Genomic DNA, 144,179 nt, shown 5'->3' on the forward strand with positions numbered 1-144,179 from the left:
ACACAAATCGCGGCAAAATACGCCGCATACGCGGTGTTACAATGTGAATGCAGCCTAAGACAGCCCTGGATATATTACATTGCTGTACTGGGGCTGGGGACAGTACAGTAAAAAATTAGGCTGACAAAGTGGTGCCCTGCCCTGGGGGGGGGCAATAAAAAATGAGGCTGACAAGTGGGGGCAATAAAAAAAAAAATATATGTAGAAAATGTATACCACCTGTTTAAACTGGTGGTGACCACTGTTTGCTTTTGTTTTTCCAAAAATTGGCAAAAAAAGTATCAAAACACTGGGGCAGATTCACAGAGAATTGCCCAGGCGCAGCGTATCAGAGATACTCTACGCCGCCGTATCTTACCTGGCTCTAAGTTGACGCAGTGTATCTCTCGGCGCGTATTTCAAATTGGGCGGGTAGGGGGCGTGATTCATTTAAATGAAGCGCGTCCCCGCTTGAACTGCGCATGCTCCGTATCGAAATTTCCCGCCGTGCTTTGCGCGAAATGACGTCGCAACGACGTCATTTTTAGAACTTCGACGTGACTTACGTCCATCCTTATTCACGGACGACTTACGCAAAAAAAAAAAAAATTCTAATTTGGACCCGGGAACGACGGCCATACTTTAACATGGCAAGTCTATCTATACACCGCAAAATAGCAGCTTTAACTATACGCCGGAAAAAGCCGACTAAAGACGACGTAAGAGAATGCGACGACCGCACGTACGTTCGTGGATCGTCGGAAATAGCTCATTTGCATAACCGACGCTGAAAACGACGCAAACTCCACCCAGCGGGCGCCGAAGTATTGCATCTAAGATCCGAAGGCGTACGCCTGTCGGATCGAACCCAAATGCCGTCGTATCAAACTAAAGATACGACGCGAGAGATTTGAAAGTACACCGGCGTATCAGTAGATACGCCGGCGTACTTGCTCTGTGAATCTGCCCCCATATTTTTTGGGCTGGCGCGATGGTGTACACGGGCATTGCTCCAAGCTGGACTAAAATAACTATGCAATAAAGATCATACCTGGAGTTCAGCTTTAAATGAACAATAGTGAGTAAAGACTAAGCATGTATCATCACCGGCTGCATAACAACCCCCCAGCGGCTCAGGTTTGGGATGTGTCAGTCACTTTGCAGTCACCAGACTGCAGCTAAAGCTTTGCCCACTTCCTAAGTCTCCTCCTCCTCCTCCAACTAGAAGAATGCAAGGCCAGTCTGCAAACTCAGAACTCCCAGCAACTTCACACAGCTGACACACAACACACAGCCTCTGCGGCTGGAACATCCAACTCCAGCATAGGAAAGAAGAAGCAATACAATCCCTAAAAAAAGAAAAGAGCACCGAGCAGCAACTGCAAGAAGATCTGAGAGCGCAAAAAGAAGACGCAAAACAATTCAGACTTCAAAACTTGAAGAAGTTTTGGAAAGTTTTAATTTAATCATTTTTCCAACACCCAGAAGAGGCAGAAAGAAGCTCGCCAGCTCGCGGACAATCTGCAGGAAGAAGTACATTACATTTTTTTTTTTTTGCATATTTATTATTATTATTTTAAGTTATTGAACTATTTATTTCCATAATATGCCTTTTTTGGAAAAACAGTCTTGACCAGCTTGGACAATCATTTGAGCAAAAGGCTGTACTATCCTGCAGACCGACGACGACCACGCCATGACAGGTGTAACATGCGTCGGGGGAGACGGCTCCTGCGACGCGGCCATGTTGTCCAGCAAGGTGGCCAAGGGACATTTGGGTCAGAGAAGAGAGGAGGAGAGGTCCCCGGCGTGGGACAGGGCTGACCCTTGCAGAACCCCAGATTCGGGGCCGGTCGGCGGTTCGGTGCCGGTGAGGAAACACCACCACACGCACAGCATCAAACACCGCTTTCAGCTTCTGGAGACTTTGGGCAGAGGCACCTACGGCAAAGTGAAGAAAGCCATAGACAAGAGCACAGGGATGCTGGTAAGTGTCAGTAATGAGAATTGTATTGTCACCTTCTTGAAAAATAATGGTTTCCAAAAAAAGATGGGGTGTCTTAATGAGAGGGCACACCTGGGCACTGTCCAGGGCCCCCAGGTGCATGGGGGGCCCCTGCACTTTCCCCAAAGCAGCTGGTCCTTGAGCCCACGCTGCCCCAAAATTGGGGGCCCCCATGATGGCACTGAGAGTGATAGATGCAAAGGGGAGGAAGTCTGCCTCCTACCTACTTGATGTCTGTTTACCTGCACTGTCATCATTGTAGGGGCCCCAGAGCATTACTTTGCCCAGGGGCCCATGATGCTATTAAGACGGCCCTGCCGGGGGATGCTGCGGATGGTAAGCCAGCAAATTGGACGCGGAGAAATTCTGCAGGATGATGGTGCGGTACATCACCCAATCAGCTTAAAGGGGTTGTAAAGGTTTGATTTTTATTTTCTAGCTCGTGCATTGTTGGTTCACGTACCTTTTTCTTCCATTTACCTTCTAAATGTTTTTTTTTCTTTGTCTGAATTTCTCACGTCCTGTTCCTCCTCAGTAAGCTTGCCCCCATCATCCGACCTGTTCTGGCTGGGGGTTAGTCAGCCTGCTCGCCCCCTCCCTTGGGACTACATCCCTGCAGAGAGACGCTGTGCTCTCCTGACAGGGGGGGTTCGCGCTGATTGTTCATTAGCGCAGCCCCCCCCTCGGATGCCCACCCTGGACCACCAGGGAAGGGCAGTAAAAAAAAAAAAAAAAAGGGCAGTAAAAAAAAAAAAGAGAATAGATGCCAATGACTGGCAACATTGGACAACATGGGACTGGCACTGGCACTGCCCAGCATTGCCATCAGTGCCACCCCTCAGTGTCCATCAGTGCCACCCCTCAGTGTCCATCAATGCCACCCCTCAGTGCCCATCAATGCCCAGTGCCCACCTATCAGTGCCCATCTGTGCCACCCATAAGTACCCATCAGTGCCACCCATAAGTGGCGCTGATGAGTGCCCATCAGTGTCGCCTATGAGTGCCCATCAGTGCCGCCTATGAGTGCCCATCAGTGCCACCTATGAGTGCCCATCAGTGCCACCTATGAGTGCCCATCAGTGCCGCCTCACCGGTGCCCATCAGTGCCACCTCACCGGTGTCCATCAGTGTCGAAAAAACGTCAATCACGTCGGGTCACAGTAGTTTTGCATAAAACACGCCCCCCTGATCCAAATTTGAATTAGGCAGGCTTATGCCGGCCGATTTACGCTACGCCGCCGCAACTTACGGAGCAAGTGCTTTGAGAATACAGCACTTGCCCGTGTAAGTTGCGTAGGCGTAACGTAAATCAGATACGTTACGCCCGCACAATTTTACGCGGCTCTACGTGAATCTGCCCCTTAATTTTTTTCAAAATTTTCGGTCTTTTTTTAGTTGTTGCGCAAAAAAATAAAAATCGCAGAGGTGATCAAATACCACCAAAAGAAAGCTCTATTTGTGGGAAAAAAATGATAAAAAAATTGTTTGGGTACATTGTTGTATGACCGCGCAATTGTCATTCAAAGTGCGACAGCACTGAAAGCTCAAAATTGGCCTGGGCAGGAAGGTGCGTAAGTGCCCCCCGGTATGGAAGTGGTAGAGATGCTCGGAACCTTGGCTGTGTTTATATTGTAACGTTATATAGAGATAGTGTGAGCAGGAACATAATAGTGAATAGTGCATGCTCCGATGATCTTGGCGACGGATTCCTGTAATACAGCTGGTTGGGCAGAGGCCATGCCAGGTTCAAATATTTGCAGAGACGTATTTTTCAAAAAAAACTGAAACTTTCTCTGTAAATCGGGGAGCGACCTTCAAAGTCCCGCACACATCATGTAAGCTGATGCTCTGTTATTCTAGTAATCCTAAAATAAATGCAGTTGGGCAACATAGTCTGTGCAGCTGCAGGGGAGTCTTGTGACTCAGCTGTCAAGTCGTGGGCCGCCGCGGATCCAGACACCCGCTCTGTGTCATCGCAGCGGGAACAAAAGTGATCGGTGACTGTATTGATCCTTGTCACCCAAGCCCCGGGGCCCAAATGTCTCTCGCAGTCTTGCTTTTATTAACTCAGAGGTTTGGCCAGAACGGAGGAGTTGTCACAACTTGTCACACATGTTTCAAATGCCTGATGTCTGCTACTATTTATTTCTTTATTTCAGATACTTATAGGGTGCCGCCAATGTATGCAGCGCTTTACAAAAAGTGTACATTGGTTCCTACTATAAACATACAGGGCCAGATTCACGTAGGAGAGCGTATCTTTGTGCGGGCTTAGCGTATCCTATTTACCCTACGCCTCCGCAACTTAGACAGGCAAGTACACTGGCCCGGATTCAAAGAGCAATTGCGCCTGCGTAACCATAGTTACGCAGCGCAATTGCTTACTTGCCCCGGCGTAACGAGTGTTCTGTAATCAGAAACCTCGTTACGCCGACTGAAGCCTAAGATATGCGTGGCATTAGGCTCTTATGCCCTCATATCTTAGGCTGCATTCTTACGCAGGCCGCTAGGTGGCGTTCCCGTCGTGCTCAGCGTATAGTATGCAAATTGCATACTAACGCCGATTCACAACGTTACGCGAGCCCTGCGTACGCAGTTTACGTCGTTTGCGTACGGCGGTTTTCGCATAAGGGGCAGCCAATGTTATGTATACCTGTCGTTCCCGCCTTGTGAAATTTGAACTTTACGTAGTTTGCGTAAGTGAATCGTGAATGGCGCTGGACGCCATTCACGTTCACTTTGAAGCAAATTACGTCATTTGCCGCAATGCACATCAGGAACGCGCCTAATTTAAATGATTCCCGCCCCTACGGGATCATTTAAATTGCGCGCGCTTACGCCGGGCATTTTGCCGGAGCGCCCACGCAATTTACGGAGCTACTGCTCCGTGAATCAAGGGCAGCGCAGAAAATTTGCGGGGGCGCAGGGCAAAAACGTTGCCCTGCGCCTCCGTAAAAAATGCGCAAATGTACCTGAATCTACCCCAGTATTCACAAAGCACTTGCTCCGTAAGTTGCGGCGGCGTAGCGTAAATCAGCCGGCGTAAGCCCGCCTAATTCAAATGTGGAAGAGGTGGGCGTGTTTTATTAAAATGAGCCGTGACCCCATGCAAATGAGGCGCCGATCGTACGGCGCATTCCCAGTATCACGTGGAATTTACTCCCTAAGATACGCTGCGCCTCATATAGCAGGGGTAACTTTACGCGGGACGTAAGCCTAACGTAAAGGGCGTAGCAGGCGCAAGTACATTCGTGAATCGGCGTATCTAGCTTATTTACATATTCGACGCGTAAATCTACGGAAGCGCCCCTAGCGTCCAGCGTAACAATGCACCCGAGATACGACGGCGTACTAAGACTTACGTCGGTCGGCTGAAGCCAGATTTCAGGCGTATCTGCGTTCAAGAATACCGCGCATAGATACGACGGCGCATCTTGTAACTTATGCGGCGTATCAATAGATACGCCGGCGTAAGCTGTACGTGAATCTGGCCCAGAAAGGTTGTAAATGAAAGGTGGTTTTTATTTATAAAGCAGCATAGGTGTGCGCAGCCTATTGCATTAGGGTGTGCACCCCAAAGCTCCAACACATATGCATTTGACATACTTACCGGCCTCTTCCCCGCTCTCCATCCTAAAACAATGGAAGGAAGAGCAACGAAGTACACGGGGGACCCGGGCACCAGGAACAGGGAAAGGAGGGGTGGTGGGGGTGGCATATATTAGTACTGATCCCCTATATTTTCCTCCTGTGGCAGCTGTTGACAAAAGGGAGAGGAGGAGAAGCCTACTTTCAGCTGCTACAGGAGGAAAATACAAATCGGTTCCACTAAATTCCAACCCCGCCGCCTCTCTTGTCCAGGTTCTGAGTGTCGGCAAGGAAGGATTGTGGTTTACCTGTCACCTGCTCACCATTGACAGGTTGCCAACCCCAGGATTAGGGTGTGCCCAGGCACACCTGGCACGCCTATGTAAAGCAGCATCTACAGGAGGGGGACAGACTTTAATATATAATGAAATTATTTGGAGTTTGATTATATTCTGCAACGATTTGCTGTTCAATGTACAATGTAGATAGATGTGGGTGATATAGAAGTTACCCAAACAAAAAGCATATTGTTTGCCACAGGGCAACTTTAGCAGGGCTAACCCTTCCTATAGGGTTCATTGTTCCTACAAGCATCACATTGTCTATTTATATGGTTGCATTGGATGAAAGTGGATATTGGTCCATAGATCTTGACCTATTGACTTGAGTTGAGTGGCGATGTATAGTCTTCAGTGCCCGAATGGCTTGAAGCTCAAGCTCCATCCTCATCCCTAACGCTTGATGCTTTTAAATAGGCCTGTTCCTTTGAAGGAAAGCTCCGACCAACGCGAATCGCCTGCAGACTTTGTGCATCTCCTGGGGCTGAAGTCAAGAATGAGCTGGGGCTCGTTGATTAGCAGAAACCTGCAGCAACCAATCAGCAATCTTTTTTTATTAGTATAAAAACGCTGACATTTCAAAATCTGAAATGTAATTGGTTGCTTGAAGTCACTGCAAACCACTGCTCTTTGTTACTGTGCAAGGGTCTGAATCAGGGCTGTCTTAATGAGAGGGCACATCTGGGCACTGCCCAGGGGCCCAAGCTGCATGGGAGGCCCCTGCACTTTGCCCAAAGAAGCTGGTCCTTGAGCCCACGCTGCCCCGAAATTGGGGGCCCCCATGATAGCACTGAGAGTGATAGATACACAGGGGAGGCAGTCTGCCTCCTACCTACTTGATGTCTGTTTATCTGCACTGTCATCATTGTAGGGGGCCCCAGAGCATTACTTTGCCCAGGGGCCCAAGATGCTATTAAGACGGCCCTGGTCTGAATGTCCCAGCATGCCTTGCCAACCAGTGCTGGGACCAGGGAGTTTTTTCTTAGAGAACAGGTGCAGGTACTTCACCCCCCCCCCCACACAAGTCAATCTTATCTCCGCTCCCTACTAACCTCCGAGCGCCATCTTTTGTCTCCACCCACTACCCGCCCCCCCCCCCCCCCCCAGTACCACTCCTTTTAGAGAATACAGTACTGAGTATCATTTTGTGGAGCTAGGTAATATTTTTATGGAGTTTGTTAATAAAAAGAAAGGCAGTAGATACCCCCCAGCAATAGTAGATACCCCCCAGCAAGAGTAGACCCCCCAGCAACAATAGTCCCTCCCCAGCAATAGTAGACCCCCCCCCATAGATAGATACCCCCAGCAATAGTAGACCCCCCAGCAACAATAGTCCCTTCTGGCACCATTAGATCCTCCTAAACAACAATAGACCACCCACTAAATCCCTCCCAACTTTTTAAGATGGCAATGAGGGACACCTATCAGCAAAAGTATGTAGGCATAGGACACACCCCTTGCCACGCCCCCTTAAAGGAGAATTTTACAAAAAAACAAGATTGGTTGAACTCACAAGTGCTTTTTTTTACCACTACTATTCCTTTATATTGGCTTTTGGAATTTACAAATGCAGCAATTTAGAAATCAGATAAAAGTTTAGCGCTGGGGCGTGGTCTGGACATGGCCGTGTGAAGACGCAGCTTCTTGGAGCTCCCGGCCCAGACCATCCCTTACCGGCTTTAATTGGCTAGAAATCGGCATGCAATCTGCCAAAAAGTGTAAGGGGAAAGCAGGTACCAGAAGAACCCGATCGAGTGCAGCAACAGGCGAAATTCAGCATTATTTCAGGCTGAACCACCGCACTTCCCCTGGAACCCAAGCGACTGCACCACGCGGCCCTCCACGTGGAGATTCCGAGGAGGCCCCGGACTACAGTGAGTGGGCTGCAGCCCTTGACACCCCAACACTCTCGATCTGTACACCTGACCCATCTGGAGCACCCTCCCTGGAGATGGCCTCACCCGCACAGCGCCTGGACGGAGTTCAGATGGACCCAGACATCAGGACCTTGCTACAGGCGCTCCCCACGAGGTCGGACATCGCGGCGCTCCCCACGAGGTCTGACATCGAAGCCCTCATTCTCCGTTTGGAGGAGACACACCGCAGGGATATTCAGGAAGTGAGGGCTGACGTCTCAGCATTAACGGACAGAGTGACTGAGGGGGAAGCCTCCTTTACCACACTGGAGGCCAGGGTAGCAAACCTAGAGAGTGCCGGAGAACAGCACCGAGACACCGCCATTGCGCTCCAGCTACATCTCGAAGAGGTCGAGGACCGGAGCAGACGTAACAATTTACGGCTCCGGGGGGTCCCGGAAACGGTGGGAGCGGAGGACTTAGACCAGGCGGTTCAGACCCTGTTTCGGAGGGTGCTGGAGGACCCGTCGGGAACTGTGGAAGTGGACAGGGCGCACAGGACACTGGGCCCCCGATCGGAAGACCCAGAGAGACCCAGAGATATAGTCTGCAGATTATTGCGCTACACGCAAAAGGAGGACATCCTCCGCAGAGCCTGGGATATGGGTGAAGTACCCCTGGAGGAGACCAGAGTCAAAATCCTGCCGGACTTATCTGGGGCAACCTTGAGGAGACGGGCGATGCTGAGACCCCTACTGGAACTGGCAAGACGGAAGGGCTACACGTACCGGTGGAAGTACCCGCTAGCAGTGACCTTCAGGAAAGAAGGCAAAGCCTTCACGCTACAGAACAGAACGGACCTGCCGGCGCTGTTCCGCTTCCTGGGGGAAGATCAACTCCCGATTCCGGACTGGTTGCAGCTGCTCCCACGACAGACAGGAAGGTCCGGTCCCTTCGATTACCGCATGCCAGCCCAACCGCGCCAACGGAGAGGCAGGGGAAGGAACAGAGCACCTTCGGGAGCGGATCGCCGTGAGTAGGCCGTAGGCCACACTGTTGTGAGCGCTGCCCCGCTTCCCTGGATCGCCCCGTAGTTTATGTTGCCCCAGAATTACTGTTGACCGGCTAACACCTGTGATGCCGTTGCCGCGGTCCATGCCCTGTCCCCCCGTATCGTACACTAGTTGTTGTTGTCCGGCCGGCCGCTGTTATACCTCCGCCGAGACGATGCATTTGATGGGCCGAGACTTTAGCTGAAGCCCCAGGACTAGTTCCCCGCGTCCCCCCCCCCCGCCCCTTCCCCGGGCTCCTGTATCGCCTCCCGGTGGCCCTAGACGCCCAATATGGCATTCGCTACCCGGAGGCTGTGGATGGAGGGGAGACCCTGGGACTCTTCCGCGACGGACGGTTCCGGATCCGCGCCTCCCTGGAGTCTACCCCACCACCCTGTAGAAGTGGATGACTTCCCCCCCTCCTCCGATGAACGCTGTTTCCTGCTACAATGGGGGAGAGATAGCGGACTGCAGCCTGGATAGGTGAGACCACCGCAGGCTCTGAGGGGGATCCCCACTGTCGCCCTTTTGCCCGGGGGGGGTGGGGAGAGCAGCTCATAAACCCGGGGGAGTACATGTGGAGGGCCCGGCTGCTGAGGAGAGGTGGGAGGACTATGGCTTTACGTGGAGGGAGGGGGGATGAGCCGAGGAGGGTGTGGGGTTGATCGCATCCTGAAAGAGCCAGCGAACATTCTGGAGCCGGGAACCACAGAACCCACTGACTTTCCTGAGGGGCCCCCACGGGGCTTGGGGCATGGCTTATTGCAACGGGGACAGTGACACCGGGTTTTTTCTTTTATGTTTCTTTCTTTTTTGTTTTTCTTCCTCTTTGGGTGATCAATGGGGGGGCATGTACGGGGAAGCGGGCATATTGAGCCGCCACTATCTACAAGCCTGCTAATGTGGATGGGGCGGGAGGGAGCGAAACTGTGAGTAAGTTATGTACACCTGAATGTTATGCATACCGCCCTCCCTTTATAGTAGGTCGGCCAACTGCCGTTGAAATGCTCACAGTACCTGCACGATGTCAGATGGCTCTACCTGTTCTGTTCACACTGTTAACATTATTTTAAAGTTTTAATTGCATGTTAATTTTTTATGACCGCTTCTCCTTTTTTTTCTCTACGGTTAGGCCCTATGTACTATATTGCCGTATCTTATCTTATCTTACCTGCCTGGATAGCCGGTGGGGGGTGGGGGGACCGGGGGCTTCGCTTCCCGGCTCTGTGTAACCCATCACCCAAATAGGATTGCGCTCGTATACCAGTGATCCGCTGGTGAGCGTTACAGCTAAAGTTAGCTAGATTAGCTCTCTTCTATTTCTCTGCCGCACGCACTAGTGCAGGCCTCCTAATCTCACTCTAACTACACTGGGTTCGCTTACCCAAGCTCTCTGACTCTCTTATACCCCTTCTTCCCCCTTCCATCCCCCTTCCCCTCCTGACACCCGTGAACATGGACAGGCTCACTATAATTTCGCTAAATGTGAAAGGATTAAATACTCCTGAGAAGCGAAGGATGCTGCTTCATGACATGAAACGCCTGAATGCGGACATCGTCATGCTCCAAGAAACTCATTTTAGGGACAACAGTATACCCGTACTGAAAAATAGATTTTACCCCACAGTCTATCATTCCACATATACCAGGGCGAAGTCTCGAGGAGTCTCCATTTTGATCTCCGCAAGAGTGCCCTGGACAGCCACAGACACTGAAACCGATGACGAGGGCCGCCGTCTTTTCCTGCGGGGGACGATCGGGACAGAACGGGTCACACTGGCAAACCTGTATGCCCCGAACACTCACCAGGAAAGATGGCTAAAACGCACGATAGAACAACTTGCACACTTTGGAACTGGACAGTTAATTGTGGGAGGAGACCTGAACATAGCCCTGATACCCTCAGAGGACACCTCCACTGGAATGTCCTCGATGTCGAGGGAAGCACACCGCCACATCTCCGAGTCACTACACTCATTACAGCTTATAGACGTATGGCGGCTCTTCCACCCAGGGGAGAGGGACTATACGTTCTACTCAAAACCCCACAAATCGTACTCAAGAATAGACTATTTCTTAATCCCCCACAGACACCTACATGCGGTTAAAAACACCACCATTGAGTCGATAACGTGGTCTGACCACGCCCCGATCTCAATGACGTACGCACTCTCGGAGGCTTACGGGGCACAGAAGCGACCCTGGAGGCTGAACGAGAGTCTGTTGCAGGACGCAGATGTCTTGGCGGAAGTTGTTAGGGAGATCGGGCTCTACTTTCAAACAAATAGTACGGAGGATAGCGACCCTGCCATAGTCTGGGAGGCACATAAAGCGGTAATTCGCGGGCTACTAATTAAGCATGGGACAAGACTAAAAAGACAGAGGACAGAACAACTAACGACACTTCTTCAAAAACTACAGGACCTAGAGATGAGACACAAAAGAGCCCCCTCGGGAGATCTAGGTTTGGAGCTCGACGCAGTGCGCACACAGGTCACGGACCTGCTGCACTATAAGGCTAAGGCGGCACTACAGGTTTGCAAGCGGAGAATATACGAATCGGGGAACAAATGCGGAAAGATGCTAGCGGGGGCTCTCCGTGCGCAAAACTTAGCGTCATATATACCACACGTTACCTCCACCAGGGGACACAAAAAGACGTTACCTCACCAGATATCTCAGGAGTTCAGATCCTTCTACCAGACACTATACAACATTCCCCCCAGACCTGTTGACCCTAACCGAACGGCAGACTACTTAACGTCCTCTCTAATGCCAACGTTGACAAGCGAAGCGCGGACTCTGCTGGAAGAACCGATTACGTTATCGGAACTCCAGATAGCACTGAAAACCGCCAAGGCGGGGAAAGCTCCGGGCCCGGATGGACTCACGTCGCCCTATTATAGGACCCTCTTCCCTGCCCTTGGTGAGCGAATGGTGTCATTATTTAACACCTTAGGCACGGGTAAATCACTTCATCACACTACGCTTCTGGCACACATAGCAGTAATCCCCAAAGACGGTAAGGACCCTGGACAATGTGCGAGCTACCGACCGATCTCCCTGCTAAACACCGATTTAAAACTCTTTACAAAAATCATCGCCACAAGACTGCAACAACACCTCCCTGACCTGATTCACTTAGACCAGGTGGGATTCGTCCCGACGAGAGAGGCAAGGGACAATACAATTAAGGTACTCAACTTGTTGCATGTTGCCAACACCACAAAAACACCGTGCGTTTTTGTAAGCACGGATGCCGAAAAGGCATTCGATCGAGTAAACTGGAAATTTATGTTCTCCACCCTAGAGCATATAGGCCTAGGCGAAAAAATGAGATGTTGGATCGCGGCGATATACTCCAACCCGACGGCGAGGGTAAGGGCGAATGGCGACCTCTCGGAACCATTTGCTATATCAAATGGGACCAGACAGGGCTGTCCACTATCGCCCCTCCTATTTGCGCTCTCGCTCGAGCCCTTTCTGAACCATGTTCGGCTGAACACGGATATTAGAGGGGTGGAGGTCGATAAAACACAATACAAAGTCTCGGCATACGCTGATGACTTACTGTTTTCCTTGTCGGAACCAATGGTCTCCATGCCCAAATTGATGGCAGAATTTGAACGCTACGGGGAACTGTCAAACCTTAAGATAAATTTGAGCAAATCGGTGGCGATGGGAGTGGGAATACCGCAAAAACATCTGTCCCGCCTTCAGAGTAAATTCCATTTGAAATGGACAGACGAGGCACTGACATATTTAGGTACTCGCATACCGTCCAAGCTATCGCAGGTTTATAAACTGAACTTCCCCCCATTGCTAAAGACCATCCAGGGCCTACTGACGAAGTGGACTAAAGGGCTGCACTCCTGGTTTGGGAGATGTAGCATACTGAAAATGACGATTTTGCCAAAATTCCTGTACCTCCTTCAAGCCCTCCCAATATCCATCCCAGCAGATTACTTTAAGCGAGTATACACGACTTTTAAAACATTCCTGTGGGCGGGGAAACATCCTAGGATACATAAGAAAATGATTTCCCTACCCAAGCGACTGGGGGGCATTGCAATGCCCGATGTCCGGGCCTACTACTACGCGGCACAGTTATGCCGACTAGTGGATTGGTGCCGTCATGGGGACGTCAAGCTCTGGCCGAGGCTGGAGCAGGCCCAATGTGATATCCCCTTACAGCGGGCTCCCTGGTGTTACTCCACCATGCGAGGGGCCATTGGGCGACACCCACTCATAGGAAACACCATCGCGATATGCACAAGACTTCTGACGAGGACAAATATGAGTTCTCGGACCTCCCCACTACGCCCGGTTCTGGGAAACCCATCCTTTGATCCAGGAATACGGGACGGGAAATTTAAGACCCTGAAGGCACTAGGCCTTTACCAGGCATCCCATTTCAGTGTGGGGGGTAGGTGGAAGACGAGAGAGGAATTAATGGACCCAGGGGGTATATACGGTTTGGACTTTCTAAGGGCTGAACAATTAAGCCACTTTCTTGGAACTCTGACGCCACCCTCCGCGACGGATCAACCTCTCACGTTACTAGAAGAATGGTGTACTGACACTGGGGTCCTGCCACATACCTTGTCCCTTGCACACGAGCTGGTAATTATGCCGCGGGAAGACTACCGCCTCCCGTGTTTCGCGAGATGGGAACGGGCGCTAGACTGTACATTCTCGGAAAAGAAGAGGGAAAAAATCCTTTTTCACACACACAAATCTTCCATATGCACCAAGGTGCAGGAGACTAATTACAAGATCCTAACTGGGTGGTATAGGACCCCTGACCTGCTGCACAAAATCTTCCCTGCGACGTCGGACAGATGTTGGCGGTGCATGGAAGATAAAGGCACACTGCTACACATCTTCTGGTCCTGTCCTCGACTCCGGAATTTCTGGAGCGAGGTCAGACGGATTACGCAACAGTTTACGAGCCGTGAGATTCCTGATGATCCAGCATTCTTCCTTCTCCACGCGACTGACGCCCCTGCGCGGGTGTACAAAAAATCAGTAGTTCGCCATCTGTTGGACGCAGCCAAGGCCTGCATTCCGATCCGATGGAAATCGCCTTCCCCGCCGACTATTGCCATGTGGATGCAGAGAGTAGGTGAAATCAATCGCATGGAGGATCTTATCCTAACAAGCCAGGATAGGCATGAGGCCTACACAGACACCTGGCGTGCATGGAATATCTTCTCATACTCCGATGAGGGGATGGCCCTTAGAGGAGAGAGGACCTAGACCTACACCCCGCGGTTATATGTTTAGTAGACCCACCACAAGAGGAACAGGAGGCGACACAGTAGTGCTGGTCCCCACTGGTGGCGAACAAGATGAGATGCCCGTGTTCACAACCCCCCCCTCCCCCCCTCTCCACAATACCCATACTCGCACCCCCCTCTACACTTCAGACTTTTCGCTTTCCCCATTCTATTTTCCCTTTTTTTTTTTTTTTTTTTTTTTTTTTTTTTTTTTTTTTTTTTTTTTTTTTTTCTCTCTCCTTCTCTTTCTCAGGCTATATTTTCTAAGAGAGTGTCTGCTCTCTGTCTCTACCTATTCCTTTCTGTTTCTACATTCTATACATATCTGAAAAGTTAGGGAATCGGGCCCATAGGAACGTGACGACCAGTATGACCCTAGATGTGTGTGTCGAACCGCACATGTAAACGGAGGGGAAACAGGGAAAGAGGTTGGCACTGTCGTTAAACATGCAGACCAGTCCCCGTGCAGACAAGTGAATAGCTGTCCCCCTCGTTGTGCTGAACACTATTGGTTTACACTGACTACGTTGACTCATCTTAGACTCTGTGTTAGGCACTTTGATGTATCGTTCTAATTATTATATAACTGATTGTATTGTTGCGGAGGATCCTGTGGACCCCCTTTTCCCTGTTTATAAATAAAAAATTTAAAAAAAAAAAAAAAAAAAAAAGTTTAGCGCTGGGAAACACTTTTTGATAGAAAAAAAGTGCATTTTATACACAACTTTATAGATCAGACCAAAATGAGGGACAAATGAGGAGGAATGAGGGACATTGTTTCAAATCAGGGACAGTCCCTCGAAATCCGGGACAGTTGGGAGCTAAGCCCACTATATCATCTTTAAAAACAATAGACACCCCCCTGCAACAATAGACCCTTTCCAGCAACACTAGAACATCCTCAGCAACAATAGACCCCCCTCAGCACCATTAGATCCTCCTAAGCAACAAAGGACCCCCCCCCACTCCTACGCAGCAACACTAGATCCTGCCCAGCCACAATACACCCCTTCAGCAACAATAGATCCCCCAGCGCCCCTTGTTAGTACATACATTTATCCATAGGTGTGCGCAGCCTATTGCATTAGGGTGTGCACCCCAATCCTCCAACACACATGCATTTGATATATTTACCGGCCTCTTCCCTGCTCTCCATTCTAAAACAATGGGGGGAACGGGGAGCACATGGGGGACCCGGGCAACAGAAGGAAATTGTACAGGGAAAGGAGGGGTGGCATATATTAGTACCGATCCCCTATATTTTCCTCCTGTGGCAGCTGAATGTTGACAAAAAGGGAGAGGAGGAGAAACCTACTTTTAGCTGCTGCAGGAGGAAAATACAGATCGGTTCCACTAAATTCCAACCCCGCCGCCTCTCTTGTCCAGGTTCTGAGGGTCGGCAAGGAAGGATTGTGGTTTACCCATCACCTGCCCACAGGGATGGACTGGCCATTGGGACTACAGGGAGTTTCCCGGTGGGCCGATGGCTCAGTGGGCCAGCTTCAGTGACAGTGGACCGCTGCCCCTCTCCACTCCTCTGTCTCTCCCTCCCCGCAGTGCTCACCTGGGGGGAACAGAGAAGCAGGGGGGATGACAGAGGAGCAGGGGGGAGGGGACAGACAGCAGACTCAACAGCTATGGCCTGGGAGTTTCTCACTTCTGCCTAATCTTGTCCCATAAGGGGGGCACAGAACTGATTCCTTGCCCCGGGTGAAATAATGTCTAGCTTCTCCACTGGTACTGCCTATAAGAGTACCAGTACCAGCCGTTCTATTCTAATAAAGTAGAACAGCTAGTGGCCAATGGAGGGGGCTTGGGTGGCCGGGGGGGTGCAGGAGTTGTCCGGCCGCCATGGGAGAGACCTGTCAAAGTGGGCCAGTCTGGATGAAGTCCAGGGCCAAATTTTTTTCCCAGTCCAGCCCTGCCTGCCCACCATTGACAGGTTGCCAACCCCAGGATTAGGGTGTGCCCAGGCACACCTGGCACACCCCTTGCGCACGCCTATGCATTCATTGTTGGAGGTGCCAGAACTGCGTTCCCACTGAAGAAAAAACCCCCGGCTGGGGAATATATTTCAGACTGCCTTAGCTGGCCCTTTTAAAGCCCATTGAAAAGTTCTAAAGCCCCCCAAGCCTTATAGAGAATACAGAACAGGAACAATCTCTGCGGAATCCACTTCCCTGTAGAAATTACAAGGTTCAATGATTACAAGCTGAAAAAATCTCCAGAAAAAAATAAGAGGGGGGGGGGGGAATGCGATGAGAACAATCCAATGCGCAGCCTGCTCGGGCCCTGCCAAATAAAATAAACTGTTTGGCTGAGATGTAAATGATGAGACGAGTGATATTCTTTCATTGCCGTGCCTTAAAAATAGCTCCATTCCCCCGAGTCGCAGACCACAGCAGCTGTTTTCGTATGTAGAGAGGCCTACTGGAGAGAGAATCCTGTCAACAGAAAAGGTGGTGAACATGTTCAGCATACGCGATGGAGATGGAGGGAAGCGGGCCCAGGCATAGGCCACGGCTGTCGCCCCAGCAACGCCCAAACGCTATTCAGGCCCCAGAAAGCAGGACCCGCTTGATTTATCTCTCCACAATTGCTTATCCCAACATGCCAAACATAATGGCAGACTATTAATGGACCCTGCATGCCACCCCTGTTTATAATTCCAAACAAGGCACCTTCTCTTCCACCCAGACCGGGAGGCCTGACAGCAGATTTAACAGAACCTTCCAGTCAATAAAAAAAAAAAAAATGCATTCAAAGGAAATTTTTGCTGAATTATACAGTACATGAAGGTTAAAGGGTTACTAAAGGAAAAACATTTTTTTCTTTAAAATAACAAACATGTTATACTTACCTCCACTGTGCAATTCGTTTTGCACAGAGTGGCCCCGATCCACGTCTTCTGGGGTCCCTCGGCGGCTGTCGCTGGTCCTCCCCGCAAGAACTCATCACATTCATGCGAGAGAGCTCGCATGGTAATGAGTCCTTGTGGGCGCGCTCCCGTGATACAGCGAGCGGCCACGGCCGCTCGCCTGTATCACTCGGCCCCGCCCCTCGGCGCGCCGCGTCACTGGATGTGATTGACAGCAGCGCCAGCCAATGCGCTAGGGTCACCGGTTGACAGTGGAAGTGTCCCAGTCACCAGATCCCCGATGGTTCGTTCAAGCCCTTTTGGACAACCTGCCTCCGGGTTTTCCTGAAAGCCGATCCCCCACTGAACGGCATACAGCCTGGGATCTCCTCAGTAGAAGGGGGACCCAGTCAGTCACTGGGGCTCCTTTGTGGCATCAGTTGCTCCAGGCCAGAATAGCCCAGCGGCCGGAACTCCGCGTTGCGCGCGACCCCAGGCCAAGTAGGCCATAGTGGTGGGGCCCGCGATGTGCCAAGAACAACGGCCTCCGCCACAGAAATACTCCTCCCCAGCATGCCCCGCGATTGAAAACTCCTCTAATTGGCTGCTGAGGAAAAGTGGCTCCACCTGGACCTCTTTGGCGCCACCTGCCGCCCAGGGATGGCACCACATCCCTTGAACGCAGTCTGGCACACAGAACAATCCAGATTTGGCGACAGCCAAATTTGACATAATTCGGAATGAGAGCAAATTATCTCTCTCATTCCCCCACTAACTTTAGCGTAGTGCCTTTACTGAAAGTAAGGGGGCGCTACCCTAAAGTGGAACTCCCGCTGATCGGAACCCTCCCCCCTCCGGTGTCACATTTGACACCTTTCAGGGGGGAGGGGGGTGCAGATACCTGTCTAAAGACAGGTATTTGCACCCACTTCCGGCCACACAGTCTCGGGCAGACTGCGGGCAGGACGTTACTTCCTGTCCTCCCCCGTTGTGTTCTGGGAACACTCGGCTCCCAGAGAACAGCGGGAGCCAATCAGCAGGCGCAGCGCAACTCGCGCATGCGCCGTAGGGAACCGGGTAGTGAAGCCGGAGCGCTTCACTTCCTGGTTCCCTCACTGAGGATGGCGGGGGGGGGGCAGCAGAGTGGCGAGCGATCGCTCATCCTCTGCTGCGGACGGCGCTGGACTCCAGGACAGGTAAGTGTCCTAAAATTAAAAGTCAGCAGCTGCAGTATTTGTAGCTGCTGGCTTCTAATTTTTTATTTTTTCAGCGGAGCTCCGCTTTAAGTCTAGTAGTGTATATAGACAAATTTAGAATGGCATGGTCACCCATGTTCAGTAAAATCTCACAGCCTTGGAACAAAGTACCAAGTAACTCTCTGCTAGTCATTACTGAATCTCAGGTTTTCTGTAAGTACGTCTCCTCCCAAGGAGTGTATTTAACATCTGACCATTTAAGCTGTCATTAGTGGCTGCACATTGCATAGTTGGGTCTGCTAATGACAAGTGACAGGAACACTGCCATGCGGGAAGCTTCGCCTCTAGACTCAGGAACTGCCGGAACTCATAAAAATGTACCCAATGCACATCCTTTCGTAGAGCGACATGCCCCTTCCAATAACAAAGGTCACATTTATTCAATCGAGTCTACTTCAATTAGCTTCAGAAACAGGAAACCCAACCCGGATGTGGTAGGTCGGGGTGACATCTTTGAGTTTACCTTTCTGTTAGATTTTGTATTGTCTACGCTTGGTTTTTACTTTCTCGTTGTACAGGAAATCCATTTTTCACTCTCGCATGCACACGGTACTAAAGGCTTGATTCACTCTGGTTGGTGTCACACCGGCAATTCTGTCCTTGGTAACCCTTTGCAGAATCACCAAAGTACAACTGCACTTATAGCCGGGTATCAGAAATTAGACAAAATCTACCCTTGCGGCCCCCTCTTCTCCACTGTAAGGTGTTGTAGAGGTTCATTTTTTATTTTCTAAATAGGTAGATTCAGAAAGAGTTAGGCCGGCTTATCAGTAGATAAGCCGACCTAACTCCGAATCTACGCCGCCGTATGTTTAAGCGTATGCTCAAACAGAGATACGCTTAAACATATCTAAGATAGGACGGCGCAAGCCGGCCTATCTTAGATTGCAATTTTTTGGATGGCCGCTAGGTGGCGCTTCCATTGCGGCCGGCGTAGATTATGTAAATGAGCTTGTACGCCGATTCACAAACGTACGCCCGGCCGCCGCAGTCGAATTACGTCGTTTCCGTAAGGCCTTAGGCGGCCTAAAGTTATTCCACCTATGAGGTGGAATAACAATGTTAAAGTATGGCCGCCGTTCCCGCCGCGAGGTTCGAATTTTTTACATCGTTTGCGTAAGTTGTCCGCGAATCGGGAGTTACGTCGTTTACGTCCACGTCTAAATCAATAGGCCCGTACGGCCTACTTAGCCGCAATGCGCACTGGGAAATGTAGGCGCCCGGCGCAGTAGCAAAAAACTTCAAAAAAACCGTGAGGTCAAGCGAGCCTCATTACCATACAACACGCCCCCCTCCAACCAATTTGAATTAGGCGCCCTTACGCCCGCCGCGATTACACTACGCCGCCCTAAGGAAGGAGGTAAGTGCTTTGAGAATCATGTACTTGCCTCTCTTACTTAAGGCGGCGTAGTGTAAACACGCTAGGCTACGCCGTCTTAACATTGCACGGCCGTACCTGAATCTACCTATAAATAGGTTACTTTAAGCTAGTGCATTGTTAGTTCACTTACCTTTTCCTTCCATTTCCCTTCTTATAGCTAGATTCACATAGAGTTAGGCCGGCGTATCAGTAGATACGCCGACCTAAGTTTAAGTGTATTCTCAAACAGAGATACACTTAAACCTATCTAAGATACGACGGCTTGCGCCGTCCTATCTTAGGGTGCAATATTTAGGCTGGCCGCTAGGTGGCGCTTCCATTGCGGTCGGCGTAGAATATGTAAATCACTAGATACGCCTATTCACGAACGTACGCCCGGCCGACGCAGTACAGATACGCCGTTCACGTAATGCATTATCAGGCCTAAAGTTATTCCAACAAATAGTTGGAATAGTAATGTTAAAGTATGGCCGCCGTTCCCGCATCGAAATTCGAAAATTTTACATCGTTTGCGTAAGTCGTCCGTGAATAGGGATTTACGTCATTTACGTCCACGTCGAAACCAATAGGCCCGTGCGGTGTACGTTGCCGTAATGCATACTGGGAAATGTAGGCGGACGGCGCATGCGCCGTTCCAAAAAACCGGTGGCGCATCCGTAGATTTCAGCGTATGCAAATGAGCTGGATATGCCGATTCAGAAACGTACGTGCGCCCGGCTGATTTTTTTACGTCGTTTGCGTAAGGCTTTTTCCGGCGTAACGTTACTCCTGCTATATGAAGCATAGCCAATGTTAAGTATGGACGTTGTTCCCGTGTCGAATTTTGAAAATTTTACGTCGTTTGCGTAAGTCGTTCAAGAAAAGGGCTTTGCGTAAATTACGTCCACGTCGAAAGCATTGACTATTTGCGACGTGATTAGGAGCATGCGCACTGGGATACGTTCACGGACGGCGCATGCGCCGTTCGTGAGAAACGTCATTTACGCGGGGTCATGTTTTATTTACATAAAACACGCCCACCTCTTCAGAATTTGAATTCGGCACGCTTACGCCGGCAGATGTACGCTACGCCGCCGTAACTTAGGGCGCAGGTTCTTTGTGAATCCAGCCCCAGCCTCACTAAGTTACGGCGGCGTAGATACGCTACGCCCGCACAAACTTACGGCGGGCTTTCTGAATCTAGCCCAATGTTTTTACCACTGCCTGTGCCCAATTGGGTGACAACCATATCCCCATTTCTAGTACAAGGTTTAACAAGGACAGGAAGTGAAGGAAAATCTCCACAATGGGATGCCAGGAAGAGATAAAAACTGAAATCTAAACCCTTCTCCACACTTTCCAAAACCAAAGAATAACATTTTGACTGGAGTTGGGCTTTAATACTGCCCATATATGGGCCCATATTTATCACAACTGAATCATTTAAACAGGGAACAAGAAAATGCAAGCTAAAGATTCCCACAGCCCTCAACATAAAGCACTGTGCTAAATTTAGAAGTCTTATTTCATGAAATAGTCAGCACCAAAATACTCAAATATGCGCAATATAAAGATAAAGAGGCGGCATTGCTAAATTTGGGTTGCTTGAAAACAATTCCTGTTGGACATGCCAAAAAAAAAAATGTGTCAGACTTTGTTGAGCTACAGTCAGTGTGCTGCTGACTCTCCTCGGCGTGTCCGGGAGCCGTGCCCACATGTGGCTGTGTGACTGCTGAGGCATCATTTGAAACCGGATTGCATCAAGGAAGACAGAAGTTGGGTAATGGGGACATCAAGGCTGAGCTATAGGAAATAGAACACAGGAATGCCCGGTACACACAGTCGGAATTTCCGACAACAAATGTTCGATGTGAGCTTGTTGTCGGAAATTCCGACCGTGTGTAGGCTCCACCGGACATTTGCTGTCGGAATTTCCGACAACAAAAATTTAAGAGCTGGTTCTCAAATTTTCCGACAACAAAAGTTGCTGTCGGATATTCCGATCGCGTGTGGACAATTCCGACGCACAAAATTCCACGCGTGCTCTGAATCAAGTACGAGACTGAAGCGCTTGGTCTGGTAAAACTAGCGCTCGTAATGGAGATAGCACATTCGTCACACTGTAACGGACTGAAAAGCACGAGGCTGAAAAACGCGAATCGTCTCTCACCGAACTTGTACTAACACGACTGGTATTGAACTTCCCTTTGATAGTGCCGTCGTACGTCTTGTACGTCACGGCGTTCTTGGCGTTTCGGAATTTCCGACAACATTTGTGTGACCGTGTGTATGCAAGGCAAGTTTGAGCCAACATCTGTCAAAAAATGTACGGTTTTGTTGTCGGAATTTCCGATCGGCGCATGCACAGAAGATGGCATCGTTTGGGGACATTGTAAATATCTCCTAAACCGTGTAGGTTTAGGAGACATTTCCAGCACCTACAGGTAAACCTTAATCGAGGCTTACCTGTAGGTGAAAGTAGTCTGTAAGGGTTTACAACCACTTTAGAGTAACGCAGTGCTGTATCGCAAAAATGGCCTGATCATGAAGGGGAGGGGGTAAATCTTTCGGAAATTACCTTATATACTCAAGTATAAGCCGACCTGAATATAAGCCGAGGCACCTAATTTTACCACAAAAAAATGGGAAAACGTATTGACTCGAGTATAAGCCTAGGGTGTCCATCTGCATGCCTCACTGTGCCTCACTTTGTCTCACTGTGTCCATGTGCATGCCTCACTGTGTCCATGCCTCACTGTGCCCATGCCTCACTGTGCCCATGCCTCACTGAGCATATGCCTCACTGAGCATATGCCTCACTGTGTCTATGTCCATGCCTCTCTGTGTCCATGCCTCTCTGTGTCCATGCCTCTCTGTGTCCATGCCTCTCTGTGTCCATGCCTCACTGAGCCCATGCCTCACTGTGCCCATGCCTCACTGTGTCCATGCCTCTCTGTGTCCATGCCTCTCTGTGTCCATGCCTCACTGAGCCCATGCCTCACTGTGCCCATGCCTCACTGTGCCCATGCCTCTCTGTGTCCATGCCTCTCTGTGTCCATGCCTCTCTGTGTCCATGCCTCACTGAGCCCATGCCTCACTGTGCCCATGCCTCACTGTGCCCATGCCTCACTGAGCATATGCCTCACTGTGTCTATGTCCATGCCTCTCTGTGTCCATGCCCCTCTGTGTCCATGCCTCACTGAGCTCATGCGTCACTGTGTCCATGACTAGACTGACGTTTAATATGGAAGTCTATGGAAGGGGTGCCCGGCTTTGAAAAATCGGTGCTCCCCGGCCGTAGTTTTCCTGGTCAACAAACTTTGCACACTTGTAGAGGAGGAGTGGGGCTACATGTGTGCCAAGGGGACCTACGGCTGGCCGGTACCGGGCCCCAATGTCCGGGAGATTAGTTACAAAAAGGTGACTCGAGTATAAGCCGAGGGGGGCATTTTCAGAACAAAAAAATTTGCTGAAAAACTTGGCTTATACTCGAGTATATACGTTAAAAGGTTAATAAATCAATCTTTTAACCCCCGGCTTATCTCAACCAGAAAGCATTGTTTTCTATCAGAGACTTTGATAAATGCGGGAGGTCCTCATTATCTTTACATTCCCACCTCCATATTTCCTTCTTATTCTAGACCACAATGTGCTAGGAGGTATTTTAATGACTCCAGACATACCCAACATTCCAGAAGAATTCCCAGTGTAGTAGACGTGAAGAATTTTATATATAAAGAAATATTGGAGCCTGAGATTCCTCCGGGGATTGAAAAGAAAACTTTCCTTACTTCCATGGGGGTGAATGAAATGTTCTTTGCAGCTGTGCAGTTCATAAGATTCATGGAATGATCGGTATCAGGAACACAGGGAAGGAAGTGTACTTCATATTACCACCGGCCGAACATATAGGGTGGGCCGCAGGTCTAAAGGCAAAGCTGACGGCTCCTTGTGACCTCAAACCAACTGAATAAGCAGATAAGTTGGTGTTATATGACACATCCTCTTTATTATGGGAAAGCGTTATGATTGGCACAAGAGATTAGGAAATAAGGAACTGTTCCACCTAATGATCAAAAGGTCAGATCTGGTCCATCATGATCAACTCCTAGCCACCACCCATGGGAAGCACCTCATCACCAGTCTTGTAAAGTTCTTGAAGGAAGGCCAGTTCCTACTGATGTAGGCATGCCCCCATATCTACTGTACATCTCCCAAAAGCCCTTTCTTTATGTAGCGCCCCCTTACTTCCAGTATGGGCGTTACACTAAAAGTTAGTAAGAATGGGAGGGTTAGTTTACTCCCATTCACAATTTGTAGAAGTTTAGGTTGTTGTCAGTTTGGAGTTGTCCTGTGGGCCGGACTGCGTTCCAGGGGTGTGTTACCACCCCTGGGTGTCAGTTGGCGCTAGAGGGACTCTGACAGACCCGCCTTCTCCTCAGCAGCCAATCAGAGGTGAGTTTCCCTCGTTGGGCATGCTGGGAGGGGGTATATCTGTGGCAACTGCCATTAGTAGCTGTTCTGTGCGGGGCCCAAGTTCCAGGTGCGGTATCCACCTTTAGGGTACGCGCATACATGGGCCCCGCCACCGTGGCCTTCTTGGCCGAGGTTTCACCATGTGCGCGGCCTCATCCCAACTTTGAAAGGGACCCCAGCGACCTGCCGGGTCCAAACCTTCTGCTGAGAGGATCCTAAGCCGGCAGCTGTACGATGGGGAATCGGCTCGGGGAGAACCTAGAGAGAGAGGTTGTCCGGGAGGCCTGGATAGGCCATCGAGGATCCAGTCGCCACACTGTATGACAGGTGTGTGTGGGCTGTCAGTGGTGACACTATCTGAACTGACTGGGAGGATTTACTCAGTCCGATCTTCATTGCCTTAGATTGCTGGGGCTGTGACAGAGGCCCTAGGTCGGGCCTGTGGCAGAGGTCTGTTTCCTCCCAGTGATCTATGGGTAGCGCTCCGGCTGCCAGGCCTGAGATAGCCGCCTGTCTGGGGACCCTTTGCCCACCCTGATCTGGGGTGGTGACGAGCTGGGTTGGGTTGCTGCTGAGAGAAGCCTTGCTTTCTTTCGATGTCCAGGGTCTGATACTGGGGTTCTCTTCTTGCTCATCGACCTTTCTCTATTGTGTTCTGTGTTGATGTTGGCCGTGTTGGGCCTTGGAGTGGAGCATTGGGGGTCTGTTGGATGTCCGGACGCTTGGTCTTTGTTCTGCACTCGCGGATATCGCCCCTGGACTGGGTCACACAAAGGGAGGTGACTTGGTACGCCGATCCCTATCTGATCGGCGGCTCCTGCGGGGGTAGCGCTACATTTACACACAATGGGTCCTATAAATTTATGCTCGGTTGTTATATAAAGGAATTTGAAGTGTGTTATCATGGCGTATTGCGTTTCTCATAAACTGTTATGTTACAATGCATAAATGTTTATTAGCTGCACAAACAATGATCCTCACCACCATCCTCTCCATTGTGCCAAATAGGGACAAACTTTTTTTGTGGCGCATATCATGTGACTTTCCGTGCAACATGTTGGACTTTCGGATTGTTTAATATCTGCTGCACTAGTCGCATCTTCCCGTTCAAGCCCTTCAACTTCAACCATTATTTGGCTCATTTCGTAAGGCCTCGTTCACACGAGTGTCAAAGGGACAGTGCAAACCGGCGGTTGATCTGGTCCATCTGATCTGGTCCATCATGATCAACTCCTAGCCACCACCTATGGGAAGCACCCCATCACCAGTCTTGTAAAGTTCTTAAATGAAGGCCAGTTCCTACTGATGTAGGCATGCCCCCATATCTACTGTACATCTCCCAGTGTCAAAGGGACAGTGAAAACCGGCAGTTGATCTGGTCCATCTGATCTGGTCCATGATGATCAACTCCTAGCCACCACCTATGGGAAGCACCCCATCACCAGTCTTGTAAAAGTTCTTAAATGAAGGCCAGTTCCTACTGATGTAGGCATGCCCCCATATCTACTGTACATCTCCCAGTGTCAAAGGGACAGTGAAAACAGGCGGTTAATACATGTTTTTACCACCCCATTGACCACCCACCAGCAAGTTACTGTATAATTGCTAGTCGAAATGCCTCTAAACATCACCAAGGTCATCTTTGGCAAACTTTATACAACATGTCCGTTTTGGCAGGTGGTAATGCCACCAAAAGGGGCCTGTTCAAGTAAATAGGACCTCAACTGTGTCTAGAGCAGCCTTTCTCAAAATTTTTAACACGGAGGAACCCTTGAAATAACTTTCTGGTCTCAGGCAACCCCTGCTAATAACTACTATTAGCCGGATTCAGGAAAGTTACGACGGGCGTATCAGTAGATACGCCGGGGGTAACTCCGAATCCGCGCCGTCGTATATTTAAGCGTATACTCAAACTGAGATACGCTTAAATATTGCTAAGGTACGACCGGCGTAAATCTGTATTCTGTAGTCCAGCAGGTAGGGCTGACAAACACTGCTAATAATTTTAGTCCAGCAAAAGGTTGCCAGTCCAAAAGTAAAGCTGGCCATAGATGGGTAGAATTTTTTTATGAAATTCTCAGGAAAAGAAGATTCTAAAAAAGTTTTTCTAATCATTAGTGGCGTCAAATCGACATTCTTTTTCGACCTCCGTGCCAAGAAAATTTGAAGGAGCAGGATGGAAAAATTTTCATGAACGAATACATTTCTATCAGTGTGTGAGGTTTTCATTGGGTAAAGACCTTTCATTCCAAAATCAAATGTTAAAAGTAGGGTTGTCCCGATACCACTTTTTTAGGACCGAGTACAAGTACCGATACTTTTTTTCAAGTAGTCGCCGATACCGAATACCGATACTTTTTTTAAATGTGTCCCCAAATGCAGCCATGTCCCCCCCATATGCAGCCATGTCCCCCACATATGCAGCCATGTCCCTCTAGCCATGTCCCTCACATATGCAGCCATGTCCCTCTAGCCATGTCCCTCACATATGCAGCCATCTCCCTCTAGCCATGTCCCTCACATATGCAGCAATGTCCCTCTAGCCATGTCCCTCACATATGCAGCAATGTCCCTCTAGCCATGTCCCTCACATATGCAGCAATGTCCCTCTAGCCATGTCCCTCACATATGCAGCCATGTCCCTCTAGCCATGTCCCTCACATATGCAGCCATGTCCCTCACATATGCAGCAATGTCTCTCTAGCCATGTCCCTCACATATGCAGCCATGTCCCTCTAGCCATGTCCCTCGATGCGGCGGCGCGATGCGGCGGGGGGGGAAAGGGGGGGAAAGTATTCTATTTAGGTATCGGGGGTATTTGCGCGAGTACGAGTACTCCCGCAAATACTCGGTATCGGTCCCGATACCGATACTGGTATCGGTATCTGGACAACCCTAGTTAAAAGCAAACAAAAACTTTTGAACGTCACACTGAGAATTTTGATACGAATTCTTCTAAGATTTTTTTCAAAAAATTTGCATTCAAATCCTATCCATCTATGGTCAGCTTAAGTTGATCTAAATGAAATAACCCCCTTCACGTTGTTGGGATAGCAAAGTGTAGGACAACATGTTGTGAAATTGAGCGTAGGAAGGCTGCATGGTTTCTGGAGTACCGGGCGTTTTCTTTTTTTGTAATTTTGCAATAAGGCGTTAAAATTGCAGAGCTTACAAAAATGTTTGCCATTGGACCATTTAATGGTTCCAAATTTCCTGTGAATCACTGGATACACATTTGCAGAGAAGAGCCAGCACAGACACCTCTGAGCTTCTTATCATGTGCTCCGGGCTTTATCGCAGACACATTAGTCACAGGAGGATGTGGTGGTTAAGTCTGCCGGAAGCAGCTGAGCTAAGTGCTGTTAGCAGCCCTCTAGGATAGATAAAAACTTCCTGATATTCGCAGCACAAGCCGTATGTCCACATAAACATGTCTGCGTCTGAATACGGTAAATGGCACAAAAGCGCAGTGCAAGAGTTCATGTAGACCGAACACAAACAGGATGCCCTGTGTATGTTTACCAACTTAGATTTGGCGAGGATAAAGTTTAGGTTTTTCTGTCTGAGGGCCCCAAACTAAAACTAGCCATACTTGGGTAAATGTTCCTTCAATTTTCCAATGGTTGAAGGGGACAAATTGACAATCATTTTCAACCGGGAGAAATGGTAATGGATTGAAATTTTTTCTAACTTCTTATCTAAACAAACAAAATTCTAACTAGTAATGTGGGGCCCGGATTCACAAAGCACTTACGTCGACGTATCTCCAGATACGCCGCGTAAGTGAAAATACGCGCCGTCGTATTTATGCACCGTGCCCACAAACTAAGATACGCCTAAAAAACAGGCTTCATCCGACCAACGTAACTTGTCTACGCCGGCGTAGAGTGGGCACATATTTATGCTGGATGTTTTTGGCGCTCCCATTGATTTTCTATTCACATATGCAAATGAGGGAGATACGCCGATTCACGAACGTACGTCTGTCCGACGCAGTGCGCGTAAAGTCATACGTCCGGCGTAAAGTTATGCCCCATAAAGGAGGTGTAACTCAGCAGCATCCATGCAAAGGGCTGCACCAGGGAACACAAGCCGACGTATTTTACGTAGTTTACGTAGGACGTGAATATGACTAGGAGTAGGTTACATTCACGCCGTAGGCAGTGATCCGGCGTATCTTAGGGAGTAGTTCCGACGTGATTCTGAGCATGCGCACTGGTATTCGTCCACGGGACGGCGCATGCGCCATTCATTATACGTATCTGTCTGAGACTCACGCCTCATTTGCATGGCTCACGCCCACTTCCACATACGCCGGCTTACGCCTAGAAAACCCAGCGCAGATTTGGCAGCACTGGCTTTGTGAATCCAGTGCTTGCTGCGTCGGCGTAGCGTAAAGAAGATACGCTACGGCGGCATAAATATGCGCCGCTGTTTGTGAATCCGGGCCGTGGTCCTCAGTTGAGAAACGTTGACTGTGGTCCTCAGTTGGGGAAGGAGGGGGGGGGGGGGGAGTAGATGTACTGGCAGATTTAGATATCATAACAAATTGAAGCCATTTTTAAGAGCCTTCAAACAAAATTGATGGCCTCATCAAATGCTCAGATTTTTGGATTTTTAAGAATTTTGTATGACTGTTCAAAAGAAAACTCTTACGCCCTGTACACACGATCGGTTCGTCTGATGAAAACGAACCGATGGATTTTTTTCATCAGATATCCGATGAAGCTGACTTTTGTCAGTCTTGGCTACACACCATCGGTTAAAAATCCGATCGTGTCCAACGCGGTGACGTAAAAATTAAAAAAAAAAAAAGTTCAATGCTTCCGAGCATGCGTCGACTTGATTCTGAGCATGCGTGGATTTTTGACCGATGGATTTCCCCACAGATTGTTTTTTTTCCTATAATTTTAACCATAAGAACATTTTAAAACAGGTTCTATTTTTTTTCACCGATGGGGAAAAAAAACTGATGGGGCCCACACACGATCGGTTTTCGTCCGATGAAAACGTTCCATCGGTCTGTTTTCATCAGACGAACCAATCGTAGGTACAGGGCATAACAGTGTATCATCAGCTTAGGAAATTGCATTTGGTTAAAATTTGTGAACAGGCTTCTCCCATATCCGCCAGACAGCCGGACCCTTCTAGACACTCGGGGCCTCTGACCCCTTTTTAGTGTATGGGCTCTGTACCCCCCTGATGGCGGCCCAGCGTGCCGGACTGCCTGTGCCCGTTAAGCCCAACTCGATGTGCTTATCATTGACAAGACGCCACAATGTTCTATTTTATGCAAGAAGACTTTCTAAAGGGTGTGTGTGTGTGTGGGGGGTGGGGGGGGGGGGGGTTAGATCCCTGGCTTACACATGTATAACCAACTGAAATTTGTATACATTTGTACAGATTTTATTTAGTCTGGATTCCTGGCTCCTACTTATCTTGAGAAGTTTTGGCGCCACTGAAAGGTGTCGGAAGTCATTTTGTCCAGAAGCAATAAGAGCCCGCTCACACCAGCAGTGCATGTTATGCTCCGTATAACGCACACCCATTGGTGTGCACTATGAAGTAGCTGTGCAATGGGTTGATTACAATGCATTGCACTATTTATCTTGTTTTTTTTTTTTGTTCGCTTTCATGAAATGTCACAAAATGACATTGCATTAACTTTTATGCACTGCAGTGAGTTGTAATGTGGTGGAAAAAATTGTCAGATAGCGCAAGATTTGGTAGAGTACAGACAACAATGGCCCATGAATATAAAATAGAAGATTCTGGATAAGGAAATAGTATAAATAATTCATAAATTGGTAATAGTCCTTATTCCAGAGAGAAATTCATCAATAAATTTCATAAATAAAGTCCAAAAAGCTCTTAGCGGCAGCAGTCCCAAAAGCAGAAGCACGCTCTGAAAAATGTACACAAAGAAAAGACAAGGATGCGCCAATCTAAGTGCAGTATGAAAAGGGATACGGCGTGCGTCTCAGGGTGGACCGCAAACAGAGTCGTCGCACTGGAAGTGACGTGGCCTACGGGAACGAACCAATCGGATGACGCGTTTCACAGCCTCCGCTGTTTCATCAGATCTTATGAAACAGAGAAGGCTGTGAAACGCGTCATCCGATTGGTCCATTCCCGTACGCCACGTCACTTCCGGTGCGACGACTCTGTTTGCGGTCCACCCTGAGACGCACGCTGTCCTGTACGGCTTCCTGCATGGCTCGCTGTTCTTCCTTATGGTTGCTTAGGCATCATATCGTTCCATCTACAGCTCCCCTGTTTTTGCAGACCTCGCTGGGGACCAGGACTCATCTGACACCAGTGACCACGGACCCAAGCTTTCTGAAATGCCTGTTATTTCATATCAATTGTGAGTAGCCATTTGGCTGTGTGTTTCTCCAATTTTATTAAATATCCCTTTTCATACTGCAGTTAGATTGGCGCATCCTTGTCTTTTCTAGTTGTAATGCGGTGCATCGCGACATTCTGCGTTGTGTAAAAATGCAGCATGTCTTAAGTCCCATACACACTATCAGTTTTCCTGATGGTTTTCTCTTCAGGTTTACCAAAACCATCTAATATGAGGTCAAACCTTAAAGCGGGAGTTCACCCATAAAACATTTTTTTCAAAGAATCCCCTTAGATTGATGCTCGTTTTGTCTAGGGGAATCGGCTAGTTGTTTTAAAATATGAGCCGTACTTACCGTTTTCGAGATGCATCTTCTCCGTCGCTTCCGGGTATGGGTCTTCGGGAGCGGGCGTTCCTTCTTGATTGACAGTCTTCTGAGAGGCTTCCGACGGTCGCATCCATCGCGTCACTAGTAGCCGAAAGAAGCCGAACGTCGGTGCGGCTCTATACTGCGCCTGCGCACACACGTTCGGCTTCTTTCGGAAAATCGTGACGCGATGGATGCGACCGTCGGAAGCCTCTCGGAAGACTGTCAATCAAAATAGGAACGCCCAGTCCCGCAGCCCATACCCGGAAGCGGCGGAGAAGATGCATCTCGTAAACGGGTAAGTACGGATCCTATTTTAAAACAACTAGCCGATTCCCCTAGAGAAAATGAGCATGAAGCTAAGGGAAAAAATTGTTATGTACGGGTGAACCCCCGCTTTAAGCGTTTCAATTTGAATGCAATCAGGCAGGTCCTTGTACTACATGGTTTTGGTAAACCTGAAGAGAAAACCAGCAGGAAAACTGATAGTGTGTATGGGGCTTCACTCTTTCTCAGCACTCAACGCTCCAACACATTAAAAGGGTCTATGAAGAGTTGACTGTCAACGTATTTCAAGGGTTATGCATAGATCCCTCTTCATCAAGGCTACAATATGATATATTGTATAATACTTACTATTGTAGCCCTGATGAAGAGGGTACATAACCCCTAAAAGGAGTTGGCTGTCAACTCTACTTAGACCTTTATAACAAATATAAAATCTTATATGGACTGATCTGTATGACTTGCCACTCTTATACTTTTTATTATATAAAAACAAACATATATTGAGATACATTGGTGAATTGAAACAATAGGACATAGGCCCATTGCCTTGTCTATGCACTGAGACACATATGGTGTGAATGGGCCCCAATGATGTAATGTGCACTGGGAACCTCAATGCTAAGATAGACGTTGTTTCTGCTGTAACAGTAGTGATGACTTGTGAGACTGACTATTCAATGAGCCCGCAAAGCAACTGGTGGCATGGTAGAAAGGTACACTTTGAGATTACAAAGACGAGACTCAGCATGTTGAAAGCAAACGCCTTCGCCATATGTCAAAATACTTCTATGTGTTTGTTGCTCAACTGTGTTTTGACAGTGCGCGTTGATCGGTCTTGCACTGTTTACAAGCACCATTTGGCTGGCACGTGATTACGTAATGATGGTAAAATTAGACCAGGGACGGAATGCTCTGTAAGCAATCCCTATTGATTGTACAGGGCACCCTGTAGCCTGTCCTCAATGTCCTACCAGTACATAGCCTATTCACATAACTGGAAAACAGTGTGACTTAAAAACATTTTGGCCCAGATTCTTAGAGGAGATACGCCGGCGTATCTCCAGATACGCCGTCGTATCTCTGCGTCCGGCCGGTCGTATCTATGCGCCTGATTCTTAGAATCAGTTACGCATAGATATCTGTTAGATCCGACAGGCGTAAGTCTCTAACGCCGTCGGATCGTAACTGCATTTTTAGGCTGGCCGCTAGGTGGCGCTTCCGTCGAATTCCGTGTCGAGTATGCAAATTAGGTGCCCCTGCTATATGGTGGCGTAAGTGCGGCGTACCAATGTTAAGTATGGCCGTCGTTCCCGCGTCGAAATTTGAAAAAGTTACGCCGTTTGCGTAAGTCGTCCGTGAATGGGGCTGGACGTCATTTACGTTCACGTCGAAACCAATGACGTCCTTGCAGCGTACTTTGGAGCAATGAACACTGGGAAATTCCACGGACGGCGCATGCGCCGTTCGGGAAAAACGTCAATCACGTCGGGTCACAGTACATTTACATAAAACACGCCCCCCCCTGATCCAAATTTGAATTAGGTGGGCTTACGCTGGCCGATTTACGTTACCCCACCGCAACTTACGGAGCAAGTGCTTTGAGAATACAGCACTTGCCCGTCTAAGTTGCGGCGGCGTAACGTAAATCGGATACGTTACGCCGCCGCAGAGATACGCCATTCTACGAGAATCTGGCCCATTGTCTTTTTTTATTAAAGCAGCCATATTTGTATCCAAAATGTCCACATAACAATTTATTTTCATCCATGTCACAGTCAGGAGTCAGGTTTGGAAACCAGTAGCTATAGCAGTAGAGAGGCTCCCACCAACCAGCCGGATGAGTACACAAGCAGGTCACCCTGGAGGGTGATGCGGCCTCACCTGAGGTGTGGGGTCTAAGCACTAACCAATGTTCACCAAAACTTCTGATGGTGGAGATGGGTATTTCTGTGTGTTAGTACTACATCACGGTCCTCAGAATCACCCCACCAGGGGATGAGCAAGCTGGGGTAGGGTGACCAGACATGCCTGGTTTTCCGGGGAAAGTCCCCGGATTGAGGACACTGTCCCCGGTTTTGTCCCCGGATTGGATTTGAACAGCGAGACAGCAAGAGAGAGAGAGACTGCAAGAGAGCGAGAGAGAGACAGTAAGGCACCGTACACACGACCGAGTTTCTCGGCAGAATTCAGCCAGAAACTCGATCGGAGCTGGATTCTGCCGAGAAGCTCGGTCGTGTGTACACTTTTCAGCGAGGAAGCCGACGAGGAACTCGTCGGGCCAAATAGAGAACATGTTCTCTATTTCCTCGTTGTTCAATGAGGAAAGTCGCCCCGTCGAGATCCTCGGCGGCTTCAACACTGAACTCGATGAGGAACTCGATGTGTTTGGCACGTTGAGTTCCTCGGACGTGTGTACGGGGCCTAACGCGATCGGTCAAACCGATGGGAACGGTCTGATGGACCGTTTTCATCAGACCAAACCGATCGTGTGTGGGCCCCATCGGTAATTTATCCATCGGTTAAAAAAATTCAATCTTGTTTTAAATGTAACCGATGGATACCTAACCGATAGAAAAAAAAACGATCGTTAGTAGGCACGTCCATCGGTTAAAAATCCACGCATGCTCAGAATCAAGTCGACGCATGCTTGGAAGCATTGAACTTTGTTTCTTTCAGCACGTCGTTGTGTTTTACGTCACCGCGTTCTAAGGCTCCATTCACACCTAGGCAGACAAATTCGCGGCGTTTTGTCGCCGCAAATCGCGGTAGAAATAGCGGCGTTTTGTACCGCAATTTGCGGCGACAAAACGCCGGTATTGTCCGCCTAGATGTGCCCCAGATTGACCCCCTCTATGGAGATGGTTCCCATCTCCTAGCCGAACGCCGAAAGCCGCCTGAAAAAAAGGTCCGGGACCTTTTTTCAGGCGGCAGGCGGCAGGCGTCCGGCGTGGAGATGTGAACCATCTCCATAGAGGGACATGTGTTCTCATCCCTCTGGCGGCAGCGGCGTAGCACTACAGGCGTTAAAACGCCTAGATGTGAATGGGGGCTAACAGTCCGATTGCCAACAACTGAATGGCAGCAAAAAGGAAAACTTTTCCTATTTGCTGCCATTCAGTTGTTGGCAATTGGACTTTTATACTATTTAACATATAATTATGTGGGTACATTTATACTTATGCACCTAGTGTGGTATTTATATTGTTTATATTTAAGATAATTTCCACAGTTTTTATTTTCATGTTGGTTTAAGGCGCAGTTTTTCGTATTTTCTTTTGCTTTATTATTTGTGTTGTCGCACAATTTTGTTACTGCTGCTTTTATATTCATAATATTGCATTTACTGCGAAGTTAGATGCATTTTCAGTATTTCACTTATTTGTATTGTGTTTAGTCACCATTAGGGAGCGCGGTATTTTCTCTTCTTCACTTGTATAGACGTCACTTACGGAATGTAGTACATGCAGTATATTAACACGATGTCTAGGGACAATAGTTACAGAAATGCAGTACAGAATGTTTCTATTGACACTGCATGCTTGAGGTGATTGGAGCCGTATCAGTGCACGTGCAACAAAAATAATGTATACTGTCAATCAAATTGATAGGGCAAGCTTTCAGGGTGTACCTTCTTCTTCTAAGGTCCATGCAGTGCTGATACACAAAGTTTTACCAAAATGGTTGCATAGTTACCCCCCCCCCCCCCCCAAATTCCCCTTCTAAACACAAATCCCCTCCCCACAATCTCCTTGTGGTGCTCCCTACCCCACATGATACCACAGTGCCCAGGGCAGCCACCCCCCCCCCCCCCTGCCCACCCCTTGGCCTCGAAATTGTGAGAGATTTTAAAGAGTGCCTTAAAAAGGTTGAGGAACGTTGGTATAGACAGTTTTCTATTAGGTAGATTCAGGTAGAGTTAGGCCGACTTATCAGTAGATAAGCCGACCTAACTCAGAATCTACGCCGACTTATGTTTAAGCGTATGCTCAAACAGAGATACGCTTAAACATATCTAAGATAAGACGGCTTGCGCCGTCCTATCTTAGATTGCAATATTTTGGATGGCCGCTAGGTGGCGCTTCCATTGCGGTCGGCGTAGTATATGTAAATGAGGAGATACGCCGATTCACGAACGTACGCCCGGCCGACGCAGTACTTTTACGCCGTTTGTGTAAGAGATAGGCCGCGTAAAGTTAGAGCTAGGCCCTATTGGAATAGTAATCTCAAGTTTGGCTTTGTTCCCGCGTCGAAATTAGAATTTTTTACGTCGTTTGCGTAAGTCGTCCGCGAATCGGGATTTACGTCGTTTACGTCCACGTCGAAATCAATAGGCCCGTGCGGCGTACGTAGCCGCAATGCACACTGGGAAATGTAGGCGCCCGGCGCATGCGCAGTGAGTAAAAACGTAAAAAACGTGAGGTCAAGCCTCATTGCCATCAAACACGCCCCCCTCCAACCCATTTGAATTAGGCGCCATTACGCCCGCCCGCTTTAGGCTACGCCGCCGTATATTTGCAGGCAAGTACATTGAGAATCATGTACTTGCCTAGCTAACTTACGGCGGCGTAGCCTAAACACGCTAAGCTACGCCGCCGCAAGTTTGCACCATCGTACCTGAATCTAGCTACATGTCTGCAAGTCTCTCTGAAATCATCAAAATCTGAACATTCCAAATTGGGCAAAATAAATACTTGATATTCTAGACGTGAGGAAACCAGAAATGTCATCGGTATCATCTGGAAAATGCATTTTTTTTGCCAAGAGAAGGTAGACCTGTATTTTTTTTTTTTTACAAATGAGCGCCGAATGTCAAGTTAAATATCGTATATCTTTCTTTAGGTGGCTGTGAAGTCCATCCAGAAAGACAAGATCACAGATGAACTGGACAGAGTGCACCTTCAGCGGGAGATAGAGATCACGGCTCTGCTGAAACATGAGCACATCATTCAGGTCTTTGAAGGTCAGTGCAAGCCTGGGGGGGGGGGGGGGGGCACATGTCATACTTATCATATCTTCCACACAGGCTTCCCCGGGCACTCGGGAATTCTTCACTCAGTAGGATTAACCGGTCCCTTTTTTTTTGGTATGGAGACAAGTGTCTGCCATAACAACGAATGACTGACACCTGCCGGGGATGTCCATGTTTAAGCCAGTTAATGGTCATTAATTACTCTGCAAATGGAATCCTGAGCGCGACACACATCAAGCTTGGCTTTACTAGAACAATGTGCGCATACAGGGGAGGGGCTGGCAGCCTTAGGCCTGGGGGGCAAGTCCAGTCAAGTGGCCCATAGAGCGTGGAAAAGTGATGGATCGAGGAAAACAGTCTAAGATTTTTCATGATCACAAGAGGCCCCTCTTACATCAGAGTCCGCACAGAGGCCCCCCCTTACCTCAGAGTCCGCACAGAGGCCCCCCCTTACCTCAGAGTCCGCACAGAGGCCCCCCTTACCTCAGAGTCCGCACAGAGGCCCCCCTTACCTCAGAGTCCGCACAGAGGCCCCCCTTACCTCAGAGTCCGCACAGAGGCCCCCCTTACCTCACAGTCCGCACAGAGGCCCCCCTTACCTCACAGTCCGCACAGAGGCCCCCCTTACATCAGAGTCCACACAGAGGCCCCCCTTACATCAGAGTCCACACAGAGCCTCCCATTACATCAGAGTCCACACAGAGCCTCCCATTACATCAGAGTCCTCGTGTCTGTGCAGAGAGAGAAGGGGATGTCAGTGCTGGTGTGCGCTGAGGCTGAGCTATGTGTGAAACGAGACATAGCTCAGCTCTGCAGCCATCTACCTCGGAGCCGACACAGGCACGGCTGCACAGTGGGAGTTGAGCAGCGGCCATGACCTGTGTTAACAGAGCTCCAGCAGGTCTATTCCTGCTCTGCAAAAACAGCATTTGGTAGTGGCGGCCGGTGGCTGTGCATAGTGTCACCAGCCCGGGGGGAGATTTCCACCCTGCCCCCCCTGCCAGCCCTCCCCTGTGCGCATAGCAAAGTCAAAGTACAGAACTACTCATAAACTTGTCCGCTGGGGGTGGTTGTGCCAGAAAGATACACATTTTTGCTGGTAATTTTATCTCTAATTGTGTGTCAGTTTAAAGATGAGGATTAGAAGAGGAATGCAGAAAAGCTTACTTTAAATTCCAAAAGGCTTTTGCTTAGTTTTATATACAGTGGGGAATCGAAAGTTTGGGCACCCCAGGTAAAAATTTGTATTAATGTGCATAGCGAAGCCGAGGAAAGATGGAAAAATCTCCAAAAGGCATCAAATTACAGATTAGACATTCTTATAATATGTCAAAAAATGTTAGGCCCAGATTCTCAAAGGGCTTACGACGGCGCAACGCAATGTACGCCGTCGTAAGTCCTAATCTGGGCCGTCGTATCTATGCGACTGATTCTTAGAATCAGTTACGCATAGATATCCATTAGATCCGACAGGCGTAAGGCTCTTACGCTGTCGGATCTTAAATGCAATTTTTTTTTTTGCCGCTAGGTGTCGCCTCCGTCGTTTTCCCCGTCGAGTATGCAAATTAGCAAAATACACGAATTCCCGAACGTACGCGCGGTCGACGCAGTGAAGTTACGACGTTTACGTTAGATTTGCGACACGTAAAGTTGCCCCTGCTATATGAGGGGCAACCAATGTTAAGTATGGCCGTTGTTCCCGCGTCGAAATTTAAAAATTTACGTTGTTTGCGTAAGTCGTCCGTGAATGGGGCTGGACGCCATTTACGTTCACGTCGAAACCAATGACGTCCTTGCGACGTCATTTAGTGCAATGCACGTCAGGAAATTTTAGGGGGCGTGGGAACGCGCTTAATTTAAATGCTATATGCCCCCTACCCGCCTAATTTGAATTAGGTGGGCTTGCGCCGGGTGATTTACGCTACGCCGCCGCAACTTTACAGGCAAGTGCTTTGTGAATAAAGCACTTGCCTGTAAAACTTGCGGCGGCGTAACGTAAATGACATACGTTACGCCGCCGCAGAGATAGGCCGGATCTACCAGAATCTGGCCCTTAGATTTTATTTCCATCATTTACACTTTCAAAATGACAGAAAACAAAAAAAATGGCAGTGGCGGCTGGCGGCACCCCTCCCCCCGCCCACTTTAGGTCTGCACCCCCCCTCCCCCCGATCGGTTGGTCATCCAGCCCGGGAATTAAACCCATGTAGGTTGGCAGGCAGCAGGCGGCGAGCATTGTCTCCTCTGTCCTCTCCTCCTCTTCTGTATCACCGCGGCTTTAGCCGTGCGTCTCCTCCTCCGTCCTCCTAGGTCTCCAATAGGATCGCCTGTCCTTTCAGCCAATCGGGTGATTGACCGGAAAGAGGATCTGTGTGGCAATAGCGAATATTCATTTGCTATTCTCACACAACTGGGTGGGCTCAGGGCGCAGTGCTCTGTGCCCCGAGCCCACCCTTTTTTTCAGCAAATTAGATCCCTTGACTCCAATCATGTGCTAAAAAAAAAACACCCCCCTCATTGGAATCCATGGTCCGGAGCCCTACATGTAGATGAGGGGGCCGAATGCATGGATGGGGGGGGGGGGAGGGGGTTGTCGACACCCGTGCGCCCCTAATGGAAGGGCCGCCACTGTCACTGGGTCTAAAATAACGCGGGGGAAAGGAAGGAACAGCAGAAGGCAAAATATAATTGGATTCAACCTCAGCTTTAAACACATGTATACTAGCAATATCTATTATTAGGACTCCGCTGAGTTTTTCTTTTTATATTTTGCCTATATAAGACCTTTTAGCGTAGTTTACTAGGAAAATCCGGCTTGTGAAATATTATTTACTGCCGCCCTTTGCCTGGGTTTCGATGGCAGACACGGGTCGTATAAATCCGGCCATTAGGGCCATATAATGAATCCTCTGTGAACTCAGCCTTATAAATGTCAGAGTGAACTTTTAAAAGCCGCAGTCACAATGGTATCACCTCCCCGGGAACGTGCGCCCGCCACATACCGCTCTTCTCACAGGACGCATTCTAAGACCGTGAACAAATTGGCGGCAGCTAAAACAGATGGCGGCCGAGGGGTGGAGGTATAACATTTAATTTCACAGTCCGTCACAGGCAAACCAGAATGTCTGGGTGGGGTGCATCTCCGGGTTAACTGATTATTAAAGCTTGTTGAAACTCTGCGAGTCAGTTACAGCATATTCTTTATGAAGTCTGAAAGGCAAAAGGTTAGTCATTTGTCTTCCGTAAACGTAAAGCAAACATTTATTAGATTGCAGCTTACCAATTCATAGATGTGGTGGCTGCATTTTCTTTTTTTTAAGGTTTTCTTTGTTTTATTTTCATCTGGCGAGCAAGTCTGTTGTTTTTCACATCACAAACTCACCAGCAGAATGTATCAGTTTACATGGACGAGACAAACCATTTACCACTGCTTACAATGATCAGCTTTTATTTATTTATGTAAAACCTTTATTATCCCAAAAGGAAACAAAACTGTTTTCTGTAACTCAGGGGTCCCCAACCCTCTGGGATGACTGGGCCGCTCAGCAGAAGACCACGGTCCACACAGGGCTATCACGGACCACGGTCGCTGCTCACCTCCTGCTTTGCAGCCAGGTCTGTGTGTCCTCTCCTGGTTCCTCCGCCCACCCGACCAACATTGTCATCCAATCAGCAGGAGCTGCAGATCGGAATGGAGAGCTCCCCCTGCCCCGCTGATTGGATGACATCACCAGGTGGGCGGGGGAGCCGGTAGAGGACGCACAAATGGATTACAGCCTCTGCCCTTCCAAAGGTAGAAGTCCTGTGCAGGGTAGGCAGAGATTAGAATAGGGAGGAGTGATGTTAGAGACGAAAGGGAGGTGCAGACTGCAGGGGCACTCTAATATAAAGGGCACTGCCCTTTAAATGGGGCACGGTAATGATTACAGTGCCCCTATACAGTGCAGTCCCCTTTACATTACAGTGCCCCCCTTTACAGTGCAGCCCCCTTTACATCACAGCCCCCCCTTTACATTACAGTGCCCCCCTTTACAGTGCAGCCCCCTTTACATCACAGCCCCCCCTTTACATTACAGTGCCCCCCTTTACAGTGCAGCCTCCTTTACATAACAGTTCCCCTTTATATCACAGCACCCTTTACATCACAGTGCCCCCATTACATCACAGTGCCCTCTTTACATCACAGTGCCCCCTTTACAGTGCAGCCCCCTTTACATCACAGCCCCCCCTTTACATTACAGTGCCCCCCTTTACAGTGCAGCCCCCTTTACATCACAGCCCCCCCTTTACATTACAGTGCCCCCCTTTACAGTGCAGCCCCCTTTACATCACTGCCCCCCCTTTACATTACAGTGCCCCTCTTTACAGTGCAGCCCCCTTTACATCACAGTGCCCCCTTTATATCGCAGCCCTCTTTACATTATAGTGCCCCCATTACATCACAGTGCCCTCTTTACATCACAGTGCCCCCTTTATATCCCAGTGCCCCATTTATATCACAGCCCCCTGTAAATTATAGTGCCCCATTACATCACAGTGCCCCCTTTATATCACAGCCCCCTGTACATTATTATGCCCCCATTACATTACAGCCTCCCTTTACCGTACAGTGCCCCCTTTACATTAATGTAAAGGGGCACTGTAATGTAAAGGGGACTGCACTGTAAAGGGAGGGGGGCTGTGATGTGAAGGGGGGCTGAGGACATACTCCATGACATACTCCAGACCCCTACTTTCTGCCTTTAAGCAATGTTTTGAAACTACCTTTCCCATGATGCTCCACTACACTGCAGTGTAGTTGAGCATCATGGGAAATGTAGTTCCAAAACATCTGGGGTGCCAAGGTTCGCCATCACTGCTCTAGACCAGGGATATGCAAATAGCGGACCTCCAGCTGTTGCCAAACTACAAGTCCCATGAGGCATAGCGATACTCTGACAGCATCAAGCATGACACCCAGAGGCATGATGGGACTTGTAGTTTGGCAACAGCTGGAGGTCCGCTAATTGCATATCCCTGCTCTAGACTATCACAATCTAACATTTTCTCCCCCTTATTGCGATACATTAAACCCATTTTATTTATTCCGCAGTATTTGAGAGCTCAGAGAAAATCATCATCGTCATGGAGTACGCCAGCAACGGAGAGCTCTATGACTTCATCAACAACAAGCACCAGATCCCAGAGAGCGAAGCGCGTCGATTCTTCCGCCAGATTGTGTCCGCCGTACACTACTGCCATAAGGTAAATAGGGGTGGTAATGACTGATTATAAATGTAGCATGACTGCGCAATCGTCATTCAAAGTGCGACAGCGCTGAAAGTTTAAAACTGTCCTGGGCAAGAAGGGGGGAAAGTGCCCGGTATTGAAGTGGTTAAAAAATACATTGAATGAATTATTAAGTATTCCAGAGCTGCATTCATTCATTCATGTCTTCTATACATGGAGAGTTCAGCTCTGCTGCCAAGCGGGGAATTCTGCTCATTCAGCCCCCCCCATGTGTTACCCTCCAAGACCCTCAATTCATGAATAAGTAGCACACTCTGGGTTCAGCCCAATGTGGCTGCTTTGCGATTCTCCATCCTAATGGGCGCCCTGTGGATTTGCCAAGAGACACACATTGCTGAAGATGACGGCACGCCATCGGTAAACCTCTAACACGCGCCGAGTCTTTTCCTAAATAATAAAACCATTTCTCCGCTGACCTGTGGTCATCACATCAGCTGCTTTTATTAAATGACCACATCCTTCCACGGGGTCATCTGAGAACACATCCAACGTGATCCAACCAATGTATGCGCACTCATATTGTTATTCTATACGTTGGCATCGCTTACAGCGCTTTGTTCCTGTTAAGCTTTTTTTTTATATTTTTAACTTATAAGCAGTAGCGGTTTTCTATAGCAGCCAATTTAAAATCCCATAAGTGTGATCAACAAAACTGCCTCAGAGTTTTTGTCCTTCCCCGGGCTGCAGGAATAAGGGGCCAGATCCACAGCCAGCCAGCGCAACGTAACTTTTCCGATTTAAGTTACACTGCCGCAAATTTCCCAAGTTGGGTGCCGATCCACAAAGCACTTACCTGGAAATTTGCGGCGGTGTAACTTAAATCCGTCCGGCGCAAGGCGGGCCAATTCAAATGGGGCGAGTCCCATTTAAATTAGGCGCGCTCCCGCGCCGGACGTACTGCGCATGCTCCCGACGCTTTTTTCCCGACGTGCTTTGCGCGACGTGACGTCATTTTTTCAACGGCGCGTAGAGTACTTCCGTATTCCCGTACGGCTTACGCAAACGACGTAAAATTCAAAAATTTGACGCGGGAAGGACGGCCATACTTTACACAGCAGTACGCCTGCTGTGTAAAACTAGGGCTGCCTCACAAAAGTGTAACTAAGCGACGGGAAACTAGCGTAGCGGCGACGTAGCGAACGCGAAAAAGCTTTGAGGATCGACGTAACTCCTCATTTGCATACCCGACGCTGGTTTAAGACGCGAACTCCCCCCAGCGGCAGACGCGGAACTGCATCCTAAGATCCGGCAGTGTAAAACAATTGCACCTGTCGGATCTTAGGGAAAACTATGCGTAACTTATTTCCATGAATCAGTCGCATAGTTAGAAACAGAGATACGACGGCGTATCAGTAGATACGCCGCCGTATCTCTTCCGAGGATCTGGCCCCAAATGTCCATGTTTACACTATATTACCAAAAGTATTGGGACGCCTGCCTTTACACACACATGGGCCCAGATTCTCAAAGGACTTACGACTGCGTATCGCCATGTACGCCGTCGTAAGTCCGAATGAGAGCCGTCGCAACTCGGCGCCTGATTCATAGAATCAGATACGCCTCACAGTTGCCTAGAAACGAGCGGCGTAAGTCTCCTACGCCGTCGTATCTTAGGGTGCATATTTCCGCGGGCCGATAGGTGGCGCTTCCGTATATTTCCGCGTCGAATATGTAAATCAGCTAGATACGCCGATTCACGAACGTACGTGAGCCCGGCGTAGCAAGATACGTAGTTTACGTTAGACATACGCCGGCGTAAAGTTACCCCTCATAAAGCAGGGGTAAGTCATGTAAGGTATGGACGTCGGAAACTTACGAACAGCGTCGTATTTTACGTCGTTTGCGTAAGTCGTCCGTGAATGGGGCTGGATGTAAGTTACGTTCACGTCGAAAGCATTGACTATTTGCGGCGTAATTTGGAGCATGCGCACTGGGATACATTCACGGACGGCCCAATGCGCCGTTCGTTAAAAACTTTAATCACGTCGGGTCACGATTCATTAGCATAAAACACGCCCACACTAGCCGACTTTGAATTACACGGGCTTACGCCGGCACATTTACGGTTCGCCGCGGTAACTTTGGACGCAAGTGCTTTGTGAATACTGCACTTGCCTCTCTAAGTTGCGGCGGCGTAGCGTAAATACGATACGCTACGCCCGCTTATATTTACGCCACCCTACGTGAATCTGGTCCATGAACTTTAATGACATCCCAGTCTTATTCCGTAGGGTTCAATATTGAGTTGGTGCACCCTTTGCACAGTGGCTGTGTTTGATGGCACAGTGGCTGTGTTTGATGGGCACAGTGGCTGTGTTTGATGGGCACAGTGGCTGTGTTTGATGGCACAGTGACTGGGTTTGATGGGCACAGTGGCTGTGTTTGATGGCACAGTGGGTGTGTTTGATGGGCACAGTGGCTGTGTTTGATGGCACAGTGGCTGTGTTTGATGTGCACAGTGGCTGCTTTTGATAAACCGTGGCTGCGTTTGATGGGCACAGTGGCTGTGTTTGATGGCACAGTGGCTGTGTTTGATGTGCACAGTGGCTGCTTTTGATAAACCGTGGCTGCGTTTGATGGGCACAGTGGCAGCATCTGATGGCACAGTGGCTGCGTTTGATGGGCACAGTGGCAGCATTTGATGGCACAGTGGCTGTGTTTGATGGGCACAGTGGCAGCATTTGACGGGCATAGTGGCTGGGTTTGATGGCACAGTGGCTGCGTTTGATGGACACGGTGGCGGCATTTGATGCGCACAGTGGCTGCGTTTGATGGGCACAGTGGCTGCATTTGATGCACACAGTGGCTGCGTTCGATGGCACAGTGAGGCTGCAATTGATGAACAGAATTTTTCAGTTTGTTTGCGCCCCCCCCCATAAATTTTGAGCACCAGCCGCCACTGATAAGGGGCAATCACCCCATATATAAAGGAAACCTTCTGGACCTTAAGGAGTTTTTGAAATATTAAACAGGAAAATGCTGTGTGGCCATCTAAATTATATAAAAATATTCCTAGCAGAGATCTCTAATATCCAGAGAGAGCGAGAAAGAGACGGGACTTGGCAGCGGAGGAAGTGTCAAGGCTTAAAATGTAATGTATTTATCCATTGATCACTCAGTGTTTAATATACACAGAAATAGCTGGTGTTATAGAACAGACATCCTTGTTAGGACCGCCGGTGGTTTGAAAAGTAAATATTGACCTGTGATTCAGTGGTATAGAATGTACATATGCGCTGCTTAGGATATTTATACGATATGCCCGGGGTATGAAGTTTATTTCAGGACTTTGCTGTGAAAGGAATTTGCAATTGGCTGTCTCCGCAGAGATTAACTCAGCGTCAACGGTGTCTACACCATGCTGATTCTCTTCAGCAGATTAAGAAGCTGTTTTCTCTCAGTGATGAGGCATTAGGCACTTGTGGAACGTCCAAGAAGAGGTAGCCAGTGTTCAAGGCATTGCTTCATTTGTAAATTCAAGTCTCCCAAGCCTAAAGTATAAGCAGTCAAAGCAAATGGAAAACATCTACTGTGCAGTAATACTTTAAAACAGTTGGTGGTCAATTTACTTGATCAATGGGGCCTCAAGTGTGGCCCCTAATATCGCCAAAGGGGCAGTACATGATGTACAGTGTAATGCAAAGACTACAGGTGTGCCCCAGGAGATTATCAAAGACTACAGACATGCTACAGGAGATGGTCAAAGACTGTAGACATGCAACAGGAGATGGTCAAAGACTACGGACATGCTACAGGAGATGGTCAAAAACTACGGACATGCTACAGGAGATGGTCAAAGACTGTAGACATGCTACAGGAGATGGTCAAAGACTACGGACATGCTACGGGAGATGGTCAAAGACTACGGACATGCTACAGGAGATGGCCAAAGACTGTAGACATGCTACAGGAGATGGTCAAAGACTGTAGACATGCTACAGGAGATGGTCAAAGACTACGGACATTCTGCAGGAGACGGTCAAAGACTGTGGACATGTAAGGGGGGATTGTCAAAGACTGTAGACATGCTACAGGAGATGGTCAAATACTGTGGACATGCTACAGGAGATGGTCAAAGCCTACGGACATGCTACAGGAGATAGTCAAAGATTAAGGACATGCTATGGGGGATTGTTGAAGACTGCAGACATGCTAAGGGGCATTGTTAAAGACTGTGGACATGCCACAAGAGATGGTAAAAGACTATCGACAGGCTACAGGAGATGGTCAAATGCTGTAGACATGCTACAGGAGATGGTCAACGACTACGGACATGATACAGGAGATGGTCAAAGACTGCGGACATGATACAGGAGATGGTCAAAGACTGCGGACATGCTACAGATATGTATCATTCTGTCCAGAAGTACAGTGAGCCCAAACCTCGAAGGGCTGTGTGTCCATGACACCCTGACAGTAAAGGGATTGGATAGTGACATTTAAATGGCCAACCAATGCTGGATTTTAGAGTGTTGAGTCTACACAGGGCAGCAACTGTTAGGAGCAGAGTATTGCAACAAAAGCAACATTTTCTATTTTAAAGCTGCAGGGCAAATTATTTTTGCAATGGAAAAACAAAGGAGATTGGCTTTAATGATGGCCCAAGCAGCAAGTTATCGTTGCCTTCCCTTTGCCCCATGCTACTACAGGGAATCCCTGGTTAGGATCCAAGTTGTGACTTGGAGCAACAAGGTTTTCTTTAATGGTGGCATCAGCATAAGGTTATATCCATGTTCCCTTTATGCCTCTCTTCCTATCTCCATGTGAAAGCATTGAAAACCTAGGTGGCCAAGCACTGCTGTTATGGTATGGTATTAAAGTGCACCCCATTGCTACACCCTGCATGTGCAAAGTAGAGGTCAACTTTAAAAACTGAAAAATGGCTGCACTTGTTGTTATCGCCCTCCTTAGCGATGGGTAGAATCCAGGTTGTGACTCGGAGCTTACACAAGGCTGAGGACTCTCTTCCTATCTCCATGTGAAAGCATTGAAAACCTAGGTGGCCAAGCACTGCTGTTATGGTATGGTATTAAAGTGCACCCCATTGCTACACCCTGCATGTGCAAAGTAGAGGTCAACTTTAAAAACTGAAAAATGGCTGCACTTGCTGTCATCGCCCTCCTTAGCGGCGCCACAGCTCCCAAAAAAGCGTCAGGACTCAGGATCTTTCTAAAAGAAATTCAGAACTTTTAACTCTAGTAGACATCATTTGTGTAACCTTACCAGGAGTAAATGGGAGTACACTGCATTAGGAGGACTTTTTGCAGTTTCTTGCACTGTTGGGTAGAGCAATCCAAAGGTAATAGTTATCCCTGTTCTTCGTATGATCTTCATTTCTTCTATCTTTTAAGAATCACAGCTTTACCTCTGAAGAAAAACAGCGCAAAGCTAACATCGCTCTTCCTAAAACAGAATGAATTGTTTGTGTGCTTTTAATACACAACATACTTCTACGCACTTGAGTTTCAACGACATCCACTTATTCCTGCGATATTTTTATAGTTCCAGTGAAACACGGTTAGCCTTCCTGTCTGAGAGTAAATGAAAATTACTGATGCATTTTTGGCAGAGATTGTCATTTTTTTTTTTTTGTGGAAGCCAAATCAATGGACCCCCTGCAGTTTACTAACATTTTCATTTTGTATTATTAAAGTCACAGTGCATCTAAATCCTAGAATTGTTTTACATTTAGCGGTAAGGGGTTAGAACCCTACCAGGTTTGTATTGGTGTTTATGCCCCTGTTAGTTGGATTTATTCTCTTTATTGAGTAACCATTGTCACCAGGGCTTTTTTTCTCAGAAAATAGGTGCAGGAACTCAATCACACCCTCCAAACCGCATTAAATAGTGGGCGTGGTCAAATTTCACTAACAGTGGGAGGGTCTTAACAGGGTTATTAAAAACCAGGAGTGCATTATGTACAGAGTGCAGAGTTCAGGGAAGGGGTTACACACAGACTGCAGAGTTCAGGGTGTGCTGCGTAAATAGTGCAGAGTTCAGGGGTGCGCTGCATACAGAGTGCAGATTTCAGGTGTGCGCTACACACAGTGTGAAGAATTCAGCCTTCTTCCACAGCTGCTTACCTCTGCATCCCCCATCCACATCTCATGTTTACCCCTCTTCAGCTCTGATCTCTGCATGCAACCCTCCTCTACTGCCCCCCATCTCTTTAAAAGCTCCACCATCTTCTTGATAGGAGGAGGGGAGATGGTGTATGTGATGCAGGCTTTTTTTTGGCTGGGCCGTGACCTACATACACTGATGGTAGTGACCTACATACACTGACCTACCTACACTGACCTACCTACACTGACGGTAGTAACCTACATACACTGACGGTAGTGACCTACATACACTGACCTACCTACACTGACCTACCTACACTGAGGGTAGTGACTTACATACACTGATGGTAGTGACCTACATACACTGACCTACCTACACTAACCTACCTGACCTACCTACACTGACGGTAGTGACCTACATACACTGACCTACATACACTGACCTAACTGACCTACATACACTGATGGTAGTGACCTACATACACTGACGGTAGTGACCTACCTACACTGACATTTACATGCACTGTCTGACCTACCTCAGCTCAGCCATGGTGTGCAGTCAGGCAGTCAGTCATTCCGTCAGTCATCCGAGGAGGAGAGGAGAGCCGAGGAGCCTGGAGGGGAGGAGAGGAGAGCCGAGTGGGGATGTGGCACGGCGGCCACATTGTAATTCCTGCCTTCTGGAGCCTGCAGCGCCTATGATGGACATCACACGTCCCGCTGTCCCGGCATTGGACCAGTGGGACGTCCATCATAGGCATTGCGCAGGCTCCAGAAGGCGGGACCAGCTATGGCACTCGCTCGGGGCTAACAATGGAGACCTGGCAGCATGAGATTCTGGGCTTTTCGGTGTCACATTCGGGGCTCTAGCCACCCCCTCCCGATGCCCCTGGTAATGCGAGAGTAATTTTTCCCTAATCGGGGGGAAAAAGGCAAAAACCTGGGAGAAGGTCAAACGCTTCCTCAATCTGCCCAGAACAAAAATCGTTCTGTCTGGAGTTGGGCTTCAAACCAAACCTATCTTCCACCTCTACTATCACGATGATCACTACCATCTGTCCTTACCAAGTCTGTGAGGTCCAACCATTAACGCGCTATTTTATGATCATTTTAAAGAATAGTAAATGGAAACCAGCCCTAAAAGGAGTTTCCAATTTTTCTGGAATTTACTGGAAGCGTGGAATTGGTAAACTTTAGAGAGATAAACGTTGGAGTCAGTTTGAAGTGAATGGCCCATGTTTGTCTAAAGGTGGAAAGTTCAAAAGAACAATGGGAAGCCTATTCCATGGAGCTCGAAGGAATAAAGGAATCTCCTTAGGTTAGAATTTTTGTTGATGGAGCCAGTTTGCGGGATGCGATGATTTATGAGATGGTTAAGAATAAAGACTTTATTACCGCTGACAGCTCAAAAGATAATTGTGGTGTGACGGCAGAGGAAGGCAATGAAATAAAGAGAACTTTTCTTGGTGACGACAACCATTCATAGCGGTGAATGTAGCACTCCAGGCAGAACATTTTGGATGCGCCCGCAGATCAACTTTAAAGTCTGAATAAAGTCAGAAAAGCGAATTTCCTCCCTTTTATACCCCTTTCCTCTGAACCAGGGCTGTCTTAATAGCATCATGGGCCCCTGGGCAAAGTAATGCTCTGGGGCCCCTACAATGATGACAGTGCAGGTAAACAGACATCAAGTAGGTAGGAGGCAGACTGCCCCCCCTGTGCATCTATCACTCTCAGGGCCATCATTGAGCCCCCAATTTCGGGGGAAGCGTGGGCTGAAGGACCAGTAGCTTTGGGGAAAGTGCAGGGCCCCCCCATGCAGCTGGGACCCCTGGGCAGTGCCCAGGAGTGCCCTCTCATTAAGACAGCCCTGCTCTGAACCCCTAGAGCTTGTATACCCATAGCCGGATTCAGAGAGAGTTACGGCGGCGTATCGGTAGATACGCCGTCGTAACTCTGAATCTACGCCGTCGTAAATTTAAGCGTATTCTGGAAACCAGATACGCTTAAATTAGGCTAAGATACGAGCGGAGTAAGTCTCCTACGCCGTCGTAATTTTTGGGTGCATATTTACTCTGGCCGCTAGGTGGCGCTTCCGTTGTTTTCCGCGTCGAATATGCAAATGAGCAAGATATGCCGATTCACGAAACGTACGTGCGCCCGTCGCAATTAGTTACGCTGTTTACGTAAGAGATACGCCGGCGTAAAGATAAAGCTGCTCCCTAGGTGGCACAGCCCATGCAAGGTATGGACGTCGGAACAAGCGTATCTTTTTACGTCGTTTGCGTAAGTCGTACGCGAATAGGGCTGTGCGTAAGTTACGTTCACGTCGTAGGCAGTGTTCGACGTATCTTAGGCATTCTATCCGACGCATGCACACTGGGATACGTCCACGGACGGCGCATGCGCCGTTCGTTAAAAACGTCAATCACGTCGGGTCACGAATCATTTACATAAAACACGCCCCCCCCTGTTCCTCATTTGAATTAGGCGCGCTTAGGCCGGCCCATTTCCGCTACGCCGCCGTAACTTAGGAGGCAAGTGCTTTGTGAATACAGCACTTGCCTCTCTGACTTACGGCGGCGTAGCGTAAATACGATACGCTACGCCGGGTCAAAATTAAGCCTCCCTACCTGAATCCAGCTACCAGTCTTGATATATACAGCCCAGATAAGCCTATGGGAACGCTCCAGTGTGGCCGGAATCTAAAAAAAAAGAGAGGCAGCCACCACTCTGGAACTAAGGCCAGCCATACACGGTTTGAATCTTGACCGGTTCAGCAGGAATTCAAGGAGATTCAAACCGTGTATGAGCAGGTTGAATCTACCAAGTTGATCAATCGATCAACTTGGGTACATTCAGCAAGCCTGATTTACTTGCGATAATCGCTAGCGACTTCTACAGCTGCTAGCAGTAATCACGGGGGTGGATTCAGGTAGGGCGCGCACTCTTACGGAGGCGCAGCGTACCGTTTTAACGCTGCGCCTCCGTAAATTACCTGCGCTACGCTTCATTCACGAAGCAGGAGCAGCCTTACGCGAAACCCGACGAACGCAAACGACGTAAAATGCGTACGCAGGGCGCGCGCACGGTTGTGAATCGGCGTGAGTATGCAATTTGCATACTCTACGCTGACCACTACGGGAACGCCACCTAGCGGCCATCGTAAGAATGCAGCCTACGATATGACGGCATAAGAGCCTTATGCCAGTCATATCTTAGGCAGCAGTCGTCGTAACGAGCTTTCTGAATACAGAAAAGTCGTTACGCCGGCGCAACTAAGCAATTGCGCTGCGTAACTATGGATACGCAGATGCAATTGCTTACTGAATCCACCCCACTGTCTTCTTCTAGTGTTCTGCCGATAAGTGTCCCCCCTGGCGGATTATGCCCCCCCCCCCCTGTACTGCGCATGCGCGGCGCTTGCCTCCAAAAATACCTGAAAATGCGCCTGGGCATGACGAAGGGGGTAAATCTTCCGGAACTGAAGTGGTTAAAAGTATTTCAACTTGTCTAGAGCTCCTCTTTTTTTTAGATAGGTCCCATAGGTTTCCTATTATACCCTTTCCCGCTTTCTTGTAGAAAAATAACAGAGCCGCCATTATCAGTTTTTTGGTTAATTTGTTCCATATTGATGTTTTACAGACCTCTCGCCCGCCAGCGATACGCGTTGCTGTGTCTAGGGAAACATTATGTTAGTTTCCTGGGTAACCTCTGGCGCTGGGCCGCATGTTTATCTCCCGTACGATATACTTCTGTCGGCTTCCTCTCCTTCCAGCGAATACTTTTGTTATTTCTGGCCGAGGACACTGGAAATAATAAAAACGTAAAGGCCGGCCATAAATCAGCCGGCAAACGGCGCAGGTTTCATCTATTAGTAACCGCAAGCGTCCTTTAGAAGGTGAACATCGAATGCCGCAGAACGTGGACAGGTCTGCCGTGCGCCACAATGTAACGAGAAGCAATGTATGGATTATTTGTGCAACTTTTTTTTCGAGATGTCGAATAAGGTTAAAGTGATATTAAAGGATTTCCTTATTCTCCAATAATAAACTATAATCAATAATGGCCCTGTAATCTATTTCTTGTTACACCCCTTCATGCTGTGTCTTCCTCTTCCTTGTAATGTACTTTGTGAGCTCCAGAACCTCTCCTTCTCCCCCCCTCACTTTCATTAGTTTAGAACAGGGGGTCTCCAAACTGCAGCCTGGGGGCCAGATGTGGGCCCTTTGGTTGCTTTTATGCGGCCCTTAACCACTTAACCCCCGGACCATATTGCTGGTCAAAGACCAGAGTACTTTTTGCGATTCGGCACTGCGTCGCTTTAACTGACAATTGCGCGGTCGTGCGACGTGGCTCCCAAACACAATTGGCGTCCTTTTTTCCCCACAAATAGAGCTTTCTATTGGTGGTATTTGATCACCTCTGCGGTTTTTAGTTTTTGCGATATAAACAAAAATAGAGCGACAATTTTGAAAAAAAATAATATTTTTTACTTTTTGCTGTAATAAATATCCCCCAAAAATATATAAAAAAAAATTTTTTCCCTCAGTTTAGGCCGATACGTATTCTTCTACCTAATTTTTCATAAAAAAAATCGCAATAAGCGTTTATTGATTGGTTTGCGCAAAAGTTATAGCGTTTACAAAATAGGGGATAGTTTTATTAATATTTTTTTTTTTACTAGTAATGGCGGCGATCAGCGATTTTTTTCGGTACTGCGACATTATGGCGGACACTTCGGACACTTTTGACACTATTTTGGGACCATTGGGATTTTTATAGCGATCAGTGCTATAAAAATGCATTGGATTACTATAAAAATGGGGTTAAGGGGTTAACACTAGGGGGCGGGGAAGGGGTTAAGTATGTCCCTGGGTGTGTTCTAACTGGGGGGGGGGGGTGGCCTCACTAGGGGAAACACTGATCCTCTGTTCATACATTGTATGAACAGAGGATCAGGCATTTCCCCTGCTGACAGGACCGAGAGCTGTGTGTTTACACACACAGCTCCCGGTCCCCGCTCTGTAACGAGCAATCGCGTGTGCCCGGTGGCGATCGAGCCCGCCGGGCACGGGGGTCGGGGGCGAGCGGGGGGGCGCACGCATCCGGCGGCACGCGCGCGCCCCTGGTTACCTGCGAGAGAGCCGACGTAGAGCTACGGGCTCTCGCGCAGGAGAGCCAACCTGCCGCCGTAGAATGACGGCGGCAGGTCGGCAAGTAGTTAGGGTGCTATTTTATTCACTGACACCAATGAAGGGCACAATTCCTCCAAATGACACCAACGATGGGGCCCAATGACACCAACGATGGGGAACAATTCCTCCCAATGAAACCAATGATGGGGATTGTTTAATCCCACTGACTCCGAGATATTTTGTAAATCCTGATTGCCACATTCCGGCCCCCTTAAAGTTTGAATGACAGTACACCGGCCCTTTGTTTGGAAAGTTTGGAGACCCCTGGTTTAGAAGGAGCAGTGCACATTGGCTGTGGTCATGTACACTGCTCTATGCACACTACAAATCCCACATTTCATAGCCAATCTTGAGAGGGCGGCTATATTCCTACATACAGTGAGACCATGAAGAACAAATGTAGCCACCTTCTAACACAGTGGTCTCCGAACTGTGACCCTGTGACTGGATGTGGCCCTTTGATTGCCTTTATCTGGCCCCTGAGGCATTATTCCTGTCACTGACACAAACAATGGGGCACTATTCTTCCCACTGACACCAACAATGCTGCACTATTCCTCCCACTGATACCAATGATGGGACACTATTCATTCCACAGACAGTAACGATGGGGTATTATTCCTTCCACTAACACCAACAATGGGGCACTATTCCTCCCACTGACACCTGTAATGGGGCACAATTCCTCCCACTGACACCAAAAATGGGGCACCATTCCTCCCACTGACACCAACAATGCGGAATAATTCCTCCCACTGATACCAATGATGTGACTGTATTCCTTCCACTGATGCCAAGGATGGGGCACTATTTCTTCCACTGACACCAACAATGGGGCACAATTCCTCTCACGGACACCCAACTATTTCTCCCCCTAATACCAAAGATTGAGCATTGTTTACTCCCACTGGGAACAGTCCGGCCCCCCCTAAAGTCTGAAGGACAGTAAACTGGCCCTTTCTTTAGAAGGTTTGGAGACTCCTGATCTAACAGGAAGAGGCTGAGAGCCAGGGATGGACTGGCCATTGGGACTACAGGGAGTTTCCCGGTGGGCCGATGGCTCAGTGGGCTGGCTTCAGTGACAGCGGACCGCCGCCCCCCTCCGCTCCTCTGTCACCAAACTGATTATTTGCCCCGGGTGAAATAATGTCTAGCTTCCCCACTGGTACTGCCTATAAGAGTACCAGTATCTAATAAAGTACAACGGCTAGTGGCTAGTGAAGGGGGAGAGGGGGCTTGGGTGGCCCGGGGGGGGGGGGGGGGGGGGGTGTGCGGGAGTTGTCCAGCCGCCATGGCCTGTAAAAGTGGGCCAGTCTGGATGAAGTCCAGGGCCAAATTTTTGTCCCAGTCCAGCCCTGCTGAGAGCCATAGAAAGTGCTTTGTATAAGAATGTATTAACGGACGGACGGGTGTTTTCAGCCCCAACGCTCCTCTTTGGAACACACAAGTGATGTTTTTTTTGTTTTTTTTTACTACACGCATGTAAAGTCAATGCCTCTGTGTGTGTGTTCATGAACGCCTACAGGTTGATTTACTAAAGGCAAATAGACTGTAAACTTTGCAAGTGAAGTTTCTTCCAGAGCTTAGTAAATGAGGGGGGTAAGCTCTGCTGACTAGCATCAGCCAATCATGCGCAGGCAAAAATGCATTTTTTTTTTGCCGTTGTAAATTTTCCTTGCATGTGATTGGATATTCTTTGTGAAGTGACGCTTCATCCCATTTACTAAACACGGGGGAGCGACTGCACTTGCAAAGTGCACTGCACAAGCTTTAGTAACTCAACCCCTCATAGGCTAACATGGAGGAGATGTTGAGAGGCAGACAAAAAGAAATGCCAAGGCGTATTTTGCATGAGCCCCACAAAGGAATTTATTTTGTGTGATACAAATTAACTGTTTCTTTTTTTTGTTTTTTTTTTCAGATCGGTATCGTTCACAGGGATATAAAGTTGGAGAATATCCTTCTTGATGAAAACCTGAATGTAAAAGTAAGTTGGAAGAATGAAAAAAAAACAAAAAAAACTGCGGTGCCTGTGGCAGCAAAAGCGGCCTTCTGTTTTCGTATTGTCTGCCTGCTCTTGTTTGAGGTTTCTCATGTGATCTGTAGGAGGTTGTGGGTCGTACCGTCTTTACATGTTAACCACTTGCTGACCACCCTATGGCAGTTTCACTGCTACCAGGGCCGGTGCTACCACTAGGCAAACTAGGCAGCCGCCTAGGGCGCACTGCTGCCTAGGGCGCCCGATCACTGGTGTTCCTACTCTCTTTTCTCTGCAGCAAGCAACAGCGGAGCACTGTGTCTGTGTCCCAACGAATGGAAGCAAGAAAACATTCATTGATGGGCACTGGTAGGTTGCATTGAGGGGTGCTGGTGAGGCTGCATTGATAGGCACTGGTAGGCTGCATTGATGGGCGCTGGTGAGGCTGCATTGAGGGGCGCTGGTGAGGCTGCACTGATAGGCACTGGTGAGGCTACATTTGATGGGCGCTGGTGAGACTGCATTGATGGGCGATGGTGAGGCTGTATTTGATGGGTGCTGGTGGACTGGGCACTTCATTAAAAAGGTGGGGTCTACATGGGCAGGGCAAAGGGGGTGGAGCAAGGGGGGGCGGCAAAATGAGGTTTCGCCTAGGGTGTCAAAAATCCATTGCACCAGCCCTGACTGCTACAGGGCGGCAGCTGTGCGTCCGTTTACAAATATATACATGGCTGATCACGATGTAAACAGGAAAAGCCGGGGGGGGGGGGGGTTTGTGCTGATCGATTACAGCCCCCCCCCCCCCCCCCCCCCCCGAGGATGTCCACTGGATCACCAGGGATGCCACTAGACCACCAGGGATGCAAAAAACACAGGTAAGCCACCCTAGACCACCAGGGTTTGACAATGACACAATCATGGATGCCAATCAGTGCCCGCAATGGATGCCAATCAGTGCTCACAATGGCAGGCATTGTTTGGCACTGATTGGCATCCATTAGTACAACACATACGATAATGCCCATATATGCCCATCCGTGCCACCTATCAGTGCCCATCCATGCCGCCTATCAGTGCCCATCCATGCCGCCTATCAGTGCCCATCCGTGCCGCCTATCCATGCCCATCCGTGCCGCCTATCCGTGCGGCCCATCCATGCCGCCTATCCGTGCCCATCCGTGCCGCCTATCCATGCCCATCCGTGTCGCCTATCAGTGCCACATATTAGTGCCCATCAATGCCACCACATCAGTGCCACCTCATCGGTGCCCATCAGTGCCGCCTTATCAGTGCCCGTCAGTGCAGTACCATCAGTGCCCATCAGTGAAGAAGAAAACGTACTTATTTACAATGTTTTATAACAGAAACAAAAAAAAACATTTTTTTTCTAAATTTTCGGTAATTTTTTAATTTTTTTTTGCAGAAAATAAAAATCGCAGAGGTGATCAAATACCACCAAAAGAAATTTCTATTTGTGGGAAGAAAATTATAAAAATTTAGTTTGGGTACAGTGTAGCATGACCGCGCAATTGTCATTAAAAGTGCAACAGCGCTGAAAGCTAATAATTGGTCTGGGCGGGAAGGTGTATAAGTGCCCGGTATGGAAGGGGTTAAAAAGTTTTCGAAAGTCTCGCAGACACTATTAGAAAATCGGGCGAAAAGTAAAATTTTTTTTTGTGTCCTCGTCCCAATGTTGAAAACAAGAATTACCTAAAATGGTACGAAAATTCTCGACGGGCAGGGCGACTTCCCACGTACAGAGCGACGGTCTATGTCTAGCCCATGGTCCTCATTCGTTTCCAATCATGCGTGTTCTCGCTCATTCGATTATTATAGGATGAATAATGGACTGATTAAGTGAAAATTGAATGTTATGATAACTAATGAGAAGAATTTCAAACACGTCCCTTAAGAAATGTTCCTCTGAACGGTCCATACCGGCGACTTTAATCACTTCAGGGACTTTTTAACCACTTGAGCCCCGGGCCATTTTGCTGGTCAATGACCGGGCCACTTTTTGCGATTCGGCACGGCGTCGCTTCTACTGACAATTGCGCGGTCGTGCGGCATGGCTCCCAAACAAAATTGGCGTCTTTTTTTTCCCCACAAATAGAACCTTTTTTTGGTGGTGTTTGATCACCTCTGCAGGTTTTTAGTTTTTGCGCTATAAACCAAAATTGAAAAAAAAAATTTCCTCAGTTTAGGCCGATACGTATTTTTCTACCTATTTTTGGTAAAAAAAAATCGCCATAAGCGTTTATCGGTTGGTTTGCGCAAAATGTATAGCGTTTACAAAATAGGGGATAGTTTTATTGCATTTTTATTATTTATTTTTTTTACTACTAACGGTGGCGATCAGCTATTTTTTTCGTGACTGCGACATTATGGCGGACACTTCGGACGATTTTGACACATTTTTGGGACCATTGTCATTTTCACAGCAAAAATTGCATTATTTATTGTGAAAATGACAATGGCAGTTTGGGAGTTAACTACAGGGGGCGCTGATGAGGTTATGTGTGACCTGAAGTGTGTCTACAACTCTAGGGGGGTGTGGCTGTAGGTGTGACGTCATCGATTGTGTCCCCCTATAAAAGGGATCACGCCATCGATGACGCTGCCAAAGGCGAAGAAAGAAGTGAAGACCCACCGCTGGGCTTTATACAATCACGTACAGGTACGTGATTGTGCCCAGCGGTGCCATTCTGCCGACGTATATCGGCGTTAGGCGGTCCTTAAGTGGTTAAAGGGTTAGTAAAGGATTTTTTTTTTCCTTTACAATAACAAACATGTCATACTTACCTCCACTGTGTAGTTTGTTTTGCACAGAGTGGCCCCCGATCCTCGTCTTCTGGGGTCCCTCGCCAGCTGCCTCTGGTCCTCCCCGCAAGTACTGACCACAGTTATGTGAGACCTCGCATGGTGGTGAGTAATTGCGGGCGCGCTCCCGTGATACAGCGAGCGGCCATAGCCGCTCACTGTATCACTCGGCCCGCCCCTTGGCACGCCGCGTCGCTGGATGTGATTGACAGCAGTGCCAGCCAATGGCTGCGCTGCTCTCAATCCATCCGCTCTAGCCAATCAGCGGCCAGGCTGAGCGGCGAAGAGGATCTCGTGACCGAGCGCGGGACTTTTGAGGGGTCAGGTAAGTATAACGGAGGCTCGGGGGGGGCAGCAGCATCCAATGTTTTTTCACCTTAAAGCGGAGTTCCACCCAAAAATTGAACTTCCGCTTAACCCACTCCTCTCCCCCTTACATGCCACATTTGGCATGTAATTTTTTTGGGGGGGGGAGTGGGGGCTTCAGGAGAAGGGGACTTCCTGTCCCACTTCCTCCTTCCGCCGAGGGGCTGGAAAGGCGATTTGCTTAATCGCCTTTTCACAGCCCCTCCCTGTAGGCGAGCACCTGTCCAATCGGACGGCGCCGCGCCGCTCGCCCATGCGCAGTGCCGCTCGCGCATGCGCAGTGGGTGCCCGGCCGTGAAGCCGAAAGCTGTCATGGCCGGGTGCCCACAGTGACAATGAAGACGCCGGCCGGGGAGGGGGGGCGAGGAGCGGAGCCCCGGCCGGCACGTCGCTAGAACGCTGGAGCAGGTAAGCGTCTGTTTATTAAAAGCCAGCAGCTACACTTTTTGTAGCTGCTGACTTTTAATAAACTTTAAAAAAAGGTGGAAAACCCCTTTAAACTTACGACGGCGCAGATTCCGAGTTACGTCGGCGTATCTACTGATACGCCGGCGTAACTCTCTCTGAATCTGGCTAGTAGAGTAGAAATTAAAAGACACGTCTCTGCGATGAAAGCGATATTCTAATCTCCAGGATTTGGAACAATACTGGCATTTCATTCCGGAGAATCTAGTTTGTGACAACAATGGTTCCCAGCATGGCATCCTATAGACAGGACGGGCCCTTGCAAGAGACAGGAATGCAAATAGGCCTCGAGCCGCTGCGCACTCCGCCAACTCCTTAACGACTGGGCACTTTTTTTTTTGTTGCCAGTGATAAATGGTGGGAACAACTTAGCCAAGCCAGAGCCAAGAATGAACTTTTTTTTTTTTTTTTACATATCAAACAGCTAGAAGTACAAATGGGCATAAACAGCTTAAAGACACATTAACGTCTAAAAATAACAAGAAGCCGCCATTGACTGACTTCCTGCTGCTCGGAGAGCCTTTTAAGGAAGGTATCCCAGGTTCAACATTGTGCAGAGGAATGCCGGGAATGTCTGTGTTTTAGGATTGTACCAGGGAAAGAAGAAAAGCAGCCATTTAATTGGCTCCTTCTTCAGTAATTCATCCTATTCCTGACAAATAGCAGGATGTATTAGCATTCCTGGAATTTCTTTATTTTCTCTAGGAAACAATTCCAATTCTTTCTGCACTTTGTCTCCTGTTGTTGTTGTTGTGTCGGGGGAAGGAATGCGTAGAGAAGGGGATTACCTACAACTGATCCCCGTATTTAACATCATAACAAAGTGTTACTAAAACCATTTACCTTTAAAAAAAAAAAAGTGTTACTAAACCCCGGACTCTGCAGCCACTGGCCCAGATTCAGATAGAATTGTCTATCTATGGGCGGGCGTAACGTATCGCAGATACGGTACGCCGCCGTAACTTAGGGCGCAAGTTCCCTATGCAGAAAGAACTTGCGCCCTTAGTTACGGTGGCGTAACGTATGTGTGTCGGCGTAAGCCCGCCTAATTCAAATGGGGATGGTGTGGGCGTGTTTTATTAAAATTCACTGTGACCCCACGTATTTGACGTATTTTACGAACGGCGCATGCGCCGCTCGTGAAAAAATCCCAGTGCGCATGCTCGAAATTACGCCACAAGCCGTCATTGCTTTAGACGTGAACGTAACTTACGTACAGCCCTATTCTCAAACGACTTACGCAAACGACGTAAAATTTTCAAAACTCGACGCGGGAACGACGTCCATACTTAACATAGGATACGCCTCATATAGCAGGGGTAACTTTACGGCGAAAAAAGCCTAACGTAAACGACGTAAAAAAATGCGCCGCCCGGACGTACGTTTCTAAATCGGCGTATCTACCTAATTAGCATATTCATCGCGTAACTATACGGAAGCGCCACCTAGCGGCCAGCGTAATTATGCAGCCTAAGATACGACGGTGTAAGACACTTACGCCGGTTGGATCTTAAGGAAATCTATGCGTAACTGATTCTCTGAATCAGTCGCATAGTTACGACCACGCACACTCAGAGATACAACGGCGTATCCGGATATACGCCGTCGTATCTCCTTTCTGAATCCGGGCCACTATATCTAGCCTCCCACAGAACACAGAACATGGAAATGCAATTATTTTAGTAAATATAAATTGCTAAATACCTTTTCTCATCAGCAGTATATAGCAGTCTTGTGACTTCTATCGGTGTCTGGTTAAAGCTTGTAGAAGGAGTTTTCATTCTCCTCTGACTGTTCTATGAGGCTGCATGATCCCTGACCACAGTGGTATCCGATGCTTCGTTTTTTTTGGGGGCGGGGGGGGGTCTGCACAGAGTGGCCCCGATCCGTGTCTTCTGGGGTCCCTCTGCGGCTGTCTCTGCTCCTCCTCGCAAAACCTTTCCACCTTCATGCGAGCTGCCTCGCATGGTGGAAAGCTTTTGCGAGCGCGCATCCCGTGATACAGCGGCGGCCATAGCCACTGACTGTATCACTCGACCCCGCCCCCCAGCGCGCCGCATCATGGCTGCGTTGCTATCATTCCGCCCAGCCTAGCCAATCAACGGCCAGGCTGAGAACCGAACAGGATGACAAGCACGCACCCGGGACTTTCGAGGGGTGAGGTAAAACGGGGGCTCGGGGGGGGGGGGGGGGCGGTGCTGTCAACCCCTTTATGAAGGTGATCCGACTTTGGAGGCAACTTCCATTGAAATCTATGGGTACAAGTTGCCTAGAAGTGGGATTGAAGTAGTACAGGAACCTTTTCTGAAGTCGGAGCGACTTCAGTAGTGTGCATTAAGACGGCTCTCATTCACTTTAATGGAATTTCCCATGTCGCGTGACTTGGGGCGACACAAGTCGGATCCCAAGTCGCTGTAGTGTGAACCGGCATTAACATGTGAGGCCCCGTACACACGACCGAGGAACTCGATGTGTCAAACACATCGAGTTCCTCGTCGAGTTCAGTGTGGAAGCCGCCGAGGAACTCGGCGGGCCGACTTTTGCCATTGAACAACGAGGAAATAGAGAACATGTTCTCCATTTCCTCGCCGAGGTCCTCGTCGGCTTCCTCGGCCGAAAGTGTACACACGGCCGGGTTTCTCGGCGAGAATTCAGCTCTAAACCGAGTTTCTGGCTGAATTCTGCCGAGAAACTCGGTCGTGTGTACGGGGCCTGAAACTAATAAAAAAATGATAGCTTCTTCCAAGCATAACCACAATAGCAGCTTGACCAAAAATGTACAGAATAGTGACGCCAACTGGTCCACCAGTGTAGACAAAACCTGGTGCTTAAAGCTTAAATGCCACGCGGTTAAATATGGATCGTTAAAGCCCAACTCTGGACATGGGACTCCCCCCTTATAAGAACAGTAATGCGGACTTTCAAAAAAGTAATTATCCTTAAGAGATAATTTGATGCACATTTTGGTTGCTTTGATTTGCCTCTCAGTTGCTCATGGAATCATTTCTGAGCGTCATCAAGTTGTTTTCCGCAATAACTTTTATGGGGAAGAAAGAACAAACAAAAGCTTGTACACATGAGCCCGTAGGGTGAGATTTTTTTTTGAGTAGTGTTCCAATCTTCAAAAACGCATTTAAATTCCAACCACGTTTGGTAATAGGCCTGCTCAGCACTGGCGATGTCATCCCCATCCAAACCACCGTCTGCGGCAAATTTTGTTCTTTTTGATTGAATCAAACATCAAAACGGCACTTTGAAATCCACAAGTGGCCTTGAAATGGGGTTTCCAGCATAAACGTTTGGATCTAGGTGTTAATATATACTGTATATTAGGGATATACAGTATACTATATCTGTCTTGTACTTTATGTAAAGAAATAGCACAGTTTTATATTTGTGTTGTCTTTGTTTTCAGCTTGCAGATTTTGGACTTTCAAACCTCTATCATAAGAGCCAGGCCCTGGAAACATACTGCGGGAGCCCTCTCTATGCTTCGCCCGAAATTGTCAGGGGTCTTCCTTACCACGGCCCAGAGGTAAGAACTTGAAATTTAGTTCTCCTGCTTGCTACTTGCAACATTTTAACTTTTTTTTATAAATTTTTCATTTATTGAGATGTCTTCTCCTGATTACATAAAGGTCATATAAACCCTGAGTCACAGTTGGGGTTGATGCAGGCAGGTGCTCTCTATATTCTCCACTGCAGGTGGTGCTCAACTGCAACGTAATTGCAGAGGGAGAGGAAGTCAAGTGGAACCTGGTTCCTTCATAGTTTCTTGGGCCACAAGGGGGCAGCTATCCGATTGGATGCTGGCGCCCCATGTGATTCTGGCAGCTATCTTGGGACAGGCAGAGGCTATTTAAGACCCTGGTTCCCATGCTCATCCCATGCCTGACGAAGGGGTCCTGCACGGCTCTGAAACGTTGCACTTTCCTTTGTGACGTGATCTCTTTCATTAAAAACATTTGGACGGAAGTTGTCGATCCATGGTGTGTTGGCGAGTATGTACGCTGGTTCCCAGGCTTGGTGAATATTTCAGACTAGTGGCTGAGTAGGGACAGGTCACCCGTCTGCCAGGGACAGTACTTAGCATCAGGGAGAAGTTTCTGAGGAGTAGGGAAAGTGCAGGGACACGCCATCCTTCCTGGAAGCCCCCCCACTTGGGTATGGACCAGCCAGGCCACATTCCGCCCCTTGAGACAGACGCTGTTGGCACATCTGAAACCTACTTCTACTACTCATGGCTGTTATATCCTTTAAGGTGCTCCTGGTCGGGCTGCTTTCCCATCAGGTTTGTTGTATTTTGTCGAACTTTAATTACAATATATACTGTATATATCTCAGTTCTCTGCACCTGGAGTCTGAGTATTTTCTGCCGCAGTACCGCGCTGCACTTACCCACACTTGCCGTAGTCGTCAGGATTTGAACCTGCGTGGGGAGACTTCAATGGGCCACGCAGCACCTACCCACACACTCTGCAAGTGCAGTTGCTGCAGACTTCAGTAAATGAGGGGAAGCTCTGTTGACTTCTATCATCCAATCACGCGCAAGCAAAATGCGGCTTTTTTATTTTCCTTGCATGTGATTGGGTATTCTTTACAAAGTGAAACGTTGCCTCATTTACTAAGCTCTGGAGCAAAGTCTACAGTCTATTTACCTTTAGTAAGTCAACCCCTTAGTTTGCTAAAGCCCTGTGTGTTTTACATTTTTTTTTCTTTTTTTTCAATAAAATACTACCCTGAAGAACCCCTAACTCCAGCTGTAAGCATGTTTGTTACATTTAGTTGTTCTCATTTCTGCAGGTTGATTGCTGGGCTCTGGGAGTACTTCTCTATGCTCTGATCTATGGAACTATGCCATTCGACAACAGCAATTATAAAACATTAGCAGACCAGATCAGCAGTGGCCAGTACAGACAGCCTCCTCATCTATCAGGTAAGACATGAATATTCACTGCAGATGCTGATTGTAGGCTTATGTGAAAACCTTGAATTTAAAATGCACTCACCTCTTAATTTAGGATGGATGTTAGCATGGCTACATGGCACCGTGTACATCTAAAAACAATGATAGTTCTCTTATCTCTATTAAAAACATGAAATTATTTTAATGTGCCCATGCAGTGTCTGTATGTTGGTAGAGTTATGGAACAAGTTTGTCGAGGGTTATGGCAGCATGGGGTAATAGAAGGGATGAGAAAGGGCCATTTCCAGAAGGGATGGTTGAGGGTGCTAACAGCATGGGGAACCAGAAGTGGTGGATGAGGGTTGTGGCAGCATGGGGTACCAGCGCGGGTGGTTGAGGGTCCTGGCATTATAGGGTACCAGCAGGAATCAGTGAGGGTTAGGGCAGCATGGGGTACTAGAAGGTATGGGCAAGGGTCCATGCTGGATTTTCAAAAACAGTGGTCAAGGATGCTGACAGCATAGGTTAACAGAAGTGTTGGCTGAGGGTCTTAGCTGCATGGGGTACCAGAAAGGGGCAGTTGAGGGTCCTGGCAGTATGGGGCACCTGAAGGGATAGGTGAGGGTCCTGGCATTATGGAGTACCAGAGGTAATTGGTGAGGGTTAGGGCAGAATGGGGTACCAGAATGTATAGGCGAGGGTCCTTGCTGAATTTTCAAAAATAATGGTCGAGAATGCTGACAGCATGGGGTAACAGAAGTGTTGGCTGAGGGTTAGGGCAGTATGGGGTACCAGAAGGTATGCGTAAGGGTCCATGCTGGATTTTCAAAAACAGTGGTCAAGGATGCTGACAGCATAGGTTACCAGAAGTGTTGGCTGAGCGTCTTGGCAGCATGAGGTACCAGAAAGGGGCAGTTGAGGGTTCTGCCAGTATGGGGCACCAGAAGGGATAGGCAAGGGTCCTGGCATTATGGAATACCATAGGGAATTGGTGAGATTAGGGTAGTATGGGGTACCAGAAGGTATGGGCAAGGGTCCTTGCTGGATTTTTAAAAAGAATAGTCGAGAATGCTAACAACATAGGGTACCAAAAGTGTTGGCTAAGGCTCTTAGCAGCATGAGGTATTAGAAGGGGCAGTTGAGGGTGCGGGCAGTATGGGGCACCAGAAGGGAAAGGTGAGGGTCCTTGCTGGAGTTTTCCAAAAGAATGGTTAAGAGTGGTCACGATTTTTCTGGGTTTTTCGATGGGAGGGACAGGATGAGGAGGGGCTGAGAGGGGTGGAGAGGGCGGAGTAGTTGCCTCCTGTGCACCAAAGCACTTGTCCACCTGTGCGCCTTGCTGCTTGTGGAGACAAGGAGACATGGAGATATGGAGATCAACGGACCGTAGGTGCTAGTAGGTGCTAGTAGGTAGTAGGTAGCAGCGCGTGGAGCACGGAGCATTGGGCACGGAGCATTGGGCACTGCAAAGTCCAGGTATGAGGTATGAGGTCCATACATATCGTGGTGGAAGCTCCTCATCAGAGGCTAGTCGGTAATCCGTTGGTAACTCATAGCTCTCAGCGCGCATCAAATCCGTGATCCCTGGCTCTGCGGTTGGTATACTAAAACGGAGCTTTACTATTGCCTGCCATCACCTCCGTGCGCCCCGCACTCCCTCTGTGCCCCCCTCTGCCGCGCGCTCCGTTTGCCCCCCTTGCTGCTCTAATTCACCACCGTGAGTGATATGCTGTCACCGCGGTGACTGATATGCTGTAACGGAGCTTTCCGAACGGACATACATTACCTCCATGCGCCTGCCTTTCCGATCCTGCTCGTCCCATTTTGATCCACTGGCTGCTCTGGCCAATTTCGTCTGATTGAGGTTGTTGGTGATCTGGTCGGCGATTTCGTGGCCGGGCGGGGTTGGCGTCTGTTGTGGGGACGGGACCAGACGTTAGAGCAACGCTGTGGACATCTGGCGCCTGATTATAGAACACTAGCACTTGCGAGTCAGCATCAGCAGCAGCAGCAGCAATATAGTGCGGAGCCCTAGGAGGAATATAATCCATGGTTAGACCTCCCTAGTGATCAGCCACTCTCACCTCTCACCGGACCACCAGACTCCAACAATAATAAGAAAAAAAAAAAAAAAAAATGTGTGGAGTTTTGGACCATAGAGCACATAGAGGGGACAAGGAAGATCGCGGTTAACACAGCGCACTACAGGTTCCGTGAGTAAAGACATTTGTCATATAATACTGTTTACAGGTACTATGAAGGTCTTGAGTGGTGAGTAAAACAACATGGCACTGTATTGAACCACATTGGATATGATTGCCGGTAAAAAACTGAATCAATGGTAATACAAGGAGCAAGGAGCTTAAGTGAAGTAATATAAGTTGAAAAGGGGTAAAAGAACTGTGAACAGAAACAACTGAGACAATTGAACTGTTGAACTGCTAATTGTGATAAGCAATAATCAAGATTGTAATTAAATAATACAAGCCGTAGGGTGACCCCTAAATAACAGTACAGATGTGTTGATCGGGGAAAAACGTCCGAATCAAGTGTTGGATGGTGAGGAGAAGGAGAGGGAAGGAAGAGGGAAAGAAAAGGGAAAAAGGAAAAAAAAAATATATAAATAAAAGGGAGAACGCATATATTTCGGAGGAAGAAGGGGGGAAAGTAAAAAAAGGGAAAAAGAGAAACTTCAATCCAGTGTCTGGTCTCCTTTCAAACTTTCAAACTTTGCCTGAATCTTGCTTTAGGATAAGCCGGCTGTAAGGAAGCTGGAAAAAAAAAAAAAAAAGGCCTGATTTAATTCATTACCATTCCATTGCCCCCCTATAAAAAAAAAAAAAAAAAAAAAAAACGAAATCATAAAAGAGAGAACAGTTAAATAAAAACGAGACGCAGAAGGAGTATTGAAAATCTCGGATCTCCCATCCCAAACGTGTTTTTTTTTTTTTTTTTTTTTTTATATTGTTTTGTCTCAAACAGACTACAGTTTAACCTAGAACTGGTATTGGCAGCGCACCCGACAATTGAGACGCTGAGTAAAAGTACACAATATCAAGGGGGTACTCCTTGCCCAGAAACTAAAGCAATGTGGCAGAATTACACCCCTATGAACTGGTCCTGAGTAGACTCTAGTCGAGGTTGGATGAACACATTGAGAGAAAGAAAAAGTAAAAGGGGGGAAAAACGGCGGAAAAAACTATTGGTCAAATAGTAATTATAGAATGATGGGAAGACCATTGCGAGGGACTATAGTAAATCCACCAAAAATAACCGATAGCCCAGGCACAATTAAAAAATACATGACAAAAAATCTAGCTAAAGAGACTCCGGAAAAAATGGCATCTACAAGGAAAAAAAATACAGAGATTGCACAGAAAACAGCACTAAGAAGACAATCACTGATGACGGAAGGAGCAAAGGCGCCCCCTTTAGTAGATGATGATTATGAGGACGCGGAAGGGAGTCGATCGACAGAAGATGAGCTGCCAACAAAGAGAGAAATGGTAAAAATGTTCGCAAGGATGGAGACGGTAATGAATAAAATGGAATCTACCTTGAAAGGGGAAATGGTATTAATTCATGAAGACATGAACCATATTTTGAGGAGGGTGGAAGAAACAGAAGAAAGATTAGAGGCTCAAACAGCAGAAGTCAGGGAACTTAAGGAACAGATGACAGAGATACAGAAAGAACAAAGATACTTAAAATACAGACTGGAAGATCAGGAGAACAGAAATAGAAGAAAAAATCTGAAGATACGTGGTCTGCCGGATGAACAGGTGGAAGATTTGCAGCAAAAAACTGACAAAATATTTGGTCAAATGTTAGGTAAATCTGCAACGGAAAAAATAAAAATAGAAAGGATTCATAGGATAAGGAAACCGGCAGGAATAGGGGATGAAATGCCAAGAGATGTTATAGTGAGGTTTCACAACTTCCAAGATAAAGAGCAAATAAGAATGCACCTAAAAACCAATGGTCCGGCAAAATATGAGGAGTCCGTGCTACAAATCTTCCCTGACCTGGCAGCCGAAACACTGGCAAGAAAAAGAACATTGAAACCATTAGTAGAGCAGCTCAAGCGACAAGAGGTACAATACTTCTGGGGCTTCCCAGCCTGTCTAGTAGGAAGAAAGGAGGGGCGTTCTGCTACTTTAAGATTTCCCGAAGATACAACGGACTTTTTCAAAAAATTGAATATACCAGAAACGGAGATCCCGGGTTGGTGGGAAAAACCACAGAGCAGATCATTGGATGAAGAGCAGCAGCAATGGAAACGGATTACAAGAAAAAATAAATAGATTTGAGTTTAAGGCAGGGAGACGAGGGGGGGGGGGGTGGAGGGGGAGTGGGGGGGGGGGGGTGGGGGAGAATTGGGAGACTTGAGAAGTAGAGCAATACTCAGACACAGAAAGATATAAAAAGAAAAAGATAAGGATGGTGGCACAGGATCCTCCTTGTGGAGAGGGCAACTGCACGCAAACTGGTCCTCTTGAGCCCCAACCTTAAGGGGGAGAACCGTTGAGCCACATGGGAGAGGGCCACGGATCTTTAGACCTAGGGAAGGTCAATAGTCCCCAACATAGGGGGGGGGGGAGGGGAGATAGGGAGGGAAGGAAGGGAGGGAAGGGGGGATTAGAGGGGGAGGGGGGGGGGACGTAGGAGGGGAGGTAAAGGGGCCAGTAAATTTGCAACAACATATTTTAATCTCAGTACCCGATGCCAAAAATTAATATAATTTCTTATAACGTACGAGGGTTTAATGCGCCAATTAAAAGAGAGAATATAATGAGAGAATTGAAATTTTTGAAAGCGGATGTAGCTTTTATACAGGAGACGCATCTGACCGGTGAGGCCAAGAGTTGGGTCCGGCCGGATGAGTTCCCTGTATGGTTTTATGCTAACTCACCCATCAGTCGCGCCAAAGGTGTAGCTATAGGTTTTTCCAGAAACGTCAGGTTTGAACTAGAGAAGAGCAAGACAGACCCAGAAGGACGCTTCCTTTTTCTAAGAGGGAACTTGAATGGGGTTAGGATGTCCTTTGCGAATGTGTATGGACCTAATAAAAATCCATTAAAGTATATGATAGGAATAGTGGAGGAGTTTATGAACTTTAAGATAGGAGACGCTGTTATGGGAGGTGACTTTAATACATGCCTGGACCCTAAATTAGACAGTACGTCGCATGCACAGAGCGCCGGAATTAGGGAGAGGAAAACCTTAAAAAGGAAAATGTATCAAAATCAACTTGTTGATGTCTGGAGATCTCAACACACAAGACAAAAAGATTACACTTTCCGGTCCCCTGTGCATGGGACGTACACAAGAATAGATTATTTCATTATAGAACATAAATTATTGGAGGTTGCAGTGGAATCAAAGATTGGCATTATATCATTCTCCGACCACGCACCAATAACATTACAATTGAAGATTGGAGAGAGTGTATCTGGGATAAGGAATTGGAGTTTAAAGGAAGATCTATTAAGGGATAAAGATATTGAGAAGAGATTAAGGAGGGAAATTGAACAGTTTTTCATAGAAAATACTACGGAAGGAATGTCGGAAGCAATAGTTTGGGAAACTCATAAAGCATTTGTTAGGGGAATATTGATTAAAGAGGGAGCCCAGAAAAAAAAAAAAAAAAAAGAAAAAAAATTAAGATTAGTAAAGGAAATTTCAAAACTGGAACAACTACATAAGGAGCTGGGTCAGAGAGATATTTTCTTAAATATTAACATCAAAAGAGAAGAATTAAAGGCACTAATTGAACAGGAAACTCAAATCATTTTAAACTCGGTTAAGAAAGAAAAGTATGTTTGGGGCAATAAGACAGGAAAATATTTGGCAAATTTGGCCAAGAAAAAAAGAATAGTCAACTACATAGAAAAAATACAAACAAACATGGGAGAAATAAGATATAAAACATCGGACATAGTTAAAGATTTTCTTGAATTCTACGAGAAACTTTACTCAATTAATAGGAAAAGTACTAAGGAAGAGGATATAATAAAAGGAGAACAAATTAAAACTTATTTAAGTAAAGTGAATTTAAATAAGATCTCAGAGGACAAATATAATTTTCTTGAAGAACCAATAAGAGAGGAGGAAATAAGTAAAGTTATCCGGCAGCTTTCTAACGGGAAAAGTCCTGGCCCTGATGGTTTGACCAGCTTATACTATAAAAAATACTCAGATATACTAACTCCAATACTGTGCTCTTACTATAACGGGATAGGAGAAAAATGGGAGATGAGGAAAGAGGCGCTCGAAGCAATCATATCAGTTATACCTAAGGAGGGCAAGGATGAGACATTATGTTCAAGTTACAGACCGATCTCCCTCCTTAATACGGATTTAAAAATATTCTCAAAAATTCTCGCGACTAGGGTGGAAAAAGTTATGCAAGACTTGGTCCATACAGACCAAGTAGGGTTTATTACTGGTCGGGAAGGAAGGGACCATGGGATCAGAACCCTCTTGGTGATGGAACAGATTCGAAGAAGTGGAGCCCCAGGACTACTCCTATCTATAGATGCCGAAAAGGCTTTCGATAGGGTAGACTGGGGCTTCATGCAACAGACCCTCGACTCAATGGGCTTCGGCCCTAGATTGAGAGCTTGGGTCAGATCTTTGTATAATAAACCCACAGCGAGAGTTAAAATTAATGGGTCTCTTTCAGATGCACTGGAAATGAGAAATGGTACCCGACAGGGATGCCCCTTGTCTCCAATGCTATTTGCCTTGGCATTGGAACCCCTTCTAAGTGTCATTAGGCAAAATGGGGACATCAAAGGGTCGATAACAGGGGGAGAAGAGCACAAAATTGCGGCTTACGCAGACGATATATTATTTTATGTAATGTACCCCAGGACAACGTTACCTAAACTGATAAAAACAATTGAAGAATATGGCAAAATCTCTAATTTTAAGATCAATTACATTAAATCCGAAATATTGGGTATCAACATCTCCAAGAAGGATAGAAGCGTGCTACAAGAAGAATTTAAGTTTGTTTGGAAAAGTGAATTAAAATATTTAGGAATCAAACTAGCAGTCTCCATAGAAAATATATACAAAATAAACTTTATGACTTTGTTGAGCGAGTTAAAAACGGAACTAAATAGAATCGCATCAGGACAATTGTCATGGAGTGGCAGAATAAACATTTATAAAATGATTATTCTGCCGAAGATACTTTATAAAATGCAGATGCTTCCAATACCAATTCCTCAAGCCTACTTTAAAAAATTAAAATCAATGTTAGTTAAATTTATCTGGAGGGGGAAAAAACCACGTGTTAAATTGAGTACATTAACTAAAGATAAATCACAGGGAGGGTTAGGGGCACCGGACTTAAGTAAGTATCACTATGCAATAGTAATTTCACGTCTCATAGACTGGGTGAAAAACAACACAGAAAAAAGATGGGTACAGCTAGAAATTTCGATGAGTAAATCTAAATTAGGTAAATTAATTTGGGTCCCGGCACAATACAGGGGAAATAATGCAGAGTTCCACTATATCACGAGATACGCCCTAAAAATATGGGATCAAACACACAAAAAAAATAAATGGGATTATAACTCCCCCTTAATACCCCTAACAGATACAAGATATTTCCCACCCGGGGAATTAAATAGCTTCGGAAAATTGTTCTTACAAGAAAATATAAAATTAAAAGACCTGATGAAGTATAATAGGCTATTAACAATACAGGAATTAAAAAATAAAAAGGAAATAATATCAATTAACGAGTGGCGGTACACACAACTTAAACATTTTTTTAATAGTCTCCCCCAACCGATTAGAGAAGGGACAAATCTTCTTCCCCTGGAAAAATTATGCGAAGGAAAAATTGAGAAGGGAACAATTTCCAAGATATATCAGATTTTAAATGATACAAGAACACAGAACACCTTACCGTTTATTGATAAATGGGAAGAGGAATTGGGGTCTCGGCCGAACGAGCTAGAGATTAACCAAATACTGACTAGGGTCCATGAAACCACAATAAACAATGACACTAGAGAACTAAACTACAAGTGCTTGGTTAGATGGTATCTGACTCCTGATAAACTTTATAAGTTCTCTGGCTCAGTTTCACAGCAATGTTGGAGAGATTGTGGTGAAGTAGGTACCATGGCTCACGTTTGGTGGAAGTGTCCCAAAATAAAACCATATTGGAGGGAGATCAGAAAAAAAATAAAAGAGATCACAAATAATGTAGTACCGAAGGACCCCTGGGTTTGCATTCTGCATGGAGCACGAATTCCAACAAAACAGTACTTAAAGACTTTGATTCCGGAGCTTTTAAACGCGGCAAAACATCGAATAGCGCTGAACTGGCGAAAAAAAGAGAGCCCTTCACTAAGAGGGTGGTGCGGTAAAGTAGAAGAAACTTATAATTTAGAATTATTAAGGTTTAGGGACGAAGAGAAAGGGGAAGAGTTAATGGAAAGGTGGGAAAAATGGAAAAGGTTCAAAAATACAAGGAGTTATATGGACATCATGGGTATTCAATATCAATTTCTGATGAATTGAAGAGAGGTAGGACCTTGAGTAGCATATGGCCGGGAAAGGCTTACTTGGGGAGCGACTGATGGGGGGGAGACTGAGCGGGCAGGAGTATGCCCAAGCGGTCTCTCTTTAGTAGTTTGGCAAGTACTAAAGTAATAAGGCGCAATAGAAAGAAGGAAGAGAGGCGGGGGAATGCTCTATAATGGCATCCAAAAGGTACTGAAGTTAGAGAAAAGGGAAAAAAGATACTGGCAGGGGATGTGGGGGATGGGGGAGGAGGGGGGGGGATGAAAGGGTATTTTTATCCACTTAGACTCGGAGTGTTTCGCTGTTCCTTTCCTTAAAAGAGAGAAGAAGGAAAAAAAAAAAAAAGAGAAAAAGAAAGAGAAAAGAGAAAGAAAAAGAAAGAGAAAAAAAGGAAAAAAAAAAAAAAAAAAAGATGAAAAAAAAAAAAAAAGAAGAAATAAGTAAAATAATAGAGAACCACTAATGATGCAATACCATAGAGGAGATGATATAGGCAAGTGAAGTATGGGCCAAGGGCATGGTCCTCTCCTCGCCCAATAGATCCTATTATTTTTATCTTAGGTAGAGTCTGAAGTGGAAAAAAAAAAAAAAAAAAAAAAAAAAAAAAAAAAAAAAAAAAAAAAAAAAAAAAAGTGGTGACGGCATGTGATACCAGAAGTGGTGTGTAACGAAACGTCCCACACTCCGCTTGAGTGCTTTCGTCATATACCAATTCCTTCCAGTCTGAATATAGATATCAGATATTCCAACCACTCACAAGCACAAAACGAGATGATACTTGTTTAGTTGCTGAACGTGGACTCTTTATTAAAACAAAAATACAAGTCTTATATACAGGGTTCCCCCCTCCTGCTCATATTATTCTAACAATACACTTGTAACCAGAAACCTAATTAACATGAGCTAATTAACGAATTTCTTAAAGTAGCCGATGTGACACCGTGCCCGTCAGGATTTCACTTACAGGTCAGACTTGTTGTCACCGAGCTTCACACAGTAGATTATACATTATCATAAGTATAAACACAGGACACCTTCACACAATAGCAGGAGCTCCAGCAGGAGTCGGCCTGTCTCCTACATTGTACAAAGGCCAATGTGATCAGCTCTCAGAACTAACATGTTGAGTTCAGAATCAAACAAACCAAGAATAGTCTTTACATATATCCTGGGAGATATTGTGGATAAAAATGACTGTGCCATTTTAGGTAATCCAAGATATATTTTCTCAGTCACCCTGTGCCAGGATGGCACAGGGTGACTTAGATATAAGAGGTGCATGGGGAGCTGAAACAAGGGTTTCCCAACCTTTCCAATGGATTCTTGGTTCCACAAGCCCTCCTGTCCATGGTGGTTGCAGGTTTTGGCAGCATGGGGTAATGAAGTGGTGGGCAAGAGTCTTGGTAGCAACGAGTACTAGAAGGGGTGGACAAGGGTCCCGGAAGGAAGAGGTTAGGGTCCTAGCAGCATGGGTTACCAAAGCATATTGGCAGATCTCGTATTAATGGCTTGCTCCATGAGATATCTTCACAGCTATACTACCTGTGGAGCTTGGAGGAGGAATGGGAGGAAGATACCCTTTATTTCTTCTTGGTGGTGGGATAATGCCTGCTTATCCAACTGCTACCTCACATATGTAGCTCTCCTCATTTTAAAGAAAGCCCATGGTTGAATTGTTTTCTTTTTTTGGCATGAAGAATTTTGAAATAAAACAATATTTTTATATATATATTCATTTTTTTACAGGAGCCTGTGGACTGATTGACTGGATGCTGACAGTTAATCCAGCCAGGAGAGCGACTATTGAAGATATTGCCAATCACTGGTGGGTTAATTGGGGGTACGACACCATGGTATGTGACTGCCATCTAGTACCTGAATGTCAATCTCCACTGCTAGCGCGATACATCGAATGTCAGAACACACCTGGTTTCAAAAGCACAAAAACAGAACAAAGCAGAGTCCATCCCAGAGAAGATGAAGAATATGAAGGCTGTCTCAGAAAGTCCAAAAAGGAAAATGACATCAATCAGTCCCAACAAGAACTCGAAGTTATCGCTTCTAGAAAGAAACCAAAAGGGATCTTGAAGAAAAGGAGCAGCTTTGACAGCTCGTTATTAAACTCCTCCAATTTCTCTGAAAACTTGTCTCCGAATTGCATGGAGCTCAGCCAAGAAGAAAAAACCACGTCTGCCTACGAGTCTCACCTATCAACGAATGTCGAATGCACTTTCAACAAGCCGAAAAAGGGAATACTAAAAAAAACATATGAGAGGGAATCGGGATATTCATCGTCCCCGGAGAGGATAACGATCTCAGAATGTCAGAAGGTCTACCATAAAGCAGTAGACGAAAAAGCAAGGTCAGAGAGATACTCAAGGAGGAAAAAAGGCATTCTCAAAAAGAACGGACGGTTTTCAACCAGCTTGGATCTACCAGCGGACTGTTCGTCCCTCCGACTCTCAGACTCCATGGAAGACTTAATCTTCCCCAATGTAGAGGCTCCAAAGAGCCCTAGCCGGCCATCGAGTGTGATTAGCGATGACAGCTTTCTCTCCAGCGATTCTTTCGACCAGCTTGACATGAATTCTGAAACAAAGTCCCATCTTTTCTCCTACAGCCCGCACACCAGTTTATACAGTTCTGAGGACGATGACGCCTTATCGGGGAAGCTTAGGGAGAAACTTTCCGATCAAAACCATAAACTATAACGTTTCGGAGAGTACCTTATTGTGGACTGAAACTATGACAAAGAAAGTAGCATTAAATAGACTAATTCAACCACTCCTGTGAAAAGTAAAGGCTGCATTATATTTGTAATTTTCTGTGATTTTATGTGTCGGTGGTGTTTTACAATCTATGGTTTGTAAGAAGTATCATTCTTTGGCGATGGGCCAATAAAGCTGCTTTCAGATAAAGTCTGAATTGGGTTTTTTACCCTCTAACCTAAACTTGTTGGAAGTCCATCAAATTAAATGTAAAGTATTGAAAAGTCTACCTAATAGTAGCTAGTCACATGCAGCTGGACTTGTTTTGTAACGTTGAAGACCTTCCATTTCACGTCCTTTAACTGGTTAAGACCCGGAGCACGGCAGGGGTAAAGGGTGTGAACCCTAGGGGTCTCTCAATGTCCATCATGGATAACCACAAAATAGTAGATGCTAGACATGTGCAATTCGTTTCGTTTCCGAATTCGTTTTTTTTAACAAATTTCGACAAATTCGGAAATATCCGAATTAACGAAAACCCGTTTAACATATTTTTCAGAATATTCGTAAATCCGAATATTCGAACATTCATAAATTCATACATTCGTTAATTTGTAAATTCGGAAATCTGAAATAATAATTAACTTATAATAACTTAACTATCACTAACTATGAAATTACTTTTCATTATTATTATTATTATTAATTTGTTCCGTTCCATTTGTTTAGATGCGGCATTTGTTATTTCAGGTAATTCGTAACTTCGAATAAATTCGTATTCGTTACATTCACTAACAGCCAAATTTGAAAGGAAATTACCATACCTATAATTTAATAGTTATTATTTCAGATTTTCATATTTTGGGTTTTCAGATTTTCGAATTTCCAAATTTTCTAATTTACGAATGTACGAATTTACGAATTGCGATCATAACGAATGACCCGAAAAACGAAAAAAAAAACAAAACAAAACGAATTGAATTAAAAAAAGGGCTGTTTTGGCAGCAAAAAGGGGACCTAATCAATATTAGGTGGGTCATCATGAGGTTATGGCTGATCGGTCTATACAGTATGGGGCATAGGAATTTAACCCCTTGCTGACCGCTGCACGACTATATATACGTCGGCAGAATGGCATGGCTGGGCAGATCGATGTATATTTACGTCGCCTTTAAGGCCCGGGGTTGCGGGCGCGTGAGCTCCGTGAGTCTGACCGCGGGACCCACGGACTCAATGTCCGCCGGGAGTCCCGCGATCGTCACACGGAGAGGAAGAAGGGGGAAATGCTAATGTAAAAAGCATTTCACCATTCTGCCTAGTGACAAGGACACTGATCACAGCTCCCTGTGATCGGGAGCGGTGATCAATGTCGTGTCACACGTAGCCCTGCCCCCCTACAGTTAGAACACATCCCTAGGACACACATAACCCCTTCAGCGCCCCCTTCTGGTTAACCCCTTCACTGCCAGTCACATTTACACAGTAATCAATGCATTTTTATAGCACTGATCGCTGCGTAAATGTGAATGGTCCCAAAATAGCACGAAAAGTGTCCGATGCGTCCGCCATAATGTCGCAGTCACGATAAAAAATGCTAATGAGCCAGCCTAAGCGCGCCTAATTCAAATGTGGAACAGGGGGGCGTGTTTTATGTTAATAACTAGTGACCCGACGTGATTGATGTTTTTAATGCGCCGTTCGTGGACATATCCCAGTGTGCATTGCTCCAAAGTACGCCGCAAGGACGTATTGGTTTCGACGTGAACGTAAATTACGTCCAGCCCCATTCATGGACGACTTACGCAAACGACGTAAAATTTTCAAATTTCGATGCGGGAACGACGGCCATACTTAACATTGGCTAGGCCAGCTATTTGTTCGACTAACTTTACGCCGGAAAAGGCCTTACGTAAACGACGTAAAAAAATGCACCGGGCGCACTTACGTTTCTGAATCGGCGTATCTAGTCATTTGCATATTCTACGACGAACTCAACGGAAGCGCCACCTAGCGGCCAACGTAAATATGCACCCTAAGGTACGACTGCGTAGGAGACTTACGCCGCTCGTATCTTAGCCTAATTTAAGCATATCTGGTTTCCAGAATACGCTTAAATTTACGACGGCGTCGATTCAGAGTTACTGATACATCGGCGTAACTGTCTCTGAATCTAGCTATATAACTTTTGAGCAAACCAATCAATAAATGCTTATTGCAACTTTTTTACCAAAAATTTGTAGAAGAATACATATCGGCCTAAACTGAGGAAAAAATATGTTTTTTATATATTTTCTGGGGATATTTTCTATAGCAAAAAGTAAAAAATATTGCTTTTTTTTTTTTCAAAATGTACGCTTTATTTTTGTTTATAGCGCAAAAAGTAAAAACCGCAGAGGTGATCAAACACCACCAAAAGAAAGCTCTACTTGTGGGGAAAAAAGGACGTAAATTTTGTTTGGGAGCCACGTCGCACGACTGCGCAATTGTCAGTTAAAGCGACGCAGTGCCGAATCGCAAAAAGTGCTCTGGCCTTTGGCCAGCCAAATGGTCCGAAGCTGAAGTTTAAAATAGAGGGACGGGGTTGCTTTAGATATAATGCAGGGCAAACATGTCACATGCTACACTTCACCACACAACCACTAATAGAGGTTCGTAGGTGAAATAGCATATTTCTTTCTAAGTCAAAGGAAATTGTTTAACAAAATATGGAAATGCCAGTGCATTCCATCCAGGGAGAGAATATAAATAATGGGATTAGGATTCACTTTGTTCTGCTTTCAGACGAAAAGTATTAAACAATGACATTTTTCTGAGGAAGTGAAAAGAAAACAAGTCTACCCTAGCTTGGACTTTATCTCGGTTACAGAAATGGAATGCCACCCATGTTGATATTTTGACATGATCTCACTTTCAGAAAGGGAAGAAAAAAAATATATAGTCCCGGATTCACAAAGCACCTACGCCGACGTATCTCGAGATACGCCGTGTAAGTGTAACTATGCGCCGTCGTATCTGTGCGCCGTGCCCACAATCTGAGATAGGCCTAAAAATAGGCTTCCTACGACCAACGTAACTTGCCTACGCCGTCGTATCGTGGGCGCATATTTACGCTGGGGGCATTTTCCGCTCCCATTGATTTTCTATGCACATATGGAAATGAGGGAGATACGCCGATTCACGAACGTAGTTGCGCCCGGCGCATAATATACGCGGTTTGTGTAAGTCGTACGTCCGGCGTAAAGTTATTCCCCATATAGGAGGCGCAACTCATGCAAAGGTATGGACCAGGGAACACAAGCCGTCGTGTCTTTTGTCGTTTACGTTGTACGTGAATATGACTAGGCGTAGGTTACGTTCACGTCATAGGCAGTAATTCGACGTAACTTAGGCAGTTGTTTCGACGTGATTCTGAGCATGCGCGCTGGGATGCGAACACGGGACGGCGCTTGCGCCGTTCATTTTAAGTACTTCTATGGCGCTTGGCCCATCATTTGCATGGGGTCACGCCTCATTAGCATGGCTCACGCCTCATTAGCATGGCTCACGCCCACTTCCACCTACGCTGGCTTACGCCGAGGAAACCCAGCGTAGATTTAGGAGCGAGTGGGAGGAAGTGCTTTGTGAATCCAGTGCTTGCCTCTCTGCGCTGCGTCGGCGTAGCGCATATTAGATACGCTACGCCGGCATAAATATGCGCCGATGTATGTGAATCTGGGCCTATATATATATTATTTTAAAGAAATTTCTCCCTCTAGATTTGTGAAAAACTCCAGCGGCTTGGAGGCCAAAGATAACTGATGTCTTCTCACCTTGACCCTTGACAGCTCTTCTTCTTGCAACAATAGGCACTCTAGGGCTGCTGGAGAACTTGAAATTATTCAGGCCAGGTGTACATACCGGCATCACAGGGGTTGTCATCGTGACCCAAACCCCATCTCTAAGGGGCCCCCCTGTATGCCTGGATAGGGGGTGGCAGCATGTAGAGAAACCGATCCCTCTATGCAGCCCCTGAACCCTCCTCTCCCTTCCGACATTCAGCGGCTGCCGGTGGGAACTGGAGGGCATTGGCTCCTGCACATGCTGCTCCCGCCGCCTCCCTATGCCTGTCCTTTTGCTCTGGGGCTCCTGTGTCCTTCCCTGCCCCCCTCCCCCTGCAGTGCTCCTGGATTCCCCCTTCCCACCTCCTGCCTGCTGCTGCAAGGGATCTGTCAGGGTGGAGAGCGGGGAGGGAGCTGGTAAATGTGTAATTTACCGGCTCCTTCCTTGTTTTAATAGATAAAGTCAGTGATCGGTACTGGTGTTTTGTTCTTTTTTTATTCATTTATACCTGGGGCATAGTAAACTGTGTTTACTATGCCTCAGTTTATGAATGAACGGGAAGCTCTGTACAGAGCGATTCCTGTTCATTCATTCAGTGCAGCTGAGGCTGCAGAGATAGGGATGAATCTGTCCTCAGTCCTCTTTCTCTTTCTCAAAAGTGATACACCAGGGGTCTGTTTAGACCCCTGATATTTCACCAAAGCCCCCCAACGAAGGTCCTCAAAAATATGTAAAAAAATTCATACAATTGTAAAAAAAATAGTTTTTATTAAATTATAAAAAAATAAAAAAAACTGACACCAGTGGCGAAACTACCAGGGTCACACTTGCGACATGTTTCTGGCGTTCCACCACCGTGGGGGGGACCATAATAAACTTTTCAAACAAAGGGCCACTTTATTGTCCTTCAAACTTTAGGAGGGCCGGATTGTGGTCAGCGGGGGGCAGAAAATGTCCTGGACCCAGCTCCAGTGAGAATAAATGTGGACTCAGGGTTGGTGGTCAGTAGGAGGAGGAGTAGGGCCCCTATTAGTAGGAGGAGGAGTAGGGCCCCTATCAGTAGGAGGAGGAGTAGGGCCCCTATTGGTAGGAGGAGGAGTAGGGCCCCTATCAGTAGGAGGAGGAGTAGGGCCCCTATCAGTAGGAGAAGGGGCAGGGCCCCTATCAGTAGGAGGAGGAGTAGGGCCCCTATCAGTAGGAGAAGGGGCAGGGCCCCTATCAGTAGGAGGAGGAGTAAGGCCCCCATCAGTAGGAGAAATAGTATCCCATCATTGATATTAGTAGAATAAACAGTGCCCCCTTGTTGGTATCAGTGGGAGGAATAGTGCCTAATATAAGTTGGAAGAATAGTGCCCCAAGGGTCGCATAAAGGCTAGCAAAGGGCCACATCTGGCCCTCGGGCCGCAGTTTGGAGACCCCTGGTCTATCACATAAAATTCCAATAAAATACATTTACGTTTTTTTGGTTGTAACGAGACAAAATGTAGAGAATTTTAAAGCCTCGTACACTCGATCAGTCCAATCTGATGAAAACGGACTGAAGGACCGTTTCATCAGTCCAAACCGACCGTGTGTAGGCCCCATCGCACAGTTGTCCTTCGGTCCCAAAACAGAGAACTTGCTTTAAAATTGGACCGATGGACGCCTGACCGACAGGTCAGAACCAATGGTTAGTACGCAAAAGCATCGGTTCCAAACCCGCGCATGCTAAGAATCAAGTCGACGCATGCTTGGAAGCATTGAACTTAATTTTTCTCTGCACGTCGTTGTGTTTTACGTCACCGCGTTGGACTCGATCGGTTTTTGAACTGATGGTGTGTAGGCACATCAGACCATCAGTCAGCTTCATCGTGTGTACAGGGCCTAAGGGGTACGAATACTTTTTCAAGGCACTGTAATATTGGGAAAAAAATCACACTGGGGTGCAATTAGAAGTAACGCCATTACAAACGTGTCCCGCGTTTTGCCACGATTCCGGAACGCCCAGGTGTGCATGGAGCCTTATGCCCTGTACACACGATCGGTCCATCCGATGAAAACGGTCTGATGGATTTTTCCATCAGTTATCCGATGAAGCTGACTGATGATCAGTCATGCCTACACACCATCAGTTAAAAAAAACGATCGTGTCAGAATGCGGTGACGTGAAACACAACGACGCGCTGAAAAAAATGAAGTTCAATGCTTTCGAGCATTCGCGTCGACTTGATTCTGAGCATGCGTGGATTTTTAACCGATGGACGTGCTTTACTGAGGATCGTTTTTTCCTATAGGTTTTTTATCCATCAGATAATTTTAAAACAAGTTCTTAATTTTTTAACCGATGGATAAATAACCGATGGGGCCCACACACGATCGGTTTAGTCTGATGAAAACGGTCCATCAGACCGTTCTCATCGGTTTGACCGATCGTGTGTACGCGGCATTAGTGATATCTTTGGCTTTTATGGAATTGAAAAGCAGTTTTTATGTTCCTGAAAATTGTCTCATTTCACAAAATGATGGATGCCGCCTTTCAGGTCGGGGAATGTGCGCGCCTCACATACCTCTCCTGCAGGCAGAGCCGCATTTCTACGTATCAGGCGGTTAAAGAAGTCCAGAGCGCTGTATGCTTTATGGCTTTGCTGTAGGAATGTGTATACATATTTTCTATAAGGAAAGTTTTAAATATAGATCTCATGGAGAAACGTGCAATGTAACACTGACTTTGTATTCTCCATGCACTGGGTACTGCAGGGAAAACACCTTCGACTTTATTGCGATGCGTTACCTCGCACCTACGCATTTCATAAATGTGTGTCAACACACAAAAAAAATGTGCGTTTTGTTACATGTTTGGGAAACGTGCTGCCACAGCGGGTCAGGCTTGTGGTCTCATTAGTTGTTAACCACTTGCTTACTGGGCACATATACCCCCCTCCTGCCCAGGTGAAATTTCAGCTTCCGGCACTGCGTCGCTTTAACTGACAATTGCGCGGTCCTGCGATGTGGCTCCCAAACTAAATTGACGTCCCTTTTTCCCCACAAGTAGAGCTTTCTTTTGGTGGTATTTGATCACCTCTGCGTTTTTTATTTTTTGCGCTATAAACAAAAAAAGAGCGACAATTTTGAAAAAAAAAATCAATGGCCCAGATTCCCAGAAAAAACGCCTATCTTTAGGCGGGTGTAGCGTATCTCAGATACACTACGCCGCCGTAACTTAGAGCAGCAGGTCCCATATTCAGAAACATCTTCCGCTCTAAGTTACGGCGGCTTAGTGCATCTGATACGGCGTAAGCGCGCCTAATTCAAACTAGGCTGGTAGGGGGAGTGTTGTATGTAAATGTTATGTGACCCCACGTAAATGGCGCTTTTTTCGAACGCCCGCTCAATGCCGAGTCGACGTGAACGTAACTTACGTCCAGCCCCATTCACGGACGACTTACACAAACAACGTAAAACGTGAAAAATTTTACGCTGTTCCGACGTCCCTACTTAACATTAGTACGCCTCATGTACGCCTCATAGAGCAGGGGTAACTTTACTCCCAAAAAAGCCTTATGTAAACGACGTAAAAAAATGCGCCGGGCGCACGTACGTTTGAGAATTCGGCGTATCTAGCTCATTACCATATTCGATGCGTAAATCGACGGAAGCACCTAGCGGCCAGCGTAAATATGCAACTTAGATACGACGGCGTAAGAGACTTACGCCGGTCGGATCTAAGACAAATCTATGCGTAACTGATTCTAAAAATCAGGCGCATAGATACGACGCCTCCCACTCAGAGTTACGACGGCGTATCTAGAGATACGTCGGCGTAACTCCTACGAGAATCTGGGCCAATATTTTTTACTTGTTGCTATAATAAATATCCCAATTTAAAAAAAAAAACGAAATAAGCGATTGGTTTGCGCAAAAGATATAGCGCCTACAAAATAGGGGACATAATTATTATTTTTTATTATTATTTTTTTACTAGTAATGGCGCCCCCCCCCCTCCCCAGTGGCTGGAGGCCGTATATAGACAGCCTCCCGGAGATTAAGAACCACACTGCGGCCGTATAAAGTGGTTAATAGAACCCCAAGAGGGGGAGCAGACTCGCGTTTTGCCGCATGTTTGTCACGCAACAAAATGCGCTACAAAAACTTGACCTCCGGAAGATTTACCCCCCTTCATGACTAGGTAATTTTTTTGTGATATGACACTGCATTACTTTAACCGCTTCCGGACCAGCCGCCGCAGTTATAATGCGGCAGGCTGGCTCCCCTGTGCGAGCCGTCATAGCTGTACATCGGCTGTTTAAAAGCCCAGGTAAAGGACCTTCCCCTTTTTGCGATTCGGCACTGCGTCGCTATAACTGACAATTGCGCGGTCGTGCGACGTGGCTCCCAAACAAAATTGACGTCCTTCCCCCAGGGAAGGGGTTAACATAAGGGGCGATCAAGGTGGAGAAGGTGCTTAAACCGTAAAAAGGTGAGGTATACGTGGGCAGGGGAAAAGGGGTGGAGTCATTGGCGGAGCCAAGAGGGTGGCAAAATTAGGTTTCGCCTAGGGTGTCAAAAATCTACCACTCTGCTTCCCAATAACACCAATGATGGGACACAATTCCTCCCATTGACACCAATGACGGGGCATTATTCCTCCCACTGACACCAATAACGGGGCACTGTTCCTTTCACTGACACCAATGATGGGGTACTATTCCTCCCACTAACACCAATGATGGGGTACTATTCCTCCCACTAACACCAATGAAGGGCACTGTTCCTCCCATGGACGCAAATGACGGGGCATTCTTCCCACTGACACCAACAATGAGGCACTATTCCTTCCACTGACACCAATGACGGGGCACTGTTCCTTCCACTGACACCAATGACGGGGCACTGTTCCTCCCACCAACACCAATGATAGGGCGCTATTCCTCCAAATTGACTCCACTGATGGGACACTATTCCTCCCACTGACCATCAAGGCTGGTGCATTTTCTACTCCTAATGACCAGTCTGGCCCCACTAAAGTCCGAAGGACAATAAACTGGCCCTTTGTTTATAAAGTTTTGAGACCCCCCTGGTCTCGCTCAAATGGATTAAAAAATAAAAATCTGCTGCAAGCAACAATTCATGTTGAAAATTGGTCCTTTCTTGAGTCACATAGAGAAGCTTCTCAGCCTTGCCATTTATATCATGTACACAGAGAAACACTTAGCTACTGAAGTGGTAAATTAAACCTATTTTCGAATGGAAAATAAATAAATGGGTTTTATCATGGGGGATAATAAGGACTTCTTGGTAAAATGTTTCCTAAACTGACAAAGAGCCAAGCTAAAGCATTTTATACTTCTACAAATAGCCTCAGCAGTAAAATGCAAACTGGATTATACAAATGGAACTATTAATGTGGTTTGCAGAAAGATAGCCAGATTCAGGTAGAGTTAAGCCGGCGTATCAGTAGATACGCCGTCGTAATTCTGAATCTGCGCCGTCGTACATTTAAGTGTATTCTCAAACTGAGATACACTTAAATCTAGCTAAGATACGACCGCCGGCGCCGGCGTATCTTAGCTGTCTATTTACGCCGGCCGCTAGGGGCGTGTACGCTGATTTACGCCTAGAATGCGTAAATCAGCGAGATACGCCTATTCACGAACGTACGCTTGCCCGTCGCAGTAAAGATACGCCATTTACGCAAGGCGTTTTCAGGCCTAAAGATATTCCACCAAAAAGATGGCGCAGCCAATGTTAAGTATGGACGCCGGAACCGCGTTGACATTTTTTAATTTTTACGTCGTTTGCGTAAGTCGTCCGTCAATGGGGCTGGGCGTAATTTACGTTCACGTCAAAACCAATAAGTCTTTGCGGCGTAATTTGGAGCATGCGCACTGGGATACGTCCACGGACGGCGCATGCGCCGTTCGTTCAAAACGTCATTTACGTGGGGGTCATGCTTTATTTACATAAAACACGCCCACCTCTTCACAATTTGAATTAGGTGCGCTTATGCCGGCACATTTACGATACGCCGCCGTAACTTAGGACGCAAGTGCTTTGTGAATACAGCACTTGCCTCTCTAACTTACGGCGGCGTATCGTATATGAGATACGCTACGCCTGCCTAACGCTAGGTACTTCTTCCTGAATCCAGCTAAGAAGCTATACTCAATTACTCTGCGGACTTCCTGCCCAATAGACCAATTATAATGCTCAGCAGTCATCTTCTTTTCTTTCTAAACTGGAGTAAAACAGTCCGGTTATGGCATGACGGAGCAGGAAAGGTAAAGTATAGGGATGGGAAAATGCCCATGCATATTTAATAAAAACTTTTTTTGCATCTGATGTGGTGAGTGCAAAATCCCATTAATGCCTTGGATTAACTACCGTATTTATCGGCGTATACCGCGCACTTTTTTTCCCTTAAAATCAGGGGAAAATCGTGGGTGCGCGATATACGCCGATCCTCCTCAGAGACAGCCGATCCTCGCTGTCTCTGAGCGCCGCCGACAAATCCCGACAAAGACCGAGCCGAGTGTAGTGCGCACTCGGCTAGGCTTAGCCACGCTCGGCTCCGCCCGCAGCCACGCAAGAGGAGCCGAGAGAAGCCGAGAGGAGCCGAACACACCGGAAATCCGGCTCTGCACAGCTCGACCGAGGCGCCAAATTGAACGCTGCAACCCCCGGCAGACGGACGCGACGGACACCGACAAGGCTGGACGGACCGGCAGACGGACGCGACGGACACCGACAGGGCTGGACGGACCCTGCGCAAGGCCGCAGACGGACGCCGGACAAGGCCGCCGATGGATGCCGGGCAAGACAGCAGACGGACACCGACAAGGCTGGACGGACCGGCAGACGGACGCGACGGACACCGACAAGGCTGGACGGACCCTGCGCAAGGCCGCAGACGGAAGTCGGACAAGGCCGCCGATGGCCGCCGACAGCAGAGGGACACCAACAAGGCTGAGCATCCAAAAAGTATGTTTTTATCAAAACTTCCCTTCTCAGCTTGGGGTGCGCGTTATACGCCGGCGCGCGGTATACCCCGATAAATATGGTACTCCCCCCTTCATGACCAGGCACCGCATAATTTTAACTGGCAATCGTGCGCCACTGTCCCCAAATAAAATGTATGTTTTTATTTTATTCCCACAATTAGAGCTTTCTTTTAGTGGTATTTAATCTAGACATGTGCGGTTCGTTTTGTTCCAAATTAAAATTCGGACAAATTTTCGTTATTCCGAAATTCTGTTGTATTTGAATTTGGGAATAAGAATAGCACCGAATTTAAACAAATCCGAAATAACGAAATTTGAATTAGGACGAAATTTGAATTACAAATTATTTTCAAATAGTTTTCGAATACTTTTCGATTTGCGAAAAGTTTTCAAATTCGAATAGTTTTCAAATTTGAAAACTTTTCGAATTCAAATCATTTTCCAATTTTCAAAGAGAATAAAATAGAATAGAAAATAAAGGAATAGAATAGAAAATATATATTTTTTCTATTCTATTCCTTTATTTCCTATTCTTTTTGGAAATTGGAAAACTATTTTAATTCGAAAACTGCCGGTCACGAGCATCGGCACCCATGCGATGCAGTAGGCGCGCGCCTCCGGTGGTGCGCACGTGCCTGCTATCCCGCTTAAAGGGACGGACGTACAGCTACAACAGTTTGCAGGATCTTGCCGACCTGCCGCAGTCTAATGACGTGCGCCACTGTACCCAAATAAAAATGTATGTCTTTTTTTCCCACAAAATTAGAGCTTTCTTTTGGTGGTATTTAGTCTAGACATGTGCTGTTCGTTTCGTTCCGAATTAAAATTCAGACCAATTTTCGTAAAATTCTATTCCTTTATTTTCTATTCTATTTTATTCTTTTTGGAAATTGGAAAACGATTTGAATTTGAAAACCGCCGGTCACGAGCATCGGCACCCACGCGATGCAGCAGGTGCGCGCCTCCGGTGGTGCGCACGTGCCTCCGGCGCACGTGCCTGCTTTCCCGCTTAAAGGGACTGACATACAGCTACAACAGTTTGCGGGATCTTGCCGCCGTATAATGACGGCGGCTGGTTGGCAAGTGGTTAAATGGGCCGTCCTGGTGGGAGATGCACCACCCGAAAGTGACAGAGGATTTTACTTCCTGCCGTTGCTCGTGTGCACCCCTGGCAGCTGCCTTTGCAGCTAAAGAAGAAGCAGTTGAGGGAGGTAAAAATGTGGTGCAGTTGCAAGGTTTTACCAACCTTCAATCGCTAGTGTAAATAAGCTCATTCACACTATAACGCAGCGTACGCGGCGTATTTTGCCGCGATTTGTAAACTTTTTTTTTTTTAACAAAACATTTAACATTGATGTCTATGCCGAACGCCGAAAGCCGCCTGAAAAAAAGGGTCCGGGACTTGTTTTCAGGCGGCAGGCGTACGGCGTGAGATGTGAACCATCTCATAGACATCAATGTAAATTCGCCCCTCCAGCGGCACGAGTGTCGCGCTTCAGGCGTATATACGCCTAGGTGTGAATGGAGCCTAAGGCCCCGTACACACGAGAGGATCGATCCGCTGAAATTGATCCGCGGATCGGTTTCAGCGGATAGATCCGCTGGTGTGTACGATCCAGCGGATATTTATCCGCGGACATATTTCGGGCCGACCGATTTCCAGCGGATAAAAATTTCTTAGCATGCTAAGAAATCTATCCGCTGGAATCGGCTCCAGCGGATCGATCCGGTGGTCTGTACAGACTAACCGGATCGATCCGTCCGAACCCATCCCTCGCATGCGTCGTAATGATTCGACGCATGCGTGGATATCCTTATATGACATCGTCGCGCACGTCACCGCGTCATCATCGCGGCGACGGCGCGACACGTCACCGCGGACGGGATTCCGCGGGGATTTTGATCTCCTGGTTAGTACAACCAGGAGATCAAAATCCGCCAGAGGATTTATCCGCGGATACGGTCCGGAGGACCGTTTCTGCGGATAAATCCTCTCGTGTGTACCCGGCATAATAGTTATATAAATGTGAAAGCATTTAAAATGTTATCACAACTTGTGGCCACTCCTCCTCCCCCATAAGTCCAGACATCGTATAGAATGCCCATTTCTAAAGTGTGGGAACATGCGTGAAAAGTGCCCTATCTACTTCAACAAAAACAAAATGTCTTTATATGTATCCAGCACCGGAATGTTTAAAAATAATCAGGACAAAGCTAAATTTGACTTCTATATATTTATAGTAGATAAAGCAGTTACTGGAGACCTAAAAATAGCATTTTGACTAAGCTATGGAATTTAGTGCTGTAATAAATGAGGTCTACGTCCCGATCACATACAGAACATATTATAAGACCGAGCCTTGGTTATCATGTTTACCCCGCATAGTTACATGGCACATTCTTGAGGCCCAATAAAATCTGCAAATATAGATATTTGTATTTTACTTGCACTGTGTTTCCACCTATTAAAAAGCTCAGCAGTTAAGATGAAATATGACCCCGTCTTGTAAAAGGAAAAAATAATAATTTACCCTTAACCTGGTTTATATCGGAGGCTGGATGAATTTTTTTTTCCATATATCCTGAGATTAATCCTTAGAGGTAAAATTGACAGCCAAATGTTTCTGGATTAAAAATTGTTGGGGCGGATGTATAAAATCTGAACCAAAGAAACTGGGTCAGAAGTAAAGCCATTCACTATCCACATCTTGTAGACTTCACCTCTATAACATCTCCAAAATTCGCCCCCTTTTCAACGAATAAAACCACCCAGCTCCTCATTCACTCTCTCACCTTGACTATTGCAACTTCCTCCTCGTTGGTTTACATCTCCGCATGCTATTAGACATGTGCATTCGTTTTCGTCCTAATTTCGGGTATTTTCGTTATCGTTTTAACAAACGAAAATGAATACGCAGAACCCGAAATCCGAAAGATCCGACATAAAAAATAGGATCTTTGTACTCACCGTTAAATCCTTTTCTCTTTCGTCCATGGACAGACACGGACACAGCTTCCTTATAATCTTGACTGTAGGCAGGGCTCAAGTCCTGCGGGAACGCGTGGGAACAGAGGGCCAAATCCTCAAAAGAGATACGACGGAGTAACTGCTGTTACTCCGTCGTATCCCTGGTCCTAACTATGGAACTGATCCACAGAATCAGTTTCCCATAGATAGGGAGAAGATCCGACATGTGTAATTGAATTACACTGACGGATCTTAGGATGCAGTACCGCATCCGCCGCTGGGGGCATTTCGCGTCGAAATGCCGCCTCTGGTATGCAAATTAGGACTTACGGAGATCCACGAAGCTTTTCAGCTTCGTTTTTTCTCCGTAAGTTTTATTTTGCAAACGCAAATTTAGGGCTGCTTTTATAAGGTGTAAACTGTTTACACCTTGTAAAAACAGACCTTTCTTGCTCGCGACACGATTTTTTTTAAATTTTAAATTTTTGTTTTGGCGCCGTATCTTTTTTTTTACCCGACGCAACTTTATTGTCCTGTCGCAATCCACAAAGCCCGACGTAACGTAATTTCGCGCTATGCACGTCGGGAAAATGACGTCACGAGCATGCGCAGTACGGCCGGCACGGGAGCGCGCCTCATTTAAATGGAGATCGCCCCCTGGAGAAGAGGAACGCCTTGCGCCGGCCCGATTTAAGTTACACCGCTCAAAATTTCTAGGTAAGTGCTTTGTGGATCGGGCACTTAGTTAGAGATTTTGCGGCGGTGTAACTTAAATTGAAAAAGTTACGTTGCGCCGGGTTTTTGAGGATTAGGCCCAGAGTTCCTGCACTTTTTTCACAGCAGGAATTCAGTTCCCTTTGTATAACTACAGCAGACGAGAGCAGCCGAGTCGCCAGAGCCAATCCTTCACTAAGTGGCGATGCCCAGCTCGAGTCACTGTCAGGGGCAGGCGAACCTTAGTAATCCTTTATGTTACTGGCCGCTTCCTGTATATGGATTCATCAGGTAGTGTGCGGGTATTCCGGCACTTCCTCGAAAGATTCGACTTTAATTAATTTGGCTTTTCGGACAAATGCATTTTTTAACTAAATAAAAACAAATTTCGGGAGTAACTAAATACATTTATTTTTCGGACGAAAACTAAATTCCGAAACCAAATATTTTAGTGTTCACATGTCTACAGGCTATCCCCCATTCGGTCCATCATGAATTCTGCTGTCAGGCTCATCCACCTTACCAACCTCTCAGTGTCTGCTACCCGCCTCTGCCAATCCCTCCACTGGCTTCTGACTGCCCAACAAATTGAAATTTGAAAGACCTGGTTGGCAGTCTCCACTCTACATCATTCCAAAAGTGTTCTATCGGGTAGAGCTCAGGGCTCAGTGCAGACCAGTCAAGTTCCTCGACCCAAAACTCGCTCATCCACACTTTATTGGCAAAAGTATTGGGCCACCCCTCCAAATCATTTGGTGGAGGGGGGGATTATGGTGTGGGGTTGTTTTTCAGGTGTTGGGCGTGGTCCCTTAATTCCAGTAAAGGGAAGTCTAAGGCCGCGTACACACGGTCGGTCCAAACCGATGAAAACGGACTGAAGTTCAGTTTCATCGGTCCAAACCGACCGCGTGTACGGCCCATCGGTCTTTTGTCCTTTGGACAAAAATTATAGAACTTGCTTTAAAATCGCACCGATGGACCGCTGACCGATAGGTCCAAACCGATGGTTAGTACACAAAAGCATCGGTTTAAAACCCGCGCATGCTCAGAATCAAGTCGACACATGCTTGGAAGCATTGAACTTCATTTTTCTCTGCACGTCGTTGTGTTTTACGTCACCGCGTTGGACTCGATCGTTTTTTTAACTGATGGTGTGTAAGCACATCAGACCATCAGGCCGCTTCAGCGGTGAACCGATGAAAACGGTCCGTCGGACCATTCTCATCGGATGGATCGACCGTGTGTACGCGGCCTTAAGGCGTCAGCATACCAAGACATTTTGGACAATTTCATGCTCTCAACTTTGTGGTAACAGTTTGGGGACGGCCCCTTCCTGTTCCAACACCACTGCGCACCAGTGAAAACACGAGGTCCATGAAGACATGGATGAGCGAGTTTGGGGTGGAGGAACTTGACTGATCTTCGCAGAGTCCTGACCTCAACCCGATAGAACACCTTTGAGATGAACTACAGTGGAGACTGCAAGCCAGGCCTTCTTGTCCAACTTCAGTGCCTGACCTCACAAATGCTCTTCTGGAAGAATGGTCAAATATTCCCATAGACACACTCCTAAACCTTGTGGACGGCCTTCCCAGAAGAGTTGCAGTTGTTATAGCTGCAAAGGGTGGGCCAACTCAATGTTGAACCCTATGGACTAAGACTGGGACGCCATTAAAGTTCATGTGTGTGTAAAGGCAGGCGTCCGAATAATTTCGGTAATATAGTGTATATTTGAAATCAAAACTTTATTTTTTGGGAATAACATGATGTGGGTGGATTTCTGCCAGTCACAGGCTGTGTCACGCCCCTCCAGCCTGTGTCTTAGGATAAGAGGGAGGTGAAGCCTCCATTATACTACATGTAATATCCCGCCCCCATTGTGTTTAGCTGGTTAGTGGGCATACGTGAGGAGGGAGGCTGTCATTTACCACTGTGTATGCACCCACATGTGTGACTCTATGCAGGTTTTTTTTCAGCTGGAACTTGATAGAACTCAGTTCCACCACATCCCAGTCATGGGGTTTTGTGGGGTCATGGTTGAGTTCCTGCACCTATTTTCTGAGGAAAAAAAGCCCTGACTCTACAGTCACATGGGCTGCTCAGATGTGACAGGGAGGAAATGCTAAGCATAGAAACTCAGTGAAAACTGAGCATGTGCAGACTTTGCCAGCACTGCTCTGCAAAATCCCCAACGGCATTGGGGACATGAACAGGAGGGGGATATAGAGAGCAGCAGGATCAACCAGGTTTTTCACAGAATACAGAAAATAAATCTCATAGTGACTGAGTGAGTATGAACAGCATGGAATACACCATTTATTGATTGTTTTTTATGATGTAAGTACTGGTATCAATCTTTGATTCATGTATCTGTGATATTCTTTTGTGTCCTCACCAGGGCTTTTTTCCTCAAACAATAGGTGCTGGAACTCAAGAATAACCCTCCAAACCCCATCGCTTCCTACACACACCCTCCAAATCACATCAAATAGTGGGTGTGGTCAGTCAAGTTTCACAAACAGTAGGAGGGTCTTTAAGGTGCATTAAATACCATGATTGCGTTATATACAGAGTGCAGAGTTCAGGGGAGTCAAGCCCTGTACACACGGGCCATAATCTCGTCAGGAGAAAAACTTTGTTTTTCCAGACGAGATTCTTGGCAAGGATCTCTTGCCGCCCGAGTGTACAGACACTCCATTCAAGAACGCGGTGATGTCATTGCGTACGATGAGAATGCGCTCGTCACATTTGATGCTGTTTCCACGGCGACAGTTAAAGCGGTTGTTACCTGCAAGGCAAAAGGCATAATCAGCTAGTATGCACTGCATACTGGCTGATTATGAAATACTTACCTCGGAACGAGGTGAAGAACACTTACCTGGTCCACGCCGAGCGAGATGTCATCTTGCTCCGGCGTGTCTTCCGGGTATCGCCGCTCCAGCGCTGTGATTGGCTGGAGCGGCAATGACGTCACTCCCGCGCGTGCCCGTGGGAGATTTAAATTCGGCAAGGTCCGGCGGCTGCCGGTCCTTTCGCCGTGGATTCCCCCCTGTGCATGCGCCACTGCAATCAGCGGCGCATTGCGAGGGGAATATCTCCTGAACCGTACAGGTTTAGGAGATATTCTTTATACCTACAGGTAAGCCTGATTATAGGCTTACCTGTAGGTAGAAGTGAAAAAAGTGGGTTTACAACCACTTTAAGTATACACACTCTCTGGTTTCTCGGCAGGAAAACATTGCTGAGAATCACAACGAGAAAATAGAGAGCAGGATCTCTATTTTTCACGTCGAGATTTTAGGCAGTTTTCTTGACGAGAAACCTGAAAGCCTCGTACACACGCTCGGTTTACTCGGCAAGAAAGCTCTGCCAGCAGTTTTCTTGCTGGTTCTTGCCGAGTAAACCGAGCGTGTGTACAAGGCTAAACACACAGGGCCAGATTCTCGTACATCCGCGTAAAATTGTGTGGGCGTAACGTATATGATTTACGTTCCCACTTCGCAACTTACATGGGCAAGTGCTGTATTCTCAAAGCACTTGCGCCGTAAGTCGCGGCGGCGTAGCGTAAATCGGCCGGCGTAAGCCCGCCTAATTCAAATTTGGATCAGGGGGGCGTGTTTTATGTAAATTTACTGTGACCCAACGTGATTGACGTTTTTCCCGAACGGCGCATGCGCCGTCCGTAGAATTTCACAGTGTGCATTGCTCCAAAGTACGCCGCAAGGACGTCATTGGTTTCGACGTGAACGTAAATGACGTCCAGCCCCATTCACGGACGACTTACCAAACGACGTAACTTTTTCAAATTTCAACGTGGGAACGACGGCCATACTTAACATTGTTACGCCGCACTTACGCCACCATATAGCAGAGGCAACTATACTCCGGGAAAAGCCTAACGTAAACGGCGTAACTTTACTGCGTCGGCCGGGCGTACGTTCGGGAATTTGCGTATCTACCTAATTTGCATACTCGACGCGGAATTCGACGGAAGCGCCACCTAGTGGCCAGAGTAAATATGCATTTACGATACGACGGTGTAACACAGTTACGCCTGTCGGATCTAAGCGAAATCTATGCGTAACTGATTCTAAAAATCAGGCGCATAGATACGACCGCGCAACTTAGAGATACGACGGCGTATCTGTAGATACGCCGTTGTATCTCGTTTAAGAATCTGGCCCACAGAGTGCAGAGCTATCACTTGTAAGCATTTACAAGTGATTGTGGTGAGCAGGCACCAAAGGGTTTAAGCCAGAGGTGGTGGAACTGAGTTCCACCAAGTTTCACCTGAAAAAAAGCCCTGGCCCACACTTGTTTGTATCCTGTGAAACCCAATAAAGCATTTTGATAAAAAACAAACAAACAAAAAAAGAATAATGTGACACTTTCTTCAACTATTTGCTTTCCATTTTAATGCATGTTTATCAACGGTTTACCGTTTATCTAAACTTCAAAAACAAAGGAAACGTTCATGTTTCAATCAGAATCATCGCTGCTATCGAAAAACAAAGAAACTAAGTCCTGCTGCTCCTTTTGTATGTTGATGTTTGTCGAATTGTTGAGAGGGGGACTCGAAGGTGGAAACCAGGCCATGTTGTTTTTGCAATCCGTATCGCAATACAACGGCTTGCTATCCCATATAAGCAGATCGCTGTCTTCGGGATAGTCTTCTGTTTTGGAAACGCTGTCCCTCAGCTCATCCGTAGCGTCTTCCTTTGCATTCTGCTTTACCGTTTGCCGGGGACTAAGCTTAGTACATTTCAGGCTATTTTTTTTTTTAGCTTTTCTCACCGGCACCGGAGTGACAGGTAATGAAGATTCGCATCTCTCAGAATAAAGCGTGAAACAATTTTCCCTCTGTCTGACGGAGTTATCCCGTTTGTGAGTGACGGGTTCATTTTTAGATTCATCCTGTGAATTACCAGCCACCGCTCTGGAAATAATTTGAGTAGTGTTTTTAATAGAAAAGCCTCTTCTGTTCTTGGAATTTCCCCAACGCTTATTTGCGCTTCGTTTCGTTTTCTTACACCTGAAGGCAGTTAATTTGTTTTCTTTCCCATTGTGTTGCTCTGTGCGTTGGTGGAGATGGTCCTGCTCTACTGGGACGCAGCGATCGTCGTGATAAAATTGCTGCGGGCGGCATACATCCGCAGTGTCGCTAAAATGTACTCTTCGACTATCAACGTTTGATCTTGGATGGTTCTCTGGAGATTCTAAAGCAACGCCGGAGTTCTCGGTGCTGCCGAGAGATCTGGCACTGCTACGTGTTGTTACACCCTTTAATCCGATTAGAGAAAGATTTTCTCCGTGTTGTGAAGGAAATCCATTGCTAATTCCATCACATGTGTTCTGAACCTTGCTATGTGAGAGATTCGAGACATCTAGACAAGTCCCCGTTGTTCTGAACTGTGATGAGATATGTTCTTCGGCAGGCAGGTTTTGAACGCTGGTGGGAGACGTCTGCGTCGCATTCTCTTTAAAGTGTTGCGCGGGCTTAGAGACGTAATTAAGGTTGTGAATCTGGCTGAGGATTTTATCTTCTGATGACTTTATGGAGTCTGACAGGCGTGTTAATTTTTCTGACAGATCCAGGTGCTTCTCACACTGCTGTGACTTCATAGCATCCACGCTCGTCGCCAGCAGCTGCACGTTTGATTTTAGATCTGTCAGCTCTGCATCTTTCTGCAGGAAGAACAGACCGGTTAGGGCTAAACAGGAACACAAACATTGAAGCGCTTGTGTTTCGGCCTAAAGAGTCTATCAGGAATTAAATGACAAGCTGTCATATACTGAGTAATAGGAATACCAACAACTCAACTTCAGCTCATTTACACTAAGTTAGGTAAAATGGTGATATAGCAAATTCCTTCAGATGCTGTGGTGTGCGGTATTAATTGGGTATTATGGTCGTAAAATGTAGCTTTTTACAAGTAGCAGGATCAAGGAATGACAAAGCTCACTAAACACAATGGGGTTAACCCCCCCCTGGCGGTATTCCCGAGTCTCACTCGGGGTGAGATTTTTTGGCTACGATCGGTAACCCCGAGTCAGACTCGGGCTCGCCTCGCTGAATCCACAGGCATGGTTTACTTACCTTGTCCCTGGATCCAGCGATGTCACCGCGCTGTGTAAGCGAGCTGGACCTCGCTCGATTCACACAGTGTCCTCCTGTGCCGCCGATCTCCGTTCCCTGCGACGTTACGACGCACGGGAGTGGAGAACGGCGCCAAATTCAAAAAGGTAAACAAACACAATACATACAGTATACTGTAATTTTATAGATTACAGTACTGTATGTAAAAAATACACACCCCCCCTTGTGGTCTGCCCAGTTGCTTTTTATTACAGGTAGTAGGATCAAGGAATGATAAAGCGGAGTAAACACAATGGGCCAGATCCACAAAGAAGTTACGTCGGCGTATCTATTGATACGCCGCGTAACTTCGAGGATTCTCCGGCGTATCTTTGTTTTGTATCCACAAAACAAGATACGCCAGAATGGGGGCTAGATCCGACTGACGTACGTCTTAGTACGCCGTCGGATCTTAGGTGTATATTTACGCTGGCCGCTAGGTGGCGTTTCCGTTGATTTCCGAGTAGAATATGCAAATTAGCTAGATACGCCGATTCTTAGAACGTACGTCCGCCCGCAACGCTGAGTGGGGAGGAGTGACTGGCGCCCCATTAAGAGACTGGTGACTGGCCAGACCGGCTGCACGTAATTCAACTGGCAGAGGCGGAGCCTAATGACTGGGCGGATCTTAAATAGGAAGGGGTGTGACCTTGATGGAAAGGGGTGTGTCATATTTAAATTAGGGGGTGCACGAGTTTAGGTCAGGCCTAGGGCAGCACAAAACCTAAATACACCACTGGTTATAATAATATACGTTATTATGTCATGTATAGCTTATAAGTGAAACAGAATAGCTTTTCAGTTTAATTATTTTTTAAGTACATACGTAAGCACAAACTTTAATTTTACATTAACTTACCAAAGTAATTTTATTTTCTAAGTCCAACAACACTTGTCTGCAACTGCATTTAGTTGAGATCATTTTCTGCATTGACTCGTGGTAAAAAGCGATATTTTCCTGCACTAGAGTAATAAAATAAAAACATTTTTTTTTTTCAAATCTACAGCACAAATATTATTTTAAAGCATTTTGGTTCAGTTACTAACAATCAAAAATCTCCAAATACTACACATGAAAATATCCGATTGCTATAGGTGTTTTTACAAAAATGTGAGGGGTGCACTCACTTTTGAGATATATATATATATATATTTCTACTTGTATCTCACAAATAAACCTTTCAATGTATGTCATTTCAGATCCCACTGCAGAACACAGTGGCCCGGATTCAGCTAGAATTGCGCTATTTTTACGGAGGCGCAGGGCAACTTTTTTGCCCTGCGCCCAGCCATTTTTTTGCGCTGCCCTCGATTCACGGAGCAGAAGCTCTGTGAATTGCGCGGGCGCGCCGGCAAAATGCCCAGCGCAAGCGCGCGCAATTTAAATGATCCCGTAGGGGGCGGGAATCATTTTAATTAGGCGCGTTCCCGCACCGATCGTAGAGCGCATGCTCCGTCGGGAAACTTTCCCGACGTGCATTGCGGCAAATGACGTCGCAAGGACGTCATTTTGCTTCAAAGTGAACGTGAATGGCGTCCAGCGGCATTCACGATTCACTTACGCAAACTACGTAAAATTCTAATTTCGCGACGCGGGAACGACGGGTATACGTAACATTGGCTGCCCCTGCTAATAGCAGGGGCAGCCTTACGCAAAAACGGCCGTACGGAAACGACGTAAATTGCGTACGCAGGGCTCGCGTAACGTTGTGAATCGGCGTTAGTATGCAATTTGCATACTATACGCTGAGCACAACGGGAACGCCACCTAGCGGCCATCGCAAGAATGCAGCCTAAGATATGCGGGCATAAGAGCCTTATGCCGCGCACATCTTAGGCTGCAGTCGGCGTAATGAGGTTCCTGAATCAGGAGCACTCGTTACGCCGGGGGGAAGTAAGCAATTGCGCTGTGTAACCTATGGTTACACAGGCGCAATTGCTTCTTGAATCCAGGCCAGTGTTTTCATCTACTAAAAGATAAGCCTCAAGGCTTATTTTATCAATGAAATCTCCAGCATGCATGTGATCACTAGGTCATGGCTGACCTAGTGATCACATTGTCATAAACCACTCTGATTGGTTCCCAGTTCTCAGTGGGGGACCTGAGCTCTCAGGACTGAGTGTCACCAGCAGCACAAAATGTTCCTTTCTGACTCCTAAAGAGGGAGCATAGACCCAGCATGGGGCATCATGCTGGGAAATGTTAACAGATTGCGGGTCAGAAAAGTTCAAATGGAAAAAAAATATATATTCCCTTTAATAGAAATGGATTTATAGTAACGGATACACAAAAACGTACACAATTTAGTTATACAACTCCCACTACATGGTACATTACCCTGGGCATTACACTGCTACAGGTCCACCCTGCCCTTCTCTTTTTACACTCTTTGAACTGACTGCAGGTGTTTGGTGCCCTCTGCTGGATCACAAAGACAAAGCATCGCTAATAATGCGGCACACTCACTGGCCTTAGAAGTTGCATCCAAAGAATCCAAAAGCGACTTGCACTTCAAGTTTGTGTTTTCTTCCATGTGGCTGAGAGACATTTTCAACTGACAAAACAAAGTGTTAAAAAAAAAAAACTATATTTATACTGAAATGGCTCATCGGTATACACAGTGCTGCACAGCTCATCATTCGCTTACCTCCTGTATAGTCTCATGAACCTGGAAGATCACCTGGTTTAATTGCTCGCTGGTTGAAAAGAAATGGTATGCTGGTAAATTTTGTATGTTGCTTTTTCTATAATTTTTCACTTTACAAAACAGAAATGTGATTCCAGTTTTGCACAAAGTCACCTGTAAAGAAAAAAAAATACATTCTGGATAACCTATATGGAGGTAAACCTATATGGAGGGCAACCTACCTCTCGTATTTTTCTTTGGCCTTTCTCTTGCTTTCTTCAAATTGCACAAGAATGCTTTTGCTATTTGCTTTTCCAAACGTCTGAAATGGGCCCCTTTCTTTGCCATCAGTACAGCACAGAGGAGGCTTAGTCTGGTATTTCTGAAGCACACTTTGTTCAGTCTGAAAAAGAGAGAAAGAAAAAAATTAAGAAAAAAATAACAAAGAGAACAGCAACATAGATGTATAAAATGTTATAGTAGATCCCCAGATAATAATAATAATAATAATAATAATAATAATAATTAATAATTAAAGTATAACTAATGGCAAAACTTTTTTTTAGTTTTGGATAGAGTGGAGAGGGATTAGAACCCCTGTAAGTTTTTATTGCTGTCTGCGTCCCCGTTGGGGAGATTCTTCCTCTCTATTTGTCCTGTTTACCATTATCATTCAAAGTGTAAATACAAAAAAAAATTACACATTTTGGGTTGTCCCCAGAAAAGTAAAGGAGGGGAAATCTTCCAATGGGGGCAATCATTCTGGTGACCTGGGGCCCAAGGAATTCCCTTAATTCTGCTAATTCTTCTATTTCTTCAGTGTTGTCACTTAAAAACATATCATAGAATATTTACAAAAATGTGAGGGGTGTACTCACTTTTGTGAGATACTGGGGCAGATTCAGGTAGCTTTTACAGCGGCGTATCTCCAGATACGCCGCCGTAATTTGAAATCTGCCCCGGCGTATCGTTACGCCGATTCTCAAAGGCAGATACGCTTAAAAAATAGGCTTCCTCCGCCGACGTAACTTGAATGCGGCGGTGTATAATTGTGTGCAATATAACGTTGATCGCTAGGGGCGCTTCTGTTGTTTTCGGCGTAGAATATGCAAATTACCTAGTTACGTCGATTCACGAACGTACGTGCGCCCGGCGGTAGTTTTTTACGTCGTTTGCGTAAGGCTTTTTTGGCGTAACGTTGCTCCTGCTATTAGGAGGCGCAGCCAATGTTAAGTATGGACGTCGTTCCCGCTTCGAAATTTGAATTTTTTACGTCGTTTGCGTAAGTCGTTTGCGAATAGGGCTGGACGTAATTTACGTTCACGTCGAAACCAATACGTCGTTGCGGCGTACTTGAGAGCAATGCACACTGGGATATGTACACGGCGGCCCCATTTACGCTACGCCGCCGCAACTTACGGAGCAAGTGCTTTGTGAATACAATACGTAGCGTAAATACAATACGCTGCGCCGCCGTAACTTGGCGCGAAGGTACCTGAATCTGCCCCACTGTATGTCCAAGTTCATTCTTTGGACGTACTACACATGTCCAAGTTCACTCTCTGGACGTACTACACATGTCCAAGTTGAACTGGTTAACGATGTATTAACCACTTAAGACCCGGACCAAAATGCAGGTAAAGGACCCGGCCAGTTTTTGCGATTCCGCACTGCGTCGCTTTAACTGACAATTGCGCGGTCGTGCGACGTGGCTCCCAAACAAAATTGGCGTCCTTTTTTTCCCAGAAATAGAGCTTTCTTTTGGTGGTATTTGATCACCTCTGCGGTTTTTATTTTTTGCGCTATAAACAAAAATAGAGCGACAATTTTGAAAAAAATTCAATATTTTTTCCTTTTAGCTATAATAAATATCCCCCAAAAATATATAAAAAAACTTTTTTTTTCCTCAGTTTAGGCCGATACGTATTCTTCTACATATTTTTGGTAAAAAAAATCGCAATAAGCGTTTAACGATTGGTTTGCGCAAAATTTATAGTGTTTACAAAATAGGGGATAGTTTTATTACATTTTTATTAATATATTTTTTTTTTACTACTAATGGCGGCGATCAGCGATTTTTTTCGTGACTGCGACATTATGGCGGACACATTTCTGACAATTTTGACAGATTTTTGGGACCATTGTCATTTTCACAGCATTGTTTACTGTGAAAATGACAATTGCAGTTTGGGAGTTAACCACAAGGGGGCGATGAAGGGGTTAAGTGTGACCTCATCTGTTTCTAACTGTAGGGGGGTGTGGCTGTAGGTGTTACATCATTGATTGTGGTTCCCTATATATGGGAACACACGATCGATGATGGCACCACAGTGAAGAACGGGGAAGCTGAGTTTACACACAGCTCTCCCCGTTCTTCAGCTCCGGGGACTGATCGCGGGATTCCAGCGACGATCGGGTCTGCGGGTCCCACGGCCGCGGTCACGGAGCTTCGGACCGGGTCGCTGGCGTGCGCCGCGGGCACGCGCCCACGGCTGGACACTTAAAGAGGACGTACAGGTACGTGCTTGTGCCCAGCTCTACCATTCTGCCGATGTATATCTGCAGGAGGCGGTCCTTAAGTGGTTAAAAATACCAAGCTGCATTAAAGCAGTAGTAAACCCTGCTTGGTCGGGTGTAGACAGGTAAGCTTATAATAAAGCTTACCTGTAGGTACAGTGAATATCTTCTAAAAGTGAACCGTTTAGGAGACATTCACAGCTTTAGCAGCCGCTGATGTCACCGGCCACATGGGCACTGTGCTCTGGTTTCCTCCAACACACCAAAGACCAAAGACATGCTGATAGGTTAATGGGCTCCTGTCTAAATTGGCTCCAGTATATGAATGTGAGTTAGGGACCTTAGATTGTAAGCTCCTTAAAGCGGGAGTTCACCCGAAATTTTTTTTTAACATTAGATTTAGGCTAATTAAGGGGAGCAGAAACGGGTATTTTTTTTTTAAATCAATGCCGTACTTACCGTTGTAGAGATAGATGTTCTCCCGCCGCTTCCGGGTATGGGCTGCGGGACTGGGCGTTCCTATTTGATTGACAGCCTTCCGACGGTCGCATACATCGCGTCACCAGTTGCCGAAAATACCCGTTTCTGCTCCCCTTAACCACTTCCCGACCGCCGCATGTACATATACGTCGGCAGAATGGCACGTACAGGCACATGGGCGTACCTGTACGTCCCTACCTAGACGTGGGTCGGGGGTCCGATCGGGACCCCCCGCTACACGCGGCGGTCGGGTTCCCTCGGGGAGCGATCCGGGACGGCGGCGCGGCTATTTGTTTCTAGCCGCTCCGTCGCGATCGCTCCCCGGAGCTGAAGAACGGGGAGAGCCGTATGTAAACACGGCTTCCCCGTGCTTCACTATGGCGCTGCATCGATCGAGTGATCCCCTTTATAGGGGAGACTCGATCGATGACGTCATTCCTACAGCCACACCCCCCTACAGTTGTAAACACACACACAGTGTACACTAAATCCTTCAGCGCCACCTGTGGTTAACTCCCAAACTGCAACTGTCATTTTCACAATAAACAATGCAATTTAAATGCATTTTTTGCTGTGAAAATGACAATGGTCCCAAAAATGTGTCAAAATTGTCCGAAGTGTCCGCCATAATGTCGCAGTCACGAAAAAAATCGCTGATCGCCGCCATTAGTAGTAAAAAAAAAAAAAATTAATAAAAATGCAATAAAACTATCCCCTATTTTGTAAACGCTATAAATTTTGCGCAAACCAATCGATAAACGCTTATTGCGATTTTTTTTTACCAAATATAGGTAGAAGAATACGTATCGGCCTAAACTGAGGGAAAAAAAAGTTTTTTTATAATTGTCGCTCTATTTTTGTTTATAGCGCAAAAAATAAAAACCGCCGAGGTGATCAAATACCACCAAAAGAAAGCTCTATTTGTGGGAAAAAAAGGACGTCAATTTTGTTTGGGAGCCAGGTTGCACGACCGCGCAATTGTCTGTTAAAGCGACGCAGTCCCGAACTGTAAAAACCCCTTGGGTCTTTAGCCAGCATATTGGTCCGGGGCTTAAGTGGTTAATTAGCCTAAATCTAATGTTAAAAATGTATATTTTGGGTGAACCTCCACGGGCAGGGACTGATGTGAATGTACAATATATATATAAAGCACTGTGTAAATTGATGGTGCTATATTGTAATAAAAATAATAATAATCTTGCAGAGAGAACTTTTTTTTGTTTTTATTTTAATCTTAACTACCACTTTAATTTTTGTCTTTTATATCTAGAGTCTGGAGTTCAGCTTCAGTGTTCACACTGCCTTTCACCGCTTAGCTAACCTAGAGATGTCAGAAATTTGTGTTACTGATTTTCAATAAATGAAAGCATCGTGAAAGAGTTTCAAAGGTTGTCTGTTCAGCTGTACCGTGTGCCTGTAATTCCCACGGCAAACTCCAGATGGCACAATGTGGTTGAATATCCGGTCAGATACACAATTTTAAATACTTTTGTCTTCAAATTAAAATGTAAAATAGTAAATGGTATTCGTAAATATTTCATGAATTTAAACATATAAATATTTATTATTGAAAGAAAAGATCATTCAAATGCCAATCAAAGTCATTGTAATATGAACACAAGGATGGTGAATGAAAGAGCCTCTCTTAACCACTTCCATACCAGGCACTTATGCACCTTCCCGCCCAAGCCAATTTTCAGCTTTTAGTACTGTTGCACTTTGAATGGCAATTGCGCGGTCATGCTACACTGTACCCAAACAAAATTGGCGTCCTTTTTTCCCCACAAATAGAGCTTTCTTTTGGTGGTATTTGATCACCTCTGCGATTTTTTTTTTTTGCGCAACAACAAAAAAAAAACTGAAAATTTTGAAAAAAAAATACGTTTTTATCTTTTTCTGTTAATTTTTTTGTAAATAAGTAAGTTTTCTCTTTCAATTACGGGCACTGATATGGCGGCACTGATGGGCACCGATGAGATGGCACTGATGGACATCGATGAGGTAGTACTGACGGGCACAGATGAGGTGGCACTGATTGGCGGCGCTTGTATGCGGCACTGATGGGCACACATAGGCGGCACTGATGGGCACACATAGGCGGCACTGATGGGCACACATAGGCGGCACTGGGCACTCATGGGCAGCACAGATGGGCACTCATGGGCGGCACTTATGGCTACTTATGGGTGGCACAGATGGGCACTGATAGGTGGGCACTGGGCATGGATGGGCACTGTGGGGTGGCACTGATGGACACTGTAGGGTGGCACTGATGGACACTGTAGGGTGGCACTGATGGACAATGTGGGGTGGCACTGATGGACACTGTGGGGCGGCACTGATTTACCTATGTTGCCAGTCAGTGCCCATTTTTTTTTTTTTTAATGCTTTATTTTTTATTTTTTACAGACTTTTTTTATTTATTTTTTCTGGCTTTTTTTTTTATCTGCCCTTCCCTGGTGGTCCAGGGTGGTCTACCCTGGTGGTCCATGTGGCGATCCGAGGGGGGCTGCGCTGATAAACAATCAGCGCGAACCCCCCCTGTCAGGAGAGCCGCCGATCGGCTCTCCTCTACTAGCGTCTGTCAGACGCGAGTGAGGAAGAGCCGTCAACCGCTCTTCCTGTTTACATCGTGATCAGCCGTGGTTGGACACGGCTGATCACGTGGTAAAGAGTCTCCGTGAGAGACTCTTTACCGAGATCGGTGTTGCGGGGTGTCAGACTGACACCCTGCAACAACGATCGCCGCGATGCGCGCCCCCGGGGGCGCGCAGCGGCTCAGAATCCTGAGGACGTCATATGACGTCCGGTCAGGATTCTACAACCACTTTGCCGCCGTCAATCTGTCATTGGCGGGCGGCAAGTGGTTAAAGAACACTTCCGAAACAATGAGCAACTATAGGGCCAAAAACTTGGATACATTGGGGTTTTATTTGGTGCTACTGCTTACTACATTAAATTACCAGAAACATACAGTGGAACCTTGGTTACGCGGTTAACGAGCATTTTGAATAACGAGCAACTTTTAAAAAAAATTCTGACTCGGTTTGCGAGTGTTGTCTCGCAACACAAGCAGAGTTCAAGCTAATGGGGCGTGCAGTACCGCATTTGGCCAGAGGTGCGGGGGCGCCGGTGACACTCAGAACGAATGGAGCCGGAATCACTGGGAAATACTCGGAAAGCCGAGAGGGGTCAGAGTGCTGGGGGGATATCTGGGATGTAGAGGGGTCAGAGTGTTGGGGGATATCTGGGGTGTAGAGGGGTCAGAGTGCTGGGGGGATATCGGGGGTGTAGAGGGGTCAGAGTGCTGGGGGATATCTGGGGGGGAGGGATCAGAGTGCTGGGTGGATATCTGGGGTGTAGAGGGGTCAGAGTGCTGGGGTGATATCTGGGGTGTAGAGAGGTCAGAGTGCTGGGGGGATATATGGGGTGTAGAGGGGTCAGAGTGCTGGGTGGATATCTGGGGTGTAGAGAGGTCAGAGTGCTGGGGGGATATCTGGGGTGTAGAGGGGTCAGAGTGCTGGGTGGATATCTGGGGTGTAGAGAGGTCAGAGTGCTGGGGGATATCTGGGGTGTAGAGGGGTCAGAGTGCTGGGGGGATATCTGGGGTGTAGAGGGGTCAGAGTGCTGGGGTGATATCTGGGGTGTAGAGGGGTCAGAGTGCTGGGTGGATATCTGGGGTGTAGAGGGGTCAGAGTGCTGGGGGGATATTTGGGGTGTAGAGGGGTCAGAGTGCTGGGGGAATATCTGGGGTGTAGAGGGGTCAGAGTGCTGGGGGAATATCTGGGGTGTAGAGGGGTCAGAGTGCTGGGGGGATATCTGGGGTGTAGAGGGGTCAGAGTGCTGGGGGAATATCTGGGGTGTAGAGGGGTCAGAGTGCTGGGGGGGATATCTGGGGTGTAGAGGGGTCAGAGTGCTGGGGGATATCTGGGGTGTATAAGGGTCAGAGTGCTGGGGGGACATACAGGGTGTAGAGGGGTCAGAGTGCTGGGGGGATATCTGGGGTGTAGAGGGGTCAGAGTGCTGGGGGGATATCTGGGGTGTAGAGGGGTCAGAGTGCTGGGTGGATATCTGGGGTGTAGAGAGGTCAGAGTGCTGGGGGATATCTGGGGTGTAGAGGGGTCAGAGTGCTGGGGGGATATCTGGGGTGTAGAGGGGTCAGAGTGCTGGGGTGATATCTGGGGTGTAGAGGGGTCAGAGTGCTGGGTGGATATCTGGGGTGTAGAGGGGTCAGAGTGCTGGGGGGATATTTGGGGTGTAGAGGGGTCAGAGTGCTGGGGGAATATCTGGGGTGTAGAGGGGTCAGAGTGCTGGGGGAATATCTGGGGTGTAGAGGGGTCAGAGTGCTGGGGGGATATCTGGGGTGTAGAGGGGTCAGAGTGCTGGGGGAATATCTGGGGTGTAGAGGGGTCAGAGTGCTGGGGGGGATATCTGGGGTGTAGAGGGGTCAGAGTGCTGGGGGATATCTGGGGTGTATAAGGGTCAGAGTGCTGGGGGGACATACAGGGTGTAGAGGGGTCAGAGTGCTGGGGGGATATCTGGGGTGTAGAGGGGTCAGAGTGCTGGGGGGATATCTGGGGTGTAAAGGGGTCAGAGTGCTGGGGGGGATATCTGGGATGTAGAGGGGTCAGAGTGCTGGGGGGATATCTGGGGCGTAGAGGGGCCAGAGCACTACTTTGCCCAGGGGCCCATGATGCTATTAAGATGGCCCTGGTGTCGGTAACATTGCACTGACAACCGGTGCAGATCGCAAACTCAGTGCAATTTAAAAACCGATGAAAGAAACACACACGGATCGCAGTGCGCTCTAATGTGAACTGGGGATTTAGTCGTTGTTTTTAGCTGAAGCTAGCGGCTCCTTCATCGCACAGGTGAGGTAAGTGTTATGACAGTACTACGCCCACCCGCTTGTATGATTTACTTACCGGTACCTCCTGTGAGTTTGGATTTGAGTTCCTCTGATAATTTGCCTGTGATTTATAATCCCCGGATCCTGCCTGGGTGCTCTCGGGGCAGAACTGTGAACTGAACAGGAACTGTGAATCTGTCAGGCTGGAATGGTCACTGGAAGCGGCATTGCGATTTGAAGACTTATAAGCTCTGCAATGACATGCGTTATGTCTTACTATACACAGCATTAGCCAGGCTTCATCAACAGGCAATAAAGATCTCAGACACATGATATAAGATAGCTGAGAACAAACGATCCCTCAACGGCCAGCTAAAGAAAATCTTATTGGTTTCTATAAAATAGTACAAGGCAAGAAATACAATTTAAAAAAAGCATTTCCAGAAAATGAACATGATAGCAGCTGCTCTATGAAAATGATATGCGTTTAACCTACAGAAAATACCACGGCGTCATCACAAATCATCCTTATTATTCCGTTTTAGACACGAGCGGTTCATTTTTGTTCCGAATTGAAATTCTGACACATTTTTGGTTATTCGGAAATTTACATGGGAAAAAATGCTTAACGCATTTGCGATGCCATTATTTCTTAATGGCACCTCAAACGTGGTGCAATTTTGCCGCAAAAATGCTCTACCATCACAGGAAAAAAAAAAATCGCAACCGCTCTGTGCCAAGGTTTGGTCCATGAGCTTCTTTAGAACTTTTTTGAGCAGAGGGAGGGCCATTCAAATGAATGAATGGTGCCGCTCCAAAAACGCACCGCCAAAAAACAAAAAAAAGCACGCTGCAGCAGCTATCGCTGCGCTACGCTCAGGTGTAAATGGAGACTGAGGCCCCGTACACACGACCGGATCTATCCGCTGGGATTGATCCGCGGATCAGTTCCAGCAGACAAATCCGGTCGTGTGTACGGCCTAGCGGACATTTTTCGGCGGAGATTTCTCCAGCTGACGGTTTTCAAGCGGATAAAAATTTCTTAGCATGCTAAGAAATCTATCCGCTGGAAACCTGTCCGTTGGACTGATCCGGTCGTCTGTACAGACTCACTGGATAAGTCCAAGCGATCCCCATCCCTCGCATGCGTCGAAGTGATTCGACGCATGCGTGGAAGTATTTACCTTCCAGGGATGCGCACGTCGCCGCGTCATCGTCACCGCTGATGTTTTCCGCGGGGATTTTGATCTGATGGTGTGTACAAGCCATCAGATCAAAATTCGGAGGAGGAATGTCCGCTGGAAACGGTCCGGCGGGCCGTTTCCAGCGGATATCCTCTCGTCTGCACGAGGCCTAAAACTAAATCGAAATTTGATGTCAAAATGAACACTGCACACAACTTCTGGAGAAGTCCTTCTCTCGCCCACTAATCTTTGTTTATGTTCCTTCCGGCTTATGGTTAAAAACCGACAAGTTAAAATCCTTTATTGTATTATTTTCTCCGTAAATTAAACTTCATGCTTTAGCTGCTAGGAAATAAATTACATTCTAAATACAGAAAAACCCCTCACCCGGCTCCTGGAGGAATGCTGAACATGTCTTTGATGTTCCAAACATTGAGATTCATTTTAAACTCTGTAGTAAAAAAAATAAAAAATAAAATTACACAAAGAAAAACTGTAAATATATACTTATACAGGGGGGGGAATAATTATTTGATCCCCTGAACATTGTGTAAGTTTTCCCACTTACAAAGAAATGAAGGTCTATAATTTTTCATCATAGGTGTATTATATATGATAAAGACAGAATATCAACCAAAAATCCAGAAAAAATCACGATACAAATGTTATAAATGGAGTTGCAGTTCAGTGACTAAAATAAGTATTTGATCCCCTTAGTAGTTGGTGGAGAATCCCTTGTTTGGCAATCACAGAGCTCAGACGTTTCTTGTAGTTCTTTCTTTCCTTTTACATCCCCTAGATTTTAATAATATCAGATTTTTTTTTTAAAAGTCATATGCATGCATGGGTTAAATGTGTAATCGTTTCTTAGCCTGAGACCCGGCTCACACTGGGGCGGCACGACTTTGGGGGCGACTCGGCAAGGCGATCTCAAGACGACTTCAGAGGCGACTTGCAAAATGACTTCTGTATTGAGGTCAATGCCAGTCGCCCCGAGTAGCACAAGAACCTTTTTCTAAGTCAGAGCGACTTGAGTCGCTCCTATTAAAACGGTTCCATTGAATAGACCGGAGCGCGACTTGTCAGGCGGCTGAGACGCCCCTGTGGGAACCCGGCTCTGAGGGTGTGTTTAGGTGGAGGTTAGGGCTTTGTTGTGGTGCATAATAATAATATTAACATGTGTCCTGGTTTGTATATTTAGTACTGTGTATGTTTTTTTCCTGGCTAAAAAAAGCCAATTTGTTTTTTTTGCTGAAGTAAGCTATTTTTTTGTTTTGGTTGTTTATATATACATTTTATTTATTCTGTATATATGTACAATAAATATGTTTTTATTATGTTGTATGTTGGTAAGATTTTTAATAAACAAAATAATTTACACTGATACTCGGGGCTGTGAGAAAGGAGAGAGAGACACACACAGAGCAACTATGCCTGCCCTTTCCCTCTGCTGCCCATTCAGAGAAGCCTTTGTATTCTGTTAATGAGTTCACTCAACACAAAGGCTTCAGTGATTGGGCAGGAGGAGGGGAGGGGCGGGCATTGCAGCTGCACCGCCTCTAATGTTGAAGATGCTTAGACCTGAAGCATCAGCGTCAGGCTCCCAAAAATACAGCGCTGTCGTCCAGGAATGCAATAAATCTGTCAGATATAAATAAGAGTTCAGTAGATGTCATGCACATCCTTGTACTTAAAGTGGTTGTAAATGTTCAGTTTAAAAAAAATAAAAATAACAAACATGTCATACTTACCTTCACTGTGCAGCTCGTTTTGCACAGAGTGGCCCCGATCCTCCTGTTCTGGGGTCCCATGGAAGCTCTCGCAGCTCCTCTCCGCAATAGATAACCCCCTCTGGGAAGCTATGGACGAGGGCAGCCGCCGAGTGTATGACTCAGCCCTGCCCCCCGTGTCATTGGATTTGATTGACAGCAGAGGGAGCCAATGGCTGTGCTGCTATCAATATATCCAATGAAGAGCAGAGAAGCCATAGAGAGAGCAAAGCGGGATCGCACCCATGGAAATTCGGGGCTCAGGTAAGTAAAACAGGGGGGGGGGGGGGCTGGACACTGTAAGGTGTTTTTTCACCTTAATACATAGGATAGACGATTTACAACCCCTTTAACTCACAGTTCTGGAATTCAGCTTTAATAAATGGATACGCACTAGAGATAAGCAATTTTTACATTTTCTTCTGGCACCATTTACTTACATTTACTTGGAGTAAGTACTTTAGGATTAGTTTAATAATATAAAAAAAGGTTCCAGCAAAGGAAGATAAATAACACTTACCTCGTCGGCGGACAGTGACTCCAAACTTTACTCTCTAGATCAGCCTGGAATTTCAAAGCCTCTGACACACTTCCAGGGGTGTCAAATACCTGGTCCCCTGCTGAGAACTGTGGTTCCACCTTCCAGCTCCTATGTTGCTAAAGGATACAGTAAAGATACAGATGTTGACAGGGTTTCTTTCAATAAGCCCATGTGTTTTTTCACGTTACTGGGGAGAGAGAGAGAAAGAGAGAGAAAATAGAGAGAAGAGAGAGAGAACACAAGAGAGAAAGATGAGAATAGAGAGCAAGAAAAGAGAGGGAGAATGGAGAGAGAGAGAATGGAGAGAGAGAGAGAGAGAGAGAGAGAGAGAGAGAGAGAATGGATAGAGAGGGAGAATGGAGAGAGAGAGAATGGAGAGAGAGAGAGAGAGAGAGAGAGAGAGAGAGAGAGAGAGAGTGGCTAGAGAGGGAGAATGGAGGGAGAGAGAGAGAGAATGGAGGGAGAGAAAGAATGGCTAGAGAGAGAGAATGAAGAGAGAGAGAGACTGGAGAGAGAGAGAGAATAGAGAGAGAGGGGGAGAGAGAGAGGAGAGAATAGAGAGAAGAGAGAGAGAGAGATAGAGAGAGAAAGAGAGAATAGAGAACAGAGAGAGAGAGAAGAGAGAGAAGAGAATAGAGAGAGAGAGAGAGAAAGAGAGAGGGAGAGAGATGGGAGAGAGAAAGAGAGAGAATAGAGAAAGAGAGAGAATAGAGGGAGATAGAGAGAGAGAACAGAGAACAGAGAGAGAATAGAGAGAGAGAGAGAGAGAGCAAGAGAGAAAGAATAGAGAGAGAAAGCAGAGAGAGAAGAGATAATAGAGAGAGGGAGAAGAGAGAGAATGGAGAGAGAGAGAATAGAGAGAGAGAGAATAGAGAGAGAGAGAATAGAGAGAGAGGGGGGGAGGGAGGGAGAGAGAGAATAGAGAGATGAGAGAATAGAGAGAAGAGAGAGCAGAGAATAGAGAGAGAGAGAAAAAGAGAGAACAGAGAGAGTATAGAGAGAGAGAGAAAAAGAGAGAGAGAGAGAAGAGAGGACAGAGAGAGAAAAGAGAGAGAAGAGAATAGAGAAAGAGGAGAGAAAGAAAGAGAGAGAGAGAGAAAGGGGAGAGAGAGAGAGCAGAGAGAGAAGAGAGAGAGAAAGAGAGAGTGAGAGAAAGAGAGGGAGAGAGATGGGAGAGAGAAGAGAGAGAGAATAGAGAAAGAGAGAGAATAGAGAGAGAGAAGAGAGAGAGAGAATAGAGGGAGATAGAGAGAGAACAGAGAGAGAATAGAGAGAGAGAGAGAGAGAGCAAGAGAGAAAGAATAGAGAGAGAAAGCAGAGAGAGAAGAGATAATAGAGAGAGGGAGATGAGAGAGAATGGAGAGAGAGAGAATAGAGAGAGAGAGGAGAGAGAGGGGGGAGGGAGGGAGAGAGAGAATAGAGAGAAGAGAGAGAGCAGAGAATAGAGAGAGAGAGAGAAAAAGAGAGAACAGAGAGAGTATAGAGAGAGAGAGAAAAAGAGAGAGAGAAGAGAGAACAGAGAGAGAAAAGAGAGAGAATAGAGTACAGAAAGAGGAGAGAAAGAAAGAGAGGGAGAGAAAGGGGAGAGAGAGATAGAGAGAGAGAGCAGAGAGAGAATAGAGAGAAGAGAGAGAGAAAGAGAGAGTAAATAGAGAGAGAGAAAAAGAGAGAGAACAGAGAGAGAGGATAGGGAGAAGAGAGAGAGAGCAGAGAAGATCGAGAAAGAGAGAGAGAGAGAGAAGAAGAGAGGAGAGAGAGAGAGAGAGAGAGAGAGAGAGAGAGAGAGAGAGAGAGACCACCACCCCCCTCCCCCCCGCCCATGAAGAAAGCAGCACACTTTGTACATTTCACAATGCAGCATATTTTTTAGAATCAGGAAAATTTCATGTCATTACCTCCTTTTCATAACCATATCAAAGCTTCAGGCCAACAAAAAACAAACATTAAATATACATTGGATACGCTTCAAAGAAATGAAAAATAAATATACTCGGTAATATATCCACTGAAGAAAGAAAACAGATGTGAAAAATGATAAGGAGATTTTATATTTATAGACAGGAGGAGGAGGAGAATAAAAACATCGGAGTGGGATCTCTCCACCACTGTCCCTCCTTATCTATCACATATCTGATAAAACAAGGAAGACCACTGTGTGTGTACATGCGTGTGTGTGTGTACATGTGTGTGTGTGTGTACAAGGGGGACATGTGTACATGTGTGTGTGTGTGTACAAGGGGGGGGGTGTACATGTGTGTGTGTGTGTGTACAAGGGGGGGTGTGTGTGTACATGTGTGTGTGTGTATGTATGTACAAGGGGGGGCGTGTGTGTACATGTGTGTGTGTGTATGTATGTACAAGAGGGGGCGTGTGTGTACATGTGTGTATGTACAAGGGGGGGCGTGTGTGTGTACATGTGTGTGTGTGTGTGTACAAGGGGGGGCGTGTGTGTACATGTGTGTGTGTGTGTACAAGAGGGGGCGTGTGTGTACATGTGTGTGTGTATGTATGTACAAGGGGGGGGGGGGCGTGTGTGTACATGTGTGTGTGTGTGTATGTATGTACAAGAGGGGGCGTGTGTGTACATGTGTGTGTGTGTGTATGTATGTACAAGGGGGGGGGCGTGTGTGTACATGTGTGTGTGTGTGTATGTATGTACAAGGGGGGGGGCGTGTGTGTACATGTGTGTGTGTGTATGTATGTACAAGGGGGGGGGGCGTGTGTGTACATGTGTGTGTGTGTGTATGTATGTACAAGGGGGGGGGGGCGTGTGTGTACATGTGTGTGTGTGTGTATGTATGTACAAGGGGGGGCGTGTGTGTACATGTGTGTGTGTGTACAAGGGGGGGGGTGTGTGTGTGTACATGTGTGTATGTATGTACAAGGGGGGGGGCGTGTGTGTACATGTGTGTGTGTGTGTATGTATGTACAAGGGGGGGCGTGTGTGTGTACATGTGTGTGTACAAGGGGGGGGGCGTGTGTGTACATGTGTGTGTGTGTGTATGTATGTACAAGGGGGGGCGTGTGTGTGTACATGTGTGTGTACAAGGGGGGGGCGTGTGTGTACATGTGTGTGTGTGTACAAGGGGGGGGGGCGTGTGTGTACATGTGTGTGTGTGTACAAGGGGGGGCGTGTGTGTACATGTGTGTGTGTGTGTACAAGGGGGGGGGGCGTGTGTGTACATGTGTGTGTGTGTACAAGGGGGGTGTGTGTGTGTGTACATGGGGTGTGTGTTTCTGGGGGGATCTTTATGATTGCAAAATGATTTTTTTTTTTCAAAATTGTCAGGTTTTTTTTTTGTTTATAGCGCAAAAAATAAAAACCGCAGAGGTGATCAAATACCACCAAAAGAAAGCTCTATTTGTGGGAAAAAAAGGACGCCAATTTTGTTTGGGAGCCACGTCGCACGACCGCGCAATTGTCAGCTAAAGGGACGCAGTGCCGAATCGCAAAAAGTGGCCCGGTCTTTGACCAGCAAAATGGTCCGGGGCTGAAGTGGTTAAAGTGGAGGTTCACCCAAAAACTCAATTTTTAACATTAGATTGAGGCTCATCTTGTCTAGGGGAATCGGGTGTTTTCTTTTTTAAATAGAAGCAGTGCAAATGCAGTGTGACATAAAGTTTTGCAGCAACCGCCATTTTATTCTCTAGGGTTTCTGTTAAAAATATATATTTAACGTTTGGGGGTTCCAAGTAATTTTCTAGCAAAAAAAACACTGATTTTAACTTAAAAAAGGCATGAAGGGGCTAAACCAAATGTTAAACCTCCATAGAATGGTGTGTGAGGGAAGGGAAGGGGGATTGGTTTCAGGTAAAAAACATATTTGGCAGCCCCTTCAGCATCTCCACACAGGAAAGAAAACATCCAATCACAGCTCTCCCCACACCGCACCTCCCATCTACCGCCCACAGAGGAGACAAGATGGCGGAGCCCTTCCCTGGCTTTTACCTCAACGATTCATTCCCACAGAGAGAGGAGGGGCGTCCTCTTCCCGCCTATTCCCCCGCCTCAGATGGGCATGGCGGGGGGCGGAGCCTGTGTGAGGGAAACGCGAGTCCTCCAGGAGGCGGAGCCTGTGTGAGCACGGCGGGGGGGGCGGAGCCTATGTGACGGAAGCCCGAGTCACTTATTTCCTCTATAGAGGAGTAGAGCAGGGGGTGGAGCCTGTGTGAGGGAAGCTCGAGTCACTTATTGCATTGTAGGGGCGGAGCCTGTGTGAGCACGGCGGGGGCGGAGCCTGTGTGAGGGAAGTTCAAGTCACTTATTTCCTCTATAGAGGAGCATTGTAGGGGCGGAGCCTGTGTGAGCACGGCGGGGGCGGAGCCTGTGTGAGGAAAGTTTGAGTCACTTATTTCCTCCATAGATGAGCATTGCAGAGGGTGGAGCCTGTGTGAGCTGCGTAGCCTATCTCCTGTGTAGAGGAGCATTGTAGAAGGCGGAGCCTGTGTGAGGGAAGTTCGAGTCACTTATATCCTCTATAGAGGAGCATTGCAGAGGGTGGAGCCTGTGTGAGCTGTGTAGCCTATCCCCTGTGTAGAGGAGCATGGCAGGGGCGGAGCCTGTGTGAGGGAAGTTAGAGTCACTTATTTCCTCCATAGAGGAGCATTTCAGGGGGTGGAGCCTGTGTGAGCTGCATAGCCTATCCCCTGTGTAGAGGAGCATGGCAGGGGCGGAGCCTGTGTGAGGGAAGTTAGAGTCACTTATTTCCTCCATAGAGGAGCATTTCAGGGGGTGGAGCCTGTGTGAGCTGCATAGCCTATCTCCTGTGTAGAGGAGCATGGCAGGGGCGGAGCCTGTGTGAGGGAAGTTAGAGTCACTTATTTCCTCCATAGAGGAGCATTTCAGGGGGTGGAGCCTGTGTGAGCTGCATAGCCTATCTCCTGTGTAGAGGAGCATGGCAGGGGCGGAGCCTGTGTGAGGGAAGTTAGAGTCACTTATTTCCTCTATAGAGGAGCATTGCAGAGGGTGGAGCCTGTGTGAGCTGCATAGCCTAACCCCTGTGTAGAGGAGCATTGTAGAGGGTGGACCCTGTGTGAGGGAAGTTCGAGTCACTTATTTCCTCTATGGAGGAGCATTGTAGGGGGCGGAGCCCGTGTGAGGGAAGTTCGAGTCACTTATTTCCTCTATGGAGGAGCATTGCAGGGGGCGGAGCCCGTGTGAGGGACATTCGAGTCACTTATTTCCTCTATGGAGGAGCATTGTAGAGGGCGGAGCCTGTGTGAGGGAAGTTCGAGTCACTTATTTCCTCTATGGAGGAGCATTGTAAGGGGCGGAGCCTGTGTGAGGGAAGTTCGAGTCACTTATTTCCTCTATAGAGGAGCATTGTAGGGGGCAGAGCCCGTGTGAGGGAAGTTCGAGTCACTTATTTCCTCTATAGAGGAGCATTGTAGAGGGCGGAGCCCGTGTGAGGGAAGTTCGAGTCACTTATTTCCTCTATAGAGGAGCATTGTAGAGGGCGGAGCCCGTGTGAGGGAAGTTTGAGTCACTTATTTCCTCTATAGAGGAGCATTGCAGGGGGCGGAGCCCGTGTGAGGGAAGTTCGAGTCACTTATTTCCTCTATAGAGGAGCATTGTAGAGGGCGGAGCCCGTGTGAGGGAAGTTTGAGTCACTTATTTCCTCTATAGAGGAGCATTGTAGGGGGCGGAGCCCGTGTGAGGGAAGTTCGAGTCACTTATTTCCTCTATGGAGGAGCATTGCAGGGGGCGGAGCCCGTGTGAGGGAAGTTCGAGGCACTTATTTCCTCTATGGAGGAGCATTGTAGAGGGCGGAGCCTGTGTGAGGGAAGTTCGAGTCACTTATTTCCTCTATGGAGGAGCATTGCAGGGGGCGGAGCCCGTGTGAGGGAAGTTCGAGGCACTTATTTCCTCTATGGAGGAGCATTGTAGAGGGCGGAGCCCGTGTGAGGGAAGTTCGAGTCACTTATTTCCTCTATGGAGGAGCATTGTAAGGGGCGGAGCCTGTGTGAGGGAAGTTCGAGTCACTTATTTCCTCTATAGAGGAGCATTGTAGAGGGCGGAGCCCGTGTGAGGGAAGTTCGAGTCACTTATTTCCTCTATAGAGGAGCATTGTAGAGGGCGGAGCCCGTGTGAGGGAAGTTTGAGTCACTTATTTCCTCTATAGAGGAGCATTGCAGGGGGCGGAGCCCGTGTGAGGGAAGTTCGAGTCACTTATTTCCTCTATAGAGGAGCATTGTAGAGGGCGGAGCCCGTGTGAGGGAAGTTTGAGTCACTTATTTCCTCTATAGAGGAGCATTGTAGGGGGCGGAGCCCGTGTGAGGGAAGTTCGAGTCACTTATTTCCTCTATGGAGGAGCATTGTAGGGGGCGGAGCCCGTGTGAGGGAAGTTCGAGTCACTTATTTCCTCTATGGAGGAGCATTGTAGGGGGCGGAGCCTGTGTGAGGGAAGTTTGAGTCACTTATTTCCTCTATAGAGGAGCATTGTAGGGGCGGAGCCTGTGTGAGGGAAGTTCGAGTCACTTATTTCCTCTATAGAGGAGTAGTGCAGGGGGCGGAGCCTGTGAGCTGTGTAGCCTATCTCCTGGTAAAGGAGCACGGTGGGGGCGGAGCCTGTGTGAGGGACCACCAGTCATTGTCAGCATTATATAGATAAATAACCATGATAGATGAATCTTGATTAACCACTTAAGCCCCGGACCTTTAGGCAGCTAAATGCCCAGGCCAGGTTTTGCGATTCGGCACTGCGTCGCTTAAACAGACAATTGCGCGGTCGTGCGACGTGGCTCCCAAACAAAATTTGCGTCCTTTTTTCCCCCACAAATAGAGCTTTCTTTTGGTGGTATTTGATCACCTCTGCGGTTTTTATTTTTTGCGCTATTAACAAAAATAGAGCATCAATTTTGAAAAAAATTCAATATTTTTTACTTTTTGCTATAATAAATATCCCCCAAAAACATATATAAACATTTTTTTTCCTCAGTTTAGGCCGATACGTATTCTTCTACCTATTTTTGGTAAAAAAAAAAAACGCAATAAGCGTTTATCGATTGGTTTGCGCAAAATTTATAGCGTTTACAAAATAGGGGATAGTTTTATTATTATTATTTTTTTTTTACTACTAATGGCGGCGATCAGCGATTTTTTTCGTGACTGCGACATTATGGCGGACACTTCGGACAATTTTGACACATTTTTGGGACCATTGTCATTTTCACAGCAAAAAATGCATTTAAATTGCACTAATACTGTGAAAATGACAGTTGCAGTTTGGGAGTTAACCACTAGGGGGCGCTGTAGGAGTTGGGGTTCACCTAGTGTGTGTTTCTAACTGTAGGGGGGTGTGGCTGTAGGTCTGACGTCATCGATCGAGTCTCCCTATAAAAGGGATCACTCGATCGATGCAGCCGCCACAGTGAAGCACGGGGAAGCCGTGTTTACATACGGCTCTCCCCGTTCTTCAGCTCCGGGGAGCGATCGCGAGGGGGCGGCTAGAAACGAATAGCCGCGCCGTCGTCCCGGATCGCTCCCCGTGGGTTACCGACCGCTGCATGTACCGATGGGGGGGGGGGGGTGGGTCCCGACCCGCGGAAAGGCGGGGACGTACATGTACGCCCATATGCCTGTACGTGCCATTCTGTGGACGTACATGTGCATGCGGCGGGCGTTAACCGGTTAATCATGTAACGTGTTCTCTCTCTTTGCATTTGTGCCTGACAGCTTCGGCTCATACTGTGAGTACTGTCATTACAGCCATCAAGTTCACCATATCGGACCAGCCGGCTCCCATTGACAGCTTGCTGAAGGATTGTATAGGTGAGCTGATAAATCCAGAATAGACCACTAGGAACCTATTCATGCGAAAAAAAATATATAAAAGTGGAACCTCGGATTACGAGCACAATCCGTTCCAGGAGAATGCTTGTAATCCAAAGCACTCGCATATCAAAGCGAGTTTCCCCATAGAAGTCAATGGAAACGAAAATAATTAGTTCTGCATTGACTTCAATGGGATGCAATACCGAATGCGGCCAGAGGTGGGGGGGTGCCAGAGAGCGCCAAAAATGGCCGAAAAGACCCTAGGACACTTCAGTTTGTTTCCTGCGCCCCCGTACATCAGGCCAAATGAGGTACTGCAGGCCAATGTTCGGCTTTTCTCGGCTCCTGCAGCCCCCGTACATCAGGCCAAATGAGGTACTGCAGGCCAATGTTCGGCTTTTCTCGGCTCCTGCAGCCCCCGTACATCAGGCCAAATGAGGTACTGAAGGCCAATGTTCGGCTTTTCTCGGCTCCTGCGCCCCCCGTACATCAGGCCAAATGAGGTACTGAAGGCCAATGTTCGGCTTTTCTCAGCTACTGCAGCCCCGGTACATCAGGCCAAATGAGGTACTGAAGGCCAATGTTTGGCTTTTCTCGGCTCCTGCGCCCCCCGTACATCAGGCCAAATGAGGTACTGCAGGCCAATGTTCGGCTTTTCTCGGCTCCTACAGCCCCTGTACATCAGGCCAAATGAGGTACTGCAGGCCAATGTTCGGCTTTTCTCGGCTCCTGCAGCCCCCGTACATCAGGCCAAATGAGGTACTGCAGGCCAATGTTCGGCTTTTCTCGGCTCCTGCAGCCCCCGTACATCAGGCCAAATGAGCTACTGCAGGCCAATGTTCGGCTTTTCTTGGCTCCTGCGCCCCCCGTACATCAGGCCAAATGAGGTACTGCAGGCCAATGTTTGGCTTTTCTCGGCTCCTGCGCCCCCGTACCTCAGGCCAAATGAGGTACTGCAGGCCAATGTTCGGCTTTTCTCGGCTCCTGCAGCCCCCGTACATCCGGCCAAATGAGGTACTGCAGGCCAATGTTCGGCTTTTCTCGGCTCCTACAGCCCCCGTACATCAGGCCAAATGAGGTACTGCAGGCCAATGTTCGGCTTTTCTTGGCTCCTGCGCCCCCGTACATCAGGCCAAATGAGGTACTGCAGGCCAATGTTCGGCTTTTCTTGGCTCCTGCGCCCCCATACCTCAGGCCAAATGAGCTACTGCAGGCCTATTTAGCTTGAATTTTGCTCGTCTTGCGATTCAAGTAAGAATTTAAAAAAAAAAAGTTGCTCGCAACCGAGGTTCCACTGTAATATAAATTGTTTGCAGTCGTATACCTGTATACGTGGTAAAAACTGTATTTCTTGGCCAAACAGTATGAGTCATAGGATGAACTACCACGCCCTTTTCTTTGGTTTGACATATGGAATGTTGCCCTCTAAGGAGGCTGAATGCGAGGCTTCTGCCACGGACCTCGATATCTGTTGACCTGTCAAATTTGATCACAGTTGTACTGTAACCTTTCTGTACCCCCTTTTCTTTTGAAAACTTTCAATAAAATTTTATATTTGAAAAAAAAAAAATTGTTTGCAGTCCCTGTTCACACATATTTTGTTCTTCCCCATACACAGGAGACTTCCTAAAACCCCTACAGGACTCGGACCCCAACGTGCGACGCGTGGCTCTGGTCATGTTCAATTCTGCAGCGCACAATCCGCCATCTCTGGTCAGGAAGTTGCTGAACAGTGTCCTCTCTCCTCTGTACAATGAGACGAAGATCCGGAAGGAGCTGATCCGGGAGGTGAAGACTCTTTAATGATAAATGAAAGTACTCCCGCGCCTGCCAAGTCTACGGGTCGTGGTACTGCAGCAAGCACTGAAGGTGATATCAGAACCCAAGTGGAATACAACGTAAAGGTAGTGCCGCCCTGTACATCAAATATGAGATTAAGTGCAGAAGTGCTTGTGACAGGTACACTTGACAAGAGGTAATATGTATGTAGCGCCTGGTTACTTCCAAGTACCGGTGCTGTTTAAATTTAGAGTGGGATCAGCGTGCTAATTGACTCTGATCAAATTGATGTGTTCAAAACAGGGGGCCAGATTCACCAAAGAGATACGACAGTGTATCTCCTGATACTCCGTCGTATCTCTGTGTTACGGCCGTCCTAACTATGCGACTGATTCATAGAATCAGTTACGCATAGCTAGCCCTAAGATCCGACAGGTGTAATTGAATTACACTGTCGGATCTTAAGGATGCAATTCTAGGCCGGCCGCTAGGTGGCGAGGCCATTGCGGCCGGCGTAGAATATGCAAATGAATACTTACGGCGATCCCCGAACATCCGAACGGCCCGTCGATCTAACTGTACGTCGTTTCCGTCGAGTTACGTCGCGTAAAATTAGGGCTGAGCCCTAGTTGTCCTAAGCCATGTTAAGTATGGCCGTCGTTCCCGCGTCGAAATTTAAAAATCAACGTCGTTTGCGTAAGACGTCCGTGAATGGCGCTGGACGCCATTTACGTTAACGTCTAAGCAAATGATGTCGGTGCGACGTCATTTAGCGCAATGCACAGTACGCTCGGCGCGGGAACGCGCCTAATTTAAATGGTGCCCGCCCCTTTTGAATTGGGCGTGCTTGAGCCGAGCGCTATTACGATACACCGCTGCAAGTTTACAGGTAAGTGTTCTGAGAATCAGGCACTTACGCTGTAAACCTGCGGCGGTGTAACGTAAATCACAAACGTTACGCTGCCCAGGAGCAACGTAATTGTATGTGAATCTGGCCCAGGGTCTCTGTCTCAGCTTGGCTGTGCTGCAGGCTCATTCTGTAGTTCTTGGGGTGTTGTTCCACCCCAGGACGACAGGTGGCAACAGTGGAGTCGAGACTCGGGTGCTCTTTCCTAGCAGCCAATCAGGAGGGAGTTTCCTCGCTGGGCATGCTGGGAGAGGGTATTTATGGGGCAGACGCCATTGTTCGTCTTCTTCGCCACGTGTGGTGCCCACCTTTAGGGTGACTGCACCACCGAGCCCCGGCGTTATGACCTACCTGGCTGGGGCGCGCGTGCCACGCGGTGTTCCTCTTCGAGTGATACTTTGGCTGCCAGGTGAGAGAGGCCTTTCCGGGTACACTAAGTCCACTCAGGCAGGAGTGGCGCAGAAATTGTTACATGTGGGAGCAGGACTGTTTCCCTATACTACGCCTGTATCTGCTGTTCTCCTCCTTCCCTCAACTCTATCCTTTCACCACAAGTTTATTGTTTTTACCCGGCTGGGTAATAAAGAGCACAGAAAGGACACTTGTCGCGGACATTCCATTACTACTGCTATATGCACCATACACCTAGGGTGACCACATTTCCAAACTGCCATTCAGGGACACCCCCCCCTTCCCAAAAATCAGCTTGTGCTGTAACGAATCACAGCACAGTGATTGGACACAAGAGTTGGGATTTATGATTGCTCCAATCACAAGCAGGGGGCAGGGATTGTGCTTCTCCAGGCATTCCCGGCCCGGACAAGTACTGTCAGTGAGTAAAGTTGTGATGTGGCGGCTGTGTCAGTTTCATTCCGGGACACTGTATTGTCCTGGACAGGGGCGGACTGACAACTCATGGGGCCCCCGGGCAATAGAAGATTATGGGGCCCCTCTGGCTTACAGATGGCCACCACGCCAGGAGGCAGTGCAGAGGCAGGGCAGCTAAAATCTTGGGATATTCACATTAAAAGCATGTCAGTTTCGGACATATCAGGGACAGATAAAAAAAAACACAGATTTTTACATACTGTCCCTGGTTTTACTGAGCCTGGCAACCCTGATGGGGCCCCCTAGTGGCATGGGGCCCTCGGGCAGTGCCCAAGCGCCTCAATGGTCAGTCCGCCCCTGGTCCTGGAATGAAGGTGCCCGGGACATACCTGTAAAATACAGGACAATCCGGGACCCTACATACACCCCTAGGAATTCGAAGAGCCACGAGGTAAATGTGCCACCCAAAACAAACCAGCAGCTCCTCCAGGGGGTAGTGCTACACGTATAAAATCAATAAATAGCAATAAAAGGAGTAATCAACATACAGTATAAGCTTCAATGCTGCAGAAATAATGCAATGGACTACAATGCCAATGAAGTGTCCAAAAACAGTGAACAAAAAAAAAAAAAGATGATAGTAAAAATGCACTTGGAAAATAAAATGACTGTAAATAATTATATTAATAAGCGTGTAGCGCTTGCTCAACTGGTACACTTAAAAGGTACAATAAATAATGCATAAACAAGTATTGAGAATAATGTCCATAAGGTGCAGGCTGAATAGGTGACTGTGTGGTAACAGTGATCAAAGTGCTGGTGCTGGAAGTCACTGGTGCTGGTAGTCACTGGTGCTGGTGCTGGAGTGCTACTAGTAGGAGTGTCTTCCACTTGTCTTCTCTATCTCAAGTCTCTCCTTATTTGTTATCTGCTGTTCAATATCTTCCTCCTATAGATTAAAAATAAAAAAGAAGTTAAGTCGATTTACAGATTTAAAAATGGAACTAAATTTAAAACATTGGCTGTTGGGTTTCCTATCAGGTGTGCAGGGGGCACCCACACTCCTAAAAGGAACCCAACAGACAACTGAAGCAGCATGCATTAGTCGTTTTGGATAGAGTTTTTTTTTTTTGTAGTCTAGTCCCTCCTAGGGAGATTTCCCTTTACTTCCTGAACTGGAGATGCAACAGGAAGTGAGAAGAAATCTGCCTAAAGTCTTATGCCGCGTGAACACGATGGGAAATTCCGAGAAGAAAACCGTGGATTTTTTTCAGACAGAATTTTGGCTTAAACTTGTGTTGCATACACACGGTCACACAAAATCCCGACCATCAAGAACGCGGTGACGTACAACACTACAACGAGCCGGGAAAAATTAAGTTCAATGATTTTGAGCATGCGTCAAATTGATTCCGAGCATGCATGTTTTTTTTTTTGCGCGTCAGAATACAGACGATCGGAATTTCCCGACAAGAACTTTTCCCCCTCGGAAAATTTGAGAACCAACTTCCAAATTTTTGCTGTCGGAAATTCCAACAGAAAAAGTCCGATGGGGCCTACACACGGTCAGAATTTACGACCAAAAGCTCACATCAAACTTTTCTTGTCGGAAATTCCGATCGTGTGTACGAGGCATTAGACTGTAGTTCCCAGAACCTTGGATGATCCACCTTCAAGTCTTGTTCTCATGACAACTTAAAAATTTTCGATTGTCACCAGAACAAATAAAGGCGAGAACACAGACTGCAATAAAAAATTGGTAGAGGATTGGCTTCCCGTTAGAGGATACTTACATTTTTGATCTCACTGCTCTCGGAAGTTTTGTTGCAACTGAATACTTTTAGAAAGCGCCTGAATAAGCTTTCTCTTTGGCCTTCTTTCTGGTCTTCTGTCTTCTTTTCCTGCACCACACCTCTGCAAGGAATCCTGTAAGAGAAATTGTCATTTAAAACATTTTATTTTACAATTTTGGGATTAAAGTGAACTAAAACTGATAATATATAAGCTTTATATTTTACTAAAATGATGTTCATATTGCCTTCTTATTTCCTTAACCCTTCCCCTCCTTAAGTGCATAGCTAGACAAAACTTTTTGTCGTTTGAATAGAGTAGGAAAGGGTTTCAACGCCTCTCCAGTTATTTTTCTGTTTGCTATCTGTGTCCTATAACCACCCCCCCCCCCCCCCCCCATATAGGCGCAAACCAATCATATTGTTCTAAAATTCAGATCTAATCTATCAGGAAATTGGAGGGGACTTTGTTTATTGATCGGTTCTATGGATTTCCATAATTCCAGTTTTCTAGTTTGAGTAATGTGAACGTCAGAGGGTCATGAAAAAGTCCCCCAATGATTTCTGTTCTCTATACCTGGGGGTGTCCATAAGACATGTAGGTGAACTAGATTACATATTTTACTACTGAAGTGTAATCCTTCATGAAGGCAAAGTGATGGCTTCTATTGCCATTTACATATCCTATATATGTATTTACAGAGAAAAATGTATACTTACCTTTCCTCCTTTGGGTCCTCCATGTTTGTCGTCTTTCCCTTAATTTTCATCTTGTCCAATATACCTCCACGTATATTTCTTTCATTCTTTTTCTTTTTATCCATTTCCTCCTCCAATGCCTTGTTCTTCTCTTCAGTGAAAGTGTTTGTCTTGTCCATCTCTTCGATCTCATTTTTCCCTTTCACTTTTTCCCCTGGCTTCTTTTCCTCCTCCATTCCCAGCTTCTTTTCTTCAATTTCCTCTTTGCCTTTCTCTTTTTCCTCTCTGTCTTTCTGCTGGGTTCCATTCTTCAGTTCCAGGGTAATAATCTATAAAGAAAAAAAAAGGAAGTTAGGTTGATGCACAGATTTTAAAGTGGAACTAAGATGAAAACTTTGCCTCTCGGTTGGCAGTTGGGTTTCCTATCAGGTGTGCAGGGGACATGCCAACTCCTAATAGGAAGGTCAACTGAAGCAGCATGCATTATTCATTTTAGATAGAATAAGGAAGAATGAAATCCCCAATAAAGTTTTTTTTTTGTAGTCAATCCCTGCTAAGGAGCTTTCCCTTTACTTCTTAAATTGGAGATACTTCAGGAAGTGAGAATAAATCTCCATTAAGAGAAGGGAGTTCCCTTCTTAGACTGTAGTGGATGATCCACCTTCAACTTTTGCTCTCGTGACAACTCTAAAATTTGGAATTGTCACCAGAACAAATAAAGAAGGAATCTCCCGAACGAGAACGCAGACTTCAATAAAAACATGGTAGAGGATCTAATTTTGGCTTCCCGTTAGAGAATACTCACTTTTGTGGTCTCGCTGCTCCAGGATGCTATGTCCTGATGTGTAAGTTGACTGAATATGCTTTCTTTCTGGTCTCCTTCCTTCTCTGGGTCCTCCATGTTTATCGGCTTTATGGTAATTTTTATCCTCTTCTTTATACCTTTAAGTGCTCTAAGATTTCGTTCATGCTTTTTCTTTCTATCCATTTCCTCCTCCAATACCTTGTTCTTCTCTTCAGTGAATGTGTTTGTCTTCTCCACCTCTTCGATCTCATTTTTCCCTTTCACTTTTTCCCCTGGCTTAATTTCCTCCTCCATTCCCAGCTTCTTTTCTTCAATTTCCTCTATCCCTTTCTCTTTTTCCTCTGTGTCTTTCTGCTGGGTTCCATTCTTCGGTTCCATGGTGTTAATCTTTAAAGAAAAAAAAAGGAAGTTAGGTTGATGCACAGATTTTAAAGTGGAAGTAAATTCAAAACTTTATATCTCGGTTGGCTGTAGGGTTCCCTATCAGGTGTGCAGGGGGCACAATAGGAACCCAACGGCCAGCTGAAGCAACATTATTCGTTTTGGATAGAGTAGGGGAGGCTGAAACCCCCTATCAAGTTTCTTTTTTTGCAGTCTAGTCCCTGCTAGGGAGATTTCCTTCTACTTCCTGAATTGGAGATACAACGTTAAATGAGAAAAAAAATCTTCCTTCCAGTTCTTTCACTTTGATGCATCCTATGCATTAGGGTGAAAAAACATCTGATAATTGACAGCCCCCTCCCCCTGCCCCGGAATTCCCGCGTCTCAGTGATGGACAGCAGTGGCGTCACTAGGGTTGGTGTCACCTGGTGCGGTAAAATATGGTGTCACCCCCCCCCCCCCAACAACAACTGGAAGGCCATGGCTTCGAGACCTCTGGATTAGATGATTAGATCTGAGGCAGATTTAGAACAATGTTCTTGGTTTGAACCTTTGATTAGAGTTTACCTAGAATAGTGGGTGTTTTTATTGATAAAGTTTTAGTTAATAACAAAGATATGCAAAGTGAAAGGGTTAAAGATTTGAAATCTCCCTAGGCAGCTATGGAGTGACATGTAAACAACAGGAATGAAAGGGTTAAAGATTTGAAATCTCCCTAGGCAGCTAGGGAGTGACATGTAAACAACAGGAGTGAAAGGGTTAAAGATCTGAAATCTCCCTAGGCTCTGCCCACTCATGACATCAGAGTGGTAAGCCTCTTATCTAGGAGCAGAGCCCCCTAGCTGCTCAGTTGTGAATTGACCTTCAAGTAAGTAGGATGTGTTTTTTTTTCTCTCCTAAGATTTCCCCTATTCACTTAATAATCTGATCTGATGGCGATAAAACTCCAAACAGATCTTCTATAAGTCCCTATTAATGATAATTAAACAACAGCAGTGAAAGGGTTAAAGATTTGAAATCTCCCTAGGCAGTTAGGGAGTGACATGTAAACAATGGCAGTGAAAGGGTTAAAGATTTGAAATCTCCCTAGGCAGTTAGGCAGTGACATGTAAACAATGGCAGTGAAAGGGTTAACGATTTGAAATCTCCCTAGGCAGTTAGGGAGTGACATGTAAACAACAGCAGTGAAAGGGTTAAATATTTTAAATCTCCCTAGGCAGTTAGCGAGTGACATGTAAATAACAGCAGTAAAAGGGTTAAAGATTTTAAATCTCCCTAGGCTCCGCCCCCTTTTATGACATCACAGCGGTAAGCCTCTTATCTAGGAGCAGAGCCCCCTAGCTGCTGTGTTGTGAATTGACCTTCAAGTAAGTAGGATGTGTTTTTTTCCTCTCCTCCTAAGATTTCCCCTATTCACCTAATAATCTGATCTGATGGCGATCAAACTCCAACCAGATCTTCTATAAGTCCTTATTAATGATAATGGAGTTTAAATATATTTGATTTTTATATAAATATATTTTTTAAATATAATGGATCTATAGCAGTATATAGCTGGACTGACACTGATTACAGGGACAAGCCATCACCTGGGCAACGCTATTTTCAGATCTCAACTGAAATTTCAGTTTAAATCCCCCAAACACATGGGGGGGGGGGGGGGTTGGACCACTTGCTGACCCGGGCTTTTTCTAAAATTTGTTGTTTATAAGTAAAAATCTGCATTGTTTGCTAGAAAATCAGATAGAACTCCCAAACATTATATATATAGATAGATATATAGATCTACTGTATTTATTGGCGTATAACACTCACTTTTTTACCCTGAAAATTGAGGGTAAACACTAGGGCCGAAACAACTAATCGATTAATCGACAACTAATCGATTATGAAATTAATCGATTACAATTTTCATAATCGATTAATCGGCCAGTAACATAATGGGGTTAAAAAAACTAAAATTAGCCCTTTATAGTACAAAAAAGCAAATCGCTACTGTAAATATTACTTTCACTGTCGCACAGTAAAAAAAATGATCCCCTTACAGTAGCGATTATTTGCTCTTTTTGGACTTATTTTTGTTTTTTTAACCCCATTATGTTACTAAACATCTCAGGCCTGGGGTCACACCTCTGTGTTTTTTGGTGCTTTTTGCAGAAACACACTACAGTTCATTTACATGTTTTCCTATGGGACACGTTCACATCCATGATTTTTTTTTAGCTGCTGTGTATTTGGAAAGGGTGGGGACTTTTTAATGCAAAACGGTGCTATGTTGTTTTTTTTTGTTCAATATACTTCAATGGAGAAGCTGCAGAAAAGCATTAATGTGTTTTTGCGGCAATTTGTGTTTTGTAATGTGCCCAAAAAATTGCCCCAAAAAAATTTAAAAATGCATTTTTTTTTTAAGGCTATTATCCGATTAATCGAAACAATAATCGGCCAACTAATCGATTATGAAAATAATCGTTAGTTGCAGCCCTAGTAAACACTGTCTGTGTGTTATACGCAGGTTGTTTTTTTTCCTGAAACTTCCCTCTTAAAGTTAGGGTGCGTGTTATACGCCGATAAATACGGTATCTATCTATCTATCTATCTATCTATCTATCTATCTATCTATCTATCTATCTATCTATCTATCTATCTATCTATCTATCTATCTATCTATCTATCCACACACAAATATATGTATATAGATATAGATATATATATATAGATAGATAGATATTTATGTATATTTATATATATATATATATATATATATATATATATATATATATATATATATATATATATATATATATATATTTATTTAGCTGAGACCCTAGGGAATAGAATGGCAATTGTTGCAATATTTAATATCACACTGTATTTGAGCAGTGGTCTATCAAATTCATTTTTTTGGGGGGAAAAAATATAAAATAAAATAAACTCCATGCAAACCAGCTAATTGCATAGATGAAATCTGACCAGACCTTTTTCTGACATTTGTTGTTTACAAGTAAAAATCAGTATTTTTTGCTAGAAAATCAGATAGAACCTCCAAACATTATACTGTATATACAGTATATATATATATATATATATATATATATATATATATATATATATATATATATATTTTAGCAGAGACACTAGGGAAAAATTGTCAGTTGTAGCAATATTTTTTTTTCACATTGTATTTGAGCGGCGGTTTATCAAATGCAATTTTATTTGAAAAAAATACACACAATATATATATATATATATATATATATATATATATATATATATATATTTCTTGCTAAAAAAAAAATCAGATAAAACCCCCAAACATTAAATATATATATATATATATATATTTTTAGCAGGGACTCTAGAGAATAATATGGCGGTTTTTTCAATACTTAATATCACACTGTATTTGCACAGTGGTCTTTTAAACGCATTAAAAAAAATTTTTTTTATCAATGTTGGGTGAAGCTGTGCCTTCGTTTTTAGTGCCGGGTTTACAAATCTGTCCAAATCATCATAAGACGTCATTGCTTGTCCATGTTGTTCAGTATCTGTCTAATGATCCCCCATTGACATTAGTTTGTGTTCTGATTTTGTGTGATATTGAGATAAAGTTAATAAATAATACTAAATTAATCTTTTTTTTTTCCTCCTATATAGTTTCGCAAGTGATTTCTGATGAGCGATTTATTGCTTTCAGAGAGTTATATTTGTAGACAAAGACGATGAGATTTGTGAGTGGCACATCGGTGCGTAGACTTCGGACTCAATCCAGAGTGGAAGTCAGGAGAGAAGAGGAGGAGACCCAAAGGAGGATGAGAGAGGAGGAGACCCAAAGGAGGATGAGAGAGGAGGAGGAGAAGTCGAAGTGGTATGTACACATTCTTGTATGGAAAGATGTTGCGAAGTGTATGGAAAGCCCAAACTTCATTGTTGTTTTAAACTGAATTAGAAAAATTTGAATCGCCATTCAAATTAATTTTTTATTCGAATGCGGCTGCCGAATTTTTCACATCTAAGAATTGCAATATGTTTACATTTCATTTACATTTCATTTTCAGTTCCAAATTCGATTTAAATTACGTTATTTCGAAAAAATTCCATTTTGATTTTTCGGAGGATTTGTTTACACCCATTACTATTGTGATTCGGAATTCGGATACATCCGGATTTTTGAATAACAAAAAAACTGCCTTTGAATTTCAATTTGGAAGAAAACTAAGTACGCATGCTAAAGTGATGTAAAGGTTCAAATATTTTTCTTTTTTGAAATAACAAACATGTTATACTTACCTCCACTGTGCAGCTCGTTTTGCACAGAGTGGCCCCGATCCACGTCTTCTGGGGTCCCTCCGCGGCTGTCTCAGCTATTTCCTGCATCAGATAACCCTTTCTGGGAAGCGCCTTCCCAAGGGGGTTAGCTTGAGGGCGTGCTCCCGAGTCCACCATTTGCGTCCATAGACACGAATGCCGCACTCAGCCCGACCCCCGGCGCCTGCGTAATTGGATTTGATTGACAGCAGCGGGAGCCAATGTCTGCGCTGCTATCAATCTATCCAATGGAGAGCCGAGATCAAGCACTTTCTTGACACAGGAATTTCGGGGGGGCTGGGGGGGCCGGCAATTATCGGATGTTTTTTCACCTTAAGGCCCCTTTCAGACTGAGGCAGGAGCTGCGGTGGCGGTATAACGCCGCTAAAAATAGCGGCGCTATACCGCCGGAATTGCCGCGGGTATCAGCCGCTAGCGGTGCGGTATTAACCCCCGCTAGCGGCCGATAAAGAGTTAATATCGCCCGCAATGCGCCTCTATAGAGGCGCCTTAAGGCGGTATTGCCGCGGTTCCCATTGTTTTCAATGGGAAGGAGCGGTGAAGGAGCGGTATACACGCCGCTCCTCTCACCGCTCCAAAGATGCTGCTGACAGGAGATTTTTTTGTCTCCCGCCAGCGCATCGCCTCAGTGTGAAAGCCCTCGGGCTTTCACATTGAGTCTGCAGTGCAGGAGTTTTTCAGGCGGGATAGCAGCGCTATTTTTAGCGCTTTACCGCCTGAAAAACTCCTCAATGTGAAAGGGGCCTAATGCAAAGGATGCATTAAAGTGAAAAAACGAAGGTTTACAACCCCTTTATGGATCTCTGCAGCTCCTCCAGAGTTACCATGGGCCTCTTGGCTGCTTCTCTGATTAATGCTCTCCTTGCCTGGCCCGGTCAGTTTAGGTGGACGGCCATGTCTTGGTAGGTTTGCATTCGTGCCATACTCTTTCCATTTTCGGATGATGGATTGAACAGAGCTCTGTGAGATGTTCAAAGCTTGGAATATTTTTTTTATAACCCAACCCTGCTTTATACTTCTCCACAACTTTATCCCTGACCTGTCCGGTGTGTTCCTTGGCCTTCAAGATACTGTTTGTTCACTAAGGTTCTCTAACAAACCTATGAGGGCTTCACAGAACAGCTGTAATTATACTGAAATTTAATTACACACAGGTGGACTCTATTTACTAATTAGGTGACTTCTGAAGGCAATTGTGGTTCCACTAGATTTTAGTTCGGGGTATCGGAGTAAAGGGGGCTGAATATAAATGTACCCCCCACACTCTTCACATATTTATTTGTAAACAAATTGCGAAAACCATTTATAATTTTCCTTCCACTTTATGTGATAGACCACTTTGTGTTGGTCTATCACATAAAAATGCATTTACGTTTTTGGTTGTAACATGGCAAAATGTGGAAAATTTCAAGGGGTGTGAATACTTTTTCAATGCACTGTATAAGTGAAGGAGTCAGGCCTCGTACACACGACCGAGTTTCTCGGCAAAAACCAGCAAGAAACTTGCTGGGAGATATTTTTTTGCCGAGGAAACCGGTCGTGTGTACATTTTCGTCGAGGAAACTGTCAAGAAACTCGACGAGCCAAAAAGAGAGCATGTTCTCTATTTCCTTGACGAGAATGGAGAAAATTGGCTTATCGAGTTTCTCGACGGCTTCACAAGGAACTCGACGAGCAAAACGATGTGTTTCGCCCGTCGAGTTTCTCGGTCGTGTGTACGAGGCCTTAGAGGAGGATGCTGTGTTTGGATAGGCTGCCCAAAGTTTTCTCGATTTTTTTTTTTAAAGAAAACTCGTAGAGCTCTGTGAGGTCTGTGTTTTAAATGTTGATTTGACCTAAACTATAAATGAATAAATAGTAGGGTTGTCCCGATACCGATACTAGTATCGGTATCGGGACCGATTCCGAGTATTTGCGGGAGTACTCGTACTCCCGCAAATACCCCCGATACCAAAATAGAATACGAAACAACCCACCAACCCCTCCTCCGCCGCCACCGCCGCCGAAGGAATCCCGCCACTATGATTCATCCCGCCGCATCCCCGCTTGGTTAATACGGGCGTGGAACATTACAGCATTTATTTGAATAGCTGTAGTCTTTCCCGACGCGTATAGACCCTCCCCCTTGCTCGGGTGAACTGTCCAATCCTGAGCAAGGGGGAGTGTCTATACGCAGCGCGGCGCGAGAGACTACAGCTATTCAAAGCTGTAATGTTCCCCGCGCGTATTAACCAAGCGGGGATGCGGTGCGGCAGCGGGGATGCGGCAGCATGTACGGTAAGGGGGACATGGCTGCTTTTTTGGGGGGGGACATGGCTGCATATATGGGGGGGGGGCATGGCTGGATATGGGGAGAGACATGGCTGGATATGGGGAGAGACATGGCTGGATATGGGGAGAGACATGGCTGCATATGGGGGGACATGGCTGGATATGGGGGAGACATGGCTGGATATGGGGGGGTGGGGGAGACATGGCTGGATATGGGGGGGACATGGCTGGATATGGGGGGGACATGGCTGGATATGGGGGGGACATGGCTGCATTTGTGGGGGGACATGGCTGCATTTGAGGACACATTTAAAAAAAAGTATCGGTATTCGGTATCGGCGAGTACTTGAAAAAAAGTATCGGTACTTGTACTCGGTCCTAAAAAAGTGGTATCGGGACAACCCTAATAAATATAATAGGTATATATATATATATAAATCAAACCATTATATTTCCTTTTAAATATGTATTGCATTGTAAACATGGCCATGGTGGTTTTTACAAATGCAAAAAAAAGTTCCTGTACTAAACAAAAAGGATGGAATGTGATTACATTGTTTATTATGTATTTGTGTACAACCAAATCTAACGTCTTTCTCTCTTACTTCATCAACAGGGCAGGCATTTCTTCCTTTAAAGGTAGAACTAAACTGAGCACGGCAAGCAATGCGAAGATACTGCTTATGCTTCAAAGGTAAGTTGTAAAATCACTATGGATGGGATGGGCTGTCTTAGGGGCGGCTCTATAACAAAGTACCGGAACAGGGTCGGCCAATCCCCAGGGCAAGGATCCAGAATTGGGCGCCCCTCCCTCACTGTTAATACATGCTTTGGAATGGGTGTACCACCCTGCATTCATTTATTACCCCCATTGCTTCACTGCACCCGGGGGAGCTGCCCACCCATTGTCCTGACCCTATCCACATTTTATATCTTATTCGTAAAATGTGGGACACGGCGTAGAGCCTTCAATGCCACACGAAGCTTAATGCAGCTCCCTGATTGGAAGATAGCTGGTCATGTGACTTTAATAGGTCACACGACCAGGCTTCCCTGACATTGTTTTTTTTTGTTCACTCTTCTATGCAGAGGGGTAGCATCGGCCAACCTTCCCCCTCATATACCCCCTGTACCTTCCCCATTGTTGGTGTCAGTGGAGAAAATAATGCCCCATCATTACTGTCAGTGGGAGGAATAGTGCCCCATCATTGTTATCAGTGGGAGGAACAGTGACCCCAGGGCCGCAGTTTGGAAACTACTGGTGTATAAAACAAAATTGCACCTTCCTTGTCCAGCCCAGTCACCCAAGCGCATAAATTGTCTATTCTTGCTTCTATTGACAAAAGATTGAATAATAATCACCTCTTCTTGTTTCTCTTCCAGCATTAATGAAGATTACGACGTCCAGGTCATGGGATCCAGGAGCATGTCGGGCTCCCTCAGCCATGACAGTTCCATGGCCACCTACAGCAGAAAAATTGGACGCTTCGACAACCTGAACATAGTAAGTGACCTCTATATTTCCTATATAAAGTTTCACAGTCCATGCAGCTGAAGAAGACACGTGTCTGTCTGGTCCCAGAGTAAGGATGAGCTAAGGTTGGGGCTGAACCCACAGGAACATCTTGCCAACCAAATTAGCTGTAGTCGACCCCCAACACAGCCGCATTTAACAGAAGGACTGGGAAACTATCAAAAAATTTTGATCCCCTGTCAAGTTTTTATTGCAGTATGGGGGGGACTCCCCCTTTATTTCTTCTGGTGACAATCCTACATTTTAGAGTTATCAAGAGAGCAAGAGTTACAGGTCCAATGTTCTGGGAACTACAGTCTAAAGCCTCATACAAACGATCAGACTTTTCCGTGGATTTTTGTCCGAAAGGGCGTTGGCCGTGAACTTGTTCTACACACACACGGCAGAACTTTTTCAGCCAACATTCACCAAATCACGTGTTTTTTTCAGCTCTTTACCGCCACCCTTTGGGCAACTTCTGCTATTGTTGTCTGATGTTTAGCATTGCTTCTGAGCATGCGTGTTTGTACTTTGGACTTTAGTCCGACGGACTTGTTTATACACGATCGGATGATCCTCCATCGGACATTTGTTGGCGGAAAGTTTGAGAGCATGCACAGCGAACATTTGAAAAACTGAAAACAATTGTCCAATGGATTGTCCGATAAAACACGTCCGTAGGACCGTTGTTGTCGAAAAGTCAGATCGTGTGTTTGGGCCTCAAGAGAGCAGAATTCCCATCTAAAGGCCAATACACACGATCTGACTTTTTCGACAACAACGGTCCGACGGACGTGTTTTATCGGACAATCCGACCGTCTGTATGCTCCATCAGACAATTGTTTTTTTGGTTTTTCAACGGACAAATGTTCGCTGTGCATGCTCTCAAACTTTCCGACAACAAATGTCCGATGGAGGATCATCCGATCGTGTGTACACTAAAATCCAAAGTACAAACACGCATGCTCAGAACCAATGCTAAACATCAGACGTTAGCAGAAGTTTCCCAAAGGGTGGCGGGAAAAGCGCTGAAAAACCACGAGATTTAGTGAATGTTGGCTGAAAAAGTTCTGCCGTGTGTATGCAGAGCAAGTTCACGGCCAACGCCCTTCGGACTAAAATTCACGGATTTTTCTGATGGAAATCTGATCGTGTGTACGAGGCTTTAGATGGGAATTCCGCTCTCTTAGGGAGATTTTTTTTCTCATTTCCCGTTGTATCTCCAATTCAGGAAGTAGAGGGAAAAAAGGATTTTTGTACTCACCGTAAAATCCCTTTTTTCTGAGTTCATAGACGGACACAGCCTTCATTGACCTTAGGGTTATGCTTCTTCCTACCAGGAGAAATCTCCTGGTAGGAAGAAGCATAACCCTAAGGTCAATGAAGGCTGTGTCCGTCTATGAACGAAAGAGAAAAAAGGATTTTTGTACTCACCGTAAAATCCATTTCTCTGAGTTCATAGATGGACACAGCCTTCATTGACCTTAGGGTTATGCTTCTTCCTACCAGGAGATTTCTCCTGGTAGGAAGAAGCATAACCCTAAGGTCAATGAAGGCTGTGTCCGTCTATGAACGAAAGAGAAATCTCCTTAGCAGGGACTAGACTGCAAAAAAAGAAACTTGATAGGGGGATTTAGCCTTCCCTACTCTATCCAAAACGAATAATGTTGCTTCAGCTGGCCGTTGGGATCCTATTAGGAGTTTGTGTGCCCCCGCCACACCTGATAGGAAACCCAACAGCCAACCGAGATATAAAGTTTTGAATTTTGTTCCACTTTAAAATCTGTTCAGCCACCTAAAAAAATGTTTTTTCTTTATAGAGTATCACCATGGAACCAAAGAAAGAAACCCATCAGAAGCCGACAGAGGAAGAAGAGAATGTAAAACTGATGGGAAAAATTACAGACATGGAGGACCCAGAGGAGAACACGTAAGTACACATTTGTCTCTGTAAATATAGATTTTTTAAACATATATGGCCGGATTCAAAGAGATTTGCACATTTATTACGGAGGCGCAGGGCAACGATTTTGCCCTGCGCCCCCGCAATTTTTTTGCGCTGCCCTCGATTCACGGAGCATAAGCTCCGTAAATTGCGCGGGCGCGCCGGCATAATTGCCCGGCGCAAGAGCACGCAATTTAAATGATCCCGTAGGGGGGCGGGAATCATTTAAATTAGGCGCGTTCCCGCGCCGAGCGTAGAGCGCATGCTCCGTCGGGAAAGTTTCCCGACGTGCATTGCGGCAAATGACGTCGCAAGGACGTCATTTGCTTCAAAGTGAACGTGAATGGCGTCCAGCGCCATTCACGATTCACTTACGCAAACTACGTAAAATTCAAATTTCGTGACGTGGGAACGACGGGTATACGTAACATGGGCTGCCCCTGCTAATAGCAGGGGCAGCCTTGCGCGAAAACCGCCGTACCTAAACGATGTAAATTGCGTACGCAGGGCTCGCGCAACGTTGTGAATCGGTGTTAGTATGCAATTTGCATACTATACGCTGAGCACAACGGGAACGCCACCTAGCGGCCATCACTAGAATGCAGCCTAAGATATGCGGGCATAAGAGCCTTATGCCGCGCATATCTTAGGCTGCAGTCGGTGTAACAAGGTTCCTGAATCAGGAGCACTCGTTACGCCGGGGCAAGTAAGCAATTGCGCTGTGTAACCTATGGTTACACAGGCGCAATTGCTTCTTGAATCTACCCCCATAGAATATATAAATGACAATTGAAACCGTCATATTGCCTTCTTGGAGGATTCCACTTTAATAGTAAAAAAGATAACTAGTTGATTTACATGTCTTACGGACACCCCCAGGTATAGAGAACAGAAATCATTGGGGAACCTTTTCATTCCCCTCTGACTTTCATATTTCTCAAACTAGAAAACTAGACAACTGGAATTAAAGAAAATCCATAGAACCGATCAATAAGCAAAGTCCATCCAATTTCCCGATGGATTAGAACTAAGGCAGATTTAGAACAATATGATTGGTTTGTACCTATATGGGGAGGCTTTGGATTGCGTTTTCCTAGATTGTTAGTGGGATTTTACATTGATAGTAGTTTTAGTTACCAAAAAAACAAACATATATACATATATTTATGTAGGGTTATTTAGGGTAATTATGGAGTATAACACAGAAATATTTTGTATTCTAAAATCCAGCCAGCAGATGGAGCCCTGGAACCTTTTTTATTTCATTCCCAGGCTGCTTTTTGCCTTCTTTGCTGAAATCAGCCTGTTTCCAGAGCTCAAACTCTTATGCCCCGTACACACCATCACTTTATGTGATGAAAAAAAATGACGTTTTTAAAAACGTCACTTTAATTGACCGTGTGTGGGGGAAAACGTCGTTTTATGTCTTCTAAAAAACGACCAAAAAAAATTGAAGCATGCTTCAATTTTATGTGTCGTTTTTCAAAACGTCAACTTTTACTTCACAGAAATTGAAAAAACGTCGTTTAAAACAATGTTTTTTCATCCGCGCATGCCCAGAAGCTACTTATGAAGCAAGCTTCAATGGAAAAACATGGTGAACGTAACCTCGCTTTGTTAGAACATTGTGAGAAAAACGATGGTGTGTAGGCAACTTCGTCTTTGAAAATTGAAGTTTCAAAAACGTCATTTTTTACTTCACAGAAAATGTCGTTTTTTTTCATCACATAAAGTGATGGTGTGTACGGGGCATTAATCCAGGCATGTCCAAAGTCAGACCCGCGGGCCAATTGCGGCCCACGTTCCGGTTTAATGTGGCCCCCCCTGGTAATTTGGACATATTTATATCTTTTGTGGCCCCTAGGGCCACAAAAGATATGTACTGTATTTATCAGCGCTGCCTCGGAGGGGACAGGGAGGGGGCGGGACGAGCGATGTTAGATTACATACAGGAGAATCTCCTGTTTACTCGGCAGCATCTGTGAGGCTGCATTCATGGCAATAATGGGGCAGCATTCATGGCAATGGCGAGGCAGTATTCATGGCAATGGCGAGGCAGCATTCATGGCAATGGGAGGCAGCATTCATGGCAATGGTGAGGCAGCATTTATGGCAATGGCGAGGCAACACTCATGGCAATGGTGAGGCAGCTTCATGGCAATGGCGAGGCCGCATTCATGGCAATGGCGAGGCGGCATTTATGCCAATGGTGAGGCCGCAATTATGCCAATGGCGGGGCCACATTTATGCCAATGGTGAGGCCGCATTCATGCCAATGGTGAGGCCACATTCTTGCCAATGGTGAGAGCGCATTCTTGCCAATGGTGAGGCCGTGTTCATGCCAATGGTGAGACCGCATACATGCCAATGGTGAGACCGCATTCATGCCAATGGTGAGACATGGGCACTGAATCTTATTTTGCTTCACAGTTCTTTATTTAGTGAATTGAAGGTGTGTGTTATACGCCGATAAATACGGTATATCCAAATAACACGCCTGAGCTCATCTCTTCACCACACACAGCCACAAATGCAAGAGAATTCTTGTTGGGCCGTGTATTGGTGCTTGGATGAACACACTTAGACCGAATTTTAATGGTTGAAAGAATGTCAGGCAAAATGGTCGGCCCTCATGCATGTTCACTTAATCAAATCTGGCCCTCTTTGAAAAAAGTTTGGACACCCCTGTCTTAATCTAAAAAGTACAAACATAAACAAATAAGTCAGAGCAATGATGCCGCCCTGTACTGCTGGGTTTGGATAAGTCATTTCAATCAGTTTAAGTCAGAGAGAGAGATAGTATAAAAATAATCAGCTTCTGCTGTGCTATTTTATTAGAAAAACCTATAAAGCTCTGTCATGGGAAAACCCTGTTTTAATTTTTTTGGGAAAAATAAAGATTCTATATAAATAGTAAAATTAATATAATAAAGCATCAGATAAAAAAAAACTATTTTTTTAGTTTAGGATAGATTGAAAAAGTGTTAGATCCTCTGCCAAGTATTTATAGCTGCCTGTGTCCCTGCTGGGGTGATGTCTCCCCTCATATGTCCTGGTGACCATTGTCACTGAGACACAAAGTAAGGGAAAACCCTACATTTATGCATTATCCCGACAGCAAGAGGTGAGGGAGAATCTTCCAATGGGGACAATGTAATGATATCTTTCCAAAACGATTCTCCTCCTTTTGGGGAGATTTTATCTCATTTCCTGTAGCATCACCAAGATGGAAAGTAAAATAAAATTAGGCTAATAGAATACAGAGAGCAAAGTTATAAGCGCATAGAGGAGCTAACCCTTACTTACTCTATTCAAAGCTAGAGAAAGTTTTGGCTAGAAATGCACTTAAAGCAGAGGTCTGCCTAAAAAAATAAAAAATAAAAGCCAGCAGCTACAAATACTGCAGCTGCTGACTTTTGATAAATGGACACTTACCTGTCCGCGATGTCAGCAGCCGAAGCCGATCAGTTGCTCGGCTCTCGGCTGCCCCCGCCGCCATCCTCGGTGAGGGAATCAGGAAGTGAAGCCTTGCGGCTTCACTTTCTGATTCCCTACTGTGCAATGCGCATGTTGCGCTGCGCGTCCTCACTGAACCCTGCTGTCTTCTGGGACCTGTGTGTTTCCCAGAAGACAGCGGGGGGGAGGACCGTGTAGGCGCAGGAAGTAGCGTAGGTCACCGTGATCACTAATAGGTGCCAAATGTGACACCGGAGGAGGGGGGATTCCAAAAAGTGGAAGCTCCATTTTTGGGTGGAACTCCACTTTAAGGAGGGGAAGGTATAAGGAAACATAAGGGAGATATGAAATAACGGACATCATTATAGTAAAATATAAAGCTCATACATTCTCTGTTTTAGTTCACTTCATTGCCCAAATTTTAGCAAAACAAAATATTTTAAATGTAACTTTCTCTTACAGGATTCGTTGCAGAGGAGTGGTGCTACAAGAGAAGAAAGAGGACGAAATCAGGAGGTGTTCTGAAACATCTGGGAGAAAAACGAGAAAGACAATCATCACAATAGTAAGTATCCTCTACCAGAAAGCTGAAATTAGTTCCCCTGCCAAGTATTTATTGCAGTCTCTGTTCCTGCTGGGGAGATTCCTCCTTTATTCGGATGACAACCCTAAATTCTAGAGTTGTGATGAGAACAAGTGAAGTTGAAGAGTCATCCAATGTTCTGGGAACTGCAGTCTAGGATGGGAATTCATCTTGGCCGACATTCTACAGGCATACCCCACTTTTAAGTACACAATGGGGTTTATTTACTATTGCTGGAGAGTGCAAAATCAGGCTCACTTCTGCATAGAAACCAATGAGCTTCTAACCCCAGCTTGTTCAATTAAGCCTGCTAATAAAACCTGTAAGCTCATTGGTTTCTATGCAGAAGTGAGCCTGATTTTGCACTCTCCAGCAATAGTAAAAAAAAAACCATTGTGTACTTAAAAGTGGGGTATGCCTGTACACAATAAGGTGTTTAGCAGCAAGCCACGCGATACCACACAGTGGTTCCATCACCAGGTTTGAGCTATACTTTCAATCCTTGTTTGCAAGTGTGAGCGCGTTCCTCACGGAGCATAGAGGCTGGACTTGACACTGCATTTACAGATTGCTGTAGTAGCGTTCACATTTAGCCTATATCCTCTGCTCCTCACTTCGCAGACACCTTGCCCACGGCCTTTAATTGACTGCATATTCACTTTTTTGTTGCATCTCCAATTCATGAAGTGAAGGGAAATCTCCCCAGAAGGGACTAGACTGGAAAAAAAAATTACTTGATAGAGGATTAAGCCTTCCCTACTCTATCCAAAACGAATAAAGCATGTTGCATCAGTTGTCCATTGGGTTCCTATTAGAAGTTTGCCTATTCCCTGCACACCTGATAGGAAACCCAACGGCCAACCGAGAGACAAAGTTTTGAACTTACTTCCACTTTAAAATCTGTGCATTAACCTAACTTCCTTTTTTTTTCTTTATAGATTATCACCCTGGAACCAAAGAATGGAACCCAGCAGAAAGACACAGATGAAAAAGAGAAAGGGATAGAGGAAATTGAAGAAAAGAAGCTGGGAATGGAGGAGGAAATTAAGCCAGGGGAAAAAGTGAAAGGGAAAAATGAGATCGAAGAGATGGAGAAGACAAACACTTTCACTGAAGAGAAGAACAAGGCATTGGAGGAGGAAATGGATAGAAAGAAAAAGCATGAACGAAATCTTAGAGCACTTAGAGGTATAATGGAGAGGATGAAAATTACCATAAAGCCGATAAACATGGAGGACCCAGAGAAGGAAGGAGACCAGAAAGAAAGCATATTCAGTCAACTTACACATCAGGACATAGCATCCTGGAGCAGCGAGACCACAAAAGTGAGTATTTTCTAACGGGAAGCCAAAATTAGATCCTCTACCATGTTTTTATTGAAGTCTGCGTTCTCGCTCGCAAGGTTCCTTCTTAATTTGTTCTGGTGACAATTCCAAATTTTAGAGTTGTCACGAGAGCAAAAGTTGAAGGTGGATCATCCACTACAGTCTAAGGCCCTGTACACACGTCCGAGGAACTCGACGTGCCAAACACATCGAGTTCCTCGTCGAGTTCAGTGTTGAAGCCGCCGAGGATCTCGGCGGGCCGATTTTCCTCATTGAACAACGAGGAAATAGAGAACATGTTCTCTATTTGGCCCGACGAGTTCCTCGTCGGCTTCCTCGCTGAAAAGTGTACACACGACCGAGTTTCTCGGCAGAATCCAGCTCCGATCGAGTTTCTGGCTGAATTCTGCCGAGAAACTCGGTCGTGTGTACGGGGCCTAAGAAGGGAACTCCCTTCTCTTAATGGAGATTTATTCTCACTTCCTGAAGTATCTCCAATTTAAGAAGTAAAGGGAAAGCTCCTTAGCAGGGATTGACTACAAAAAAAAAAACTTTATTGGGGATTTCATTCTTCCTTATTCTATCTAAAATGAATAATGCATGCTGCTTCAGTTGACCTTCCTATTAGGAGTTGGCATGCCCCCTGCACACCTGATAGGAAACCCAACTGCCAACTGAGAGGCAAAGTTTTCAATTTAGTTCCACTTTAAAATCTGTACATCAACCTAACTTGTTTTTTTTTTTTTTTATAGATTCCCACCATGGACGTGAAGGAGCAGAAAAAGGAGCCAGAGGAAAAAGTGAAAGGGAAAAATGAGATCGAAGAGGTGGAAAAGACAAACACTTTCACTGAAGAGAAGAACAAGGCAGTGGAGGAGGCAGTGGATAAAAAGAAAAAGAATGAACGAAATATACTTGGAGGTATAATGCAGAAGATGAAAATTAAGGGAAAGATGACAAACATGGGGGACCCAAAAGTGAAAGGGAAAAATAAGATCGAAGAGGTGGAGAAGACAAACACTTTCACTGAAAAGAATAACAAGGCAGTGGAGGATGCAGTGGATAAAAAGAAAAAGAATGAACGAAATATACTTGGAGGTATAATGCAGAAGATGAAAATTAAGCGAAGGATGACAAACATGGAGGACCCAAAGGAGGAAAGGTAGGTATCATTTTTTTCTCTGTAAATACATATATAGGATATGTAAATGGCAATAGAAGCCATCACTTTGCCTTCATGAAGGATTACACTTCAGTAGTAAAATATGTAATCTAGTTCACCTACATGTCTTATGGACACCCCCAGGTATAGAGAACAGAAATCATTGGGGGACTTTTTCATGACCCTCTGACGTTCACATTACTCGAACTAGAAAACTGGAATTATGGAAATCCATAGAACCGATCAATAAACAGAGTTTTCTCCAATTTCATGATAGATTAGATCTGAGTCAGATTTAGAACAATATGATTGGTTTGTGCCTATATGGGGGGGGGCTAATAGGACACAGATAGCAAACAGAAAAATAACTGGAGAGGCCTTGGAACCCTTTCCTACTCTATTCAAAGCATAACAAGTTTTGGCGAGCTATGCACTTAAAGGGGTTGTAAAGGAATATTTTTTTTACCTTAGTGCAGTCCTCCTTCACTTACCTCATCCTTCAATTTTGCTTTTAAATGTCCTTATTTCTTCTTAGAAATCCTCACTTTCTGTTCTTCTGTCTGTAACTCAACACCGTAATGCGAGGCTTTCTTCCTGGTGTAGAGAAAGCCTCTTGAGGGGGGAGGGGACGAGCAAGAGTGTCAGGACACCCACTAACACACAGCTCCTCTCTCTATCTGCAAAGTAGAGAGTGTCCTGACTTGCCTACTCGTCCCCTCCCCCTCAAGAGGCTTTCTCCACACCAGGGAGAAAGCCTCGCATTACGGTGTGGAGTTACAGACAGAAGAACAGGAAGTGAGGATTTCTCAGAAGAAATAAGGACATTTAAAAGCAAAATGGAAGTATGAGGTAAGTGAAGGAGGACGGCACTAAGGTAAAGGAAGCTATTTAGGGAAAAAAAAGATTTCCTTTACAACCCCTTTAAGGAAGGGAAGGGTTAAGGAAATAAGAAGGCAATATGAACGAACAAACATAATTTTAGTAAAATATAAAGCTTATACATTCTCAGTTTTAGTTCACTTTAATCCCAAAATTGTAAAATAAAATGTTTTAATTGACAATTTCTCTTACAGGATTCCTTGCAGAGGTGTGGTGCAGGAAAAGAAGAAAGAAAACCAGAAAAAAGGCCAAAGAGAAAGCTTATTCAGGCGCTTTCTAAAATTATTCAGTTGCAACAAAACTTCCGAGAGCAGTGAGATCAAAAATGTAAGTGTCCTCTAACGGGAAGCCAATCCTCTACCAATTTTTTATTGCAGTCTGTGTTCTCGCCTTTATATGTTCTGGTGACAATTGAAAACGTTTGAGTTGTCCTGAGAACAAGACTTGAAGGTGGATCATCCACGGTTCTGGGAACTACAGTCTAATGCCGCGTACACACCATCGGAATTTCCGACAAGAAAAATTGATGTGAGCTTTTGGTCGTAAATCCTGACCGTGTGTAGGCCCCATCTCACTTTTTCTGTCGGAATTTCCGGCAGCAAAAATTGGAGAGCTGGTTCTCAAATTTTTCGACAGGAAAAGTTCTTGTCTGGAAATTCCGATCGTCTGCATGCAATTATGACGCACAAAAAAAACACACGCATGCTCGGAATCAATTCGACGCATGCTCGAAATCATTGAACTTCATTTTTCTCGGCTCGTTGTAGTGTTGTACGTCACCGCGGAATTTCCGATCTCGTGTGTACGCGGCATAAGACTTTAGGCAGATTTCTTCTCACTTCTTGTTGCATCTACAGTTCAGGAAGTAAAGGGAAATCTCCCTAGGAGGGACTAGACTACAAAAAAAAAAACTTGATAGAGGATTTAACCCTTCCCTACTCTATCCAAAACGACTAATGCATGCTGCTTCAGTTGTCTGTTGGGTTCCTTTTAGGAGTGTGGGTGCCCCCTGCACACCTGATAGGAAACCCAACAGCTAATGTTTTAAATTTAATTCCATTTTAAAATCTGTACATTGACTTAACTTCTTTTTTATTTTTAATCTATAGGAGGAAGATATTAAACCGCAGATAACATATGAGGAGAGACATGAGATGGCGGAGGCAGTCACATATTTGAGAGCTAAATTGAGATGCAAGACACTCCTGGAAGAAACAAAAAAGCCTATTCAAAAGAAGCCTAAAGTTAAACAAACAAGATTAGAGGCAAAGATAAGGAGGCAGGCAAAAACGAGAGCTCTGAAACTGTCAGAAAAAAGGTTAAACATCATGAAATCGGTGCAATTCAAGATATTCAAAGCGACAAAGCGGTAAGTACTCATACATTTTCCTACTTAAAAATATATTTTAAGAACATATAGAATACTTCAAAGACAATTAAAGCCATCACATTGCCTTCATGGAGGATTACACTTCAGTAGTAAATTCTATAACTAGCGGCGGCTGGTGCTCATTTATTTATTTTGGGGGGGGGGGGGGCAGCAAACAAACCCCCCCGTCTCCTTCTCCTCCCAGCTAATTCAGTTTTAAGATCCGCCTCTTGTCCTGATTGGCCTGGGGAGAAGCCAGAAGACAATAGCGAATATTGATTCGCTAATGTCACAAGAGGGTGGGTTCCGGGGCGCAGTGCTCTGCGCCCCAAACCCAACCTTTTTTAAGCCAATTAGTGCCTCAGGCTCAAATCATGTGCTTTAAAAACAAAATAAAAATAGAAACCTAAGAGTTCGGCCCCCCGCATGGAGATTAGGGGGGCGGCGCCCCTGCGACCCCTTATGGACCGGCCATCACTGCCCCTAGGTATAGAGAACAGAAATCATTGGGGGCCCTCTTCATATCCCTCTATCTGACATCATATTGCTCAAACTAGAAAACTGGAAATATGGAAGTCCATAAAAATGATCAGTAAGCAGTGCCCCCTCCAATTTCCTAATAGATTAATCAGGGATCTCCAAACTACGGCCCTTCAGCTGTTGTGGAACTACATGCCTCATGAGGCATTGTAAAACTCTGACATTCACAGACATGACTAGGCATGGTGGGAGTTGTAGCTCCTGAACAACTGGAAGGCCATGGTTTTGAGACCTCTGGATTAGACCTCTTGCCTGTTCCGTGACCGGCGGCTCCAACGCGCATGCATGCTATCACATCGCCGGAACCCTGCGAACCCGGGAAAAATGTCGGCCGTGTCAGCACACCGCTGCAGGGCTTCATTCTAAGAAGGTATTTCATAATGAGCTAGTATGAGATGCATACTCGCTCATTATGCCTATGTGTTGCAGTTTTTTTCACAGGGATTTACAACCTCTTTAAGCCTAAATAGTGATGCTGTCCTCTCTCTGCTCTGTTTGTATAGGTCATTTCAATCTGAGTAAGACAGTATAAAATAATCTGCTTCTCATGTGCTCTTATATTTGAAAACCTATAAAGCTCTGTCACCTGAGAACCCCAGGCCAGATCCACAAAAGGGATACGCAGGCGTATCTCAGATACTCTGTCGTATCCCTGTTTCTATCTATGCGACTGATTCACAGAATCAGTTACGCATAGATATTCCTAAGATCCGGCAGGTGTAATAGTTTTACACTGTCGGATCTTAGGATGCAGTATCTCGGCCGCCGCTGGGGGCATTTCTCGTCGAAAATCCGTGTCGGGTATGCAAATTAGCACTTACGGAGATCCACGAAGCGGTTTCCCTTCGTGAAGTCTCTGTAAGTTGTTAGTTTGCAAACGCAAAATTAGGGCTGCTTTTACAAAG

General features: G+C 46.3%; 2 protein-coding genes across 3 annotated transcripts; one reads left to right on the forward strand and one right to left on the reverse strand.

Moving 5' to 3' along the window:
* The first annotated feature begins 1,209 nt into the window (after positions 1-1,209).
* On the forward strand, positions 1,210-74,571 carry LOC120945048 (NUAK family SNF1-like kinase 1). Its single transcript, XM_040358891.1, has 7 exons — positions 1,210-1,966; positions 35,887-36,007; positions 41,109-41,260; positions 54,490-54,555; positions 61,613-61,732; positions 63,001-63,133; positions 73,400-74,571. The coding sequence occupies exons 1-7, from the start codon at positions 1,676-1,678 to the stop codon at positions 74,362-74,364; spliced, it is 1,848 nt and encodes a 615-aa protein (XP_040214825.1). The 5' UTR covers positions 1,210-1,675; the 3' UTR covers positions 74,365-74,571.
* Positions 74,572-93,231: 18,660 nt separating this feature from the next.
* Positions 93,232-112,979, reverse strand: IHO1 (interactor of HORMAD1 1). 2 transcript variants are annotated; one of them, XM_040358591.1, is made up of 9 exons: positions 112,892-112,979; positions 108,922-109,050; positions 107,020-107,083; positions 105,525-105,699; positions 97,845-98,005; positions 97,624-97,672; positions 97,443-97,530; positions 95,835-95,938; positions 93,232-94,524 (listed from the first exon to the last, which is right to left on the reverse strand). In XM_040358591.1, the coding sequence occupies exons 3-9, from the start codon at positions 107,073-107,075 to the stop codon at positions 93,319-93,321; spliced, it is 1,839 nt and encodes a 612-aa protein (XP_040214525.1). In that variant the 5' UTR covers positions 107,076-107,083; positions 108,922-109,050; positions 112,892-112,979; the 3' UTR covers positions 93,232-93,318. The 2 variants fall into 2 exon arrangements, with proteins under 2 accessions (XP_040214525.1, XP_040214524.1); XM_040358590.1 differs by lacking the exon at positions 112,892-112,979 and having other exon boundaries at positions 108,922-109,191.
* Positions 112,980-144,179: the final 31,200 nt, after the last annotated feature.

This window comes from Rana temporaria, chromosome 7, assembly GCF_905171775.1.
Source record: "Rana temporaria chromosome 7, aRanTem1.1, whole genome shotgun sequence".
In the NCBI taxonomy this organism is placed as follows: Eukaryota; Metazoa; Chordata; class Amphibia; order Anura; family Ranidae; genus Rana; species Rana temporaria.

Coding starts and splice junctions, on each gene's coding strand:
- LOC120945048 (XM_040358891.1), top strand. CDS start 1,676: ATGACAGGTGTAACATGCGTCGGGGGAGACGGCTCCTGCGACGCGGCC. Junction 1,967..35,886: donor ACAAGAGCACAGGGATGCTG/GTAAGTGTCAGT, acceptor ATCTTTCTTTAG/GTGGCTGTGAAGTCCATCCA. Junction 41,261..54,489: donor CCGTACACTACTGCCATAAG/GTAAATAGGGGT, acceptor TTTTTTTTTCAG/ATCGGTATCGTTCACAGGGA.
- IHO1 (XM_040358591.1), bottom strand. CDS start 107,075: ATGAATCTCAATGTTTGGAACATCAAAGACATGTTCAGCATTCCTCCA. Junction 98,006..105,524: donor CAAACTCACAGGAGGTACCG/GTAAGTAAATCA, acceptor TCTCTTTTTCAG/ACTGAACAAAGTGTGCTTCA. Junction 97,673..97,844: donor GCCAAAGAAAAATACGAGAG/GTAGGTTGCCCT, acceptor CTTTTCAACCAG/CGAGCAATTAAACCAGGTGA.